Raw genomic sequence first — 122,212 nt, 5'->3', positions numbered from 1 at the left:
AAACTGAGTCACCTAAATAAAATAGAATAAAATTAATTTCCATAGAGACTAAAGGAGTAATATGTACCAGATCCATGTGATTTGTAGTGATCCTTAATGAAAAGGGTTGTTTTGGGGACTTAATGTAGACTTAGAGAAATCTCTCCTAAAGCAGTTAAACTGTAAGCCAGTGCTCTTGCAGAACAGGTTCTCAGTGTTTCTCATGTGTGTTTTCCATGAACATAGGCATGCATTTCAGGCTCATGATCCAGAATTTGGAATCCCTTTCAGAAGAGCTGGGTTATTTAACCTCTACTTGCAGAAAACTTTCATTGGTGGTAGTAAGTGGATAGCATGTGCCTGAACTAAAACTTTTTGGATCGAAAGAAGTACTCCAAATCTTCTTGATCTCAAGTGATGTTCTTTCAGTTACTTTCTGTAGATATTTGGATCCTTCTCCCATAAATAAGCGGTGATGTAGCCCAAAATAAAGGAAGGGGGGAGTGGATTCATTGTAAATGAACTTTCCCAGAGCGGATCTGATTATAAAGCTGTAAGAAATAGTTTGCTGTTAGCAATCATTCCAAGAGCTGGACAAAATAGTTTTCGTTACCTGAACTTCAGATTTACTGTTTGTCATGTCCCGCAGCACTGTGTTTGTCTGAAGAGATGCATCCACCAGCTTTTCTATTTTTGGAAATTTTAAGTGAAACATTTTATCTCCAAATGAAAATTAATTTAGTATTTCATTCCTACTGCACAGATTACAGGTGTAGGAGATGGAGAGAGCACAGTAGTATGAGGAAACTTTAGGAGCATCTTGATCAGTGTTAATTTATTCCTTAGAGCACATTTCCTGGCAGGTGGTCATGCTGCTGCTCCCCCAATACACATCAGGTCTCTCTTGCAGATATTTAATCCTTTGCTGCTCATCAGGGGAAAAATTGTCATTTTCCAACCTGCCATCACCCCTGTCCTTCATCAAGTGCTTCCTGTCTTTCCAGTTCCTGACCCCAAGCAGCCATGCAGGGACAACCTCCCAGCCTCAACCTTGAAAACAAGGTTCCTCTACCACTGCTTGTTGTTAAGTGCAGAGGCTCTTTCTCACATTTAGAAACACTTAATTGCCGTAGTAGGTTATTTCTGGACAGGAAAATTCTAAATGTGGTTCAAAAGGATGAAATTCAGTATTTGCTTACATTTAGGTAGCATTTGCCAGTAGCGTGTCAAAGCCTATCTCTGGAGTTACAATAAAAATCCAGTGGATCCACTAAGGAAATGCTTTCTTTGGTGAGACACCCCATGCTTGAGCTATTCAGCTGTGCAGGTTTCTCAGAGGGACATCTAACAGGGAATTTGAGGTCCCCTTCTGCCAGGCAGACTTACAGGGCCATCAGGTTGGCAGCCCCTTGGGTACTTTGCAGCCAGGCAGACTGCATCCAGCCTCTGGAATAAGTGGATGTGGGTTTTTCATTTATCTACGGGAAAAAATCCAAATGCACGTTGTGGAGTGGCTGCTGGAGACAGAGTTGGATGTTCCTGTGGGTACTGAGTATCATCAGGGCTTGTGGAAAATAGAAACCTTGTTCCCGACAGTAGTTAGAGGTACTGGAGATGCCAATTGTTACAGTAATTGTGGGGAGCAAGTCATGCTGTCAGCATCAGGAGGGACAGACCACAGGCGTTCCCAGGGGGCCAGAGCAGGAGGAGTTGAGGTGTTGGTCAGTTGAAGAAACTTCCCTGATGTGTCTGAGAGGTTCTTTTGTATGCCTGTGCATAGGGGAGGTGGTGGAGGATGCCTCCTTCCAAGGTATCCAGAGGGTTTCTTTGGGAAAAGAGCTGGGACCCTTTCCTTACTCCAGAGATGGAGCAGGGGAAGGGAACTGCTCTGCCCAAGAAAAACTTGCTGCTATTGAATTGCTTTTTCCCATCCCCATCAGCCGTTTGAAGGGAGTTTTGAGGCAAAATGGGTCAATCACTAAGCATTGTGTCTCCGGCTGAGGAGTCTGGGGGCAGCAACAGCAGCAGGTCCAAACACCAACAGTCCAAAACTGTGTCTCATTCCTCACTTCATGCTCATGTCGTGCCACCAGACCCAAACCTCTTCCCTCCACCCCAGCTGCCACATGCCCAGGTGGCTGCCGGAGCAGCCCGCTCATGGTGGTGGGTGATGTGGCCATTTTTAGGGGGGAAATAATAATATTTAGGCTACAGCCCTTGGACTCTGCAAGGCAACGCAGTCAGAGGTCTTTTCACGACTGTGACCAGAACTGGATATGAATTGTAGCTTAAAAAAATAGGAATTTGGTAAACTTGAAATCTCTCGGTTTTACCCTGTTCTCCTTTTGCTGGAAAGCCACACGATGAATGTATATGCTTTATCTTTCTATCCAACATAACTGAAAATCAGACTGCCAACTCCTTGTTTTGTATTAGCCTTTTTTTTTCTTTAAAAAAAAAAAGTTTGTGAGCAATATATGTAGCATGCTGTGAACGTCTGTTTTGATCTTTATAGTTACTCTTTAATCCATCAGTATTAACACCAGTTCTTTTTTGTGTTCCCCTTGGTACTTTGTATGCAGTGTAAGCAGAAGCTGTGATCGGCTTTGCAGTCCTGTGCCATGTTACTGTAACTCCTTGATTTTTTAGGAAGCACCTGACTGTGGGCCACCCTGGGGCAGGTAGCGTGCTCGTACACGACTGCCACTTTTCGGTCTCTTGTACTATGTATAGTTCTAAGTAGAATAAGCTTTTTAACAGAATATTGATGCAGTTTATGAGTCACACAGGCTGCAAGTGTCTGGTGTGTGAGAGTCTTTGTATTTATAGTTGTTGGGGTTTGGTTTTTTGTTTTGTTGTTTTGTTTTGTTTTTTTAATTCATAAAGTAGCAAACTTGATAAACATAGCCACTTTAAACTGCTCTTGCTAAACAGACCCTGCTGTAGATAAAATACCACTGTAGATACAGGGAGAAGCACCAGCTGACCTCTCTCGACTGTGGGTGAGCTGAGCCCCTCTCTGCAAAAGGCACGGCCCGAGCCACACGGCCACCCTGCGTTTGACCACACATGGACCCAAATGTGGCAAAGGCTGGGGCCTGGCATCTATTTCAGCCCCCTGTGCCCGTAAGCCTGCCACTGGCTGCCTCCCACACTCTGCTCACCAATGCACGGGGCAGGCGTGAGCCTTGCTGGCATGAGAGGGATGGACAGACCAGCTGCTGGACCACAAACATGGTCACGGCACTTCTGCAGCCAAAAAGCTTCCAAGCCTCTCTCAAGTGCAAAAGTTAGCCCTTGATTTGCTGACTGGAGAGCCTGGCACACTGGGGTAAGAAGCAGCATTGGCTCCCCGTTGGCAGCCATGGGGCTGAGCCCCCTTGGCTGGGGCAGCGCTGTGCCCAGGGAGGGGCATTTCATTGCATCTCCCACCTCTGACCCTCTGGACAGGGGGTGAGTTGTACCCAGCCCAGCCCAGCAGCTGTCAGCTTCTTGCCTCCTGCCACGGCCATGCAGGTGTTTTGGGATGGAGGGTTAAGGACAAAGCTCTGATCCTGCAGCTCCCTCCCACCACCAGGAAGTGGGGAAGTGTGGTAGCTCTATGGGTCCCACAGTCCCTACAGCATCCTGTGGGCAGGTGCCCATCTCCTGTCCTGCCTCCCAGGTCACCACCTGCCCTGAGCTCAGGAGATAGGCCATGGGCTCCATGCTTTCACTGGAGGTTTGCCTGCAAGGTGAGGCAGCTGCTAGGAGCTCACTGTGGGTTCCCACAGCAGCTTTTATAATTTCTTTCTTATTGTTGCTGGTTGGGTTTGTTGTTTTGTTGTTTTGTTGGTTTTTTTTTTTTTTGCAAAGGACAGACTGACCTAGTGGGATGGATTTTTTTGTGTGTGACTTCTGTTAGTTTTTAAGTTACCCGACTTGAATTTATCTGAACAGATGCAGAAGGAACTTTCTTTTTTTGTGAGTTAAGAGACAAAAACGCATTTTTAAACAAAGGAATCATGTATTAACATTTTAACAGCAATTCATAAATCTGCACTTTTTATGAGGTTTTGAAAAATCTATTTATAGGTACGGAACAATGGGGTTTGTTTAAAACTGTATCGCATTTATACTTGCTGAAATTACTTTCATTGTTATCAGTAGGAATTTCATTGGTTAAATAAAATGCATAAAACCTGCCTCCTGTTTGAGTCATCATTTGCCCCATGCTGGGGAACACATCTCTGGAGCAGAACATCCTGTGTTTTGGGACAAAATCCAGTCCTCAAAGTGTCTTTCCTCTCCGTGCCTTTGTAGTGGGTTTTACGCTATGTATTATTTAACACAGAGATTATTTAATCCCTCTTCCAGGGAGACCTGGGCAAACCCCAGAGCAGAAGCTGGTGAGAGCCATAAAAACAGGAAGGGCCTGTGAAGCAGTGAGAGGAAATGTGTGCTGAGGGTGCTCAGGGCAGTGCCAAGCTTATCTAGCAGTCAAATTGCCCCCCAAGTCCCCCAGTCCTGTGCTCTGCCCCATCCAGCCCCAGAGAAGGGTGACTTAGTGCTGAGGGATCACCAGGGAAGTTTGTCCTGGGTAAGATGATCATTTCCCCTCAGAAAGATAAAACTAGTTAACACAAGCTGCAGACCTTTCAGGTGTAACTTTACCTCCAGCTGCAGGATGCAGTGATCACAATAAAATAAATACATGTACATATATAAATATCTGTACATATATAAAGTGCTTCTTTATTTGCTTTCAGTGGGAGTTCCAAAACACTGAAAGTATTTGTCATCTTAGGTCCAGGCAGAACTTCCTGCCGCCTCACCAGTCGTGTGGGTGTCACCCCCAGGTGCCAGAGCAACTCAGGACTGGGAGGGTGACCATGTCTCCAGCAACATCATGAAAAAGAAAAAAATCTTGCACTGTTCCTCAAAGCCAAGGGCTGCTGTGGAATTCCTGATTTAGTTCCTAGAAGTCCCAGAGCATGGGTGAGCAGCAGGGCAGGACAGTGCCCTCAAGTGAGCCCTGCCCTGATCTTGGTCCCTGCTCCTTCACCCAGCATGTGGTGTGAGTGCTCAGATGGGGGTACCCAGCACAGGCAGAGAACAGCCCTGCTCCCCCACACCGCATCCTCACCTCTCCAGCTGGTTTCCCCCAGGAAACCCAAAGCCAAAAACATCTGTGTGTTGGTGATTCCCCAAGACATTTTTGACCATCCTCCTGGGCCACCACTCTGCTGCCATCTACCTCCTGCCTCCTGCTCTCACACCAGAGACCAAAGGGCGGGGGCAGACCAGGGACCATGTCACAGGGATGCTCATTTGCCCACACCAAGTGCCTGCGGGACAAACTTCCCTGCAGCCCATAGGTGACCACTGTGAGATGCCCCTGGGACCTGGGAAAGGGCCATGGCTGGGATAAGGGTAGGCAGCCCTGCATGGGCAGCACATCCGTGGAGAGATACCTGGATGGGCTAAGCCCAAGCCTCCCCAGGTTCCTCCCCTCCTCATGGAGCACAGGGAGACACCCTGGTGTGCCCCATGACCATCAGCTGGGAGCGTGGGCACTCCCAGCCTCCTGGTTGGAGCCAAGAAGCCATGAGCAGGGCAGGGTGGCCAGCAGAGTGGTGTGCCACTGCCAGCAGAGACTGGCTGCCCACTCATGGCCCGAGCAAGCCCACAGCTGTAGGGTTGGATTTCCGCTTGTGCTGGGGTCTCCTTTGCTTCTTCCCAGCATCACCTCAGGCTCCTCGTGCCATAGCATGGGAAGAAATGGTGACCAGCCCTGGACCCCTGTGCAGAGCCATCAGTGGATCCACTCTACCAAGTGTACATTAACTGAAGTGCACCCACCTGCACGACTTCATTTCAGCACTATGCACTAGATTAGACCAAATTATAGGCAATGTGGGAGCATGGAAACTCCCCAAAAAACTTTTAATTGGATCATGATTGGAGTTATCTGGCAAGGCACCTGGGAAGAGGAGCAGAGGCTCTGCAAGCCCAGGCTAGAATTACGTAAGTTTTAAATAACACCATTCATAATGCTACTGAGCTCGTGTAAATATCATTGATTTTTTGTTAGCTTTTCAATATATACAGGAAGATGATCACTGCATTTGTATTTCCTGCTAAATTAAAACCCTCCACATCTTCCATATGTGTTTTTTTTCCCCAGGCTTTTTTCAGGCCCTTGCAGAAAAACTGGAAGGTTTCTGACCTGCAGGAAAGTGCCATCTTTCTCCTCCTTCTCCTCCTGCCTGGGGCTGGTCTTCAGAGTATCAGTATATCCAGGCAATAAAACGTTGCCAAAAACTAGATATAACAAATGCAACAAAACGTGATTTCAGTCAAAATGGAAGTGTCTTAGGAGCGATGACCTCCAACATTCAGCGTTGACTTGCCCAGGAAGGAGATTCCCAGCAGTTTGCTGCCACAGTGTGCCGACCCATGGAGGAGGGCTTAGCTTCAGCCCAGACCTCCTCTCCCATGCCGATATGTCCCAGCATCTCTGAAAGCACCAGAAGGGCTGGGCTGGGGAGATGATGCTGCCTGAATACAGGCATTAAATTTGCCTTGCAAAATGACCTAGCTAATCTCTCCTGGCTTCCTCTGCAACCCGTGGAGAGAGGCAGAGACTCCACCAGAGGGTGACATCTGCCCTGAATCATCTCCTGAGGGACTCAGATCCGCCTCCATCCTCCACATCAGGGGAATCACAGTTGGGATGCAGCGTTTAGCTCGCAGAAGATGAAACTGCCCTCACATCTGCAATACAGCACAGTGATGCTGAAAAGATTGGCTGAAAACACGGTATTAGATTTAAGTTAACCCCTAGGCATTTTTTTCTTTTTTTTTTCCTGATGAAAAAACAAAACAACAAAAATACATTTTTTGTGAAAAACAGGAACAGGAGCAGTTCAGTTGGAAGCATCATTACCAGCTCTGGTTAGTAGACCTGAGTGCAAATCCCCACAGCCACAGAGGTCCAAAGCCCCCGGTGCTGTGTGCACAGGAGTCACAGCAGTGCCAGCAGAATGTGTTGAGGGAATGTGCTCAGTGTTGAACAGCTGCATCTGTTCACAGCTGGAAATGGGGTCTGGGGGAAGAGTGAGATTTTGAATAAGCTCCTGAGAGAAATAAAGAACAGGTACCAGGTTCCCAGATAGATCCTACACCACCAAACCTCCGTTGGACTGGGAATGGGGGCATGATCTGAAGCATTACAGGATCTGGGGATGGACAAAATTACCTTTCATCACTGGAGTCTGAGAGCCTGTTTGTGGATACAAAAATGCTGCTAGCAAGGATTTTCTTGCTATTTTCTAAGTCTGTGGAGACTTTTCTCTCTCACAGAAGAGGCAGCAGAGTTCTGTAAACAATGAAACACCTGCAACCTTGAAAAGTATTGTTTATAGTACAGTAGAAAAATATTTTGACAATGGATGTTTTAGGATTTTAGCCAATCACCCCCAAGGGGTGCTGATCCTTTGTCCAATTAAACTATGAAGAAAAAAGTCTATAAAAGAGTTTGTAAAGTAATTAAATAAATCAATCTTGCTGCACAATTCCTGCCTGCTGGATCTTCTCTCCTCCTCCCTACGGCTGCAGGACACAGTGATATACCCTAGGGCATTTTTTTAATACCTGTTCACTTGTCCTTGATCCCATATGAAAGCTGATTGCAGCCAGGTGCGGTTCAGTCTCTTCTCCCAGGCAGCAAGTGACAGGACAAGAGGAAATGGCCCCAAATTGCACCAGGGGAGGTTTACACTTGAGATTAAGAAAAATTCGTTTACTGAAAGGATGGTCAGGCATTGGAGCAGACTGCTCAGGATCACCATCCTTGGAAGAGTTCAAGGAACATACGGATGTGGCACTTGGGGACATGGTTCAGTGGTGCATTTGATAGTGCTGTGTCAATGGTTGGACTCAATGATCTTAGAGGTCTCTTCCAACTCAGATTCTATCTGAGTAGTCATCCTCAACTGCTGTGATGATGAGCCTCAGATTTGCCCCCCTCTAACACCAGGACAGCCACTTTTACCATTCAAGCCTCTTCTGCAGCCACGGGTTCTGTGCCCTCACAGATCCTTGAGAAGGCAGCCCCTTGCCCCACATCAGACACTCACCTCATTTTTGCAGAATGCAGTGGTGTTTTCAAGTGCAGGCTGTCATCTCCAGAGCAAAGGTGTACAGTTAACTCCTCCAGGTGCCTGAGGGTGAGGAGAGAACTCATCCACCCCACAAATACGCATGTTTTCCGTGAACTCAAAAAACTGTGGGCGAAGTTCTTTGGGGGCTGGATTCATTCCACACAGGTCAGGCCAAGCCATGTGGCTGAGGTGCACAAAGTGGTTAATCCCTTCTTTTTCAGTACGGCCACACACAACCCCCACCACCACCCAAATGTGGCTGTGTGCACTGTGGGTCATTTCCAGCGGCACTCAGGAGGCATCAGACCCTGATATTAGTCCTACCTGCATAGAAGGATTTAGTGACCCAAGGGCCTTCCAAGGGGCTGTGGGAAAGAGCATCCCACCTGTACCATCATCTGGGTGAACCATGTCAGTGGACCCCTCAAGGGTCTTCAAGGGTGGGACAAGCCCCATCAGCCACCAACCCGAGCTAAGCTTTATTGGTCCCAGCTTTAGGCACCCAGCTGAGGTGCCCAGCTGAAAGCCAGGTGAGGCATTTGTACTGAACAAAGGGACTCCTGTGCCTGCAGAGAAGAAATTTTAAATGCCTACATTTAGATAGCATAAATCCAGAAAGTGATGTCTCCATGAGTCTATTGTATCATCCCTCTGGAGCTGCTTCAGGCATCTCAGCAGATGGTTGGTGTCAGAATCAAGCAGAGACCATTTCTCAGCCCTTACTGTCCACTGTTTAGCTGGTGGTCACTTGGTTTCACAGAATTGTAGAATGTTTGGGTTGCAAGGGACCTTTAAAGGCTACATAGTTCAACCTGGGACGTCTTCAACCAGATCAGGTCACTCAGAGTCCCATCCAGCCTAACCTTGAATGTTTCCAGGGCTGGAACACCTACTACCTCTCTAGACAACCTGTACCAGGGTTTTACTCGTTGTGATTTACCCTCATTTTAAAAGAAATTTCTTCCTTTTATCTGGTCTGATGTTCTTCTTCCACATTTCCTCCCCTGCCCAACAGCACAGTCCTGCCCACCTGCTGCAGCTCCTGGCATTGGTCCATAACCACCTTTTACCAGCAGGTACTGGGGATTTGGAAAAGTCACACAATGCCATCTGCTGCAGAAGTCCATTCTTCACCATGTTAAATTAGCTTAAAACATCAACTTATTCATAAAGGTGATACTGCAGAAGAACTTGATGCCTCTGCTTCAGTTTTGCATGCAACTGTGCTGCTGGCTCAGTAGAAAATGGCTTCTACCTCTCAGGAATATTGTCACAATTTCAGCATTTTTGGAAAGGAGACAGGGTTTTTTTACCCTGGAAGAAAATGACACATATGCTAAGACGGGCCATGGCTGAAGGATATGCTTCTGAAATGGAGAGAGCCACATTCACATGCCAAACCTGCTGTAAGGCAGGAGTGGGTGCTGAATGTCCACATCCAAACCACTAATCCAGATCCTGGGCTGCTCTTGGATGTGTCCTGTCCTTGTTCCAACCTGGACCTGAGAAACATTTTCCACTGAAAATGGTAAATTGCTGTGAAAAGAGCCCTGTATGATAAATCACCCTGTTCTGACAGAATATAATTCCTTGGAGATTTTCCAACCAGCTGTAGCACTAACACCACTGGAAAGTCTTTAGGCGTTTCTGCTTGGCTGGAAACACCAGTTCTGTGGAAATCAATAGCAGATGTTACCCAGTGTGAGATCCACCAAAGTCCAACAGCCCAGAAGTCTGTGCAGCAGAGAGAAGTCATCCCATGCCAAACCCACAGTATTGCAACCTCACTAATACACACACACCCCAGACACACCTCACACTCCTTGCTCCCAGACAATCCCTCCTGGCCAAACGAGTTGCACTGGTATTTATTTTCCAGTACCTTTTCCATTTTCTGGCACTGACTATGCTGGAGAGATAACCTTTGAGCAAGTACAGCTCGATTCCCTGCTGAGCAGGAGCAGCTCCCTGACAAGAGGGAGGGACAGAGCTGCTGATGGAGTTCCACACAAGGTAAGTAGCTCCAAAACGTGCAATGGCAGCAGAGGTGTGACCCAGAGGGCCTGAGACTGAGGGGCTGTCCTGCCAGGGTTACTGAGTTCCTCTGCCATTATGGATGCCCAGCCCCAGGGTGGATGGAGCAGAGACAAGGGTCACCTCGAGCTGCAGATACCCCTCTGTCAAACCTCTGGGTGATCTGGTTAAGGCGGGGACATCTTCCACTAGACCACGTTGATCAAAGCCCCAGCCAACCTGCCAACTTGACCTTGACCATTTCCAGTGATGGGGCATCCACAGCTTCTCCAGGCAACACATACCAGTGCCTCACCAGCTCCTGCAGACTTGAGACAGATGCAGATTCAGCTGCAGGGATTCATCTGCCCAAAGAGAGGTACCTGCAAAACATAGGTACCTGCAAAACCAACATCTGGTTTACTCATCACAGGATCTCTATACTTTCAGTGGAGTATAATTAGCCCTTTCAGGAAAGGTAAGGAAGTTGTGATGAAGCCAGGCCAGGGACTGGCCCTGCACAAGAGGGAGTTTCTCCCTGTGAGCTGTGAAGAACTGTGCTGCTGCACTGTGATTTCTGTATAAAAACTGGCTATCATGCTGCACTCCCATGCATCTCACTGGAATAAAACAATCCCCTCTCCTGGCACACACAGTCATATTCACTGCCTGCCACATCTCAGCTTTTACCTACTTATTCTGCAGCTTAATTAATTGAGTCTTACAGTGCTTTGAGAGAGGAAAGGTGTATAAAAAGCACAAAAGAGCCATTAATATCAGATGTCAAGCTGTTACAAGGAACAACTGTGCTGCTGGTGTTTTCTTGATTAGTCAGGGCACCCTAGGTTGTATTATCTCATTTGCAACTGTGACAGAAAGTGGTACCAGCCTCTCTTTGGAAAAGTAATTTTATTTTGTTGAAGCCATATGTTTCCAAGGATAGAGTAAAGCTCAGGAGCCATAAATCATGCCTAGATAAGAAGAATCTTAAACAGTGGTTTTTTGCAGGATGTTGCTTGTTCTGTGATAATTGCTCAATATTCAAGGCAGATTTCCCTCTGCCTACTCAGACACGCAGCACAGAAGAGAAATGCCCCATGTCAGTTACTGTACTTAGCATTTGACATCTGAGCATGTTAAGACAATTTTAATAATACTGTTGCACATCTGCCCAAATCCAATAGAGCTGCAGTGCCTTAAATTTCAAGGACTGTCCCCTTGCTGTCAGAAGTCATGGCTGCAGCAGAGACGTGCTGGCCTGAGCCAGGTGGGGTAGTGACAGTGGTAGCAATTTGACAATGCAGACCTCGTGAGGTGCCTCAGCTTTGCTGCTTATCAGCACATGAGCTCCCATGTCACTGCGACTGCAGAGCTGCACTGGAGATCCTGGTGGACCTGGGATGCAGGGGCTGCTGGGTTCAGGTGTAGGGAAGCTGCTCTGGATACAGAGACCCCAGGAAGGGCATGGCTGGCTGCTGTGCAGTGCCACACAGCTGAGATGGGTCAGACATAAGGCCACACACAAGGTGCAAGACAGCTGTGGGGGGCAGCTACCCCTTCTCCCCAGTGGTTGGGCTGCACTTGAGAGCTGCTGCTGCCACACATGCCTTCAGAGGCTGCTGGGAATCCTGGGGACCCCGGGCTGGGGCCCCTGTCACCCCATCCTGGCATCCCCTGGGACTTGAGCTGGCTGCTTTCCTGCCTTGAGAGCTGCCATGTAGCCCTAGAGGAGTACCGGGATTGAGACAGGGTCTCATGAAGGAGTGGGAAATCAGCTCCACATCTGTCTTGATAGCAGACCAGGCGTGTTTGAGTGGGCAGAAATGCAAAGTTCATTTTGGAGAGCATCCGCTGGCTGCTCTCTGCCTGTTAGGAGCAGTGACCTTGCCCCTTGCACCCAACATTCCTATAGTAGAACACCACTGACTTTACCCAGCTATACCTCTACTGGCACACAAAAGCTGCCTTTCCTTTTGAAAAAAGCCAGTGCTGCTTGCAGTCAGCCTCTCTTCCTCCATAAACCAGCTGTGCCCATGAAGGGAGAGACAAAGAGTCATCCTCTCTTCCCACTCATGCCACTGCTTCCCCACTTCACCATTGTTGGCATCCCCAACTTTGCCATTTGCATCACTGCTGAACAAGGTGCCACCTGGCCAGGGTGTGCTGGTCTGGGATGTGCACACACACATTTGGTTGCGTTGAGCACAGCCCCTGAGCTGAAGAAACTACTCTGTCCCATCATGAACCAGCCATATCTCCTTTTCCCTCTGAATCCATCCACGCCAGCTCAGCCTTGCTGCAAGCTACATGCAGAGAGGCAAAGCTGCCATGTTAGTAACTGAGTTTTCTTCAGCCCAGGACAGGCCACCACCAACACAGCACCACTGAGATGGCAGCACCATCACTCCTGGGACTCATCATGGGATGCCATGGCAGATCAGGGGTCCACACCAAGCTGGTGCTGGAGGGAGAGACACAGATGGGTGTGAAAGGAAGGAACCATGTAGGTAGGACTCCCAAATGCCTCTTGGAGTCCAGTCAAAGTAAATGCTGCTGAGACAAGAAGCCTCCCTCCTGTAGGCAACTGCACCAAGAGATCCAAAGCCCCTTGCTGAGCAAAGCCCCAGGGAAGGGCAGCACTCCTGTGCCTTTCTCCAGCAGCCGCAGGTGTCTCTGTGCCCCTCATCTGGCTACTAACACTTGATGGTCCCCTGCAAAGCCTGATGTGTGCCCCAGCTCCAGTGGTGCTGATGCTGGGGGACATGGCTCATGCTGGCAGAGGGAAGATGGTGTGAAGAGTGAGCAGAGAGGATGAGCAGTGCAGAAGAGGGGTTGGTTTCACCTCTGGCATTAAAGTGAGTGTTTGTGCATGGGTTCACCAGGTGGGTTTTCACAAAGCAAAACAAGAGCTGCAGCCAGGGATCCCTCCTGCCTCTCCTCCCCCTTGACAGTCCACAGTCCCCTGAGTGCTTCAGGAGCAGTCAGCTCTCAAGGGAGGCAAGGCAGGTGGCAACAGAAGCCAAAAGTATGACTCGCAGATCTGCTGGGCTTTGGAGCAGACACGAGGGCTTCAGAGCTAACACATTCATGGGCTTAGACCTTCAGAGAACACCACATCTTGAATTTTCAGGGCTTAGACCTTCAGTGGTCACCAGACAGCAAGGAAGGGTTGGGGGAAGATGACCTTGATATGGCTAAGGAAAAATGCTTTCCCATCATGCAAAAAAAATGGGCATTGGGTCTTTCCTGCTGCATGCAGTTTCAGACGTCTGGAAAGGCCTGAGGACTATGAGATATACCCAGTTGCAACCCCTCTACCAGTGGGACACCAGAAAAACGAGCAATGCAGCCAACAGCAGGACCTTGCCCCCATTCCACCCCGCTCCCTGCTGTTTCCCAGCCCCAAGGCATTGCCTCCTTCTCCATTCATCAAGTCCCAGTAACCCTCTGTAACCAAAGTCCTCCCCTGACCACCACCACCTGCTCCTTGGAAGGGATGGGCTTCTGCAGAGCTCACTGACACTTCATAAGTCTCAGTGTCACCACAGCCAAAAAGAAATTACCTCGTACCACATTTAGTGTGCATTTCCCAGAGGAAGCATCTTGACACCTGCAAATCACAGAAACTTTGTGGCCCGCACCGATAAAACCCGAACATTTTACAACAGACAGAACTTGAGTTACAGTGGTGGCGGCCCCAAGCAACATTGCCTTGGCCCTCCTTGTTATTCCCCAGTCAGTTCATTATTATTAATGTCACTACAATAAATACCAGAATGAAATTGACAGCATTTGGCCACGTATCTTAAAGCATTGCCCCACTCCTCCTTCATTCCATGTATTTGCAGCCTTGGTTTCCGTCCCTATCAGTCATCAGAGGAGCCTTTAGGGACAAACCGTTTGACGATGTGACCAGCTAGGTAATAAAAACCATGCAGAACTGCAGCTGTGGCATCGATGACCAGCGAAAAGGTGCCCCCGATCCCAGTGGCCATGTCTTTAAGGACAGAGGGAATGGCACAGATGGAGTGGTAAGGAAAAGCAGCAAGGTGAAGGACGAACCCCACGGGGATGCTCAGGATCCTGTAGGTGAGGGACATCACATCTTGAACAATTTGCAGGAAGCCCAGGAAGATATTGATGATGACCCTCCCAGCATCATAGGGGATGCTGATGAGCACCATGCTGACAGCTTTAAGGTAGGACACCATCCCATTCCACAGGCTGTACACTCCATCCAGAACTGTACCAACAACTCGCTTTACAACAAGCCACAGAAAATAAAACACAAATTTCACCAGCTCCACAAAGATGTAGATGAGGAGTTCCAGGAGTTTGATGAAAGGGGTAGCAATGATGCCAGCCACTCTTCTCACCCAGCCGCTGTCCTTGGTCTCCTGGTTGTCACTTGTTTCTACTTGCTCTCCAGAGCGGATCTGACTGACAGCTTGCAATACCAGTTCTCTTTTCTCCTGGCTTTGTTTGTCCTCCCCACAGTTGCCCTTGAACAAGTGAACTCCTGGTAGAAGCTGCTTCTCCAGCTCTCTTACAGTGAGGTCTGCCAAGCTGTTTTCATCATTGATTTTTTTCACTAGTCCCAGGGACCATCCCTCTGGAGCATCACAGCAGGCTGCCAGCCAGAGGCTCTCTGGCACTGACACCTTGCCTTTAACTCGGACACTGGAAGGAATTGCACCTGCAAGGAGATATAGATGATCCATCTTGGAGCAGTGAGGGATCAGAGCTTGTTCCACTACCTTCCCAATGTCTCTGTGCCAGCTTTTGCTCAGAGCTGGGCTCAGAGGGACAGCGTTCGTGAGTGTGTAAGTGGCCACCTGGAAATCCTCCTCATTAAGCACACTGGGATTGAGAAGGCCTCTCTCATAGCCAGAGCCCACGTAGTCTGAGGTCAGGGCTTGATTTGCACCAAGGTTGGCCACAGTGCCACCAATATTGGCTTCATGCACCATTTCGTGCAAGTCATTTTCTGGATCATCTATCTGAAAGAGTAGAGAGAAGCGTTACTGCATGCAATTCACCTTCCTAGAAAGCAATGTGTAAAATGGGCCTCGACATTTACTCTTCGTTAGCACTACTAGTAGATGCCATGCCTTGGATTATATCCTGCACCCTCTCCTTACTTTCCTTGAAGTGCTTCAGAGGAGTGTATTCTCTACTTAGCTGCTCTGCCAAACACATTGGTTTAGGCTCCAAAGGATATTCGCAGCTCTCGAGTCTCGTACACCGCACAGCACATCCTTCAAAATCTCACCAGGCACCCTATACGAAGCCTCTAACTTGTGCTTTGTCCTAGAAGAGGTTTTTGAGACCAATAGATGGCTTGATTTAGGGTCATGTTTTCACTTCCTACTGTGGTGGTACCTGCAGTTCATTTAAGAACTTAACCATGGCAGCTTAAGTCCCTCTGAACTATAAAATCCAAGCCAAGGGGAAAGAAAAAACCAAACAAGCCATGGTGTATAAGGTGTCTAGAGAAGGCATTTACCACTTATTGTGTAAGAAGCAAGCATGAAGCCATACATCATGTCAGGTCACCTGAACTTCCCTGCCTTGAACAGGAGACACAGCAGTGAGCTCCTAGGGCTGTTGCAGGGCTGGTCATCAGTAGTCTAATCCTCACGTCATTAATAGTCTGAACCTCACCCTTAATGACCACACAGCCATCACCAAAGGTCCTCGATGGAATCTGTGCTACTTGCTTGTCTTTGGTTCCCATGCTGTAGAGCCAGAGGTAGCAATTACTGCAGCAAAATTTGTCCTGGAGCCATGCACGGGGCGGGGGAAGGGGGCAGGTGGAGGCGGTAAAGAGCAGTGGGAGGAGAAGCACTAAATGTCAGGGTGTGTTCAGGTCTTTCTCAGGCGGCCACAGCTCTGTCTAATCCATAGTCATTCCTATTGACACTGCCTGCAGCCGCTCCAGAGGGCTGCACCAAATTGTCATTTTGTTCCTCAGATTAGAGGGTGAACATGTTGGTAGAAGCTCGGGGGTGGCAGACAATCTCTGGTAGTCACTGCCTTCTGTATTCTCTGTTTCAGAGGCTGTGGCCCTCAGGTCCCAGCACTGTGCTGGCCCAATTAAACCTTCTGCCTTTGCCCCGGCCTATAAATTGTTTACTGCACTGTCTAATATGCACTTTGGAGACATCTATAGCAGACAGTTCATAGACTACCTTGAATCACTGCCATCATCAAGGTCATCCATCCTTGTCTCTTGACCACCCTGCAGTGCACATGGACAGACACACAACTATGTCCTTGCAATCTTACACAGAGTTTGCATCCTCTTAGTGCCACATCACCTCCTCACAGTTCTGCACCAGCCTGTGCTGAGAATCAGGATGAAAAGGCCAGTGCTGGCCAGTGCCAGCAACTGTCCATTGCCTTCAGCCGGGAGCTGAGCTCTGGCTGGCATCCTGCATCAGCCAACCCCCAGCAGTCAAGGCGCAGGGCTCCCTCTGCACCAAGCTTGGTCACAGTGCCAAGCTCGGCCATTGCAGAGGGCTGCATTACCCCACCTCCTGCTAAGGAGGTTTCTTGCTCTTTTTTTGAAGCATCTAATGCTTATTGCTTCAGGACTGGGAGGACCATTGTGAGTCCCATGTGCTGATGCCCAAATCACAGCTTTTTCCAAATGCACTGTTTAAAAAAGAGCTAATTGTGCACTTTTACTGCCTTATTCTGCCCCTCTTGCTTAGTCACCCCAAACAACAGGCTGCACCTGGCTGATGAGGCCAGACATTCTGCATTCTACAAAATCACTGTCTCTTCCTGGCCCCGCTCCCCTTGCCATTCTCCCCTTCTGATGAGATGATGGTGTGCCATGGGACAAGGGATGCACCCAGTGTGTTTAATCGCACAGAAGAGGTGAGGGGGATTGGGCACAGATGTGAGGCTGTGCCCAGGAACTCTCCTCAGTGCTATGACCCTTTGGAGTTTTAAACCCTCCCAGAGATACTCATCCCATCTCACTCCCATAGTGAGCGCTGCCATGCTACAAGGACACATAGACCTAAGATGGATCAGCTCTGCCTCCTGGCAGATATCCCCAACCTACATGAAGAAGAATAATTTTAATTTCTCTCTCCTTATGAGCTGCTGCATGCAAACCTTGAGGAGCCTATCAAGAAAATATGTCCCTGGTTACCTGTCCAGTTGCAGGCCTTTGCACATACCATCGGGATTGTTTGGCTGCAGTTAAAGAAGAGTATGATAAAAATGCAGCTGTGTGCTGTTCATGTGTCAGGCTCTGACATCACCTAATTATGATTATAATAACTCCTATTATGGTTTGTAATAACTAATGCATACTTGAGGTTTTCATGCCTTCTCCAGCTCAGTCCCAAAGGCAGGCTGTCTCAGCACTGCATCTAATCTGCATTGCAAGATACATTTCTTCCCTGCTTCAAAAAGCTTCTGGCTTGTGTCACCCCAAAGCATATCGGCATTCATGGAGTCAGCCATGAAGCCACCTGTCCAAACAACCTGGAACTGCTCAGGGTAAAATGCAAGACAGGTAAACTCCTTATCATAAGATAGAGATTTAAAAATAACTTATGTGCCTGAAGCCTGTGTGGATGTTAGCACATAACAACATTGATGTGTGTCATTAAGTGGAGGGTGCAGTTTCACAGATGGGACAGAGGCAGAGGGGATTAAAAGCATGGCAACACACAGTTATTAGGGCAGGCAGCTTCCTTTGAGTTTGGTCATTTAATAAGGCAGGACCTCCCACCTTGCCCACCCTGGTATTCAGGATCCCTGGTGAAGTTCAGCACCCCTCTCCCACCACTGCTTCCTCAGGCACCCTTACACCTTTGATTGAAGTGGAAATGTTTGATCCAACCTTAGTGTGGGACTCATATGTCAGGGAAGAGGCACACTGCAGCCTACACTGAGGTTTCTGTAGTAGGACGTTCACATGAGTGGCTCTAGAAGTGCCTGTTTCTTGACTCTCTGCCAAGAGAGATTGCAAGAGCAGCTCAGAGGTAGCTGCACTGTAGCTGGGTAAGAATCCCAGCTTGGTCATCTGCCTGGTGGTAGCCATCAACCAAATGAAAACACGAGGCAATTCATCCAGCCCCTCATACATTAGGATGGAAAAAGCAACTCCAGAGTTTTCCATCTCTGTCTAAGCTACAGAAAGAATCAAACACAGAGATTTTCAGACAACCAAAATGAACGAGGTGAAAGACACCTAAGTGACTTGCTCTCAGCCCCTAGGAAATCTGTGGCAGAGCAGGTTTTCAGACCTGCGCCTGGGGGAGTCCGATCAGTACCCTGCTCATCAGCCTACCCTTCCTGCTCCCTACTTTTTCACTAATTGCCAAATTAATTCATTGTTTCCAGCTGCCAATCCGCAGTGGGTGGCACTGACATACCTCACACTTGTCACCCAATTACTGCTGCTGTGCTACATTTGGCATTTCTCAGGCAGACATTCCTGAGGAGGGAGTGAGACGGTGCCCTCACCACTTACATCATAATCCCCCCAAAAAGCATATGACAAACTTGAGGCCCTCACTGGAGTGCTGAGAATGTTTTTACAGTGATTTCTTTCCATTTGCTGTGTGTCTGCATCTCCATGTGCATGCCCATGCCACTGTGCAGCTCAGCCAGCTCGTACCCAGCTACCCCTGTCTCAGCAAGGAAATTACCCAGAAAATTGGTGATATGAGCTCCCTGGGCTATGCTATAGAGCACGTGTAGCTAAGAGTTCCCTTCAGCAGCCATCTGACCTAGCCTTGATAGAACATACATGATGGGTGTGAAAGCTCTTCCTCACTCTCTCTCCTCCAAGTGGCAGTGTCTGAGAGGGCTGTATGTACTTATTTCTTGAGTTACAGGAATTTTTCATATTCTTGATTTCTTCCCCTTATATATCCTTCTGCAGATTTTTTTTTTTTTTTGTCTTAGTACTTTTCTAAGTCAGAGGTTCCTCCAGGGAACTGCAGAGTTGCTACCTCCTGCCTCTGAGACATGTGCATTTCAGCAATGGATGAAGGGGACCCATTAGTGAGTCTAAGAACTACTGTCAACCTGTGAGGCTGCTCTGAAGAAGCTAGAGCAACTAAAGTTAGCACCTGCCCTATTATTTCTGAGGCTGCAGAAGGTTTTGGTGGCAGGACACACAAGATTTGGGACTCTGGAGTGCTGGCAAGAACAAAGACAAGATGAGGGGTGAAAAGGAATGGAGCAGGAAGGGCAGAGAAGCCAGCTAAAGGGAGGTTCAGGAAAACCGAAGTTACTGGTGGGGGGCTGCCCACTGCTCCATGGCAGGAACAGCTTCTGAGCCTACCAAGGTAGGTTGGGAGAGTTGGACCACAAGAAGCAGGAGGAGATATGGGGGCTAGAGGTGATGAAGCGTGTCACTGGCCAAGGCAAATGGGAAAGGACCTCATCTCTGCTGCTTTACCTTGCTGCCTCCATGGCACTGACCAAAGATTCTTGCCAGCCTAGGTTCCTTTACACTTTAAAAACTTACCACCCTTCCACAACTCGGTAATGACAGTCTGCAAAAAGCGTCCTCTGTTTTGAAAGGGCAAGCTCCCACAGCTTGCCTGTGAAGTGGAAGGAACTCAGATCAAAAGGCCCTTAGAAGAACTCCTACAACTCAAAACCCAGCCCAGAGAGCCAGGAGATAGTCCAGGGTGATAAGCACTTAGGATCTTCTCTCTTCACTGCCTGTGGCCTTGTGGCCTTAGTATCTCATCACCGCACATGAGAAAAATAAGCACAGCATTCTCCTGGCAGAGGGGTGAATTTGATTGTGGCAACATCCAGTAGCTGAGGGCCACACTCCCAACACACTGCTCTGACACTTCAGCCATTTCTGCCCTAACAAAGCACCCTTGCACACTGGCGATCTTTCCTGAGCTCAACAGATGGGGTAGCTTGATGTTGCTACAAAATTCCTCATTATCACTGCTGAAAAATCTAAAATTTGGGGGGGGGGGAGGGGGGAAGAAGAGCTAATGTTGTCTTAGGGCACCACCAATTTTTAAAGGATTTCCTTTAAATTGAACAGCCTGAAGGCCTTGCTTAAACATGCCAAGCGTCAGGGGAGACAAAAATTACTGAGGCTCTGGCAAAATTCATTTTATACTGCATACTTCTGACTTGACTGAAGCCTGCACGCCCCAGAACACAGCAACTCATTTCCCTACCTCAGTCTGTAACAGTGGGACACACTGAAAAGCTGCAGCATCAACTTGGTGAACCACAAATGGATGTTTTATCTCTGCTTAGTGAAGCTGAAGAACTCCTATCAACACTGTGATCACACTGGCAACAGAACAAACTTTGAACTTGACACTGCGATGTTTAACCCACCAGCAGCGCTCCCTGCCCACAAGAGCTGGCTGGGCAGGACAGACACATCACTGGTGTGGTCAGAGAGAGCTTTCCTCTCCCCTGGGACTGCACATTCATGCAACAGCCTCCCAGTTTTCATTATAAGCTCCCTGGGATAAGAAACTATTTGTTTGCTCAGTTCCAAGCACAAAAATAAGTTCTGCTCATGCTAAATTCATACCAACAGAAGTTCAACAAGCAGAGTTCCTGCCTCCTTTGCAAAATTCTAGCCCCAGCTTCACCCCAGAGGAAATGTTCTCCAGGAACAGTTGCTTTACAGCGAAAGAAAAGCTGCCTTACCTGTGGTTCAACCAGCCAGTTCTCCTCCTCACTTTGAGCTGGCTTTGTAAACTTAAAAGCTGAATAAAGAGGGATTTTGTCCTTAGTACTGTAGAGGGTTGCAAAGCGTGGCTCTTTGTTGTACTGCTGACAGATTTTCACATGGAACGGCTCCGTAAATCCTTCGGGGGGGACTTGTCCAGGGAAGAACACGTTACACTCGGCAAAACCAGTTTCATCCTCTCTAACAACTCTGCCCTGGGAAAAGCCTGGGAAAACTGAGATGCAAAGCAAGAATACAATTGACGTCTTCATGGTCCACTCCCTGGAGCTGAGGGAAGCCCGGTCTGCCTCCTCTGGGTACGGCAAAGGATCTACGGTCAGAGTCCATGCAGCAGCGAAGCCAGAAAGGGTCTGGAATTCGGGTGTAGCGTGCAAGGGAAATGAAATACGAAACCACAGCCGATCCCTTCGGGAAGCCAGCGCGTTCTGCAGGCAGCACCTTGTGAAACAGAACGTGTGCCAGGCTGCTCTGACACACGCTGCGGAAGCAACTGCCCTCAGGAGATGGTGCCAAGCAACCTGAAATCATCAGGGCTCGGTGGGAAGAGGAGGAGGGACGCCTATGGCAGCGGCAGGGCTGGAGCTGAGCAGCGCTGGCTGTCCAGGCTGGGGCTCAGCGCCGGCGGGGGTGTGGTGTGCTGCATTGCAGCAGTCCCCGGCAGGAATTTTGGCTGACACAGCCAGAAATGTTCCTGAGGCTGTCGGAGGGGATGCTGCAAAGTCAGACTCACCACCCCAAAGAAGGTATTAGCTGTCCTTTCCAGCTGTGAGCCTGGCCAAAGGAGAGGGAGAGGAAGAAGAGAGGTGGCAACACTGGAGATGCTGGGAGCCCCCTTTGTCCCTTTTTGGGGTGTCTGTCACCACTATTGCCAGCCACAAGCTGCTTAGATGCTTGGGAAAGGCATTCACCTCCTATCTCTCCTGATGCTGTATGGGGCATTCAAAACCCTTCAGTATCACCTCACCTTTGGAGACCCTCCCTCAGAAGATACTAACAACAGGGAGAAGGATGAAGACCCTCAGATCACATACCTCTAATCAGCATCCACCTCAGAACGTTTTGGCCAAACCTACTGAACTGGCAGAAAAAGGGAATGAAGCTGCTCCTCTATGTTCAGCAGAGTAACCATCCGCCCGATGAACAGCTTCCTGTGATAGCTTGGCGACTGCTGGGTAAAAGCAGTATTCCTTCAGTGACTGTTTTCAAAATAGTGGAGACGGAAAGGAGATTACAGAGCAGTACCTCGGAGTCAAGAAAAGGTAGCATTTTCCCACCCAAGAAGTGAGATGTGATCCTCTGTCCTGCCAACAACTTAAAAAATCCTGGATGCCAATAAGGCACAAGTCCCTTTTATAATACAATTTCCAAGCAAAAAAACCTCCCAAGTGCTACCATCCCACAAGTACTTTGCAGACAAGGTAGGATTAGTCCATACTGAAAATTATGAAGTGGTACAATGAGTGATTAAAGTGCCTGCCCAAGGTCAGAGAAGGAGTCTCTAAAAGGCTAAAAATAGACTGTACTGTATGGCTATCATTCCTCTACTCAGGGATGACTTCTGGAAGTATCAAGACAAGGAAATACGTCAACAGCTCTTGGTGTGGTGATATCAGCCAGGGGAGACAGAAGCAGGCTGGACAGGCTGGGGAACAACAGGAAATGTAGTAAGTGGGTTTGGGTTTAGTCCAGGCAGATGACTGGTCACCCAGCCCTAAAAGAAAGAGTTAGTCATGTTCAGGAAAGGTGATGGAAAGGAAAGCACAGACATAAAATTTCATTTTCCTGGATGTAAAAAGGCTCCTGGAAAATCAAGAACTGAAGCTGAACCTTAGCTGTTAGGTGCTTTTCTGATCTCAGACTTGCAATTACCTGGGCAGCAGAAGAAAATATTTTCACAAGCATGGTAAGCCCTGCTACTCAGGCAAACCTAGGCCAGACAATGACTTTAAACACCCCACTCCAAGGCTGACATGCATTACGCCAGTATGGGCATGGTCCCAGTCCAACAAAAAGGCAGCATGAGGTGTCTCTAGATGTGCATGACAGCGGCCACCAGCACGCTGAACAGATCAATGATTTCCACCTGGAAACATCCTGCCTCTGTCCTGGACCTGCAAATCAACCTCTTACCTCAAAGTGGCACCTCTGTCTCATCAGGTGTATAGCCCCAAGTTTTCTTCTGAGTCTCAAAGGCTTTTTATGGGCTTTTGGGAAACTCTGAGGAGTTCTTTCCTTTCAGGTGTGAGGCTGGGGTCTGTCTGCCAATTTAGCTCTGCATTTACCAGCAAACAGATAAACCTGACTCATCCTGAAGAGCAGGAGCTTCAGGTTGTCGCTTCCCATGAGGAACATCTGTTGAAAGCCAGCATGGAGTTCCACTCCTCTGCTCCCAGTTCTATTTTCTGTCCAAGCGAGGTGCCTTTCCCGTTTCTATCTAATTTAAGATAGCTGTTGTGACCCTTGAACACAGAGCTGCATATTTTTTTCTCTTGCTAACATCACTATTTCTAAAGAGACTAGTGCCATCATCATGCTGTGGCACTCACCATGCTGAAAAGATAAAGACAAAAGGACTGCTCTGCCCTGGGAAGATTACATTCCCAGCCAAGGCAGCAAGAAAGAGGACTCAAACACAGTGAGATGGAGTTGGCCAGGGGTTTTGATGACTCGGTGCTGCAGTAGCTTATCTGCTATTGTAGGCATCACAGGGAGTGATGCCTATAGGGACTGATGTCAAAAGGAGTATTAAGATCAGATCCCAAACAGCCCTAAGGTCATTGATGTGAGCAGAAGGGCTCTGGCAAAATACACGTTGAGTTGGCAATGGGCAGCATGAGCTGGTGGTGTCAGCATGAACTGTGGCAGCAGTGTGGCCTCGTGGGAGCTGGGGCTGCCTTTTCCAAACCCGTCAAGAGTGACAGTGCAATAAGCTGAGCAGCCCCAACAGTGCAGACAAGAACCTGATGTTTCATGTGATGGAGCAGAGGGAGCCCAGGGAGGATGCAGAGTGATGTGGCTAAAGGGACACATGAAAAAAGTGATCATAGAATCACCAAGTTAGAAGTGACACACAAGGATCATCAAGTCCAACTCCTGGGCCTGCAAAGGATGCTCCAAGAGTCACACCATGTGCCTGAGAGCATTTTCCAAACACTTCTTGAACTCTGTCAGGCTGGTGCTGTGACCACTTCCCTGGGGAGCCTGTTCCAGTGCCCAGCCACCCTCTGGATGAAGAGCCTTTTCCTGATATCCAACCTAAACCTCCCCTGACACAACTTTAGGCCATTCCCTTGGGTTCTGTCACTGGTCACCAGAGAAGAAATCAGTGGCTGCCTCTCCACTTCCCCTCATGAGGAAGCGGATCACTCAGTGGCAGGCAGAGGTGTGTGGGAGACAAGAAAGGCTGTAGACAACAAACTGTATAGACACAGGGTTTGCAAGGCATGACAGAGGTAAAGTGTGTTGGAGAAAATCAAGAGAGGTTGGAGACAAGGAAGGGCAAGAAAGGAGGTAAGGATCCAGAAAATAGTATTGACCAGAAGGAAAAGGAAGATACTGCACAAAAACTAGAGCGGAGAAGGATCTGCATTCTTGAAAATCTGGGGTGCTAAGGAAAGGTTAAGAAGGAAAACAAATGGAAATAGGTGAGAGGAAACCCAGGAGGCAGGTTGTGACAGGTCAAGTGAGAAGATGAGAGAAATCTAAGGAAGGTCTCTTGTGATAAGAAAATGAGGAGAAAATATTAGGAGGAAGAGGGGGAAAGGAGAATGAAACGTTTACGTCCATCTTCATTGACCTGACATAGATGAGCAGTCTTCCTGTTCTCCAAGGGTCTCAAGCACCAACAACCTCTCAAAAGGAAGGATACCTCCCTGCAAAATGAACCTGAAAAGCATGCAGCATCCAAACTCTGTAGACATTAAGAAGCTGCCAGGCTTGTCTGTCTGCTTTCCCATACTGTTTCTCCAGCCCTGTCTCTGTTCACATGGCTGACACTGGATTTGCTACAAATAGAAAATCTATCTCCTCACATGCTTGACCCCTCTACTCTAGTCTTTCAAAACATTCTTGACTCCAAATATTTTTCTAGGCTGGATCTCCAGTCTCCTATCATGGCCTCTGTGAGACTCTAATGTTGTATGTGACCATTTCTTCTGAGAAGAAAAGGAAGAAGAGAGTGTCTCCAAGGGCAAGCAGTCTCATGAGAGAGACACCATTTGTTTCAGTAGACATACCAAGCTTGGATTGGGAGCACGACAGTGCCAGCCAACATGCCATGGCATGTCAGAGAGCACATCTGCCTCCTCACTGCCCCATGGGGAAACAGTCTCTTTATAAAATTAGCTTAAAAACTTGCTCTGGGAAGGGAGCCCAGTGCTGAGCAACAGAGAAAAGCAAGAGTGAAACAATCTTCCTATTATAACTAAGAGATTCAAGGGCTAGGGGAGGGGGTGGGCAGAAGGACAACAAACTCCTCAGGGAAGAGCTTAAAAACACATTTTTGGGATTTTGATTCCCACCTAAAACAAGGTTTTGATGCCAATCTCTGCTGCCTTTTGTCCTCACACTTTCCCCACGGTGTCCCTGGTGCTGGTGAGGGATGGCCCTCCACTGGTAGTGCTGCTTTGTTGCTCACCTCTGTCATGATGCTCACAAGCAAGGGTGGACTAGTGAGAGGCCACGAACTGCCTCAGACTGCCAGGGATGCTGATCTGACTGCTCTGCTTCTTTACTTGCATTTTCTCCTATCCAGGCTCACAGTGTCCACCCACAGCAGACAGTGGTGGCACAGCTGAAATCAGAAGAGAAAAAGACCATGAAGTTTTAAACAAAAAACTGCAGAGGAGGTTGTCCACGGTGCACAATCAGAGGAAAAGGGTGACAACTGGGAACAGTAAAGCACCCAAACTGCTCTGTGGATGGTAACACCATTAGGACAGAGACATACTCTCATTTTGTACAAAAGCTTGCACAGTGGGAGTCTGACAGACACCTTGTAAACCATGAAGTATAAATACATTGCATAAATAATGAATAAAATTAATAAAATCCAAAGACTGCTTCCTTTGGCACTTTATCACAGTCTTCATACCCAAGAGATCTCTGTTAATCTTCAGACTGTTCAAAGCACAATGACAATTCCATGCTAGACAGCAAAAGTAGGATAGCTTTAGATTAGCAGTATAAGGCAATATTTTTAATAGTGCAAATGATTCTCTGTCAAAATGAGCTATTTAGAGATGTGCTGAAAGCTCCAGTATTTCCGTTCTTTAAATTAGGAGGTGCTTCTTAATCTTACAACAACTACAAAAAAAGAGTTCATGTTTCAACTGTAATGGTCTTTGTTTTACGGATTGTCAATTAGTCAGAGCCACAACAGTTCTTACCCACCTTAAGTCTGTTTTGGACAGGGAAGTTATCCACTTACATGCTCTTCTTCTAGGTATTAATATTGATTTTTTTACTATTTGTTTTGTTTTATATTTTCAAAAGTGCAGTGTGATTCAGTCAATGCTGAGAGCTTGCCGTGCTACATGCTGCCCAAAACAAGGCGTGAGACAGCTCCTGACAGTCTGCATTGACAAAAGACTGGTGAGTGGGAACAAAATTAGAGGTACAGGCTTGTTAGGCTTGCATCATCTCAGAAGAGGGAAGGAGAAAGCCATAACCCTTGAGAAAGCTAAACCTGCTGGCAGGATCCAGAAGCTCTAATCAAGTGGCAAAATAGCAGCCACACCCAGGACTGCCTGTCTCCAGAATCACCACTGTGTTTTGGAACCAACAAGAAGTAGGAGGAGTGAGATGTTCTGCATTAAAGGTTTGGCCAGACCTGATAGATGGATATGAGGCTCCAGCTGCTCCCTAGCTCCAGCACCCTCTGTGCCGCTCGGATCAGCGGTGGAGATGCCCCTATGGAGCCCAGTCATCCCAACAGCCATAGCAGAGAGGCAGGCACCACAAGGCTGTGACTTGCACCACACTACACAGCAAGGTGAGGATGAGATGACATCCTCCAGATGTGCCTCTGTTTCTGCACCCGCTTTAAAATGAACCCAGGATGTCCATAGCTGGTCAGACAAACCTCAGGCAGGATCTAATGTACTCCTGCCCCCACAGACACTTAGCCCATGAAAAATAAATTACGTTGGCTGTGTGAGAGAGTAGTGAGCAGCTCTTTCTCCATTCTCATTTCAGGCCTTGACTTGCTACGGAAATACATATTGCAGCTGCTGCTAGGCGTAAACGTAATATCATATTTTCCACATATGTTCTTCTTGGCCAGTACTGCCTGGGGAAAAATTCAGATGTGAAAAACATGATCACCAGTCTCAGGATCCTGTCACTACCATGAGTATAGGGCTCTGATTCTGCCCTTTGAGTTCACAGAATAGCACTGGTGCATGACAACCAGGACAAGGTATTTCCTCTAAAATAAAAAAAGCAGCAGTGCCTTTAGTCACATCAACAGCAGGGTGGAAGGAAGTACTGGCCTCAAATTAGACCTCTAAACAAACAGGTGGCTGTTGGGATTCCAGGTTAAATTACAAGTGCAAAACCCCTGAGGAAAGGTAATTTTGTCTCTCTCTCTTAAGCTCAGTTCAGCACCTAGAAGATTGAGGTTTAGATCTTATCTCCATCAGGAGGCAGAAGAGGTTTGACCTCACACCTGTAAGAGCCAGAGACAGGAGTCACTGTCCTCCTGCCCTGGGCTGCTTGCCATTGAATTTTGCACAAATAGCCAGAAAGAGAATCACCTTCTGCCCTTTAGTTCTGTAGTGAAAGCACAAGAGGAAGAGTCTCACAGTCCAGCCTGGACCACTCTGCTTACAGTCCCTCTGAGCAGCAGCCCCTGTGCCTGTGCCATGACATGGTGCTCTCAATCTCCTCTGCACAGCAGCCAAAGGAACCAGAACTCTCTTGAGTGCACCCCCGCCTTCCAACCTCCCTCCAGCACTAGGCCTGCATAACCACTCCCGTGTTCCTAACTGATCATCCTTACACCTGATGGGAGGTGCTTTGAAGTCTAACAAGCACGGACTACAGAGCTCATAGCTGGTAAAGACTGCAGGAGCTGGAGTTGCTGGAGTAGCTGGAGTAGGCAGGCTCCAGCACAAAGAAAGCTTGAAGGGGGGGAGAGATGTAAATAGTGCAGCACATTCATCACACGCCAAACATTCCTATGCAAGCCCTACCCCCACAGGCACCAGCTCTGTCTTCCCTCCACAGCTGTTCATGAACTGCTGTGCTCTAGTGGCTGGGACTCCCCAGCAGTGGGGTGCAGGATCTTGCACAGGACCAGGAATCCTTCCTCTACTCCTGCTTAATTTTTTACCTCCAAGGATAGCAAAGCCAAGTTATTAGGGGCACAGTTAGATAGTATTGGATAGGAGCAATGAGGTCAAGCTGCTCAATGTGCATGTTTTTGCAGGGACAGACATGAGATGTGGCTGCTTTCACCATGCTCATGGCAGGCAACTGGACAAGGAGAACAGGAAAAGGGAGGGAAATGCAATTACTAATCCTCAATAGCAATGATACAGAAACAGGCAAGGTCTTGCTAACATGAGGCACGTCTGCAGAGGCATTTGCAGCACACACACCTTGGTGTGCCCCAAGTCTTCAGGGGAGCATGCACTGCCCTGTTCAAAAGGCCTCCTGCTTACACCCACAGTGGAGCTCCATGTTCAGCTGAAGGAACTGGGCACCAGAAATCCTGAACCAACCAATTCTGCTAATTGGGTTTTGATACTCCTAACCAGCACTGACCACTTAAACTTCAACTGAACCCCTCCTTTCTTCCTGCACAAATCACAAAACAGAGATCAAAACCCAAGAAGGGAACAAATTTTGCCAGGCCAGTGTCATCCATAAGTGGCTTCAGCCAAGGTTACTGATCTCGTAGGAGAAGCCTCGTTAGTCTGGGTCCCACAACAGGACCCATTTTACAAGTCTTGCTCAAATAGAGGTGACAGTTCTCATGCGAAAATTAAATGTCAAAGCCCTGTGGGCTTTGTAATATAGGAAATCAAATCTCAGAGCCTGCATTTAAATGGGACATTACATCTACAAGTTGCAGAGGAAAAGCCTTTGGTCCATTATTTGTAGTTTTATAAAAAGGGAAATGCATAAGACTTGGGGAGAGGGGGTGACTTTGTCAAGATCCCCTGGCTAGTGGCAGTGCTAGGAAGAAAATACCTGTTTTCTGAGTGCCAGCCCTCTGCACTGAGAGTTTGAAAGAGCCTCCCTTGAGAACTCAGCAGCTAAAATACTGTGAATTTTCAATCAAGAACTGAAACGAAAACAACCTGGTTGAGCCCACTTACGGGGATTTCATTGCTTTTCAAGCTCTTGTTCTTTGTTTCCATCTGAATCAGGATAAACTGACTTCTGCCCACATCTGAAAGACACAATGCAGCTGGTTAAAACTATTCCAAAGCCAGAGTGGCCTCATTACTGGGCAAAGCCTTTGCACAGTGTGCTAGTTCAGTAAATAAAGGATAACTAAGGATAACTAAAGGTTATCGCAGTGGTTAAGAGAATTCACTGCAGGCTGATACCAGCTTAGGTAGGAATATGTTACATTCATGTGGCATCTTTGGAGGCAGTGGAAATTGATCCTATGGCTGACCTTCTTTTCAATTGTTTTGAGGACTGCACTACTGAGATGTTGCTGGAAAGAAACCTGAATTATGTTTTAAATTGTTCAGGATGACATATAGCTGTTCCACTTTTCTTATAAACTCTTCCTTGCGTTCCTGGTTTGGAGACTGGAGATAAATAAGGAGATTGTGTGCTTCCACACTGGCTTCTCTATACCTTAGAGCCCTGTTTACAAAAAGTACTCATCTGCATCTTGAAGCTTCCAGTAATTGAAATTTTAAATCCAGAAGGACCTCATCTAACTTAACCTCATCTTTGGAACATAACTACTTACGTAGTTTTATGTTGTAAACTCCACATCTTCTGCTTGTCTTTGTAAATTACTAATGAAATATAGAGCAGGATTTTCTGGGATTGCCCAAGCAAGGGAGTGAATCATCTCCCAGAGGAACCTGTCACTGCCCACCGAACAGAAAAAGGGCCCTAGAGATTTCCCTAGACTAGATACCTCGCTTACCTGGAGCCGTGTGAGAGTAATCCTAAAGTTAAGGGAGAGATGCACATAAACTGAGGACTGATTCAGACAGAAAACATTGATAAAGCATTAAAACATTAAAAAACTTACAGAGAAATATGTGTACCTGCTCCTGATGCTATTGCTAAAAGTTATATCTCTTACAGAGACAAGGTCATCTCCACTCCACCCTGCCTAACAAACTCACTTGTGGAATACTTCACTGGTTTCTTTATTCCACATCTACACAAAGAGGGAGGTAAAGTGAGCAGATCAAAAGCCAGAGTCCCTGTGGTACATGGACAGCCAGCCCTTCCTTCCGTATAACACTGGTTTTTAAAATCTGGGCACTGTACTACTGAGACTCCTCCCAGCCAGACTGAGTCATTGTCAGCCAGCATTAAGGAAAAGATAAAATTAGCTTAGCTATTAGAAATGTTTGGTTAATAAATAAAACAGTAGGACAGTTTTGCTTAACAGTGGATGCAACCATAGACAGAGGTATGTCATGGCTGCTTGCCTGGATGTAAATAGTGCATGGCTAAAATTATTTGCTTTGTCCAAGCTCAAAAAAATCTCTTCAGTAGAAACAAGAGAGCTTCCATGTAGCTGAGTATGCATCCAAGACTGTGAGTCCAGAGAGCATTAGTTGTGTGTGTCTTGGGGCGCCACTCCTTCCTGCAGCACCCTCCCTTCCCCAAGTCCCTGAGTGCCTTTTGGCTGACATCACATCTCACGTTGGAAAAGCACTGGGATCTCAGCAGAGAGCTGCGTGTGTGGGGAAGCAGACAGAGGAAGACACAATAAACAGAAGATGTATTCAAAACCAGTATGTTGGACCTGCAGCACTGGTCTGGCTCGTTTAATGGCTGGCTGAGAGGCCACAGTCTGCGGTGTCTGATGAAGGTCACCATTGCCTCGGGGAGGATCCAGATCAGGTCCTCATCCTGTGTCTTTTCTTCCAGGGAATTCCTTCTCATTCCTGGGATTTTCCCTCTGTGGTGAATAGGTCACAATGTGTCTCTGTTGCCACAAAGCAGGAGTTTGCAGCTGCTAAATACACCCTGGACTGGAGTACTGAAGGCACAAAAATCCCAGCAGCCCAGGGAATGGAAGCGAACGGAGCACAGAAGCAGAAAGCTGGAGAGACGGTGCAGTGGGAGGCGTCAGGGCAGAGGTTACAGGCTGGAATGACTTTGTGAGCAAAGAGAAGCAGCAGTAAATGGTATTTACTGTCCCACGGCAGGCAGCAGGGAAGGTGTGACAGAGAGCAAAGAAAACAAGATGGCCTCATCGGAAAGCAGCCCCTGCTGACTCACCGACTGAGTCACAGCCTAGCCCAGCTTCTACTCTTTTTCCAATCAAGGAAACAGCAACTTCCCACAAACTTATTTTAGGGCTGGTTCGGATGCTGAGCATTCCTGCACCAAGTTTCTAGTCTTGACAATCCCCTGTGCCCTTCCATATCTGTTTCCCAGCAGGAGGCACAATCCTTCAAAGCACACAGTGTCCTGAGGTAGGAAATGGTGCTGTGGTGCTGTGGCCTCTCCAAAGCAGAAACAGGATTTTCAATTTACTGCTGATCAGCCATGCAAGCTGTGCCTCAGATGGCCAAAGACAGGCTCTCACGAGAATGGAGAGACAAGGGGAAGATTCAAGCTGGGAGGTTTCCATTCTGGCACTGAACCTCTGCCCTGCTGGGGAAAATGCTCACCTTCAGAGCACTGCTTTGAAAGAGAAGATTGCTCATCCTCCTACTGTACTTTAAGGGTGGGAAGAAGACAGCCTACAGTGGGAGACACAAAAACTCAGGAATTACAACTTCTTCAACTAAATTCCTTTCTGGATTCAGAAAAAGTCAGTGAAAATCAACAGGTAAGAGTAATGCTATAGATGGAAGAAAGGGAAACCAAAAGCCAAAGAATACACATCAGAAGATGTCAAGAACAGAAAAATTACACAGGAAACAGGAAAAATCCCTACACTGGCAAGGCTAAAAGGGAGTTTTTAAAGTCCATTAGGAACATAAGCAATCTTCATAACACTACAGGCCAAGAAGTAGATGAGAAAAACATTAACAAGGCTCCAAACAGGCATAATATTTTTATAAATGTTTTTGTTCTCTTTCAGGACATGATATCTTTTGCAGTCTTGCCATGATCTCAGAGAAGGACCAGCACTTTGGTGAGACCTACATCCTAAAGCACTGGGATAACCAAAGAATCGCCCCAAACTGGGCCAAGAGACACTTCAGAGGCAGAGTCAGAGAAGTGGGTATTTGCTTTATTCGGCACCAGGTGCGTGGGGGTTCGCTCCTCCAAACACACACTCACGGCACAGTATTATGGGTAAAATTCATGAATAGTCATCACATTCCTTGGGATAGGAGTGGTTATACAAATTAGTTCTTGGAAGTCATTAGTATCATTAGCATATGTCTCACACATGCATGATGTATCCCGGTGTGACCGGTGAGGAAGGCTCAGCGGTTTCTGTGTTGTTTTCAAGTAAATTCTTGTTCCTCTTATCTTGACAAGATTAAGATGAATCCTGCTTCTTAGGTTTTGTGATGAACATTTGCTGTCTCTTAATAGTTAACTGTGCTTATGTGAGTTAAGTATCGATCAGCCTTATCAATCTCCTGGTGTGATCAACAAGCAGCTACAAAATTGCACTGAGAATGTCTACAGGTACCAGAAACACTAGCTAAGAGGCTCTGCTAGTGACACCAGCAAAGGATTTATTTTTAAGACCGATGTCTCTAACACAACCAAGTATGTTTATGTGTTGCAGCTCAGAGACTACATGACATTTTCTAATCCAGAAAATGATAACCTTGAGAAGGATTCAAGAGTCACCACGGACATGTACCTGGATTCAAGCCCCCAGTGCTGTGGTGTGGGTAAAAAGGCCGGTGTGATCCTCAGATAAGCAATCACATAGAAAGCTGTGGGAGGGAAGCGGCTGTATCTCCCTAGTTTGCATTGATGGAGCTGATGCTGAAACAATTCTTATATTTTTGTTGTTGATAAATTGGATAGAGTGCAAGAAAAAGTCCTCAAATAACTGATGTGAGGAAGAAAGCAATCCTAAGGTTAGAAGAGCCCAGGCTGCTTACTTTATTCAAAGGCAGCAGCAAAACTAGATTACAAAGTATAAATACCTAGTGAGAACACAGGCTTTTAAAATTACCACAGAAAGGCACAAAAGGCACCCGTGGTTGGAAACAAAGACAACTGATATTAAAAATAAGGTGCAGTTTTATACTGTGAGTATAACTAATCACTGGAGGAAATGAACAAGGGAAGTGGTGACTTCTTCTGTTTCTCATGTTTTCCATGCAGTACACAGTACCTTTCTAAGAGTTGCCACAGCCAAATTGCTCAGCAAAGATTGGAGCAGCCATGGGAAGGGGGAAGATCTGGGGTTTTGTTATTGCCTGCTTGTTTACACTATCTGATGGCATTTTAATGCATAATCCAGGAACACAGGAATTCACACCTTTACCACTGAACTTGACTGGTGTCTCCTTCTACATCCCTGCTCTTTGGCGGAAGTTTAATCCCTCCCCTTATACTTGCCTAGTCAAAAACACAGGGAGAATGTCCCTAAATGTCAAAGCCTGCCTGGTGGGGCAATAATTCTCCATATGCAGGGTGAGCCCTGCATGGGAAAGAGCTCTGTGATGTGACCCAGAGGGACTGAGAAGTTGATGGTGATATTGATGAGAGCGGACATGCTCTGAGAATAATTACTGAACGAAGGCTCTCTGAGCACTTGAGCTGGGGAATAGACCAGCTATTTTTGTTAGGGCCTGGAGACAATATGGTGCTAAACTTCTTACTCCTAAACTAAATCCAAACAAGTTTAAGATTGGGAAAACCTCTTATCTTAATGTTTAGAAATCTTTAAACCCAAAAGTTGTGGACCTGTGAAGGTTAAGTGCCTCTGCAACAAAACTGAGTAGGTATTTTTAGGAATCATGACTCAGGCACCTCCACTTCACCAATATCCTTCTTTAGTGCTCAAATCTTCTAAGGAAATCAAGCCCTTGACCATAAAACACATCTTCACAATGATGCACACAATCTGGGGGAAGGGAAGTTCCCCGGGGAACAATTTTGGCCAAAGACACAAAGCCATTCCTTTACTATTTGAAGATTCTTCTAATCTGTTTAGAGCAGGGATTGTGCTAGTTTTTAACACACAGTGGAATGCTTGCCTTTTCCTCTAGCCCAAGAGCAGGAGAGGTCCCTTCATTTATTGAGGTCTTTAATCAAGGCTTGATACCTTCTGCCAGATGGATATTAAAACTGAACATTAGGCACTGCCTTCAGGACATGTTACTGAGCAAAACATAACATTCTGCTCCACCACAACAGCCAAATTATCATAATCAGCTAATTATAATCATAATCATAATTAGCATAGTCAGTGCCTCTTGATTTAAAGTCCACAGATTTATAATCTAGGAATAACACCCACCATCACAGAATGATGCATTCAGTTCGGGCTGTTGTGATGTGTAGCCCAACAACACCAAATTCCTTAAGCCAGATTTCTCTGCAAGGTTTGATCTTGAGTTTAAAGTGCCTGTAGTGGAAGAAATCGTAAACCCATTTTCACAGGGTGCCAATAGAGGCTTGAAGATGAGAAAACACACTGCTGGATACGTGGTTACTGACAGGTAACTTGGGATATGACACAGTAATTAGTGCTACTATTTACCCAACTTCAGAGTGAAGCTTAAGTTGCTTAAAATAATTGGTTTCTTTCTATACTAAAGGCCACTTCTTCCAAGTGCTTTCTCTGATGGCTCGTTGACGCAAAGGGTGCAATTTCCATCGTTGCTGTAGCTGCCTGGATAGCAATATCTGTGGGACCTCTTGTGGGCTCTCTTCTAAACTGCGTGTTGGGTGTCGAGTTCTCAGGAAAATGTTTCCGTGTTAATTTGTAGCTATATCAGAGACCCTTTAGTTTCACATGCCTTGGTGTGGATTCGCAGAACCTTGATAATAAAGTGCACCTAAAAGGAACGATAAGCACAGGAAGGAGCTGCAGTTTAAGAGGGGGAATTTAATTCCTTAGTGATGGTCGTTCGTGCTTTGGCTTCTTTACACAGACAGCAGTGACTATAGAATCATAGAACAGTTTGGGACGGAAGGGACCTTAAACATAATCCTGTCATGAGCAGGGACACCTTCCACTAGATCAAGTTGCTCAAAGCCCCGTCCAGCCTGGCTTTGGACACTCCAGGGATGGGGCATCCTCAGTTTCCCTGTGCAACCTGTTCCAGCGCCTCAACACCGCCACAGTAAAAAATGTCTTCCTTCTGTCCAGTCTAAATCTATTGTATAAACACCTACACCATGTAAAGCAGTTCTTTGCAAGGAGGGCAGGGACAAGTCAAACATCGCTACCTTACAGTCAGACTTAGGCTGATGTTCCTAATACACACGCCCGAATAAAGAGAATACCTTAGGTACTCCCTTTTCCTCCGTCTGCCACTGTTTCTATCCTCCCCTATTATCTCCACAAGGCTCCCTGCCCCCCCTGCCTAACCCCGTCCCTCCTTGCCCTGACACCCGCACCGGGGGCGCCATCGCTACCGAGCGCGCTTCCGCCCCGGCACCGTCATGGCGGCCGCTCTCGATGGTCAGAGCTCCCGTCTCTATGGCCCGCCGCGGTGCATTGTGGGTGCCCGGCGGAGCTATGGTGGTGCTCTAGGGCCCGGCTGCGCAGGGCAGAGGAGGCCGCGGTGTGAGTGCTCGGGAGTGCGGCAGGGAGGCTGCGGGAGGGTCCTGAAGAAGGAGAGGCGGCTCTGGAGCAGGGGGTGTTGGGGGGGATGCGGGCCCAGCGAGAGGACGGGCTGCGGCCGGGCCCCGTGCTGCGATTCGGGCCCTCCCGGCAGGGCGCACCCCGGCAAGGCCAAGGCAATTCAGCTCCAGGCCGAGCTCGGTCACTCCCTCCTGGCCGATAACTCCTGGTAGCGCTAAAGAGGCTTCTTCGGGTATTTCTGAAACCTGAGAGGTTTCAGGTTGAGTCTGGGTCCTTTAGAGCCGAATACAGACTGATTTAGTCCTGTGAGGAACGGCTGAGGCAGCTGGGGTTGTTTAGCCTGGAGAAGAGGAGGCTCAGGGGGACCTTATCGCTTTCTACAACTGCCTGAAAGAAGGTTGGAGCCACGTGGGAACTGGCCTTTTCTCCCAGGACAAGAGGAAGTAACCTGCAGTTGTGCCAGTGGGGGTTTAGGTTGGACATGAAGAAGAATTTCTTCACCAAAAGGGTGATTAGACATTGGAATGAGCTGCCCGAGGAGATAGAGGAGTCACTGTCCCTGGAGGTGTTTTAAGGAAAGACTGGATTTTGGCACTTAGTGTCCTGGTTTTTTTCAGGAGGGGAAGGAGTTTAGTTACAAGACTGTATTGCTGGCTTTAAGGATGCGAGATCAGTCCCTGACTGGTGTTATTTACTTCACAAATGTAGCTTCGTATTTAAATTATAGTCCATGTATTGTCTTTCAAGCATATTGGAAAAGACATTATTTTGAAACCTGGATAGATTCTGTCAATAAAAAGCTACTTAAATTTTGGGCTCATGAGCTGAGTGACAGCTGATACACTGTAGTGGGACTTGTCACTGCTTTGACAGGTCCAGGAGCAATGTAGCTCCTAATGAGTGTCTTTCACTGTAAATTTTAGTAACAACTTGTTTTATCCCTTGATCCTGTAGGAGTGAAGATGACGACAGCAGCAAGGCCAACGTTTGAACCTGCAAGAGGAGGAAGAGGAAAAGGTGAAGGAGACTTAAGCCAGCTATCCAAACAGTATTCCAGCAGAGATCTTCCTTCTCATACTAAAATCAAATACAGGTTAGTATCATTTTTTGGGTGTCAGGGCAAAACAGGCTGGGAATGACTGTTTTGTTATGAGTACTACTCTTAAAATTTTCTCAGTATATGTTGATGTGTTTGACACTGAGCAAGGTCCAGAGATTGTGCAGCAGTGCTGAACAGGTGGGCCGAAAGTGATAGTCTCAAAAGCAGAACTAGGAGCTCAAACGCATTGCAGGTGACTTGGGGAGGTTTAATTTTAGTGATAATTTGTTGCTGCTTATGCACATGAATTATCAGGAGAAGATAAGCATTGGAGACTGAACATTTTGGGCAGTGAAGTGGAAAGTGAGTTGGCATTGGGACTGAGCCACAGGGAGTACTGTCACTTGCAGAGCAAGATGGGATGAGAGAAGTGAAGTTGAGCACATCTTAAAGGCAGGAAAACCACATCATGTATTTGGCAAAGGACTCTGTGGTGAGGGCATTAAGAGCAGGCAGGGGAGCCATGGACTAGCACTGGGGTAGTGGAGTGTGTTGGAAGAGCTGATGTTAAGCTGCAGGTGGTTTACGCAGGTCCTGGGAGAAGTTTCTTTAACCAGTGAGGAAGATAATGTGATCTTACTAATGTTTTCCTATGTCTGAAATGCATAATAAATCTTTATCTTTTTGAAAAAGTAAATAAAATCTGGAGTCAGTGTGATTGACACATTTAATTTTAATTCTTTCTAAAAATGCTCATTTTATCTAACTGATGTTACTCTTGTCAGTGAAATTACTGTTAAGGTTTTACTGTTGCACTTTTTTGTGTAGATGTGTGACTTGTCACCTCTTCCCTCTTGCCCTTTGGTTTTTAAGAGTATGTATTCATAAGGGAGTTGAGTGTTTTGAAGAATACCAAATAAAAAACACAAAAAGTGTTGTCAAATGCATTTTGCTGGGAAAATTGCTGGTGGTTTGTTTTCTAAACAAAAGTGGGGTTTGGAACACCAGTCTGTTGCTTTGGAAGAAGTCTGTGGAGACAGGTATGTATGGGAATATATCATATATGTTTTAACAAATCCCTCCTTTCGTGGGAGAGGGAGAGATGGATGGAGCATCAAGTGTCTTCTGGTCTTTCTCTCAAGTACCTAAAACAAAGTTGTCTTTGTTAAATTGCCAGGACTACATCACTGCAGGAAAAGTCCAGTGTTTCAATCCCATTCATGTTTGTTTGCATGGCACAGGGTTTGGGAAAATTTTGCAACTCTAACAGGGATTCCAAATTCAGGTTTTTAATTACAAAAGCAAATTAAGTACTTCATCATAAAGACAGGCTGTGCACACAATGTGTTTATAATGGCTCAAGTCTGGGTTTCTTCCAGGCACTCTTAACTTCCAGCACTGGGTTCACAGAGAGGTGAAAGAAATTGCTGCTTGTTTTTATTCACTAGTGCTTTTCAAGATATCCACAAAAACGTCAGCAGTCTCTAAGTGGAACTTAATGTGACTCAGATAAATGTAGTTCATTGCTTTTGCTGGTATGTTGTTATATAAAAGAGGGATGACCATGTATTTACAAGGTGTTTTCACTAAAGCTAGTGTTTTGTCTGTTCTCCCAACTTTTTTATTATTGGTCGTGGTCTGGTCTCATGGAGAAGAAAAGGTTTGTGAAAAAGGTGTTCTAGTCTTGGTCTTATCTGTAAGCCTTAAGGGACTGGGTTTGCAGCAGCAACTTTGGGTAGTACAACAATGAAGAAAGGTGACCATAATGTGTGTGGATGTCTACGGGGACACTGGGATTGGACTGCTGGAGAACAGAGTATTTCAACATAGTGACTACAGGCAGGTGTAGTCACCCTGTTTTGTAGGAATTTAAGTGGGGTCTTTTCATTCATTCAAGAGCCACCAGAAGGAGCACAAGCGTGTGGCGTGGCCGGTCTGTGTGTGCAATGCGTACGTACACAGGAGGGCTCTGCTGAAGAGAGAATAAACATACGTTTACATGGAACCCAGTTCTTGCTCCCTGTGCACCCCAGGATTTACTGGCCTCCCTGAAAAAATTGCTCCCAGCTGTAGACTGTCAAACTTCAGGCTTTCTCCCCTTTTGTTGTTTTAGACAGACCACTCAGGATGCTCCTGAAGAGGTGCGTAACCGCGATTTCAGAAGGGAGCTGGAGGAGAGAGAACGAGTTGCTGCAAGAGAAAAGAATAGAGACAGACCAACCAGAGGTAAAAACCAAGAAACAAAAATCTTAATGCCTTTGTGAAACACTGCTCTTGCGTGAAATTTGGTGCTGTAAGAAGTTTGCAGTTGCAGACAGCATGTCATGAGAGTAGAATTTAGGGTATTGGTCTGATAGTTCAGAACTGTTGACCTGCAAGGGAATGTCCACTGGCTTTCATGCTGGCTTCATGCTAGCAGAAATCTAGGCCAGCTGGTAGAAAAGCATGCCCAGCCAATACAGTATAATTGTAATGAATTGGCAACAAGTGTGTACAGCTACTAAAGGGCTTTTTTTTGTACTTGGACGAGCAAGACAGGAAGAAGGGGTAATGAGTCATCTTCTATTGCTACAGCACCAGTGTAACAATAAAATCTGTTTGAAAGTATGCGATTCTGTTCAGATATGGTGAAGTAGTAACACAATCAAAGATCTTTTTGAGAAATACTCGTTTTTAGTATTAAACTACAACCTATTGTACTTCAGGTTTAGGTGTGAAGCTATTGCATGGCTCTCAAATTCACAGAAGTAAGTAGATGTGGTTTGGACCAAACTAGCCAACAGTAATGCTTTGGGATCATCCTAAATGGGAACCTTCCAGTTGGATATATATGATAAGAACAGCTGTTTCTCCACAGCTGTTTTTTCTGCTATTTTTCGGCTTGAAATAATAATGATTTCAAAAAACTTCTGGAGGCCGAATTGTAAGTTTGGGCTGTTATTGCTGCTCTTGAGGCTACCTAGGGGGAGGAATTAACATGGGCATTAAGATTGAGAAGTGAGGGAAAGGTAAGCTTAACCTTGTTTCTCTTAGCCTGATTCAAGACAAATTGTGAAGATTTTTGCTTTCTGACATTAGATGCTGTTAAATGAAGTGACTTAGTCACTTTCTCTTTTAACTCTTACACCACAGAACATACAACATCATCATCTGTGTCTAAGAAGCCTCGGCTAGACCAGATTCCTGCAGCAAATCTTGATGCAGATGATCCTCTTACAGATGTATGTATCTTCTTTTCTGTCTTCTTTCCTTTCAGAACCCTGCCTTAAGGATTTGCTGTTCATGCAATATGTACTTTTAGGTCACCTAAAGATTTCAGACAGGTTCCAACTTATTTTCCTTCTACAGCTTCTGTACTGTGGTGAAAGTCCAGAGTGGTTCAGAGGATTCTGGTCCATGCTGTAATGGTATTCTTGGAAAGCACAAAAAAAATGTAGGAAACTGAAAATACCGCTTAGAGTATGGGGAATTACCACTGGGTTAGTAAGAGTTCCCCAGAGGTAGAACTGTTGAGATACCTGCAAATGACTGTCTGCATGAGCAAAAAAATGCTTGCCCTTGACTCTACTTCTTATGCTGACCTCTAGGAGTTAAGTCAAAGGCTTGACAGTAAGCTCAGGGGTTTTTAATCCTGTGGTATTTGGTCCCAGCAGTATTGGACAGAGTAATCAGGCACACAGAATGACTTGTATCACAGTGATTAGCGACTGGGGACAGCCATTCTCTAGAGTCTGTCAGTTACATAGCATTTTTAATTGCAGTCATCCCAAAAGCACAAACCTATTTTTCTCTCAACGTTACTGTAGAAGAGTAAAAACCTCATTTGTATTGTATTTGCTGCTACCCAAGTATTTCAGAAATCAGCCAGCAGCAAATTGTAGCCTTAGCTGGGCAGCCCATGGCCATTTTTATTACATTAAATGACCAAGCTGATTCTTGCCTTCCATTTGTTACTGTTAGGAAGATGATGAAGATGAGGACTTGGAAGACAGTGATGATGATGACACTGCAGCTCTTCTGGCTGAGCTGGAAAAAATCAAGAAAGAACGAGCTGAAGAACAGGCTCGAAAGGTAAAATCTCACACATTAAAAGCACCTGGTTTTGTGTACTGGTGTCTATTAACACTGGTGTGCCTTAAGTACTTGGGATGAGTGAGAACTGGTGAACAAAGTGCTGTTCAAACCTCCTCTCAGGTATGATGCATTTGTTCTTCTATCTAATAATTATTAAGACTTTTTTTCTTTATAAGGCATACTGAATGCTTTACTCAGTGAAACATTTTATTCACTTTTCCTATGCTTTGTAGGGGCAATGAGTCAAGATAATCTTGATTTCATGTGCAAGTCCTCTGAACTCAGCTATCATACCAAAGTATGTAGTGGCATTAGTGAGCTGCATGCAATCCAGTGTAATTTAGTTTGTTAACTAGCTTTTATGAAACAAGAAATATTAATTGTATTTATGAAAGAAAGATGTGTGATTTTTGATGCTGTTTCTTGTGGCTGCAGGTTTTATACAGTAGTTGTCCTTTCACAGCTTTGGTGCTGTGTTGCAAGGAGCACCAGTTTGAACTGTAAGACCAGAACTATTTCCATGTGATTATACACAGGCAAATTCATTTGATAAATGTCTCTGCAAAACCAGATAATAATACAGCAGTCTTTTCAGAAATGGGAAACTTAATTCACGGGTAGCTTTCATACCTCTCTATAATCTCTCTCTCTACAGACAGAAACACTGTGTTCTGCCCTTGAAAGGGGAAGGAAGTCCCTGTAGTTACAGATGTTTTCCTGTGAGTGGGATTAAATCCTATGCTGTTGATACTATTACCTCCTTGGTGTGAGAGAAATTGCTGGGATGGAGTGCATTAGCAAAATCCCTAACTATTGATTGGACTTCAGGGACTGTTTCTGGGAGTAGTCTGTGTTGTCAAACTTACCAGGTTTTAGGATTGTATTGGGTACTGGTTCTAATAATGTACTGCAACAGAATTTAGAGTCCAGGTATTTCATCTTCACTGCTGAAACACTCTGCTCTGATGGTGCAACAGAAGTAGTGGATATGTGCAGAGTTCCCTCATCTGCTTTTACGAAGTGCTTTCTTTTTTTGAGTAGGGCTTAAATGTTTTAGTGCTTTTGTAAAACATTGGTTCCTTCATCTGGAGTAGTTTTGTATGTTTTTGTAAGTATATTCTCCATTCCTGTAAAACAAAACAAAAATCCCTAAACAAACAAACAAAATACCCAAGCCACCTGTCACCTTTGTATAAACTAATCTGAGGTGGTTTTTTAGAACATGTTAAATAAACACGAGATGCTGATCAGGAGGCTAATCAAAGGCAGCTCTAACAATGTAATGCTTTAGTGCCTCTGAACTACTTGTAACCTTTCCTGTAGCTTAACATACACATTCATAGTTTAATGTCTTTCATGAGTGCTTAGCTGGCAGTGAACAGGGCAGAGCTTCCAGCAGACACTAGGAACAGCAAGGAGATGATTATGTTTTAACTGCTGTTGGCAGCGTTGTAGTTGCGAGCCTGTTCTTGCCTAACAATATAAAAATTTACCTTTAGACTCAACAAGGCCTGTAGCACCAGTGAGCTCTGCAGTTCTGCACTTAAGTACTATGGAAGGCTAAAAGCTGTACCATGCTGCTTCAGTGCAGAAATTGTGCTGTAGAAGACTGTTGCTACTTGACTGCCCATCTGGCCTGTGAGAGGTCTTCTACATTAAAGTGTGTCTGAAAGCATCTCTTGTCTCTTTGTCGAGGCGTTTGAGGCACATCATTTGAAGCAATGAAATTGTCTTTTGCAGTAACAACATGGTGAAAATTACTTAAAAAACACTGTCAAAAATTCGACCTCATATATTCCTATGTGAAATGTACTAAGATACAAATTAAGTGTAGCCATGTGTAGGAAAGATTTTGATCTCAGCTGTCCTTGCACAGTGCTTAAAATGAAAGCTTAGGTCTGTGTGGATTTTTCACTTTGCTTGATAGTTGAAATTATGCATCAAGATTAAACAGCGTAAATTGTCACATTTCAGTGTAGAAAACTTGCATTAGGAAAATAATTGTAAGTAAATTGTTAGTAAATAGCTCAGATAACCAAGTGCCTGCTTCTTTTATCATGTGTGGGAAGTAGGAACGTTATAATCTCTGTGAAATTCTAATTTTGTCACTAGAGGGTGCTGAAAGCCATGAAGTATTTGGGATAGCACTTGTTTTACTTTGCTGTCTCTTAACAGCAAATGTAATGTGTTACCTTCATGGATGTTCTCTTCACTCCAGCAGCAGGTTTTTAATGTCAAATGCTGTATGTATACTGAACAAAATTGTGTTATTCATTTGAAGTAGTGCCCACTATTGCACACTCAGAATCTAGACCTACAGTGTTCATCCTTTCACCGGTTGGTGTCAGGTAGGCTCTCTTTAAAATTGGCATCTTCAGTAAATAGAGGGTGCTCTACAGGTACTTGGAATTTTATTTTCTTGTGGTTTTTTGGGGAATAGGAAACTAAGATTATTTTGATGGAAAAAGTAAAAGCCAGAGTGGGGCACAGCCTTGGAAAGAGTCTTTAGGAGTAAGGGTCATCTTTGGAAAGACGTCTTATGTACGTTGGCTTTAGTGGTGCAATCTGTTTAGATTATGCCTTGTTTTCCATGTCTCTGACATAAGGTGTTAACTGGCAAAGCATTTTGGAGTTATTTTATATGAATTCATTTTCCCTTCAGATACCTGGAGTTTCATGTCACTATGTACTGCAAGCCATTTGACCTTGTATTAATCATTCAGGTGACTTCAGGAGAGCATCGCATGTAAAGTTTTACCCGTGTAGTTGCTGTTAATCCTAATCCATGTACAGGAATGCTTTACCTGCTGAAATGCTGCTGTCCACAGTAGAGAGCATGTGGAAGCCAGTGGCCAGGCAAGGGGAAACTGTGGAGTGAATACCTGTTCTCTCTTCACTCTGGTCATCATTCTCAAACCCCTTTGTTATGCAGGCAGATTAATGTGAACATCCCAGGGCCTTAACAAGATTAAGAGGGTAAACAACTGTAATGTATCCCAAACCTGTGCCGTATGTAAATTTTTCCCTGATACTGAAATTATTTTGATTTATTAAAATGCTAGTCCAGTTATTTCTGAGAGTTCATTTAGAGTAAACTGTATTTTTGTTAACAGTCTTCACTCATCACTTTTGTGTTCATTATTTAAATTGCCATGAAAGGAGAACGGCTCCTTTCCAAATGGTGGTGAAACAGCAGTTAAAAACAAAATATGAGAATCTGCTTTTTTACAGGACATCCTGTTCTCTGTTAACTTCCCTTATGGGTAACACCAATTTCCATAGAAGTCCTCTAAATCTAATTTTGACAATATTAATATTAAGAGGTTCTAATAGTTCGTCAGCCAAATAAGCAATTCCTCTCAAAGCTTGTTAACTTCTCAGAATGTTTAAGTTACCTGAAATTATGTAGAATCATTAAATAAATGCTATGAATGTTTTTTTAAAATCATTTGAGTGTGGGAGTCCTGCTGACTTTCTGTCTACATTTGTAATCTCAGATTGTATCTAGCAGACACTAAGATGACCAGGAAATTGTAGTTTTGAAAGCCATTTCTGTGGAATAATTCTAGGTCTGTATAAAACTGTGCAAACACAAGGTCGGTGTCTGTGTTAACCATCCATGGATAGGTTTCAGGAAACATTTCAATATTCTAAGTTAAGCTTTACAATGCTCTTGTTCTTCAGTTTGCCAGTGCTTCCTTAGAAAGTAAATTGAAATAATTAAAAAGAAACTTCAAACCATTGAGCAGCTGAATGTATGTGTGCAGTTCTAGCAAACCTGTTTTAATATTCATTAATTTTTTGCTTAGCTGAGAGCAGACTTAAAGTTTGTTTCCTTAACAGTTTTATTTCACCAAGCGTTTCTCTATAACTGCATGTATTACTTTACCAGTAGTCAGAGTAAATCTTAGCTCTGCCCCCTGTTTTAGCCGTGTCACAGGCCTTCAGATAAAAGATCAGAAAATGAGTCTTGATAGATACTAACCTTTTCAGTTAAATCTTAAGGGTCTGACTAAAACTAGAAGATCAAATCAGTGTTTAAGAAAGAATTTTAGTAAAGAGGCAAAAGCAGATGGCAGAGTATGTTTCTTCATACAGTGTTTGAGACATGCCAGGAACACTTAACCCTTGCCAGGAACTAATGATAACATCCCTTTCCTTGTGGATAAAATGACAACAAAGCTGCATGTGGATGCTGCTGTTGTGATTACTCAGTGCTCTTTGTTTTTGAAGTCTCAATGAATTATTTGAATCTCTGTGTTGCACAGAGTTAGTAACTTGCACAGGATCAGATAACTGAGGTGGATCTGTGCATTCTTGAATTTCATTCCCTGCTGCTAAAGGCAGTGCTATCATAGTTTGTCATTCAAAAATTCGTGTTTAAATCAGGTTATGCTTTTTTTAAAAACTTTTTTTCAACCTTCGATGAAATGTGGGTATTTCAGGTTTTCTTTCAGTTGCTCAACATCTATAAAAACTGTAGGATAACTGGCTTTAATACAATGGAGTCATATGGGGAATTTCAGCACTTTCTGTAAAAGTAATCTTGCTCTGTGCTAAGGGTAGGAACTATGCTAAAAATAAACATGGTGACAATGTTTTTCTTTCCTTTGCAGTCAGAAACAGATATGCCAAGGAAAGAAATTCCCAAGATTGCCTCGACCATTTAGTTTATCTGCCACTTTTCCAGTCCTCTGCAACTGTAGTTGACTTAAGTCAATGCAATTTTTTTGCTAGCAATAATCAGCTGTAGACAGAATTCAGTTGAGCCTGAAATGCCAAGTTGTTGGGGCCAGTGTACGAATTGTGTATCCCAGCATGATGGTGCAGTGGAGATGCAGTCAGTAGAGCCTGGAGTGTGGCTGGTCTCCTGTGTCATAATTTAGGGTGAGCACAAGAGCTGTCTTGGCTCCCTGTTGTATCCTCTAGGTCTCTGCCAGGATGTGAGCTCAGGTGCCTATGGGCCCATGTCTATCTGTAGGTGTCTTAACACAGAGATAAATCCCTCTTTTAGTCTTAAACTAGTTCTTGTAGTGTAACACTTCTTAGAAGTGTTATTTTGGCTTTGATTTTTTTTTCTATCGCCACATTTTATCACTTAATGCTTTTCTTTTTATCAGAAATCAAACTATGTCAGGCTGATTGAGGCTGAAGGATATATATGGGTTGTGTCAAAGCAGATAAAATTTAGGATGATGTGTAACATGCCTTTTAAAAATCTTAGTATAGAAAATTTGAATGTGCATCTGTGTGTAGGAAGTACATTGGAGTACAGTATGCATATTTTTTGTGATTCTTAATATTGACTTTATCTTTCTCTAGTGATTCTGAATATTTGCCATTCAAATGACGGAAGCTTTTGGCTTCTCTTTGTGCATGGTAAAGAGTGCTGGAATCATCAGCTTTGTAGGAACTGTTGAAATCAAATCTGAAATGGAGAAAGGGAGGGAAGAAGAATTGTAATTCCTCCTCAGAAGATGCTGGCTGACTCCAGTCAATTTTTGACCACTAAAAAACATCAAATGTGAAGTGCATACTTGTAGTTCTGTATATGTCAATGGTGTGTGGATGCATTTTCATACATCGTGAAAACCCAAACTAAAATAGTAATGTCTGCCCCAGATAGCATAATGCGTGATGCACAGGTTCAGAAACTTTGGACCATGTCTTAGAAGTTTGAGGGTGAGACTGTGCCATGCTCTGCCTGCCACCTTCAGAAGAGTTCACCTGGAGTCCAGCTCTAAAATGAGGAACTGCTGCATCTGTATAAACTTGGAAGAAGTTCTCTTCACAGAACTGTTTTTCAGCAGAGGACTATTAATTTCTTGCAATGATCTTAGTAGTGCTACCTTCTCTTGAATAGGAATTTTAGGTTTGTAGCCTTCTCATTTGCTCTCAATGTTTTTCCCAGGCCTGTTGTGTTTTCAAAGCCTCACTTTTAATGGAGCACTGCAGATTAAAGTTAATGGTGCAGAGCCCACCTCATTTTGGACAACACAGAGAACAGTTCACATGCTTGCATCCAGCTGTAAATTTGCTCATGGTCGTAAACAGTATCTGATCACCTCCTGGGAGGTACCTGAAGATCAGTACTGGGTTTCTGCTTGTTCCAGTAGCCAAGGTTTTGCTTGGTTTCAAGGCAGTGCTTTGCATGCATGTGCTGTATGATAATCAGAGGGCTGCTGGACTTCTGGTGAGAACACATGGCAACAGACTGCAGTGATTTGGATTTCATGGCTGTTGGCTACTCCATGTTATGGGGAAGGAAGATGGTAAATCAAAGGTTGGCATTCTGTGCAGAAGCAGCTGCATACATTTCTTGTCTCTGATCCACAGAGAAAAGTATCATTTGAGTTTATATTTCTAATATGGGAGGAAATTGCTGTTCCATATCAAATATTTTTGTTCTCCATGTGCCCATACTGACTGGGGTGATAATAACTGAAGTTGAACTGCAAATGTTGGATTTAGAGCTATTTGAAAGCTCAAAACCTTAGTTGATTTGTGTTAATAACTTCTAACTGCTGTGGTTTGTGTTACAGCTCCATGGATACAGTAGCAAGAAAGAGCAAGTTTTGCCGAGGCATATGTTTTAGTAAGGGCAGCTGTACTTTGTTTTTGAGCAATATGCCCTTTTGGGGAACTCTTTCCATCCCACTGGCAATTAATTGCAGCTGGTTCTACATTTTATTTGTGAGAAGCAGTGTAATGGTGTTTTTTCATAACTAAAATGTGGGTAGATTTTGAAAGGTAAAATCTTTACCAGTGATCCTGCATCATCTGGTATTCGTGTGTACATTAAATCAATGTTCTTAAGAAAGCTGAGGTATTTAAACAGAAAGTTTCATAGAATCACAGAATGGTTTGGGTTGGAAGGGACCTTAAAGGTCATCTAGTTCCAGCCTCCTTGCTGTGGGCATGGACACCTTCCACTAGACCAGGTTGCTCAGAGCTCCATCCAGCCTGGCCCTAAACACTTCCAGGCTTAGGGTGCCCGTCCAGAATTTCACATACCTGATCAATTTAATGGAAAAACATTGTAAATTGTAGGTAATAATAAATAACTTAGTATTGGTTAAATGCTTGAAGCTAGAGAACTCTGGCTAGCATCAGCATCAAGTTTAGCATTTAAACCTTGTAAACTCCAGCAGCAAGGACACTGCTTCTTTTGGGATCCTGTAGAAGTCCTCAGCAATTCATTTTCTGCAGGTTTTTTTTTCCCAGCTCGTGGAAAAGCCCCAACCTTGTGATCTCTTTGGTTTTAGTTTATATAATTTTTAAAAGCCATGGTTTGGTTCTCCTGCAGTGCTAATGAGGCTTCAGTTAATTTTTTAACCAGTGTCTTCAGACCATACTTCAGAGTAGGAAACCTACTTAGTCATCCAAATTTAAAGAATTACTTTTTTTTCCTACTGGTTCTTTCATCAAAGAACACTCCCTGCAATATTTGTGAAAGCTTGTGGAAAAATACAGTGATGTAAAATGAATATTAAACATTAATTTTGAAGTCTGTAAACACTTAAGTCACTAGATGTGCTAATAGAGCTTGGAAGCGTGGGCAGTGAAATTACTTTGTGTTGCTTGTAGTGCATTGCTTCACTTGGGCTTGAGTTACATGCATTTGACAGTACAAGGACAAGAAAATTCGTCTGCTTCTTAATATTGAAACTCTTAAATAGTCTTATGACAGCCTCAGTTCATTTCACTGTGGGGTTCTCAGTATTCTTTTTAATTTGTCCCTAGGGAAGTTGTAGTTGTAAAATCCAAACAGCTGCTGAAAATAGAGAAGTTTCAACATGCTGTATGGTTTCTTCTGTCTAGTGAATATTGTATGATGTACTCGCTTTTCTCATGAGGATAAAGAAAATCTTTTAATCTGTATACAGTTTTTAATGTAATACATATGTATATGGTAGAGCTAGAATTTAACTGAGTATTTGATGTCACATCAGAGCTAAATAGAGCAGATATGAGTGTTGCTAGTTTGACAGTTTATTAGCAAAGTTAAGCTCTTTAGTGTATCTCTGCTTCTATCCTTATTCTCCTCATATGCAAGTGCCAAACACTCTGAAAAGTCTGAGCTAAGAATTAAAGCTCCATCTGTGTGAGTGTTCAAAGCTAAATAATGTGTATCTCTACCAATCAGAGGAGAAAAGTGGCCTAGAAAAATAATACATCCATTTCTGGTTCTCAGGAACAAGAGCAAAAGGCCGAAGAAGAAAGAATTCGCATGGAGAACATCCTGAGTGGTAACCCACTGCTGAACCTTACTGGGCCAGCACAGCCTCAGGCAAACTTCAAAGTGAAGAGGAGGTACCGTGCAGTCTGTTCAGTGACACCCATCCCCTTGCTGACTCTCACTGTTCAGAGTCAGAAAATGTTATCACTGTAGCTGGTTTCTATTTCCTTCCTCAGATCTTGTCACAAGTGTGTAGGAGACAGGTTGGGATAGAAAAATAGTTCATCTTTGTGAAAGACTAAAATCTAATCCTAATGACTAGGTGTTCTGTAGGAGGGTCAAACTCTGTATATATGTTTTTGTATATTGCATCTAATTTTCATACAAGCTTACTGAAATTAAAAACTTTTGTTTTCAGGTGGGATGATGATGTTGTCTTCAAGAACTGTGCCAAGGGGATAGACGAAACAAAAAAGGACAAAAGATTTGTCAATGACACTCTGCGATCAGAATTTCACAAAAAGTTCATGGAAAAATATATCAAGTAGTACAGTTTTATGTGCGGTAGCGTGCAAGGACTTGGTAGGTCATGGTCATTCCCTCCCATTCCCTCAGAATTTAAGGCTGAATGTTTGGTCATGGATTCCCAAATGCTTTTCCAAGATCAGCAACAGCTTCATAATTAATAAGTGCTATGTGTCTGGAGGTTTTATTCCTGCATATTCTTTTCCTTTACAGTTTTAATTAAACCAGTTTGTGTCTCATGAATGTTTTTCTTTCTTCATGTGTGTTTACTTTTACTGTCCACCTTGTAAGTGGTAGAAGAGAGAACCTGATTTGCAATAAATACTGCTGATTGTTTAAATTGCTTTCCAAAATGCCCTGTGTTTGTAGTGATGGTGGTTTGTAACTCATGCAACTTTGATAAATCTCAGTATTAATCAGAGGTGAGGAAGAACTGAGTATGGTAAGCAGTGTGAACTGAAAAGAGCTATACTTTCTGTAGCAAACTGGACTTCCTCTTAAAAGCAAGTTAGTAACTTAGCTAATCTTCATTTTTAGTTTCTTTCTACTGTCAGCAAAGATACGGTTTTGGGGTGGGTCCAAGTTCTAAGCAGCTTTCCTACTTTCTGGGCTCTCTTGGCTCAGCACAGCTGGAACAATGCCATGTAATGCCTGGGGGAGCCTTGAGTGGGAAATGCTCCATGGAACTGTGGGGTTTTTTTCCCTCCTTAATAAACCACTGCAGTTCTTGATCCCTCAGCCACAACCCAGTGGCCACAAGGTTCAGTCTCTGTGTGTGTCCTTTAGTGGTAATAATAGCATTGTCAGAAACTTGCAAGTGTTTTTAATCAAACAAGTGATACCAAGGTACAACAGTCCACTTCATTTACTCCTCTAATGTCAACACTTAGGACAGTATAAAATATGAATGACTGCAAAAAAATCTAAAATGTGAAGGGTTTATTTTCTTCTATTCTACTCTCATCTCAGTTGCATTTGAAATCTTGGCCAAGCAATGCGCTCGATTGGAACGTAACAGTTTCAAAATGGAGTAGTTACCTCCCTGCCTGGGAGGTGACAGTAGCAGAACTCAGATGTGTTTATGTAAAATTCTTGCCCTTCTCTTTGCCTATGTTATGCTCAGTTGAGTTTGTTCTCACAGATGCTGTTTCTTAGTCTTATTTTCAAGTTCTTAATTTGAAAACTTACCTGATTTTCTTTTTAAGAGAGTAAATGTAGAGCACAATATTTCAGATTTTTGTTGGGCATGACTGGTATCCTGTAAAAGCTTTCCTTGGCTTTAGCTGTATTTGCCATCCTTTCACTAAGTTATGCATAGCATGCTAATGCCAGGAGTTCATACCCACATTTACTTGGAAACAAGATTTTCAGCATGCTTAGGGTCATGTGAGCTACTGGAGGAATACATGTTTGTGTTATTTCTGCTGCCTGCCTTAGATAGAAATGATTCTTGGGAAGCAGAAAAATAGGTGTAGTTTGTAATTCTCTTAAAATAAAGCTACTAAAATCTTAGTATATAGGCAACATGTTTAGAAAGTGGGGAAAAAAGAAGTCAAGGGCTGTACTTGTCAGGGCCTGGCAGTGGAGAAGCCAGCTGCTGCTTCAGGTCCAACCTAGCAGCATAGTTGTCATGGCAACAACAACAGCAAAAAAAATTACATTGATCTTGCAGTATTCTGAGATCTAATTGCTGTGGCACAGGGTTTTATTGGATGAGGGAGACGTAGTTGGAAGGCCAGTTCAATGCCCTCATGGAAAATCACAAGTGCAGAGTGGCCATCATTTGTGTTCCCAAAGTAAGGGAACTTTTCTTGGAAAAAATAACACTTTCCAGAAGTCAGATGGCTGTGGTTGAATGAGGTCTTCCACAGGCACACAGGCAGCTGTTCTGCACGCCTGCAGGAGCTTCCCTTTCTTAAATTTAGGCATAATGCATAGCTGTGCTGGGTCGTTTTTCCCAGCAGCTCCCTCCCTCACAGGTTCTGTGGAAAGAGCTGTAGGGACTGTATAGCTCCAGGCTGCAGCTTCATTCGACATTCTTTGTTGGCATTGTTCTTCAGCTCCACCACAGAATTTGCAGATCCTCTCTCTGATGTCCCCCCTCAAAGCTTTTGTATTTTAGCCTCCTGGATTGTAAGCTGACCCAAGATCTGAGGACTCAGCAATACACTAACACAATATGATAATTAAGGAATCTCAAGTCTTACCTTTTGATGGGTTTTGTATCATTAATTACTGAATTTTCTTTACTAGTACTGGAAACTCTGAAGTGCTCTGTGATTTTTTTGTCAGGGAAGTGCTTTCAGTGTTGATGCTGTATTGATGTTTAATTTTCTGCTGTGCTTCTCGCATGCATCTAGAAAAAATAAGTTGACCATTTGTTTTTGTAAAACTGCAGTATGACTATGAGTTCTTAAAAAAAAAATCAGATTGACATGCTACACCTCTGCTCTCAGCAAAGATTTTTTTTCCAGGATCCCCTGTTCAGTATGACAAATAGCTTTCAGCAAGGACAGTGGACCTGGCAAAGGCAACTTGTTCCAGGAGGTGAAGTAGAAGAAAGGTAATGTTCAGGATTTCAAGGAAGGCATTATTTTGCAGTTGCTAGCATTCAGAATTGTTTAATTCTGTGGTTTTGTAAGCAACACTTGAACTTACTGTGACTGGTGGGTATAGACAAAGCCTATCTGCTTTTTAAACAGTTTCCTATTGTTTATGGCTACCTTTGGAGTAGCATTACAACTGAACACTAGGATCTGTTTTCCATAACGGCTAAGTGAAACTTGCGAGGTTTTTTTGCAAAGCCTCGTCTTTCAAAATTTTTCTTGGAGTATGTTTTATAATTCTGAAGGGATTAATAGTATGAGGAATAAAGCCTAATGATAGTCCTCCAACTGGAAATAATTGTGCTGTGTGTATACAGGGTTCTAAAATGTTTAGCATCTATTTGTCTTCCTCAAGTAGATGGCTGAATATTACAGGCTTCCTATTGCAACCAGCAATATTGCCATCTGCATTTTTCAGGATTTCATCCTATGAATGCCTGGAAAGAGTTCTTTTCTAAAAAAAACCCAACCAAGCAAACCTTTTTGGTGAGTTACAGTTTCTCTGTTCACTTGTATTTTGTTTGAAGTAAAATCCTGGGGCAGGGGTGGTCTGGTACTTGCTCTGTTTCCCTTGGAGTGTCTCATGGGCAGCCCAGCTCATGCTTGCTGTAGTGACAGCCTGGTGTCTCCTTTCAGCCAGGCAGGAATCAATTCCCACTGAGGTGCTGAAATTTCGCTCTACAGCTACAAATACCCAAAAGTCTTTCATGCTGGAGGAGAGATCTGAACACAAGGTCAAACCATTAAATGCATGGGGGATGTTGCCCTCAAGTGCTTTGCTTCAAAGAAATCTAGGATTCAAGCTTTGAAGGGATGTACTGATGCTCAGAAAGTGCTTCAGACTCAAGTGTTTATTCATATTTGCAGCCAGGGCCAGTTGGGGTCTGAAGCCTTTTTTTTTTTTTTTTAAGGAAAGTCAGAATCACATGTAGGTGCTTCTCTATTTTCTTTCTCATGGCATAGTGCTCTGCAATACAGATTCAGGAGGAGGGAAAGGAAATACCCACAGAAATGTTTCCATCCACGGAAGTCCTCATTCCATCTCCTGTCAGCTACTAGAAGGAAGTTTAATTAGTTGTTACTCAGAAACAAAACTTCCTGTCTCATTTTGTCATGCCTGTTTGGGAGAAAAATTTTGGGAAGCTTTTTCCAAGGAAACAAAGTCTTCTTGTAAGTTTTGTTTTGAGTTCATCTCTATCTTCTCTATCTTCCCTACCAAGGCAGACTGACACATCGTATCTAGTGCTAGAGGCAAGTACAGCCTCGCTACCACACTTTATGTCCCCCAAGATACAGTGCAAGCAGAGCATAAATGGGCACATTTGGAAAGTTTATGTTTCCTAAGAAAGGCTTCTCCGAGCTCTCTTTTTGAATTGTGGATAAAGGAGAAAGAAGAATAATGTTCCTGTACATGCCCCAGCCACTCATTTGAGGTAAGTTAAAAAAAAAAAAAAACAACAACCAAAACCACATTGAATTCTTACGTTGTTCAACCACAGATAGATTTTACCATTGTGCTGCTTTCCTCCCTGGACTGAGGTCAGACAGGTTGGCTTTTCTGTATTTCAGACTTGACTTTGTTTTCTTGGCATAGGTGGGTGTATCATGGGATGTAACTCAAGAATGACCATGGTATTGTGCCTGGTGGGGAAGTAAGATTGAAAATTAAATAGTGACTATGTCTAGTTTTTAAATTGCATTAGTTCAGGGAGTTGGAATATACCAAAGGCTTGTGTAATATGTTTTTCTTTCCGCTTTGTAGCATCTGACCAGTAGTTCAGGACCAGAACCTTAATGTCACTGATTTTACCAAAACTTGTCATTTCAAGTGGGAAACTTTCATTAAAAAACAGAACCAGACAAAGAAAAAGCCAAGCACAAAATTGCTTGGAATTCTAGTGTGCTTAGTGCACCTCTAATGAGAAGAAGGGATCATGTAGATCTAAACAAATTGTCTCCTAATCCAAATCCCAGTTTGCCACCAAGCCTAAGAAATACATTCTGAAGTAGAGGGAAGAAGCACTGTACAGGAGGTGGAAGAATGGAACAGAGAAATCTGCTTGTTCTGTGTTGAAATCAGTATCATCTGCATAGGAAAAGATTACTTCTAAATTGTATACTAGAATATCATTTTAAAGACCACAGTGGGCATCTATTACGATAAGTTTTATGGAAACAGAGGCTGTAAAGCAGGCTGTAGTCTGAAGAGCTTAGATGCTCAGAAGTCAGGGTGAAGGGCAGAATGAAAACAGGGTGTTCAGTCCCCCAAAAAGTTGTGTTTGGTTGCTGAGTATTGAGCTCCTCTCCCCTTGGCATCAGCGTTATTTACAAATCTGCCACTCCAACCAGCTCTTGTCTCAGAAATACTCCTGTTAAGAAATTGGGCTATTTCTGTTTCTTTTGAGTTGTTTCTAGTGGATGGGATTTCAAGCAGTTAGGCTTCCTCCAGTGAAAAATGGTTATTTTTCCTGTACTGGGAGAACAAGCTGTGAATTTGAGTTGGATGAGGGTGAAGGATACATCTACCAGTTAGCCTGCCTGCTTTCAGATGGGGTCCCTTGTGGTTGGTCTCTTTCTTTTGGAGCTGCCCAGTTGAAGTTGGTGGCACATGGGTGGTTGGGATTGGTGGTGAAACCAGGCAGCAATGGAGGTTGTCAACACCAAACACAGAGTGGAAGAAGTTGGGGTCCTGTTGGGTTTGTTTCTTCTGGTGATGAGAACTGCCACTTGCACCTCTGAAATGAGTGCATTAAACCAACTTCCCCAATTACTCCTCCTAGCAATAGATGGATTCATCACATTTCTCACTGCAAGATTTGTTTTGGGTAGTGCAGCATTATGATTTATTTTAGAAGATAAGACTTCATTGGAACTTCTTTGTGGCTCAAAACTTTGAGGGCTGAATTCATTTCACTTGGAGCACAGATAAACTGATGGTAACAACAATGAATCATGTTTTCTCAGAGCTATAGAAATTATTCATAGATGTTGAAATCTCTAGCTGTTTTACACCACCTCATCTTTTAATTTATGCTTGCTTTTCAAACACCAGCTTTTAAAAATGTATATTCTCTCTTTCAATGCATCCTCTTTTCAAGTGAGAGAAGGAATAATTTTAGAAAATTCTGGAGCCAAATAATTTTTTAAAAATTAAAAGGCAAATAAAAGTCCTTCTTTATAAAAGATCCCTTTCTACCATTTGTTCCAATAAAGAATAAAAGCCAGATGGTGGGCGTTAGAGCAGGGGATTGTAATCAGGCCTCTGGAGTCTATTTGCAGCCAAGATGGTGGCCTGGATTTTATTCCTCTTGATGGACTTGTATTGCAAAACTTGTTATATTCATGGAGTCGGGCATGAAGCAAAGGGATGAAGCAATGATTTTAGCCCTGCTCTGAGATGAGAGGGAAGCAGGGTTCAGGTTTTGGCTCTGCTTCAGTTTGTGTGAATTTACAGGCGTGGCTCAGGCATGTAAACTCTTCAGTCCCAACACTGGATCTGAGGAGAGAACAGGGTGCTGGTATCCCAGCTCTAGCCAGCTCTGTTCGTGATGAAAGTGGGTGTACCTTTACCCTTGCAGTGCTGAACCACCTTAGAGCATAAGGTGGTCACAAGAGAGATGCAGAAGATCTGAGTTAATGTTGCTCAAGGCAGGGGACAGAGAGAGCAGTGCTCAGCGTTGGTCCCTTGGGTAAGTTCACACTTTGCAGGTGAGACTCCTGCAGGAGGATGGGGCCTGGGACATGCCTTTGGCTGCTGAGATGCCTCTTAGCTCAGCTGTAGCTGCAGAGCATGAGAGCATTTCTGGATCTAGAGTGAGAATGCCTTTGGCATGAAGTTTTTATTAAAATTCCACATTTTCAAAGTAAGTATTTTTTGTCAATTAGCAGTGATATGTATGAGAAACATTTTTCATTTTACTCTTGCCTATAGAGTAAAATAGAAAGCTGCTAGCAATTGCTGATTGCAAATGGGAGCATTTATGGATAAAGCTTTTGCTTTCCTTAACTGCTGTAGCCTTGCTGGCTCCTCTTCAGCATTTGTTGGTTTGGAGTGGGTTTGTTATTTAATTTCATCCTTTCCCCCTCCCCCCCCCAATAATTACTCCTTGCCAAGAGTATCAAATCTGAGAACTGGAGTGAGTGTGTTGCAAGAAAAAGCAGAGATACCACAAAGTGCCTTGGTACAAGGGAATGTGAGGAGGGATTTCACAGAAGACCTGGAGGGTGTTTGGACCACACTCAACTGGAACGAAACACAGTGCAGAACTAGCAGATGCAGAAAGAAAAAATATAATAAAATGGTGAAATTAAGTAAAGGGAATAGATCTTGAGATCTATAGGGAATAGATCGGAAGGAGTGTGATGGATAAACAGGAAAGATGAGCAGAGTAACATGGACAGAAAAGAGCTCTTCCCACTCCTGCAAAGAGGTGATAACTCACTAAGTGGGACCAGATGGACTCATTTGTCTGCTCTCCACAGCTCAAGCAGCAGTTGTTTCAGCTGCCCCAAAAAATGAGTTTCAGCACAGATAGTTGCTCTTCTGACAGCCAGTTCAGGGGCCTGTCAACAGGTTCTCCAAAGCACTCGGTGTCTGCGGGAAAATGCTGAGCAACATCTGAGATTGTGGTCAGTTAAGAGGCATCTGAAAGGGAGCTGGATGATTTTAAAGCTCTAATTTCTGTCCTAGAATGCTCAAAAAACAGTGCTCTGAGATGTTAATCCTGTGACTGGCATGGCTCTGGTTTTATCCCAGTGTTATACGGCTGGCTGCAGTGGAGTTAGTCTTGATCCTTGCTGTTGTAAATGGGAGAACAAGACCAAGATGTTTCTAAATACTTGGAATTCTTTTTTATAGTGAAATATGATTTCTAGAGTGAAAATAACAATAAACCAAAGAGGTTTTTTTAATATCCTGGACATCCTAAGAGTCAGCTATGTATTTTCCTGCCAAGTGCAGGGAGTCTGCACTTGGCAGGAAAATGGTGAGCAGCCCCTGCCAGCTGCAGGGACAGCAAGTAACTGTGTGTCTGAGAATACCAGCTCCAAATCTGAGGTGGCAAGCTGGGCATAGGAGGGGTGGTTTGATGCCGAATGGCGTCATTATGGACTAACCCAGCAGCTGCTCTTCCTAAGAGTTGTCAGGAATTGAAAACTCCCCACAAGTTTTCTTCACCGATGCAGCAGAAACAGAGGAAGTACGGGGACAGTGGAGTGGGAGCATGAAGGATGTAGTGGGACAAACAAAGTGGGTCTTCAGCAAAACCAACTTTTGGAAGTGGGGGAGTGAGTCCAGGGCTTGGTCCTTTTGGGGTTTTTTTCATCCAGCATTCAGTAGGTCAGAATATATTTTTTCAATTTAATTTTGTGGCATTTTATTTCCTTTGCTATCTTTTCATTTCACTTTATTTCTTGATTCCTCATTTCATTTATTTAATGAAATGAAATATTGAGATTTCAATTAAATCATTTCATGAAATGAAGAATTTTCATGAAGGACTATAGTGAAAAAAATGAAATGGAATTGAAAGAAAGGAAGTGCATCAGAATGAAGCAAAAATCATGAAATAATTTTTGTTTCATTGAAATCTCGAGATTTCATTTACTTTCATGAAATGAAGGATTTTCATCACGGCAGGGTACCCAGATTGCTCACTCTACCCTTTTCTCATCTAGCCATGGTGATGTGGATCTCAGCAGCAGCAATAAGCTACCATTAGAGTTTGGGTTAAGGTTCAGATTGCTGCAGAGCCTACAGCTCCAGGGATGCTGGCACTCAAAAAGGCAGTGCAAGGGTGCTACACTGCCAGCCCAACACTTTTTAATCTGTACACCTGTGGCAATGAGGACCTCTGCCACAGTGCCAAGCTGCCATTAGGTTTAGGCTTAGGTTTAGGCTTAAGCCTAGGTTTAGGTTTGGCTTAGGGTCAGGGTTGAGAGAATAAAAGATCCTACAGGTCCAGGAAAACTGAGGCTGGAAAAGTCTTGCTTAGCATAGATAAGTTTAAGCCTTATAAGGGGATATTGTGTATTGTTATGTCACGGCATAACAATATATTTAACAGTTGTACGTGCGCTATTATGAATTGGTTAAGACAGCTGTTTAGCATCCACAGAGAATTCAAAATTTTTTTACCTATCTGGAAGGGCTAGGGCTGGACCCTCAGTCTGTTTTTTAACACTTAAAAACTCTGCTTTCCTTCTGGTGTCCATATCACAACACTGGGGCTGTCGTGCATTTAAAGGTCGTCCAGGGATCTGGCTAAAATAGAAAAATCCTCAATCCAGGTCCTGAAATATCCTATTAGTCCTAAAAATTGTCGCAGCTCCTTTTTAGTCCTGTTTAATGGTACTTCTAAAATTCCCTGCATCCTCTCTTGATCAATACACTGCAATCCCAAATATTTAACCTTTTTTTCCACCATTTGTGCTTTCTTTTCATAACTCTCAAGTCCCTTTTAAGCTAGAAAATTAAGCAATTTCCCATTTGCTTCTTCTACCACTTTCACTTGTTTTCCTGATAGGAGCAAGTCATTCACATACTGCAATAACTTAATCCCTTGGCATGGAGTAAATTCTTTCAATATTTTTTTAAGGCTTTCCTGAATAAGACTGGTACCTCTGTGTATCCCTGCAGAAGGACCATCAATGTCAATTGTTGCTTTACCATTTTCCCTTCTTCCTCCTGTTCCCACTCAAAGGCAAAATACTCTTTATTATCCTTTTTAAGTGGGCATCTGCAGAAAGCATAATTTACATCAAGTGCTGAATGGCAGTGATGTGAAGAGGGAACCTGGTTCAAGGTATAAGGATCTGGGACCGTGGGACGCCTTGGTTTAAAAATCTCATTTATTATTCTTAGGTCCTGTACCATTGTACAGGTTTCATCTGGTTTCTTACCTGGCAGTGCTCACCTTGGGAATGTCCTACACTGCCCAACAAACAATGCACAGTGATGCGTGTTCCTGCCAATTCTCCCTCTTGCTATGGTGCTCTGCTAAGGGAAGACTTTGATGCATCCAGCATCCAGCAAAATAGTCCATGTAAGTTACTTCAGGGATGGGTGCAGACTCCACGGTACTTTCTTGATGGTCCCCCACAAGGGACACATGGAGCTGGTGGGGTGAGGAGGACATTGCCAAAGGGATTCCCAGCTGCTGGCCAGTGCCCAAGCAGTCCTGGGGCTGCAGCACCCTTCCATGCCAGCTCTGCTGGGATCAGGAGGGACTAGCCATGGGTCATGATTTTTGCATACAATGATAACAAAGGACTACCGGGACCTCTGGGACCCCAGGGCATGTCCCACCAACAAATGCCTAGCACAGTGCAACTCTGGAGCTGGTCCTGAAGGGGGCCTCGAAATGGCGTTCCTCTCTCCAGTGAGCTGAGGGACAGTTCCTGTGTTCAGAAAAGCCTCTTCTACTTAAAACTTCAAGCACATTTTTCAAAAGAGAAAAATCTTGCCTCTGGTGAAAGATCCAAGGAGAAAGCTGACATGTGTGGGGTGAGGACTGTGGAGTGCTGGGAAATATTTGCTCTAACGGGGTGTATGAAATTCCTCTCTAAAACTGAAATGAACCTGGTCTGTGGTAGCTGTTTTGGGTTTGAACAGTTCAACTGGATGATGATGCAAAGAGAACTTTCGCGCCCAGGGGCTATGTAATAAACTAGTTTTCAAATGCAAACCCAGTTCCCATGAGCACACAATCCCGTTTTCTCACTGCAAGCTCAAAGCCCTGTGCTTAGATCGAGCTTTTTACCTGGAAAGGCCTACATTTGAACAGGCCTGGCCACAGCCAGGGGTCACTGGGGGATAACAGAAAATTTTCCCTTCTAGAGTGTAGCTCACTCTAGAATCAAATTCTTCATACTCAAACTTTCTTCTGCTACTAGAGGCAACCAGATTTCTTGTTCTCCTTCTTCTTCTCTTAATTTTCTTGTTCCCTGTAATGAACCAATTTTTTATTATGCTTATTCCTATTCCTGTGTTTCTTATTTTCTTGTTCTGATTCCTATTCTTATTTTTTATTTATATCCTTATCATAGAATCATAGGATGGTTTGGATTGCAATGGACTTTTGAAGGCCACCTAGTCCAACCCCCACGCAATGACAGGGGACATCTTCAACTAGATCAGGTTCCTCCTAGTCTGTCTTAATCTTTTTCTCTTGCTCTCTCTCTGCATCTACTACCACTTGTTACTATAATACTACTGGTATTAGCATCAGCATTACATGCTGGACTCACCCTTCAGACCAAAACCCCCACCCAGAGCCTTCCCAGTTTAAGCAGCAGGGAAGAGCAGGCAGGATGAGCCAGCAGAGGGAGTGGCTCCCACACAATTTCGGTACGGGGGCAGACACTTTGCTGCCAGCTGGCTTTGCCCAGGAGTTGGCAGATGGCTGCTGGAGAATGGCGCAGGGGACCTGTTAGTGCTGGATGGGGACAGGGATGATGTAGGCTGGTGCTGCAGTCTTATTCGGGGTCGGGTGAGGCTTCAGAGCCCTGCAGGCAGAAGAGCCAGCACACACAGCCATCTGGGTAACATGATAAGGCACTCATGGCATCTGAAAAGAAAGGCTCACCCATCTAAAAAAAGTCCTGTGGTGAGGATAAGGCATTATTTAAGACCTTAAGTGAAAGGGCTCTGACTTGTGCACCAGATTTAGGCTTGGGAAATGTGTACAATGATTTCATTTTAAAAGCAGAGGTGCACAGAGCTGGCACGCAGATAATCATCATCATCAACAAATACCCTTATTTACAGATAGAGAGTATGATTTGGAGCTACCACACATGGCCCCACAGTGCAAGGAACTGTACAAGCATCTAGATGAGGGCAGCCCCTTCCTCTCAAGCTGTTCAGTCTTAAAACTGAACAATAAAATTGGTGGCACATGAGAACCTGATCGCCTGGGCTTTCCCTGCCTGTGTCTGGCAGGGTTGAGCTGCAAAAAAATGTTGGAGGCCTCAGGGTGAGAGGGTGCAGCAGAGAAGCAGGGTAGGATGTGCACTGAGAGGATGAAAGCCAGAGCTACGAGAGGGTTGCTACAAGAAAGCCAGAGAGGGAGTTTACAATGGCATGTAGTGATGGGACAAGGGGCAAGGGCTTTAAAGAGGAAAAGTTTAGATTGGACATAAGGAAGAAATTCTGTACTGTGAGGGTGGTGAGGCACTGGCACTGGCTGCCCAGAGAAGTTGTGGATGCCCCATTCCTGGAAATCTTCAAGGCCAGGTTGGATGGGGCTTTGAGCAACTGGGTTTCACAGAAAGTGTCACTACCCAGGGCAGGGGTGTTGGAACTATATGTGGTCTTTAAGGTCCCTTCCATGAATTCAGATGGAATTTACACCAAGCAGCTCTTTTTTTGCACACCAAATTGTGTTGCAGTTTTAATAGCAAGCCTACCAAAAAGGGTCATCTTAAATATGCTGCAAGTAACTGGCCAAGCAAGAAGACCTCCATCTCCTCATACTTTACACCTTTCTCCCTCCTAGAGCTTCCTTCCTTCCTTCCTTCCTTCCTTTCCTGAGCTGATCAAGTCCCAAACCAGGGACTGGCGGAGGGATGTCAGCTGCCGCCACGGTCCCCTGTTCTCATTCTGAGTCCAGCTGTCCTGTAGGAAGCTTCACATGCCTGGAGGGTCACTGGCTGTCCACCCTGCTGCTGCAGGGGACTGAGGGTGTTCCCAGGGCACACAGGCACCAGGGGAGCCATGAAGAAGGAGTTAATGAGCCCACCAAGCAGCTGGAGAAGCCACCACAATGGTCAGGTGTGGGTATGACCTCCCAAGAGGTGGTGGCACTGCCATCTTCCAACTTTAACTTGCCGAAAGTTCCATCACTGCCTCATCGCGTGGTACCTGGGGAAAAAAGTTCCCTTTCAGCACTAAACCTTGCTGCAGGTTCTCAGCCTCTAACAGGATGGGAGGCCAACACGGACCTGGGTCTCATCTCTTAACTGCTGCCCTGCTTTGTGTCAAACTGGAGGGTACTGGCACATGACTGAGTTCTGGACTGCAGCAGGGGCATGCAGGGTTACTCTGGAAAATATGCACACTGATACTTTGTTCATCTAAAGCTGAAGTGGTTGGTATGAAAGAAAATAGCTTGTGGTCTTCATACCTCGAGTCAATGAATTCCTGGGCCTTTTATAGCTCAGGAATGCTGGGCACTTGCGTTTGGTTTTACAAGGCTTCGAAGCCGCAGCTTAAAGTCTGGATGAACATTAATCACAGTGGCACGATGACAGCTGCTCGTGTTTTACCCTTCTCTCAGGTGGGACTGCACTGTGGATGTTGTGCCCTGTTTTCCCCACTTGCTTTGGTTTGCAGAGAGGGGAGTTACCACCTTCAGGCTGACTTACCTGACTCACAGTGGTCAAGGAACGCAGCGGGGTGCTCAGACCAGCCCAGTTTGTTGGGCTGCATCCAGACTCCAGACTGGGGATTCTGATGACAAGCAGACACCTGGCAGCAGCATCCTTCCCTCCAGGGAGTGAGATCTGAACTTTTCACATGTTTCACTGCAGTGTACCTTAAGTCCAGACCCAGAACGTATTTGAAGATGTTGGAAATCACAGCTTTTCCCCAAGAATGCACCTCACTGCTGTTTGTACATTTGCCCCTCTCAAACTTTGGGAGGAGAAAGCCCTGAACACGGTAACCAGCACAGAACAGATGTCACAGCTGCACAGTGCACTGAATCCAAGTGAAGCCTGAAAAGGTCTGGTCATTTTGGGTGGGACTAGACTTTTGAATACTTCTAAATGGCAATCTTGCTAATATTTTTAGTTCTTCTGAGCTCTTTCCTTACATGTTGAAAGTCCATTACTTACTTTTGGAATCATGGATTTTAATGTTTAAAAAAACTGACTCCCGAAGTTGGCTTCTTTGCATGTTTATTCCTGACGTTAATATGCAAAATGTATTTAACCTGCAGAGTGTTACAGTGACATTCTTTTTTTTTAGCCAGAGCATTTGGGTTGGGTGAAGACACAACCCAAAAATGGAATAAGCCCCCTCCCTGTTATACCTGAACACAGCTGGCCATGAGGCTTTTCCCATCCTAATACTGGTTTGGCCTCTGTTAGTTTCTTTTCTTCCATGACCTTGAAAAACAAGATATGTGCCAAATTTTACTGTCAAATCTTGACATGAAGGAAGCTGAAAAGCCACAAGCTCAACAGTCACCAAACTTTCATTCTTGGCCCAAGAAATACTTCCAGCTGCCATGTCTTGAAGATGCAGTGACCAGATGGGTCAGACTGACCTGCATTTGCACAGGGAACACGTGGTGCCAGGGTCTGGGTGAAGCAAACTGCTCCTCTAACTTCTGCAACCCCCCTGAATCTTTGCTGACACACTCCTGCTCAGGACAGGCTGGTCTTTTCAACATGTGCAAGGATCTGGGGAGAGAAGGTTGGGACAGGCAGAGAAAAACTCAAAGGAGAGAGAGGCCCTTAGTGGCATTCATGCCTTTCATGCCTGTAGCTCCCTGGGACCTGATTCAGGAATTTTTTAACAGACACTTTCAAGAGCATGTGAGAGCCTGCTGAGCAAACCTCCCTTACTCAAAGCCAGATACTCAGCTAACTTTTGCTCCCTTCCCCCCATTTATTTCAGTTCCATAAACAAACACAGGAACAGTATTTCCAACAGGCTGGAGCATTCCCCTTGCCTGCACTACAGCATGAAATGGGATCTGATCATTATTCCTTGCTGAGCACAGTATATCATTCAAGAACATCTAGATAAAAAAGGTATTTAGGTACCTCACTCACACTGATCCAACCCCTGCCAGATAAAGAAGCCCCAGACCCTCAAGAATAAAGTACAAAAAAATCAGTGGGAGTTCTGTGCTTAGCAGGAACATAGGGCTAAAAAATATTCAGATCTTCACCAAAGTATCTCATTAACTTTCCACTCTCCTTTCCTTCCCGTAAAGATGATCTCACTAAAATCATGCTCTTGTTTGGGCAAGCTCTCAGATTGATCCTCTGCCTTGGAGACCCACTGATTTCATGCCCACATACACCTACTGGTGTCACCTGCTGTGGGGCCTTTCATTAAAAACTGCCAAAAATGGAGAAGATGCAACCTTAAAAGTCCCTGAGGTATCCCATCTTAGTCTTAGCGCACTGTTTGCAAAGCTTAAAGAATTTTTTTAAAGTCCTTTCTTCCAGAGGACTGAATGTATTCACACTGGAAAAGTGAGAAAATAAACATGTTTATACATTTATTATATACAATAGTAAGGCACAAATTTAAACAGCAAAGAATAAGAAATCTTTGGCTGACCAACAGTATCAACATTTACTGGGGGTGACACATAACGTTCTTTGTTTTCCCCCCTATGTACAAATAACCCTCCAGCTGTACAACACTGTACACAAACTTCTCTATACAACCAACAACAATAAAAAATGACAGTATTTTACAACTAGTTACCACCAACGTCACCTGGAATGGCTACAGCACAGTTTCCCAAAAACACAAAACAGTTCCAAGAACTGGGAAAGCCAGCACAAAGGGAGCTGCGCCGCTCTGCTGAGCGGGACTGACATATGGCAGTAGTATTCCATGCAAGTCCTGCCAGCACTTGGGCTGCAGGGAGACACACTGGTCCTCCAGACCTTCCCTCCAGGAAAACTAACATCTTTTGAGTTCAACACCATTGGAGAGAATGAACCTTCTGGTTTATTTGAGCTGTTGCCTACAACAAGAGTTGCCTACACACTGTCTCTAACAGTTTCCTATATGTGACCATGAATCTGGGGCAGCATAAAGTGTAAAGCCAGCTTTGGAAAGCAGAAACTGGAGAGACTGTGGTCTCCACAAGGAGGAGTGCTGTACTCTAGCTGACTTGGAGAAATCCAGCTGAACCACTACCAAACATAACTGAGAGCTGATCCATGCTGATCCAGCACTGTTTCTCCTGGATGCCTCACTGTCTGCCTGCACACAACTTACTAAAGAGTTTCAGCAAAAAAAATATTACAGCTGGTAATAAAACGCTTAGGGATATCCAAGCACCGGGGTATCCTTATTTCTTGGATAAAAAGTAATGCAATTAAATAGTAACCAATATTTTACTTGTATTCCCTTGATTTGTCTTTCTCCTGCCCCATTCTTCCCACAGACACTTGAGGAAGGGCCATGGAGGTGGGTCAGTGGTGATGTCACGCACGGTCCTGGCTTTTATGCAAACAATTACAATGTTTAAATTAACTCTAGAGAAAAAAATAAAATTATCTTACAAGGCATATATTAAGCTGCATAATATCTTCCAAGGGTTTTATACCTTTGGTTTCACAATGCAAAGCTGCTAATACTTGAAACACACAGTTTGCTTCCTGCACAACTGACCTACCACTATGTTTAACAAGTGCAAAACTCAGAAAGAGGGTGACAACAACATACGTCTAATTCTAGGTACACGTAAAAATAAGTGCATAGCTTTAACATAGCAATTTTGTTCTTTTTCATAAAAAAGTTATCAGCCAGGCAGTATTGAGCACAAGGCTCTGGCCTGTGAAGGCTTTGAGTTCACAAGGACTTCAGTTTTTGGTGAAAGCAGAGTTTAAAATGCCTGGTGTTCTCAATAGACAAGGGCTCTGATTTGTTACCTACGGGAAGAAGTGACTTTGAGCCAGCCCTGAGTGCATGATTACTTCTAGCAACCATCACTTTTCCACTCTAGGCAGCTTCACATTAGATCCCATCACTCTTTTTCCCACAGCCAAGCTCTCCTTAAAGTCATTGTGGTGCACCACAAGGCTCAGGAATCACAAAGCCAATACAGAAATGCCTCACATAGGAAAATTTCCCTATCGGCATGTGCAGTGCACAAAGCCACAAGTAACACAGCGGGTGAGTTGGCTGCCTCTTACTGAATTCAGGGACAAAGCTGAAAATGAGAAATGTTCCACCCTGGGTAAAATAAGGTGAAAAAAACGTGCAGCTCAGCACAGAAAACACATGATGCTCACGTACTGCTTTGCAGTTAAACCCTTCCCAGCCTGCTCCTACACTCTTTAATGTCCAGTCCCACATCAGCTTGAACAGCAGGTTTGTATGCTCAAGGAAGGTAGGATTTGGCTATAAGAATTGAAAGTAAGGAAAAATCTTGTTTTTACCACAAACACACTCATCCTTCCAGTACTATGAACCAGTGCCCAGAAAGAGGTATCTTCTGATCTCACATGCAAACCCAGCTTAACTCCTCTAAAAACACACCCATGCAGCTCCCCTCTGAAGGAACTCTATAGTGCACAGCCCCTTAGGGAGCTGCTGGGATACTCCCCCAACTTTCCCTCCTGAAACCTTCCTATGGTTACAACAGGGTTCGCTTCAGAAGGGTCCCTCCCCCCTCTTCTACATTCATCCACCAGGAGAATTCCAGCCAACAACTGCTCCTACCAAAAAAAGAAGTCTCAGCAAGCTCTGAGGTTGCGAGACATGAATATTTGTACTGTAAATTTGGCTCCAAGAGAAACACTTGTCCAGCCAGGAAAGAGGCACCTGACCTGCCTGCCCAGGAAAACCACACCAATGCCACTCAAACAAATACTTATAAGAACCTGCCGTTTACACCTACAGACCAATTATTCACAAAAATTAAGAAGTGAAAGTTTTGAGATTGAAACTTTTGAGAAATGCATTGATACTGAGGAAGATGCAAGTTTTTCCTGGATTACTCAGAAACTCACTCTGGCCTCCAAAGAGATGGGATTTCGCTTCCTGTCCTGGTTGCAGAGGCAGGAAAACAGAACGGCAGCATGCAACCAGTCTGTAACTTCAGTACTTTCTCTTTATGCCAGAAAACACAGTTTCCTTTTTCCTCAACGATCCCCTTCTCACACCACTCTCCATTTTCAACGACCCCTTCTGTTCAGAAAATCCCAGACGTTCATTTCATTGCTCCTCTTCAGTGCTCTTGACTTCTCGCCCGGTCAAAAGTCTCAACATATCAGACTCTAGCTTCAATTTGGGCATAAACGCCATCTTTTTCACACTCTCAGGGTTAGTTTTTAAGGTTGGCACACCAAGGACCATCTTGGGCCTAGCTGTACACACACAAAACCCCAGAGATGCTGTCCTCTGCTCAGATGAGGACTTCCATCATGTCTGTATCTGGAAACTCAGGCTTGTGGAGCAGGCTGCTCACTCTGCCTTTGCTGTCAGGCAGCTTCCCGTGGCTGGAGTTCTCTGTAATGGAAAGAAGGGAAAGTTAGTCTTCATCCCAAATGCAACAGCAAATTGTTCAAAGCAAATATCAACCCATTCCTGGAAGGCAGGGCATGTATTACCTGTACATCCTACATACTGAAAACCAAATTTGTTCAGGACACTAGGAACTTGTGATGCTGAATTCCCTGCACAATGACATTAGGTGTCAGTGTGCACAGACCCCAAAGACAGGCACAAAGATGGTATTTAGGAGATATAGACCAAAGAACCTCATTAGCTAAAATCATAGAATGGTCTGGGTTGGAAGGGATGCTAAAGACCATCTAGTTCTGTGATAGTCAGCCCTTTTAATGATACATAGCATGTTTTTAGAGGGAAAGCTTGCTTTTGAGAGGAGATGAATGTGTAAGAAACAGGCTTTTTCAAAATAATGTCCATAAAATAAATGTCTCCTTTGCTAGGCTGCAAACCAGCAGTTTCCACCTTTCAAAAATAATTAAAATTCTACTTCTCCATTCCCCATAAAAAAAAGATCTCCACTTTCTCCTTAATATTTCCCTCAGCTTTCCTTTAAAAATTAGGGAGAAAATTGTGCTTTAACTAACCATGGTTTCAGTTGAAAAAAAAGAGAAGAGTCTGAGTATGTGAGCAGGTGTGGAGTGTTTTCATGGTGTGAAACTCTACAGTTTTATATCTGGCAGCACGAGTAATTGCAAACTCTGCCTGCCACAGGTGAACGAAGCCCTACAGAAGCTGCCAAGCACAAAGCTCTGCAAAGCCACTCTGGGCGGCCTTAGAAAGTTCTCTCTCAACAATTTTAGTTTCCTTGAAGAAACCTCCACTGCACCTTACAAACTGTGGCAGCATCACATACACACACCTTGCCCCCATTAATACTGATGTGTCTCTGGGGGTTGCTGATAGCCCTGGGGGTGCTGACATTTTGCACTGACACAGGGATCTGGCAGAGCTCACCCAGTTTCTCACTGGCCACTCGTGTCCCCAGGGGCCGTGGGGCTGGGCTGTGTGATGGGGTGGTACCCAGGCGTCCCCGGCCAGGGAAGGAGGCGGTGGCAGGCCAGAAGAGCTCAGCAGTTTTGTCCGTCTGGGTGCTGCTGTCTTTGCTGCCCGTCTTCGCGTGGGAGGCTGCCGGCACTGGGACGGGCATGCAAGACAAGGAGGGCAGAGGAGGAGGCTGTGAAGAGCCTGATGGGTGGTCATGGTGCTCCTTTCCCAAGAGCAGCCCTGAAAACACATAGAGGTCAGTCATATCCTGGCTCAAACGCATGTGCTGTCCCCCATCCCACCCTGGAGCTACAAGACACTGGGTATGTCTCAACTCATTTAGTTTGGCTTAGCTTTTTCCCTTGATGCTGCTTCTTCTGGCATCCATATGTACTTTCCTACAAAACAGCTTTTTGAAAGCAGCTTCCCCTCCCTGCCTCCCCTTGTGCACACCCATCCTAGTAGCACTTACTCCTGACACAGCCTCGCATACCTCCACACCCCCATCCTATGTGGCCCCAAACAACAGGCAGTCCTACACTGATTTTCACATCTAATCTGCCACATCACATCATGCTGTCCCATCCAAAGGGATGCTCACCCACTTGATTAACTTTATTCAGGCTTTATTTCTAGCCCAAAATTGTTATTTACTCCCATGAAGTTGCAAACATTGTGTGCTTGTATCTGGGAAGACTTCCCTCAACTGTGGCTTTCTATAATCAGTGCAGAATGATTTAGTATGAATAAAAATGTAATTAAGATACCATGCAAGGTTAAAGAATGACTGATTTTTGACTTAAGCACAAGGACGCACATTCTGCCCATGGAAAGTGCTCTGGAAACGAGCTGTCAGGGTAATGTGTGCCAAGGCACTTTTGCTAAGCTCAAGCAGAAGGATTATGACAGAGTAATGGATGAGCCAAAGCTTAAACTGAACTCACCTATGCTTCCCTTCCAGAGCTTTTCTTCCTTCCTCTCCTCAGCTATCTGGTTGCTGGTGAGCGAGGTCTGGCGCGAATGCACACCTGTAGCAGCGGCGATGGAGGGCACGGACCGAGCCGGCCGCAGGCTGGCACTGTCAGCTTTCCCAGGGTCCTTTCGTGACCGCTGCTGAAGGACCTTGATCATGGCATCCTTCTCAATTATTTTGGCATGGAGATTCTTTATTCTGCCAAAATATGAATGCTCTGCTTACAGGAATGGAAAAAACATTCATATGGGCAGGTCTCCACACCCAGGGGCAGCAGGGAGGCCTCCAGGGCAGATGCCCTGCTGTTCTGTTCTCTCTGGTTTTGAGATACTTGGACAAGGCAGCTCCTAGCAGTTCCTCCAAGGATAACCATGCACTTCAAAACAGACAGCATTTCTAGCTATTAAGCCAAAACTTTTCTGCAAGGTTAACTGAACCCATCTATGCTATGGTTTTACTAACCCAGCAGGAGCAGTGGGCAGTGTCTTAAGCACATTGTTATGTTCACAATACAAACACACAGGCAATTTTCACCCCTGTAATACATCAGGGCCAAATCTGGAAAGTATGCTTTGGCAGACTGAGTTAACCCCAGGATTCAGGTCCGTTGTCAGCTGGAGTGAAGAACCTGCTGAAGTGAGTGGAAAGGTTCCTTTTGGTTTCTGTAAGAGATGGTCTGAGCTCTTCCTTCTCCCTCACTGCTGCAGAAATGATCAGCACATGGTGTTCAGAGCTGAGCAAAGATCGCTACTTCTCTCATACAGACCCTGAAGACTCTCAAATCACTAAAAAAATGGGATTATCTGAACTCTTCTCCAGGAATGTTTAACACCAAATCATACTGAACAACTACCAAACTGTATTTTTCAAAAATGTGTACACTGTGACAGTCAAATGGCTAGCCTGACTGTGCTGCACAATATATAATACAATGCAGGTGCATTTTGTGAAGCAGTGAAAGCATTAGTTTTCATCATCACATGTTTAATTAGCAATGTAAATACAAGATGCTAATCTATATTTATGAAGCCAGTGGCAAAACTCCACTACTTCCCTGGAAGTAGGAGTAACTTGCATCTGTGAGTGAAAAACAAAACCCAAACCCAGTAAAAACAATCACTGGTGTTTTCCAAAAGCAACAAACACATCTTTATAAAAGTGTCTGCACATTTGTGTCCTTGCATGACAGACTACTTTTAATAGTGGAACAGCCTCTGTTTTGTAAAAATGTTGGGTTTGCCACTGAAGGCTTAACAAGAAGATAGGGAGGAAGTTATCTAATGACAACAACTCTTTAATCCCTGTTTGAATGCTGAAGAGCAAAACTAAGTCAAAGTGAAGCCAAGCCCATTCTTTCTGGACATGTAGGAAGGAACAGAAGGGCATCCTGGTTTATCTGAACCCAGCCCTACCACCACAGCAAGCAGGAATGGCACAGCATCCCTTACGTGTACTCCATGTCCTGGCAACGGCGGTTGGCTTGCACAATCTCCTCCTCCTCCTGCCAGCCCCTCACCTCCAGTGCTGTCTCACCGTAGCTGCCATTGCGTGAGTGGCTCGGGGCCGAGGCATCCCTGGAAAAGAGGGTCACCACAGTGAGTCAGGCTCCTGAGACTGTGAGGGTGGCTTCTGCAAGTGAGATTGAAACTTGCAAAGAAAACCCTAAAGCCACGTTCAAAGAGCAAGCTAGCGACGGTTGCCTGTCAAGCGGGTGGCTACCTGGCATCGGGGCATCCTGTTGCAGGCTACTCTTGGCTTGGGCTGGGTCATTAATGCCATTAATTTAACTGGGTTAAAGGAACAGAGAGCATGCTGGAGTCATGGGTGACCCATACAGGGCTAACAGCCATCCAGAAGGATAGAGTCAGGCATCAGAGGGACTCACTTGCCAGATCCCAAGTCAACAAGACTACATCATGAACCAGTAACAAAGCTCTACACTTTGGACATTGAAAAACAGCATAGGAATTGCTGCCTAGACTGGAGTGCAAAAGAAAATTCCATCCTGAGTCATGCACCTAAACACATTTCAAAGGGAAAACTCATTTTAGGATGTTTTCGGGGGATTTGGTTCCTAGGAAACTGATGTGTGAAGTTAATTATCCCGTCCTCCTGATCACTGGGAAGTCTCACTGCCTCTTGTGCTTTTGGCCACCACGCTCTGACACAGACAAACTGGAGAGAGATAGTCCAGACATATGCAATGTGAATGGGAAAGGGTTTACACTAGGACATGTGAGGAACGGCTGAAGGGAGGAAGTTAGTTCAGACCAGGGAAGATACAACAGGGGCTATCTGTCTTCCAATATATACAAGGCTGTTTGAACATCAACAGTGTTCTGTTGCTCATCCTGTATGCCTGGGAAGGACAAGAATCAGTGGAGGTAATTTGCAGTAAAGAAGTTTAGCTTAGCTATCAGGAAAAACATTTTAGTTTGAAGATCAATGAAGTAGTGAAAAAGGAGATTTAGGCAACAAAATTTCCCTTATTACAGGTTTTTAAAACTAGGCTAAACGACCTTGTTGCAGGCCATGGGATGGGTGCAGCCATATACAATGTCCCTGCTCACTCCACCGGTGTGCTGGGAGGAGCTGCCTTACCTGTGCTGTGTAATTTGGCACCTTCAGACTGCCAGAGGCCATTGCTTGAGTCTGGTGCCTAGATCTGAAAAACTTTTGGACCTGGTCAGAAGGATAAATCCTGTCTTAACCAACTATTGTATTTCACTGGCATCACACCTTGGACAAGTGCATTAACCCTGGCAGTGCGACTCAGCAGGGAAAGACAAGAAACATACAGCCTTAAGAAAACACCCATTTTGTGTTATTTCCCCATGCTTTCCATGGTGAACAGAGCTGCCTGCTTGCAGTCAGGTCATCTTACCTCTCCGTTGCTGCTGTGGCTGCAGCATTCATGGCAAAGTGCCGGATCGTACTCTCCTCCAGATATTTCTGCTCCCACTTGGTCATGTCAGCTTCCAAGGCCAGGATCCTCTCCTCCTTCTCCCGCACCAGCTCCATGAGGGCTGGGGCATTATGCTCCGGAAGGCTGCTTGCCTGGTAGCTGCCCTGCCTCTGCCAGTGGAAACAGTGACAGATATTCATGCCCTGCCAAGCATGGGAGATGCTGACCCTTTTTTCCTCAATTTTCTGGCACATACAAAGACATCACCATGTCTTTTGACAGGGGCAGGTGAAAACCCCAGGCTAAACCCTTTAGCTTGCAGGAGAACAAGCAAGTTGACCATATGTGCTTCCCCAGACCATGCTGACAGAAGGAGGGATTTGGCTACTACCCTGAATATGCAGAGATTTCCTGGGACACCCCAAGCCAAGGGGGAAAAAAGTTGGTAGAAAAAGAAGCAATGAAGCTTTAAAAGATATATTCTTCTTGCTAGGACTTCATGCCCATGGCTGGGCAGTGCTTAGTATGGACAGGCAGTTATTTGCAGAGGGTTTATATATTGAAGCTGAAAAAAAAGCACCTTGTGACCTAGTTACATGGCACCCGGTTTAAAGCAGCAGCTGGGAGAATACCCCACACATGTACTTAAGCTTGTCCCTTCTGGCACATTAGTTCTCTTGTGCCCTCAGGGGATGCTTTCTGTGGTGTAACAGCTAACTTTCTAACTAGAGGGGCAGAAGATCCCCAGGCACTGTGGAGTGGCTCCCATTGGATGCTGACAAGCAGCAATGGGTGCGTAACTCTTTCCATCTATTCTGCAAGGAAAGTGCTTGTCCAGGCAGGATTTATTCCACCCAGTTACAACACTTAATTAAGTCACCTAAGCAGCATGGGTAGCTACCCTGAGCTTCTCTCACTGCTGATAGAGAGCAGAGACAGATGGAGATCCACTCCTTGGCTCAGAAGAGGGATGAGTGCACACTGAGGGGAGAGGCATGAACCTCTGGGAGAACTCAGTAGAAACAAATTCATTTTTAAATAAAAAATGCAAGAGATTTGTTATACTCCATGGTGAACAGTATTGTGCTAAAGAGGAAACCATGTCTCAGGAGCACTGGCTTCTCATTCATGCTGCACCTTGAAGTTCCACTGGCAAAGCTGTACCACCGAAACTAGAGATACCAGGGAAGGGCTGCAGCCTTTGCCTCTGGTGCAGTAATAACGTGTTTGGAAGATGCTTTCTGGAAATGCAATATGAATCAGCCCTTGGAAACAACGGCTGCGACTCTGCTCCTGCAAAAATACAGTCAAATCTCTGGCAGGAAGGTACTATTTTGGAAGTGTGGCCCTGATGGTATCTTGGGACATCACAGGTGCTTATCATCTTCTGAGTCAAAAACATCTGCCAGCCCTGAACACTGAGCCTGCAACGCTGACTGAAAGAGTTTGTTTATTGGTCCCAATTTGTGTGTCAGTGGTATCAGTGATAAGGAAGATTTGCCATTTGGACTCAGCTACCAGCAAGCCAGGGACAGAACAGATTCTGGCTCATCGTCTCCTTGTGTGCTGGGTTTCTTCTGCTGACTCTGGTAAAAATGAGAAAATAAAATCTCCTTTTTCTCTCTGCAATGAGAAAATATTTCAGTAGCTGTAACTTTGATAACTCAAAGAAGACAGCTCTGAAGCAAGAAGCTGGGGTATTTTGATGCCACATGATTCTCTGCAGTGCTGTGGCTCATAAACAAACAGTATGGATAACAGTAGTAAAAACACCCCGAAGTTTTCTCTCAAAGCTGATAGATGAGACAAGAAGTTAAGAGTATCTTTCCTCTTAAAACTTACTAGATGGAATGGGTGCTGGCATTTGAAAACTATGTCAACTTAAAGGCCAATTCCTAATTACACTGCCAAAAAAATTTTAAAATTAAAGAATCTGTAAGTTACAGAGGAATTTTCTGCCAAAGTGAACAGACATAGCCTGAACTCCCAAGACAAGGACTTGAGCGACAGTGTATCTCTGTTACTTAATATATCAATTTGTCTCTGTATCCCAGCCTTTCTTAGTTCTAGTTTTATCTTCACTTGAATTTTAATTGTATTTTTCTCAGATGTCCTTTTCTCAAATGGCATTAGCATGTCATACCCCATGTAATTCCTTTGTTAAACAGGAAGAGAGTTGGCTAAGGGGGAACTGAGAAGACTTGAACACCAAGCCCAGGGTGGACTGGGCAAGAAAGACTTAACACACTTCTATGGCAGCAAGAAAGAGCCAAGATGAATGAGAAGGGCCTGCAGGGAGAAACAGCAGAGTGATACCTTGGGAAAGCTGCTGGGGGGCTTGCCCTGCCCTGGGGCTGCTGGAAGGAAGGGGATGCTCTCAGGTCTGGCCACCTCATGACTCTGCAAACCACTGACACTGACCCTGACTGTAGAGCCATTTGCCAATGGCATACTGCCAGCAGGATCAGCCCCTCTGCTTTCTGGCAGCACAAGCTCTGTGTAACAGCTGCTTTGGTGTCCACTAATGGCTTATAAATAAGGAAAGGTTATAGTAGCAGATGCGTGTGATGACAGATACGAATGAGCCCTTCAGGAGTTCCAGGAGCATCATGCTTTGCTTATGTTGCTGGTTTTTCCCCAAGCTGTAGTTTGATACATTTAGCGTATCTGCTCACTCTCCTCCAGAGCCAAAGCCCACCTATTTGGCACTTGGTACAGGCTGCAGCCTGGAAATTCTCCCTGCAACCTCCTCATGCTTTATCTTTTTCCCTTTCAGAGACGACTGGACTTGGGACTTAGGGATGAAGGTGTTATAACAAAGGAATAACTGTGCATAAAATATAAGCATAACAATACCCCTCTAAGGACACAGGGCTGCCAAAAAACAAGGGGACACACAGAAATGCCAGTCTATACTCCTAGCCCATTCTGGACTGGATTGATACATAAATAATTTATTGTCTGAAGATGCCATCACTTGGCTCCAGATCTGTCATGGGTTGAGGTTTTTGTGAACCACATACATCAAGCTTTGCACAGAAAAAATAAGGGCCTAGGTCTTGCCCCTACCAGCTTCCACATCATCCCACTTGGCTTTTTCAATGAAACATCAGCTAAAATTTTTGGGATAAATCTCACATGTACCGCACCTTTCCTCTCCTCCTTCTCTGTGGAGCTGAGTTTTGCACAATCTGTCATTGCTAGAGAGACAAACCTGGAAGGACATTTTCCCCTGCCTGCCCTTGGGCAGGGGAGCCAGGACATCCCAGCCCAGCAGCAGGCAGGGCTCAACTGTGTCCAGAATCCCACAGCAGAAGGGCCGCATGCTCTGCTGAAGATCAGGAGTAAGAATCATAGAGTGGATTGGGTTGGAAAGGACCTTCAAAGATCATCTAAATCCAGCCCTCCTGTCAAGGGCAGGGAAAACTTCACAAGCTCAAAGCCCCATCCAACATGACCTTGAACACTTCCAATGATCCAGGACCCTATCCAAATGAATGGTTTGGAGGAAAGCCCAACAACCTGAATCCAAAAGCAAGGTGGCACCTGGCAGGGATGCAAGTGACCATCTCTGTTAAAATCAACACCAAAGGCCCCATGCTGGGGTCCTGCCCATATCACCCTGTCCTTACCTGCTGCATCCTCAGCGAGTCCAGCTCTCGCTCCAGGCGTGTGCGCAGCCGCCGCTCCATCTGCTCCCTCTTCTCGCAGGCCGCCTGCAGCTGTGTGAGCGCCTGCTGCAGCTTTTCCACCTTCTCCACATAGGCCTGCTTCCTGCGCAGCTGTGGGGTACAGGGGGTCAGCAGTCTGGAGGGCACTGTACCCCACCCTCGGCCACTGGGACCCCTGTGCACTGGCAGGCATGCACTGAGCTCAAGCATGGCTTTGGTCATTTGCTTCCAAGAGTTTTCCTAGGGAAAGGATAGTGCCTCTTTGATGGGCAGGGAATGTGCACAGCAAGCATTGCTGGGGCAGATTACCCTTTTCGGAAGGAATGCTGCCCAGATCTTCCACTCACTGGGAATCTGCTAAACATGAACCCCCCTGGCCATTTCTAAGCAAGAGCTGTCATCTTGGTGGATACTATTTGGGCAAACGCACAGGCTGGACCCAGTTAAGAGGAATCCCCGTGGGTTTTATTGACTGGTGACACTTGGCACACTGCCTGCACCCAGAGGGGCTCTTTTTTCACTCTTGCATAGTTGCTCAACACAGGTGGAACAAGTGGAGTGCCAGCAGCCAGAAGCTCTCCACCTACTTTATCCTGCTCACAGGCTTGTCCATGCTGATCTGGAGATGGTATGTCCAGGCAGCTAAAGCCAGGCCCTCTTTACCTCTATAACGCAATTACTGAAGGGCTAAACATGACACAAGGATTGTGCAATTCAGGGTTTTACAACCAGAGATTGCTCAAGCAGCATACCCCAAAAGGGGTATGAATTCCTCTTCTGTCACCCTAAATCCATCCATGTCACAGGTGAAGTGAAACAGATTTGCTCACAGCAAAAGCACAGCTTGGTCTAAACAAACCTCCCTAACAAGAGGCACCAACAACTGGCAGAGCGACCTCCTTATCCTTGCTGCAATCTAGGCTAATGCTTACAGCTCCCTGGGCTTTCCATGAAAATTAATGAGATTATAATCCCCACTAGTCTCTGGCAGCAGCATGAAGACTGCATTCCTCAGGAGCTCACCACTTGGCAAGACCCACAGAGCAGAGGCTTCTTGCAGAATGTGCTATTTTGGCAGTAGGAAGGTGTTTGTGTCACCTCCAGCCACACCAGCATGCATCAGAGAGGGCTGGGGAGCTCCCCCAGGGTCTCTCTTTGGCAGCAGACCTCATCTGCTCTCCCATGTCCTGCCAAATGCTGCAGGGTCCATCTGTATCACAGCAGCCACAACTTGGCTTTGGAGCAGTCCCCTAAGCCCCAGGGTTCACACACTCACACACCTCTGCCCTTGTGGGTGAGGCGATGCTCACGTGTCCACTGCCTTCGAAAACAATTCTGCAGGAGATGTGCAACAAGACAGTTCTCACATTCATAAATTTATAGGGAGGTTCTCGAGCCAATTCTGACTTTTCTATTCTGCATGTAGATTCATAAGCAAAAAAAAAAAAAAAAAAATCACACATGCATTTAAAACACAAAATAGAAAATTTTGTAATTCAAATTAATTTGGGTTGCATGGAAGCATGGATCCATAAGGGAGGGCCGACTACAATCAGAGACATGTGACATTCAGCTCCAACACCTCACAGACACACAGACTCCAAAAAAACTCAAAACTGGATGGCACCTGGAGAGGTACTAATCTATCCTCCCACTGCATGGTAGGATCAACTGTACATAAAACCTGGCACATATCTGTATAAGCTGTTTACAAAATCATCCAGCGGTAGGAACTACACAACCTATCCCTGTAAACTACTTCACAGCTTATTTTCCTTTACTGCCAGAAAACTTTTACCTTAATGCCTAATCTAGCTTTCTCTTATGCAATTTAAGCAAATTACTTCTTGTTCTATTTCCAAACTGTGATCTATTAGAGCAAGAAGCATTTAATTAAACAATTCACTTCTTCACTACATCAGCAAACTTGCCTGAACACTGCCCTTGTCCTAGGGATTAGAAAAATAAAGATAAAGAAGAGCTAAGGCTAAAAGGGGATGATCCAAGCAAATAAATTTGAGTAAAGGTGAGTGAGTCTTGGAAAAATATCTGTGCTAGAAACATAACTCCAGTTTGAACAATCAAATTCTATAGATAAGAGATTTGAATGAATTTGAATTATGAGACTGTAAGAGATGGAGAATCCACTATCACTCTAAGTAGATTGTTTCAGTGTTAATTACTCTTAACTCTTTATTTCCAGCCGGACTTGCTCAGCTTCAGCCTCCAAACACTGCATCTCATTATTTCCTCTTATATTAAATAGCAGTATTTATCTCTCTGACAACAATCCCTTCTTCATCCATGGATGGATGAAGGGAGAGCAGTGGATATTGTCTACTGTGGTGGCTGGTGTGGGGTCTGTAGCTCAGACCCAGGAAACCATAACCGGTTCGGAGAGATGGTCCCGGGAGGAACCATCTTCCCGGGGCCCGTGTAGTTTTCCCTCAGCCACAGGAGTGCCTTTGCAGAGAGGCTGTCAGCCCTTTAGTGATTCAGCAAGAGTGATTTCAGCTCTTGTTCTGTGAGGCAAACCCCAGGCCAGACCAGGAGGAGAGAGACGAGAGGCTCGTATAGCAATTCCACATGAGGCAGCTTTATTAGCCTGCACCCCGCGAAGGGGAGGCCAGGGACGAGCTCTCCAGTGTCACAAAGGCAGAGGGCTAGATCTTTTAGGGGTACAGGGGTGGGTGTGAGAGGGTAAAAGCCAGTGGGTTACAAAGGATCTGCATAGGATCTCCAAGAGGATCATGGGTCTGTGTCCTCTCTCACTGTAACTGAAAGGTGGCTCCCTTTTCCAGGGGGATTCTGCTGGGAGGTTACGCAATCTCCCTATCTCAGCAGGCCTCCCTCCAGGGCAGAGGCTGGGCATACCCCACAGTCTACCTCGACTTCAGCAAAGCTTTTGATACGGTCTCTCACAACATCCTCATAGGTAAACTCAGGAACCGTGGATGAGTGGACAGTGAGGAGGATTGAGAATTGGCTGAAGAGCAGATCCCAGAGGGTGGCACAGGGTCTGGTTGGAGGCTAGTCACTAGTTGTGTCACCCAAGGTTCAGTATTGGGCCCAGCATTGTTTAACCTATTAATCAATGACTTGGGTGAAAGGGTAGATGCCTCCTCAGCAAGTTCCCTGCAGATATAAAGCTGGGAGGAGTTGCCGATACTCCAGAGGGCTGTGCAGCCCTTCAGAAGGACTTCGACAGGTTGGAGAGATGGGCAGAGAGGAACCATCTGAAATTCAACAGGGGCAAATGCAGAGCACTGCACTTGGGGAGGAATAGCCCCATAGTCTAGTACAGGGTGGGGGCTGACCTGCTGGAAAGCAGCTCTGCAGAGAAGGACCTGGGGGTTCTTTACTATGTGGGTGACGAAGCACTGCAACAGATTGACCAGAGAGGTTGTGGCGTTTCCCTCACTGTAGAAAATCAAGAACCATATGGACAGAATCCTGTGCCATGTGCTCTAGGATGACCCTGCTTAAGCAGGGAGGCTGGACCAGACAACCCACTGTGGTCCCTTCTAATCTTACCCATTCAGTGATTCACATTCATGTGCATGGACCAAAGCTCAGCCAACTTTTCCCTTTAATTCCTCCCAGCAAAGAACAGCTTCTGGACCCCAAATAAATTGTACAGCTGCTTTCTGAGTCCTCTCCAATTATTCAGTTTTCTATTCAAAGCATGGAACAGATACTGATTCCAGCAGCAGTCTGCTAAATGACATGTGGTGATAATACCACCTACACATGTTGAATTAAATCCTTCTACTAGCAGGCACTCAGGATAATGCAGATTTACATAGCAGACTATCTTATGTTAATTCAACTTAGTAGCTATTGCTTATTTCTCAGGGCTTGATTTAAAACGCTGTTAATTACATGCTGGTGGTGGAAGAAATCTGGATGGATTTACAAAGCAGTGCATGAGCTAGAGCTCAGTTAACAATAATAACAGTCATTTTGATTTGACTGAATTTGCGTTTTCTTCAATATATTCCCAACTATAGTAAAAATCCCTGCTTTAAAATGAAGGTTTAACACTGCAGCTTATCTTCTGCATGTGTCTAATTAAGATCCAGAAACACTGGAGACTGTTGAAAAGGTGCTCTGATTCAGCCATGAAACAAGACAAAAGGGAAAGTGAGTGATGGAACTTGGGCACATGCTGGCAGTCTCAGATTAACTGCACTTCACCCAAGCTGCCTGACACTGCCTTGAACAATTAAAACACAGCAGCTGGGCTAAAATTCATTTGAACTGCCCGTAGAATGAAAAAAGAAGTTAAAAGGTACCAGATCAACATGGGTTAGTCAGGCTGAGGACTCTGATATACTCTGACAAATACCACTGCATCACTTTCATATATGTCACCTCTGAGATCTACCATGCCCTAGGCAGGAGATTACCACCTCTGTAACACCTACAGTGCCCCAGGCAGGAAGTTACCACCTCCATAACACCTGCCATACCCTGGGCAGGGAGCTCCCTAGAGGGGAGCATCTAACCTATCCTCAGCTCTACCAGTCCACAATCCAGGATCCAGCAGAGGCACATTTCTGTTGGATGACTAGAGTAAAACCTGACTGCTGCCAAGCTCTTAGAGCCCTAAGGCTGCAAACATATTTACTACAACACAACAGGCATAAGGTAGGTTCTTGAACCACCTGCCTGGAAATCACTGTATATGCTTCTGCCTTCACTAGTCTCTACTCAGCAAGTCAATGTTACCTGCCCATACCACACTGGCAGTCTGTGGACTAGACATGAGCTAAACACGATTTCTTCCCATCCCCTGCATGATGCCACGAGTGTAGAAGCAGATGTTGCCACCTAAAACATTCCTTTATTCAGCCCTTTGTAATGAAATGCAAATAGAAAACCTCAGGTAGCCTTTAAGCCAAACACTATCAAGTGAATTATGTACAGATTAAAGATACGCTGGCTCCTGCAGCTACCCTAAAGGGACTACCCCAAATACACCAGGATGGTGAGCAGGCTTTAGGCTAACTAACAAGGGAGCAGTTAAACTTAATGTGATCCTCTTCTTGCTGCCGAGTGCATCCATCCAAGGAAATGGAGTTTTCAAAATGTTTCTAAACAGGGAGTGGGAATGGGCCAATGGTCAGGTACAAAGCAGCAATGCCATCAGCTCTTACATACAGTACCTTAAATCTTCCAGACTCTTAAGTAAGCATTGGTTAGCCTAACAGGGGGTCTGTCACTGCAGTATCATTAGATACCCCAACAAAAATCATTCAAAACTCACTGAGCTCAATTGTCCCTTCATCTTTCCAAGACAATGAATTTAACTGCAGGTATTTGGGAAAGGCTTTCTCTGCTCCTCACAAGACCCTTTGCATCTGTGCACCCAGCAGACTCCTGTGGATTCTCCCCTGCCCTGTGCCAGCTCTGGGGAGGGTGCAGGTGGAAAATGGGGCTCTGAAGGGGAACAGAGCTGCCCAAAATCATGCCAACACTGTGCCAGAGCCTGAACCGCTACCAAATCTGCTAGGGTAATGGTTCACCAATGGCCTTCCCCTCACCAATGACCTGCTCACTCAGGTAGTAAAGATTATGTTTCTTTTACTTCCCATAAAACACTCTCCCTCTGTTGGTCCCATCGACAGAGATTTTAGGGGTCTAAAAGGTCAAAAAGGCCTGTTTTGACAGTCTTGACCGATCTGCAAGAATGCACAGACTTTTAAACAGTTACTAGAGCCACACCTCCTGATTTGAAGATCTTTAAGGAATACAATAAATTGAGACTTTCTGCACCAGTAATAGAGAACTGATAATGTCACTCTTAGTTATAATTAAAACTGAGCATTATTTCCACTTTGAATTCACCTGGTTTCAGCTTCCACCTACTAGGTATTGTTCTGTCCGTCAGTTTAAAGAGCCCCCTGTGCCTGGGATTTCTCTTCCTATCTGAATACCTATTTTCATTATCAGGCTTATATGATTATTGCTTAAAGACCTCTTGGAGTTTTGGACTTCAGTATGACAGGTTCTCTTCAGCTCTCAAATAAAACCTGTAGCTCTAAATCCTGGTCAGTCTGCTTCCAGCCAGATCAGCAAGACTTTTTAAGATGCGAAGTCACCAAACCCTGCACTACCGTGTTGCTGTGCGTATCTCAAAAGCTTCCTGGTATTATTTGGCAAGGAATGGGATGCAGTAACACCACATGTCTGCATCACAGTCCAGGCCAGTGAGTAGTCAGTTTTTAATTCAATTTTTCTGTTAAATCCTACCATTGCCTCAGCCACCAGCTAGTTAAATTTGATCTTGCTCCTGATCACACACTGAAGGATTTGCTCTACACACATCTATGGTCTCCTCTGCTTGCTTGTTTGGCTCAGTACTGTATAACTACACATGCTCTCTATAAAAGGACCAGTGCAAACGAAACAGGAAGACCCAGCACCCTGTCGGTAGAAGAGAACCAGGACTTGGATGGAGAAAGGCCTAACCATGAGCCATGTCTATCCCCAGAGCACAGAAATATTGTCCATGCCTCACCTCCTCTTCCAGCTTGATAACCTTGGCTTGTGCATTGTTTAGGGCCTGGTCGAGGATTTCGATGTGCCTCCGCTGGTCCTCATTGGCAGAACGCACAGCTGCCAGCTCCATCTCCAACTTCTCCTTCTCCTTCAAGTGCTCTTTATCTGAAAGAAAGACAAGAACAAGAGCCACTCCATGAGCACAGCTCACCAGGCCACACACCAGAGGTAAGCTGCCACCTCCCTAGGAAAGCAAAAATTATGTGAAGCAGCAGCGAGTAGGGCCTTTACAACACAGTGCTGAGACACAGTGGGCAAGAAGCTTCTACTGCCAGGGCTCAGCCCCTCAGTGCCCAGCCTTACACCAGCAGCAGAAACAAGTGGCAGCTTGGACTGCATCTGCACTAACAGAGCTTGTGGACCCCAGCACTGCCTCACAGCTCTCCATTCTGCTGAACTGCTAGCACATCCCACAGTAAAATTTTGGCTTGCACCAACTACCCCTTTTTTAAACAACACCCTACATCAAGGGCTGCTTATAACTGCCAGCTTCAATGCTGCTGCCCTTCTGTGACGGGCAGGAAACCTCAGCCCCATGGATGTAGACTGTGCTGTGCCTTGTGCTTTTTATTTGCAAGGATGGAGATCGTGACATACAGAAAATTTGCAGGAGCTGAATAATAAACACAAATCTGTGCTGGAGAGCCTGAAAATGGAAAGAGGGGAAAGCAGTAATGAAGAATATGATAGGAGGCCTCTGCACAGGCTTTCTCTGACCATGCAGAGAAAAGGGAGGCGTCATGGGAGCCATTTCAGCCCTATGGAGATCCTGGGTGACCTTCCAGACCTGCAGGACTTAAAGATCCAATGATCAGTGCTCCCTCCTGTTATGCATCACAAGCGATTCTAAAGCATGTAGATAATCTCTGTGCTGAAAAATCATCCTTTTTTGGGGTAAGATTTAAAACAACATTAAAAAAGCAAACAACTGGCTAAATTCAGTCAGCTCTGCTCAGATCTTTGTCTTCAGCAACAAACTGCAGGCCCACCATTGACTTTGCTGGCAAGCTGCCTGGGGAAATGATTGGCTCCATCTGCTTCTGCCCTGACAGTGCTGAGAAGCCATTTCTGGGAACATGAGTGTCACAGGCCAATCACTGCATCCCTTATGTCAGAACACAAAGTTAAAGACTGGAGTGAGCAAGGGATCAAGGTTTCATTCAGTGACATCTGAGATTTCAAAATCTGGCCTTTGTTCTGAATGACAACAAAAATAGAGTTGCCTCCAGGAAGGAAATTTCCTCCAAAAATTTACTTGGCATCAATTAATCTTTGTTTTGATTTTTGATTTTTAAAACATAGCATTACATAATCTATTATTTTTTAACTGAAATGAAAAGTTGCTTCAAAAACACTGAAACATGGGAAATCTGCCTGTGAGGAGCCAATTCAGTTTTGTTATGCCTCAACAATGGTTGTCAGAGGCATGTGGCGGGAGGGAGTGTACAGGTGCCACTTGCAGGAGACAACCAGGGGTAGAGGAAAGCCTCCTCTCCGGGAGACTTCACCTGGCACCACCTCCAATGAGGCAGGCAGTAGGAGACACTGTGGAGGGGCTTCTCCGATCAGGTCGCGAAAAGGTGTCCACCAATGGATGGCACAGGTTGGACTGGACCAATGGTCCCCTGCCAGCAGCCGGACTTTGGGAGGGGCCAGGGGGTATAAAAGCTGCGTCAGGGCTCCCCGCTGCTTGCTACTGTTCGCTGCTGCCGCTCGCTCCCTCCTTTGCCCTGGCCCCAGCCTGCCTTCTGGCTCTCGTGCCCTCGCTGGCTTGCCTTCGCACCTGCCCTGCCTCCCTGTGCCCCTGACCGTTCGTTACAGTGGGGATTCTGTAACACGATGTATCAAACAAGGAGGCCCGTGGGAAAGAAATATCTATGGACCGATTCTTGATAGCTGTTTCAGAGATGTTTATTTCTCCAGCCGCATGGCCGGGGCTCTGCCCAGGAACTGCTCAATCACGGGACCCGAGGGTCCTTCTGCCCGTGCAGGGAACACAAACCAACCCATGGGAACGGGGCTGAGCAGGGGCAGGGAAACCCCGTGTCTGTGCCCTCAGGGCCCCTCTGCCAGGGCTACATGGCAGGGGAAGGACCCGACACCTGACTGCCGCCTTGACACTTCGCCCTGCGTCCCTGCCTGGGCTGCCTGCTTCCAACCTTGCCACCCCGATCCAGCCAGTCGCCGTGACCCTGCCCAGGGTCCTGGTCCTCCCGTCCGACCGCCCACTCACCGCGTGTCCAGGGCCATCGCCACAAGAGCCGCACCTGTGGAGCCGCACCTTTCCGGGAGCCGCGCAGGCTCGGTCAGACGCAGTCCATCCACAGGCAGGCAGTGTGCACGCCCCCCGTCACCTGGATGCTGACTGTACTTCCCTGAGTCACTGGTGGTAATGCCCTCTTTTTCTCTCTGTCCCCATTCCGTTCCTATTTTCCTTAGTCTTGCTTTGTCTTTTCTAGCCCTCTTTCATAATGCAACTCCTTTTTATTTTGTTTTTCGTTACCAATAAACGGTTCTCACATACAACATTTGCCTCATTTGGCTTAATTTCATTCCTGACCATCCATTTTTAAAAGAATTCCTCACACTTCCCCACAGTGGAATGCAACACTGCCCCAAACATATAGCCCATGCCACCCAAATGTGACCACTCAAGTTGGAAGCCCAACCATCTGCCTTTCCCCAAGCAGGGTCAGAAAACTTATGGCCAAAGCCATGCCATTTCAGACCTGAACTACCCCCAGCAGGGCCACATTCTTCCTTAATGTCAGGTGGGATGAGAACAGGTTTAATTCACACACCATCAGCAGGTGCCAGCAGCCAGGTGAGATGTACACAAGCTGAGTCATATGGAACAAGGCGAAAGTGGATGAGATGAGCCCAAGCCCACCCAGCTGTCTTCCCACTTATCCTAAAAGGAGGAACTCATCACCTCATAACAAAAATCCTGGCAGCAACACCATAATGGTGGTCACTGCAAAGCCCACAAGCAAAGCCCAGTGAGTGCTGCGGACAACACACCACTGCCACCATGAGCCATCTTAGTGTGATGGTGGCCTTCTTCCCTTGTTGGCACGGGATTTTATATTAGACATGCAGACCTCTTCCTTCAATGCAAAAATATTTACTTCAATCAGATTAGCCAGAAGGAACATTAGTATCTATTGTGGAGAACTGTAAATCTGAGCAAATTATCAGGGAGCTCCAGTCATTAGAGGGTGAGGAAGCTGGAAGACAAATACTAATTCAGCCCTGCACTCTACCACCTCATGCTGGGACCACATGTGCTCTGCTCTGGATTTGAAACCCATGTTTTGCAGTACACATGGGGACAACACATAGTAAAACAGGACTTGGGATCTTCATTTTCAGCTTCTATATTGGGAACTTGAAGCCCTCACCCTACACTTTCTATCCCACCAAAAGAGGACAAATTTTAACAAATACACAAAATAATCACCACTAGAAAGCTGGCAAGAAAAATTTCCTTAACAGTTCTCAACACTTCTCCACATCAGCTTCATCCTGTAAAATCCTGGAGGTACATTTTATAAGTACTTTACTTGCATTAATTTTTATTGAAGAAGGACTTAATCAAACATACCTTAAATTCTCTTCAAGTGCAAACAAGGTATCCTTAAAGTCTAGAAATACTGTTTTACTACACTACCCTTGCATACACCTTTTTAACTAAAGGACTCCAATTAATAACTATTTCTATGTTCTGGTGGGTAACTGTCACACCCCATTACAGAGCAGTTCCCAAAAGGCTTCACTATTGCAGCTCACAGTTGTCATCTCACAGCTTTCTACACACTGCCTCTGACTGTTGTACCTCCACACACTGTGGATGCGACACCTGTACTCTGGCTGGGTAGAAAAAAGGGGAAAAAGCAAAGGGGCTGTGGGAGAGGAGCAGAAAAGCACCCTGCTTGCCTGTTCAGCCAGTTTTCGGTTTTCTTTTTCTCTGGAGAGAGACAGAGACTTGAACTTATGCTTTCCTGGGACTTCATTTTTTTTCCTTTTTCTCTGCTGGACTGTTTTAACATCAGAATACATCGGGAGGACTTTCCACGGAGGCCTTGGCCCTGGAGGTGGGCCCACCACCCCGTCCCAGCTCCAAGGAGGGGGAGAGAGAGAGAGAGACTACAGAAGAACTCTGAAATTTTCTCAGGTTTTCTCTCTACAGCGAGAGGTTTCATTATTTCGCATTAGTATCTTTTTTTCCCCTGTGTATTTGTTAAATAAATAGTTTTTATCTCTTTCACTTTCCTTCAAGGAAAACATTTTTTTCCCAAACCTGATGGGGGAGGAGTGGTTTGTAACCTGCCTTCTCTCAGAGGATATATTTCTAAAGTTGGCCAAACCGGCATAAATTTAGTGGCTTTCAAACCGGCTTTCGGAGTTGTCAGGATGGGCAAGTACACCAAAAGTAGCCAAGTCTTGAATCTGCTTTGAAATGGAAACTTGAGACAAAAAGACACACTACATCTATGTCATCTCATGCCTGTAACTCAGATGTGACTCCCACTTCAGCGCACATTACATCCAAGTATCAACTTATTTGACCAATTTAATGACCATCTCAATACATCCCAAGCTGATTTTTGCCTTGCTCTGATGTTGCAGAGTGGCAACATAGACATATTTAAAAGACAGTCCTTGCTACTACAAAATGACCACTGCTGGCAGAAGAAAATATATCAAATTACAGCAGCTGGAGACTTACTTGGCTGCAGGAGATTTGCTGCAAACAAGAGTGGCTCCCATACCACATCCCTTGCGGTACTTCCAACAATTTCTCTTAGCAGGTTTTCATTTCCCAGTGGCACTTCACTCACAGCTGTTAATTCCACAGATGCTTTCCAGTGACCATGCCTTTCCTCAGTGAAAACTGAAGGACTTTAGTCTCTCGTCAGTCTTGCAGCTCGTGACATGGCAAGTGTGTGGAGGAGCTCTGCCATCTGCCATCCCTGGTCACAGGTGCGCATCATGGCAGCCGCTGCCAGTCACCTTGGACCAGCTGATGTACCAGGATGGGGCACAAGAGTCACCTCTTGTGCTCACCTAGATCAAGTTGTGTCCCAGCCAACTCCAGTGGCCCAACCTTCCTGAACAGCTAAGTACCATGGCTGTGAGGCAGGGGATCAAGAGCAGGATGGGCCCTCATGCTCTGACAGTCTCGCCAGACTGACTGTCAGAAGGAATCTGAAATGAGGACAGGACCTTGTTGCCTGCTGGTATCCACTCCATAATAATATGCAAAATAAATGAATCAGTATTTACTCCAAGCAGCCAAACAGGAGAAGGTTTTACACAGCTTTACTAAATTCTCTGCACATTAAATAGGGCCAGGTTGCCAGGCCCAGACATTGAGGTGTTTCCCCCCAGAAGAGCAGCAGAGATACTGTCCATCTGCCCAAGCCTCAGTCAGTCCCCTACAGCTGTGGTTTGATGCTGACAAAGCTGGGCCAAGGGAGGCCTGGAGCAGCAATGCAGATTATTTCCTGATTATTTCCTGTCTGGAAATGGGAATATTTATTTGCCTGGGATATTTGGGACAGAGATATATGCACAAGTTCGTGGCACATGAACTGAACACTTCCACAAAGTGTTCTCTCATAAGGCTCTATCAACACACTGCTAGAACTGTCCATGCATCCCCACTAACAGAGCCATATGGATGGGCACAGACCTCAATCTGTCTCAGACACCTGAAAAAACAGTGCTCCCACAGTTCAGAAATCCCCCCCAAAAAATACACAAAATTCTCACACTCCACCAAAACATATTTTTCCCAAGATATGACACTGATGCCCTTGAAACCATCCTCAATGTTCCTGCCTCTCCCTTTCCACAGCATCTCTCAGCCTCCTCCTAAGTATCTCTTCTCTTGCCTGTATGGGTCCATATGCCTTCATCAGTTGCTACTTCATGGCTTTCCTTAAAATAACCCTTTTCCCTGACAAAACATCACATAATTATCTTGAAACTAATCTGGTGTGAGTAATTTCCAGCCCCTGATAGAACAGTAACATTTCCCTTAGGCACAAATGCCTAGCACTCAATACTTTGAGGCATGTGGCCTGGCTTTGTCTATTATTAGTGCAAAGAATAAGATTTTTTTGTCACCTCTGGTCTCCATCTCAGAGCATATGATTGCTCTGCACTGTTGCACTGCTAATGGAGACCTCTGTGAGGAACTGAGAAATGATCCTTGAACATCCTGCCTTGCCATTTTTCTTTTTCAGGGAATTTTTCCTATTATTGGAGTTTTACCATAGAAAAATTGGTGTGCAGTATTACCAACTTCAAGAATCTTATCTTTCTTTCTTCAGCTCATCACCAGAGTGGCTTAAAAATGACAACTTTTAGGAAACTGCTGATGTTGGAGTCTTCTTATATAACTTGTTTATAATGTTTCCAGGCTGTCTTCCACAAACATAGGGACTAGAAATTTGCTTTTGCTTTCCTAATGAAAATTAAGATTTGCATTTACTAATCTGCACTTACTTAATAACCTGCTACTCTTAGGAAAAAACCAAAACATCAGTCTCACAAAAAACTTTTTTCTCTTCTTCTAAAAATGACTATTTCAATCTCAGTGTATATAAGGCAGCTAAAACTCAGTTTCCTTCTTCTCAGTTTTCTGCCTGTGCATCCCATTAAAAGGCACAAGGAAGATACAAACTGTGCTTGCAAAAACCCCCAAGTCAGCAGTGAGATGCAACCGAACCCCAGTCACAGTCTGCCCCTGTGGAAGACTCCCAAACACCCAAACATCAGTGTATAAACGCAGTCAGCAACAGAGGATTTCCAAGCAGAACCTTTTATGGACTCTGAGAGGGGTGTTTTAGGCAGACACCCTGATACTGAGGTCAGTACTGTGCATGTCCCAGCAGCCCAAAGAACACGACTGAAGAGGACCTGCTTTACATGTGCCCATTTTTCTATTCTTGGAAGCACTCTGCATTGCATTAGGAACATTTAGCTCTCTGGCCTAGCCAGGAGACACTCCAAGCATCCAGACCTTCTTACGTGACAGGATCCAAAAAGCTATATTTGTTTGTAAGCTGTGAATTGATTGCAGCAGTACGCTGAGTGCACAGTGCAAAGTTTCACTGCTAGATATTTATCAGTAGAAGCACAGAGCATGTTTATTTTCCAAGAACTGGAAAATAACTCAAATTGATTCCATCCTGGGGATTTAACTCCTCCTTGTAGCTAATAGCATACAGGAACACTGCCAGGCTGTCTCTATATGAAGAGAGCAGATCCCAGTCTCCAGTTTCCACTGAGCAGCTTATCCCATTTGAACTCTTCCCAAGGATGACAAGATTTATACAGCAATGCTATTTCCTTAACAGATCATCCGGCTGGATTCACAGCAGTATCTACACCCCTTTATGCCGTTTGCTAATATGGCAAAGCTAACATGTCGTGAAAAGATCACTGGATTCTTTTCTGGTTTGTGCACATATGTACTAAATGATCAGCCCTGCTGGGCTCCTCGCTGCTGGTGGGAGCCAGGAGAAGGCTCTCCAGCATTTGGAGCAGCTGGTGGACATTACAGGGCTGGTGGTAGGGCGTGTTGAGTAGTACCAAACTCTGCAATGCTAACGGAGGTGAATAATTCTCCACTGCAGTTGCAACTCATCTTCCAAGGAAGTTCTTGGTGTGATAAAACAGAAGGATTAGCTGTACACAGCACTGAGCGTCAATGGGATTTAAGTTCACAAGATACTGCACAGCTTCCAGGTGGCCAAGCCCTTCTGGAAGCATGCTGAAGATGCTTAGGATACAAAAGAAGCCACACATTGCCACACAGCATCCAGATGTTCACATCAGATGGTCACACATACATCAGTGCATGGCAAGGAAATCAGCAGCACTATGGCCAGTCATTATGGGAGCCTACTATGTATTAGGAATGGATGCTTTCATAGCAATAGAAGTCATAAAATCTTTGTCCCTTCTGTCCTTTGAAAAAAGTGTGGTCCAGTTCTGCTCTTTCTGCAGTTAGTCAAACCATGGCACTGACAACTAGTCAGCAGAGCTTGCTCTGGGCTTTTCCCAGCCAGGGGAAGAATCTGGCTTCTCTAAAAAGCATTCATCCCTAGAGATTATCTCTGCAAGCAACACTTCACAATTTAAGATAAATATTTATCAAAAATAAGCTAAGTTGTGTTACCATTAACTCCCACTGCTTGGTTCTGGTGCTCAGAGAGAAAAAACCCTAAACAATCCAGTCTGCAGCTTAAACAAGAGTATGTGATGAATTAGCTGAGTAAAACCAAGCTACAAGCATGATAACAGTTAAGAGCAAAGTATTCACCTCCACTCCACCATGTAGATATGTGTCTATGTATGTATGCATATATATATCTCTCTATCTGCATCTTCCAAACAGATAAGCACAGTACTCACTCTGAGTGGCATAAAGGCCCTCTGTTGCCTTATCCTCGTGCCCATCGAAGTCTCTGCTGGCCAGCTGCCTATTGGCTGTCTCCAGTCGTTCTGCAAAAAACAGGAAATACTTCAAGTATAAATATATGTATATAAAATTGTAGGCCAACCAAGAAAATAAGATGCATGCCAGCAGAGCAGTATAAATAGACTCTCTGAAGGAGGACATTAAAATGGAGGCTGACACATACATAAAAGATGAGGCCTTTGACCTCTTCCATGAAGCCGTGTTATTTAGATTCACAGAAACTGGGGGGAAAGCCTCTGCCATTCACAGCTGACATGCCCAGGCAGTCATCTCTCACACTATTCAAAATGCACAAGGCATCTGTAATCTGAATTACCCAGCTTTGTGAGGGGATGGCTGCTTTCCTGCAGTGAAGAGCTGCCCCTGGTGCAGCAAGACGTCCTGGGCAAAGGCAGCCCCCAGCCCAGTGACACCACTCCTTGGGGATGCCCTGGGAAAGAAGGCATTTTCTGCAGCCAAGGACAGCTTTCCCTGGGAAGGTCCTGCCTTCAGAAACTCCCCCGCTTCAAAAAGACCATGTGACCCACCTTGCACCACTGCAAAACACGTGAGTCAGAAGGCACCTCACTGCATGAGCAGTGAGTACCAAAGTACCCCCCATCAGGAACCCGGATGGGCAATAGTGACCCAACATATCCTCCATTTCCTGTCTTAAAAGGATACACCCTCAATTTTAAGCGTTTTAAAAAAGAGATACCCTTTGATACTTGCTACTGATCTGTGATGCCACTGACCTTGGAGATTTATGGGTAACACAGCATTGTTCTACATTACAATTTGCCCTTCAGCTCATTACGAATGGACAGGACACTGTGACTGGTGGCCTTGCTGTCATATCAACATTTTCAAGTGCTGAACACAAAGGCACCATCTGGAGCTGATTCTTATACTTTGCCAGAAGGGTTTTTTTGCCACCAGGGGGGTGACAGCAGTTTTGTCTTATGCCAATGACCAGGGTCTTACTTCTCATGAACATGTATCTCAATATTGTGTGAAGCCACTCCTCTAAAGCCTGCTGCTCTGGAGCTTGTAAGTGAAACACCATGTCAACCAGAGGGGAAAAAAAACCACAAGCGACTGTAATGTACCACGGAGATCCCTGTTGAAGTCATGAAGCCTCCTGATTTCTCCTTCGAGTTTGTTTCTCATCGCTTTGTCCAGAGACTCCCTCTTAGTGGTGGTCTTGACCAAACCTTCGTAAGCTTCTGAAATCCTCTGAATCTCTATTTCAAACTGAAAGGAGAGAAAGCTCTTGTAAAAGCCCTGCAGGAATGTGTCCCATCCCAGTGTTTGCCCAGCACATTCCAATAAGACACAAGGGGTCACGGCAATGCTCATGTCCAGTGTCATGCCAGCGACCAATTCTGCAATGACCAATCTCCCTGGCAGAGGATGGCATGAAGCCCCAGCAATGCTGGTGGCTCCTGCAGTGGGAACACCTGTAAACACCCTGTGGGGCAGCTTACCATGTTACAACACCCCATGACACCCCACTGGCAGCTCCCAAAAAAGCTTGTGGTGGGCTAGACTTGATGGAACTGCTTGGTTGCCTTTGGTCTATGACCATGGTGACTGCTTTAATGCCATCCAAGAGGAGAAAAAACAGGAAATGGTGTACTTGTGTGGGCTGTATTCTCTCCTAGAAAGGGTGTAGGAGGCAACATTTATTATTCAACAAGTCCTTGATCCAAAACTTATCTCTGAGCTCTGAATACCACCAGAAGTATTTTAGGCTCAGCTCTGGCCTCATGTTGCTTTTAAACTACTGTGATCCACTCCTTTCCATCCTTGACTGAAGACTGCTTTATACAAGAAAAACTCTCCACAACAGACAGAATCAATTGTTTTGGGTTTTCAGTCTTCTTAACTTCATCTCCTTGAAATCTGACAAATTGCAGGCAGGGTATGCAGAGGAATCCCTTAGTGGTGAACCTGCATCTTAAGACCTGAGCCCTAAAGACTGACACAAGAGTAGTCCTGGGTAGAGTTTTGCTCAATCCAATCCAACTCTTTTAATTAGAAAACGTCATGTTAAGTAAAATCATTGCTGCAGAGATGATCAACACTGACATGGGAATCTGTTCCTGCATGCCTGGCCCTTGTGTGTGGAGAAAGGCTTGATAATGCGCACAAGCTGGAATACCAAAAGACATACTTATATAGCCTCCCACATACCTTTACCTAGCACTTTTTTGGCCTCTTGAGTCATGGGTGGGACAGATTCATGATTTTTAAAGCCAGGGTGCGAACTCACCTCCACCTGCTGTAGAGTTAGGTCCCTCTCAGTAAGCTTCAGGTGTGATTTTCCAGCTGCAGCACTTGCAGAATGAAAGCTCCAGGGACGCTGGAGCTGTCACCCCACTGTCTGTGTAGGAACCTGCAGCCAGGCTCCAGCAGCCTGGACTTGCACTTCCCATGATGCTGGAGCCACTCTGTCAAGATACAGCCCATGGGCAGGCAGCACCTCCAAACCATGCACCAAGGAAAGCCTGGCAGAGCCATGATGGGGAAACCTGATTACCTTCCCCAATTTCTGCTTCCAGCTTGTTCACAAATACAAAAGCTGAAACAAATGGGGAAGTTCAGACTAGACATGACAAAGCGCTTCTTTACTGAGTGGGTGGTCAAACCCTGAAACAGGTTTCCTAGAGAGGTGGTTGATACCCCAAGCCTGTGAGTGCTTTAGAGGCATTTGAACAATGCCCTTAGCAAGATGCTTTAATTTGGTTCACTCTGAATTGTTCAGGGAGCTGGTAAGCCAGTATCTGCAGGAGAAAATGCCTTCTCCAGAGAGCTCCTACCACAGCAAAGCAGATTTGCCAGCACAGAAGTGGGTTTCCACAGCCTGGCCCAATGCTGCTGGTTACCACAAGGGCTCTGCCTGGCCCTCTGTATGCCGGTATTTCCCAAATCACATCACCACACAGACTGCAGCCCTGGAGGCAAAAACTTCCTGTAGCAAGTGCTCCATCAGCACTGAACAAAATTAAAGGAGAGCAGAAGAACAGCCACAAATTGTGTTGGCGTTTCTCAACAGCTCTGGGATTTCCTTCTCCTTCTTCCATGGAGGACAAAAAAACAATTCAGCCTTTTCTCTGCCTGGTAGCTCCTGGAGCCAGCCCACTCCAACAACCCACACATGTGGCATGGGGAAGAGCCAGCCCAGCCTGGCAATTAAACTTCAGCAAGGTAATGCCACACAGAAAAGGGAAAATCATGCAAAAAGCTCAAAATTAAATGCACACAATTCCTCTTCCAACTCTTTTTAGGTAAGAAAACAAGGCAACTCATCAAACAGCACAGGGATTCATCACTACCTTATACCTCTCTACAGAAAAGTCTGTTCACACACAACTGAGAATATGACAACCTTCAGAGCTGTGATCTCTTTGAACAAATGCCCAGAGAGTCCTGCTAGTCAGGCTGATTTTCTCTAACTTCTTCTCCTATACTGTAATGAATAAAAGTGATGGGAAGGTGGTGCTACCTAGAATAAAACTGTTACCCACAAACAAGAAGTACTCCTTCCTAACCTTTCCACTTGAAATAAGAGGGAAGAGTTTTCACATCTAAAGTATGTAATTTAACTGAATCACATTTTCAGCGGTGATGTTCAGCTGAAACTGTGGGAACAGAGGAAGACCTGCCCTGACCTTGTGTTCAAACACAGCAAAAGCAGCGTGGGAGGGATACCATGTGTTAGAAATTTGGTTTCCTGAAGAAAGAATGCACTTGAGTACGTGTTTCACTGTAATACTCCGCTTACATTCCCCCAAAGTCAATGGGACTCAAGTCCACACTTTATTGACTGAAGTGAGACTTCAGCCCATGCTTGAATACCTTTCTGTTGGTGTCTGATGCAATCGACTTGCAGGGCATCCAAGATAAAGAGAGAGCCATTTCCAAGAGTGAAAGAAAACTGGAATATTTATAGGGCATTACACCTAAATACCTTTTACTGAACAATGAAGCTTTTGTAAAATTAATAGCTGGAATATTTCTTTTTGCCCACAAAGGCCACAGGGAAGTTAACATTAAAGTTTTTGCAGACTTCTTCAGGAACAGTTGATGTTGCTGCGAAGATTTTTTAACTAAGTTTAGGAAACGGTGTGAATAAACTCAACTCATCTTGTTGCAGAGAAGGAGGCAGAAAAGACAGCAGCTACAAAACACCTGGTCTTTTTTCCTCATCTGTTTGAACAGATTGTCACAATTTTTTCCCAAAGCTGAGGCTGGGACATGGTCTTTCAGATCTGTTTCTTCTCATGTGAAGGGTGTCTCCAAGAACACCCTGATCTGCACAGCACAGAAAAAAATTGAACTCCTAAATAGACTCCTAAATTCAGAAAGAAAAGACCTGCAGTCTAAGCTCATTTGTGTATAAGTGGTAGGGAGACATCAATGAAACAGTAGTGCAAGGTCCTAAATCAGTTATTTGATCCGAGCCCTTGGACCCAAAGCCAGCAGATCTGGGGAGCATCTCTGCTTTGCCTTCAGTGAGCCTCAGTTTTAAGCAATTTCTACTTCATTTGATATGACCCTTCATCTTCTCACCCCAGGCAGTGTGCAAGACATCACCCTTCTCCACTGAAAAAACTTGCATGCTTACAAAAAAGAGGATGCAGGATCACTTATAAAAATGGGTTTTGAGCAAAATCTTTACCAAATGGTTCTTTCAGATAAGGGGACAGTGCTTTTAGAACCAACATGTTCAATGGATGTCTAACATCAGTTCTTAGAAACTCAAAGAGCAGTCACTGAAAGCCTGCCTCTAAGACAACCCAGTTAATCCATTTCCAAACAATGGACAACCCCACTGGTGGCTGTTACACTTCCAAAGAGTGTGGAGCACCCCACGAGCTTATTGTGGCGGACAAGATGTGCTTGGGACAGATGTGGATGTGCTCTTCATATGGTTTTCACCTGCATCTCTAACCCCTGTGCACATGCTGCAGGATCCAGCTGCACCAGGAACATACTGCCCGTGGGACACTTCCAGGGAAAGCTCCAGTGAGGCCAACACAGAAGGACGGAAGGGGAAAATATCCAGTTGAGACTTTTCTGATGGGCTGCCCTGTTTTGCAGGAGCCCACAAGGCACAGGATTATCCTTCTGTGAGACCACCATGGAGAGGCATTGGTTAGAGATGGCCACTGGTGCGTCCCCATTGCACACACTGACACAGCTATGAAGACAGCTGCCCAAAGGCACAAGCACCAAGATGGTTACCCTGGCCAGGACCCATCCCAGACTCTACACCTACCTTCTGCAGCTTGTCTGCCTTCTCATAGTAGCCCTCCAGCTCCTGCCGCAGCACATGGTTCTCCTCGGAGAGCATCTCTACCATCTGCTGCGCCCTCTCCACGATGGCAAAGGCGTCGGGTGTCAGCTGCTGGCCTGGCAGCGTTGGGGTCTGGGCAGCCGCAGGGGCCGGCAGCGGGGGCAAGGAGCCTGGGAGCAGAGGGCCAGCGGTGGCCTGCGAGGACATGGGGCTGTGCTGCTGGGCCGGCGGCGGCGCGAAGGGCGGCTGGCATTGTCGGCTGTGGGAAAGCACACATGGGGGAAGTGTTAGAGCCACACACCCTTGAAATGCTCACGGGAGCTTTCACCTAATGACTGCATGGTTTATTAATAGTGCTATAACTGGACAGTCACGACTCCTAAATACCAACAATCACAGCAGAGACTGGGTAAATTGTCTCCTTGCCTGCCCTTGACAGTGACGTACACATCTGGCATGAACGGATAAAGGAAGCACTGACTCAAAACCAGCATTTTTGTCTAGGTGTGCAGCTAATACTTCAGCAGCAGCCAGCCTCTCCCTGCCTCCCCTTCCCACAAACGCCACAACTGAGAAGCATAAGCTGTCAGGCTTGAAGAAAACACAAGGGATGCATTACTCACCCTTCAAACACCGCTCCCTGCCCAGAGCAAGACCAGAGGATCAGCCGAGCTGGGAGGCGAGAGGAAGTGATGTGAGCAAAGCAGCATCCCTGAGTGGCTTTAGCAAGTGGAAGAGGGAAGGGCTGCTGCGGAACTGCTGGAGGCACAGCTCTGTTCAATCACGGTGAGCCATGAAAGCCATCTTCCAGTGGGAGACCTCATTGTGTCACTCCCCGATTAAGGGCATCCATCACCCACCAGACTCATATCAGGGAAGAATAAAAAGTGAGCTCGTGAGCTAGACTTGCTGTCAGCAGGCAGTTCTTTAATACACCTGAATCATAATTTGCAATGGCTGGAAGATAATCCAGGGGGATGCCTCAGTAGTGAGGGTAACCCGGCAGCTGGCAGCCAGGTGGGATCAGAGTCCCTCGCTCGACCCATCTCCATCCCTCCATCCACTGCACAGGCAGCCTCGAAGCCTCAGCCAGGGGAAGCAGCCCCATGCAAAATCTCACTGTACACAGGCTGAGCCACTCCTCAGCCCTGATGCCAAAGCTCTGGAATTTCTACACTGATCTTGTTTAAGAGACTCAACCCAGACCATGTGGTACCACAGTGTCAGGGCCCAGTTTGGCTGGAAAATAAGCTGGCTGCCGGACTCCACCTGAAGTCTGCAATCAAGCACCTTCTGGAATTTGTATTTTAACTTAACCACAAGCTATTAGGCTTGCTGTTGATATCATTACCTTTATTTCTATACCCTACACAAGGCACAAGACATAATGAACAGACCTATTTAATCCACTGGGCCTCAAAGATCCATGAATGCTATTTCTTAGACAGACAATTTTGTGCTATATAAAGGCACAGTAATTGTGGTTATTGTTGTCTTCAGCACCTACACAGCTTCTCAAAACAGGGTTTTCAAAAGCCCTGAGTATTGGCCTAATTCTACTGACAATAACCCACCACTTCTTTCAACTGCTGCAGAACAAAGCTCAAAAGTCAAGGCAATTTTAAAATCCTGCCCTAGAAAATGAACAGCACTGCTCTAACAAACTTGTCTCCGCCAAGCCACACGACAGCAAAGCAAGCCAGCAGTTCAGCCTTAATCTTCTGTTCAAACTAGAGTGAAAGCAAATAGGGCTCTGCAGGCCCCTAGACACAGCAAACACACAGTCCCACACTCCCATCCCAGCTTTGCCCAGTGCATCCACTCTGGCACAGAAAGGTACTGAAATGGAGGAAACACCAAACACAAGCACATTGCTAACCTGGCCAGAAGTACAGAGCAGTGCCCCTGGGAAGAAGATCCCAGCAGAGCTTCATGCAGCCAGCACTGAGGAAAGCTGCGCTGAGCTCAGTCTGGTCTTGAGATGGCTTTTACCTGTCTAGCATAGACATGCTCTAAGGCTGCGTCTCTCCTGTAAATTAAACATCCATGGAGGCAGCTCAGGAGCACAGGAGAGGGGTCATTCCCCCTGGGCAGCTCCCAGGGCCAGAAGGGTTTGCCCTCAGTCCCAGGCATGTTAGTTCTCTGGCAGAGGCGCAGGCTAATAACTAAGGTGCTAAATGTCAACTAAAAGAGGATAAAACTTTCCAAAGGACAAGAAGTCATGGAGGTGCTGTATGACACTTCACAACAAAACACACAGGAATTCACAGAATCACAGAATGGCTTGGGCTGGAAGTGATCTTCAAAAACCATCTAGTCCAGCCACCCTGCCACAGGTTTGAACACTTTCCACTAGATGAACACTGTCCACAACCTGGCCTTGAACTTCCCACGATGGAGCATCCAGAACTTCTCTGGGCAACCTGTTCCAGTGCCTCACCACCCTCAGCATAAAAAATTCCTTCCTTCCCCCTTTCCTTCTGGTGCTCCAGTGTGCAAACCTGGCAGGGGACCTGATCCCCATTGTGGGACTTGAATATTCTTTTGCTCAAAAATCTGAACAGTAAGTAATATCATGAGTGAGGGATGTCACTCACAGCAAAAGATGCTGCACAAGTGAACACGAACTCAGACAACTCAGACCTCAACGCTGCTGACAGCCAGTCTGTGCTCACATGTTTTACCTCAGCAATGAATTCAGCAAAGTGTGAGCTTGTTTGTCTTTACCGAAAGAAAAGGCACGGGTGGTTTTATGCAAGTAAAAGCCCAGCTGTCTGGATACAGTTACACCCCTACAAAGACACTCAGTAGAAAGTAGAAGACTTGGAAGATTTGATGCAGGTACAGATTTTTTCACTTCTTTAAGGGAATAGCATAGAGCAATAGAATTAAATTGATCTCTGAATCTAAACCAGTGGAGATACAGCAATCTTTCTTTTTCATTATGAAGCACAGCAATCTTTGTCCATAGATTCACCCTTTAGGCCCTCGCATGAACTTTTGACACTGTACTTCTGGAAAATCTTACCCTTTCATCAAACCTTTCTTGTCACTTTAGTCTGTCTATCTTTACATACAGAGGAAGGAAAGACCACAGAAATCTCTATTTTATGGAACTGCAAATGACTTCTTGAGCTCCTGAAGATTTACACCCTATAGCAGCAGCCAGCCACCAGAGTCTCAGTAGCCATGGCTACAGGAGAGATTCTCCAGTTTTTTTCCAGCTTGGAAACTGAACAGGTACAATTGACTTTATACTTCTGGATACACAGCTGTTCAACCAAATTAACGTTTCTGACTTGCTTTTTACTTGTTTAATCTGTCCCAATTTAGTTCTGACTTAGCCAACTGCAAAATCTCTGAGTATATATTGAATAAAATAAACACAGCAATTCATATTAACAAATCAACATTTGCAAAAATAGGAATATTATAACATCAGCTTAGTTCCTATGCAAATTCTCATATAAAGCTCCAAAGAAATGCAGCAACTGGGATTATCCTGAGATCCTTTGGGCTTAGTAAAGAATGACATTCTCACAATGCTTCTACTGTATTTTAAATGTTGATCTTACTCTGCATTAGAGCAGGTTAAAATCTTTCAGCCAAACACATTCTCGTTGAAAAGCATCCTTCTTAAAAGCATGCGACTGTAGAACATTATGAGTTTTGGCTGTCTCTGCAACATTTCAGCTGCATTTCTATTAAAAGCATATTTTTTGTTAACATTATTGTAGAAGTAGTGCCCCCATAAGCTTCTGCAATGTATTCTAAAGAAGAAAAAAAAGAAAAAAAATTAAGGAGCACCAGCAGGCAGTAAGGCATTCAAGGGCTACTGTGTTGGGGTCACCAAGCACTCTCTTTCTTTTCACAAATTTATAGCTTGTAATACATATATAATAGCTTACTACCTATAGCTTGTAATACAGTGTCTTCAGCAAAATACTTGACCACAGACCTCACTTTCATAGAAAGTCCCTCAAGATTTTGGGGCTGCCCAAGCCCCCAAATTTAGGCATGGTCTTAATACTCCTCTTCTACTGGCCCACCTGGGAGCAAGAATTACCAAGACAGAGGAATTTGGGGACAATCTGTAGCTTTATGTAGGAATAAGAAACCTGGAAAGGAAAATTAATTATAAAGTCCACTTGCTGTTGATGACCAGGAAATCATAAATACAGAAGAGCTGTTGTTGGATAAAGCAGCGCAGCATTAGTAATAAAATGAAAATGCCTGTAAATGTTCAGGAAAGGAAATTCCACCTCTGCCTTGCTACAGGTACAGTGAAGCTCTCCTCTGTCTAGAGATGGAAAGGGGCCGGTGGAGCAAGGACTTTGTTTCCAACACACTATGGCATTTACATTCATAATTAAAATGCCCTCCTCTAACCTATTTAGCTCATCTTTCTCTGAATGCTTTGCCTTCCTTTGCCTCTAGGGCAGACTGGCCTATTTCATCTTTCAAAGACTCTCCCAAGGAACTTTATCTCACAACTTCATGCATCTACTGTGGATGCTCTGGCTGAGTCAGCGATGAGAATAAGGCATTTCTGGGGTGCAGTTCTTTGAAGTTGCCTTAGGCTTTTACCTTACAATGAGAGTAAAAAAGTGTGTGAAATGCGCTTATTCCTGCCCATTTACTGGGTGCCTTCAGTCTGGCTACTAACCTCAGACCCAGGTGTCTACCTGATCTCATTATGATTTCTGCAGTCACGAAGCAGACTTCAAACACTTCTGTCTCATTGTGAATAACATGGAGGAAACAGTATTATAACCACGCAGGAAAAAAAACAGGATCCTGGCAAAGTCAGCAAGCCCAGCCTGATGGTCGTGGTTCAAGGAAACACAACTATAGATCCACCACTAAATGGTGCTACAGAAAGAAATGGGAGAACACTTGCCATAGCCCAGACAGGGCCCTCATGGTATTCTCTGTCTTATGGAATCAGCAATAGCAGCAGCACCTTGTAAACACAAGTATTTGTTTCAAAAAGCATTTTGCAGACTTGGACTCACATCTCTTGAATTCACTGGTTTGTTGGTGACATTTGTTAGCTCTGGAAAGACTTGGCCCAGCTTCTTTGGCACAATTACATAAAGATTTTGCAGGTCAAAAATATGACCTGAAAAGATATATACTGTATCAAATTTATCCTCGGTAGTTAAGAGAGAGACAGGATATTGTATTTCCTCTCAGAGATCCACACTCAGAACAGGCTCTCAGCATAAGGAAAAGGTGCCTTCCTCAACCTCTGCACTTCTAGAAGAACCAGCTGGGATAGTAACAGAGAAGGGTAAGGAGAAATGACATGAGCATCACCCAAGCCGTGGAAACAGCTTCATTTCCCTTTCATTTATTTTAATGTAAGGCATATTAGACCAGAAGGAAAAGGATACAGAGCAAAGCTCCTCTGCAGGGCTGCCAGCATCCACGTAAGATGGAAGTGCAGCCTCCAACCCACGCTCATGTTTGGGCTATCCTTGCCGAGAAATGCCAGGACAAGTCAGTTTGGGTGTAACATCCTTCAGCTCATCCACAGTGCCAGCAAACCTGCCTGCCTGGGCTGTCTCAGAAAACAAGCTCCTTGTGTCCTGTCAGCAGCCACAGACGTGGTCGAATCAGTAAATACCAACAGGTTGTCTGAAAACAGCAGTAATATGTGTGGGGGGAATAAATACACAAATAACTGGAGAAGCAGCAGACTATTCCAGCAGTTAATTACAGACTTCTACATCCTGGCAGGGTGGAATTTTATGAGGCACATAAAAAATGGGATGTATTTAAAAACAGCCCAGATTTATTCTTTTCATTGATTCTGCATGCTGTCTTTCAAAATGCATGGATTAAATCAGAATGAAAAGGTGCCTGCATGATTGTCTTATGCATGTACCACAAATTAATTCCCCTCAGTAAGCAGCCGAGTTTCCAGTTCAAGGCTTCATTTGCATTATACACGCTTTTTATTAATAGTGAAGAGAAAGAAATCATTCTGAATAAAAGACACCAGGATCTGACAAGGGCCACTGGGATCAATGAAGAGGATTCATTGCACCGAGTGATCTGGATCACTGCTTAAGCAGGACATGGAGAAACAATACAGACTTGAGCTGGTCCAAGTTCATCCATCCAGGAATAAATACAGCAAGCTAGAGTAAAAGGGTGGAAAATACTATCCTGGGCTGTGACAACCCTCACATGCCTGACCGGGTAACAAGCTGTATGGGGAGATCCCAGGGTGCCAACTGCAAGTGTTAATGAGCTATGTAAACAAGGAACACTGAGTCAAATCAGAGGTGTTACTACACCTGATAAGCCTCTGGTCCAGCTGGTACTGAAGCAGTGTTCAGGTTAGCTTTCCACAGTGAGAAAAACGGATTTTGACAACAGTGAAATAAGTACAGGGCTCCGGGCTCCATCTGTTAAACATATTAAAGGACTGATAGCACAGGGCTCCTCACTGTATCTGACAAAGACTTTGCAAAATCCCTGGTAACTAGAAAGTACAGCCTGAAACTAAGATGGAGATCTATGCCAGAGATGGCAATTAGCTAGTGGAACAAGGCTGTAAAGGCAGTGATGGATTCTCCAGATGGAGACTGTTATAATCTCCAGGACTGAATGTTTCACAAACTGGAATTAATTCATGGCATTGTGCAAAAAAGTAAATTAGATTAGTTCCAAGCCCTTTTGCCTAACAAGCTGTGACTTTCTGAACCTGCACCTAAGGAAAGTTAGCAAAGACACCATTCAGGAATAGCTGCACATCTAGGAAAGGAAACGTTTTCTAAAGATTATTATACTTGGCCAACTTAAAGCATTCAGAAGTCATCAGTCAGGGCCCCAAGCATCAAGCAACTGGCTTAAAAATACTGATATTTTAAAAGGAAAAAATACTGGTTCATTTTTATTTGCCTTCTGGTTGTTTTGTCCTTTAAGCTTCAAGGTTCAAGCTCTGCTCTGCAGTTGTGATGTCCATAAAACAGAAGTCACTAAGTCTAATTTGTAAAAATACTGAGAGTACCACAACATCATATGACTCCAGGAGTTCTTCAGTACAACACCGATTATCTTGAAATTTACAATAAATTTCAATATTTCACCCTGATGATTATAAAGGCAATGCTTCCTTTAAAACCAGTCATGTGCAAAAGAAAAAGTTAAACCAAAAAAGGAAGTTAAGCAGCAGCTACAGTTATTCCATTATCCTTCAACAGCTCCCTGCCAGCACTGGTCCATTTCCAGCCACATCTCCCTTGTCAAAGGACGGGGGGGAAGTGGGGGATCAATGACCCTAGAGGTCTTTTCCATTCCTTGTATCTGTTAGTGCTTTTCCTGTATTGATGCACTCTGTGTTTCTCCTCTTTTCTGGAACATGGAAGCCTTTTGCGTGGTCCCTATCTAGAGGATGCCAGGATGGATGGGCTGGGGAACTCATATGACCAAGACAGAGGGAAGGAGATCTGACTATAAGCAAAGTTCTGTTTCCATCAGCTTCTTTCCCAGACCCTCCTGATGAGATGAAAGCTGAAATTCCTCACCTTGCTTGCTCCTCTAACAGGAAAAACCAGCCTCTCCAAACCCTACCCCTACTGTTAACCTTATGAAACCAGGTAGTCCCTTATCTCAACCTCTTCTATCAAGGTCCTCCATCCCAGACAGATGTCTGGCAGTGAGCCTCCCCAGAGCCCAGGTAAGGAGAGAAGCATTGATCAAGTGCAGAGCCACAGGAAGGTTTGTGTTTGGGAGCACCCCAGGAGTGTAACACAGCCCCCGCCGCCTCCTCCAGCAGTGCTTCGGGACTGCTGCCCAGACAAATCCTCTAGTAAAGACAGGGCTGATATCCCTGAGCAGGTAAACTGCCTTTATCCTCTCCAAAGACAGGAATATTTGGTGCAGAGACTACTTTCTGAAATTGCATTTTAACCATCCCAGATGTGGGCAAGCCCATCCTGTCATGCAGCCCAAGACGCATGCAAGGATGCACTGGAGCACAGCTGCTGCAGATAGAGAAATGACAAGTGATGAATAAACACACAGGGACTACAGTCACCTCCTAAATGCTTTTGTCAACCAAATCTCCCTGGGTGACAGGGCCATACAGGGATCCTATAGACCATGGGACCAGTTATAAACTGGGATAAGCACAGGAGAATAAACTAAGTGAGTTTATTTCCTGGTTTTTAGTGACACCAGTTCATAATAATTGAGAACAAGCCCAGGTAATGCCAGCAATGAATATTTCAGTGCACCCAAGGGAAGTGAAAGGTTGACATTCCTGTGTTAAAAAATATAGAGAAGCCTGAGATGAGGATGAAGACTATGCTTTGCTGAGACCCAGAGGCTCACTCTCTGACATCTGAGCACAGCCAAAAGTTCCCTCATTCACTGAAAGGAAACCTCCCCAAAATCCAGGCACCATGTAAAGGGAGCCAAGAAGGACCCGAAAATAACCATCTGCACATCAGGACCCAGAACTGCCTTAAATAAAGCACAAGAGACACCATACACCTTAGAGCAAACTTAGCTTTGGTGAAACAACCCCTGGCCATGCCAACCTCCTAACCTACATCTCTACAAGCTTCCTGGCATAGCCAGCAGGGATATATGCAGACTGAGAAGTATTAAGGCCCTTGATGAGTTGCAAGAAAGATACCACTGAAGATTTTTTTAGTGAGTGTGCAAACCATAGCAGCTCTGCTCTGTCACGCTGCCAGTCCTCTGCTGCAGCACATATCCCTCCCCTTGGTGACCCCATACCTGACAGGAGGGAGACTGCTCCAGCACCATGCAAAGAAAACAGCACACATCCCCCCTGCAGCATGATTTGGGAGTAAACTATGCTGCCTTGCCAGGAATGAGCAGTGACCACCATCACGAGGCAGTGGATTTCTCCCCACAGCTGCTGGGGTGATGCAGCCTTTGCTGAGGACTGGCATGGAAATCTGCACTGAATCAAAGGGTTTCTCAGCATTAACCTTGCTGATCAGGCAACTACGAAAAGCTCTGGAAGTGGTCCCAAAGGGTTTCCCAGTTCCCCGTTAGCTGAAGCAGTGAATGCAGCACCCAGCTCCACTCACTTGCACAGACCCAGAACACTCTGTGGCTATTAAACCAGCATTTTCCAAGAGTGATAAAAATACCCAAACCAGCTCCTTTTCTGTGGGGATGATTCTGCTTGGTGCTGGAGATGTTTGTTAGCACAATAAACAACTGTAGGAAAGCATGGCCCCAGGTGCCCTCACATTCATATAGGTCTTTCTTTGCATAAACAGGCATTTTTGCTGAGGTCTTAAAAATACCATCTTGCTCTGAAAAAATTGCATAAACTCCACACAGTGGCCATACATGTAGCTGGAGAAAGACTCAGCACAGGCCCACCACTTGTCACAGTCACCTTGCCACTGTCACTGAAGCTATACTCTGAGTTTCTACTTGTCTTGACACAAAACCCATCCTTTCTGCAAACATGGAAAAGCAGAGCATTCCCTCCTGCATTTCATGCCTTACACGTTTTGGACAGAAAGAGCCAGGTCAGTTGTATCACCTTTTCTTTGTGCCTGTGCTGTGGTAAAATAACTGCGTGCAACTTAAGGTGATGCCAACAAAACCTTTGGGGATTCTGGGATCAGTAAAGACCCAATGAGGCAGCTTGCAACACAGAAACCGCTCACATTCACACCAAACAACTTAAGACTTCCAAACCCAGCAAAATAACTGTCTGAGAGGTCAAAGAGACAGGGATGAGACAGAGAAACACTTGCATTCAGGTACAGCAAGGAAAAGGAGCCCTTAACACACCACCTCACCACTGAAGGCAGGACCTGCACTGCTCGTAGGGATCAGCACACAGCCAGCAAACACGGGATTGTTTTTAATGCGCTTGGAATAAACCTGTGCTCACGGGGAGGCCTGGCACGAGGGGCCCTGTACCGTGAAAGCCCCATGTGAGCTCTGTGGGAAGGTTTAAGTAGCACATAAGGGGCATACGAGCTCTATAGAGTGCTCGGGGAGATGCAGGTGCCTCCACCAGCCAGGCCTGCCATCCCAGCCACAGGATGTTATGTCCCCACTGCAGGGTGTGATGTCCCCCCCCATGCCTGGAGCTACAGCTCACTGTGGCCATGTCTACACAAGGCCCAAGCCCCACAGACACCGGCTCCTCCAACAAGGGCAGGACCAGGTGGCCCCGCAGACCCACCCCCAATGGCCATTACCTGCTGACCCCATATTCTGGGGGTGGCTGGTAGCGGACGAGGGCCAGCTCTGCCCGGGCGGGCTGGGGGGTGGCATAGGCAGCCTTGAGGACATCCTGTGCCGGCTGCTCGCCATAGAAGAGCCCGTGCTCCTGTGCCTTGCTGCCTGGGGCTGCTGCCTTGCCTTTGTAGGGGTACTCAGGCGGTGGGCCCCGCGGGTCTGTGGCCTTGCCAGGTTGTGGGGCTGCCTTGAAACCCTTCCCACCTCCTGGGGCTGGGGGGTGCTGCTTGGCCCCGTTCCTCTCCAGCGAGAGCTGCATGATCCTCTCGCTCAGCGAGCGGACGTGGCCCTGCTTCAGCTCCTTCAGCGCCTCATCCTTATGCGCCTGCCCGCTGTTGGCCCGGTTCACTGTCGGCCTCCCCTCCGTCCTGGACTTCTGGCTGGAGGAGCCATAAAAACCCGGTGTGGCAGCGGTGGCTGGTGGTGCGGGCTGGCCACGGAAAAACTGAGACTGGGCCTTGGCCTCCTCATACGTGGGGAGCTCCTCGGTGCTGTGCGGGGGCTGCGGGGCCCGGGGCTGCTTCTCCATGGCAGCACCGTCCCCCTGGTGCTCCTGCCCCTGTGGTTCCTGCCGCCCTGACGGCTGGACCATTGGCAGGTCTTCGGGAGCAAGGTTTTCTGCGGAAGAGAGAGTGCTGGCAGTGCTGTTGGAGGGGCCGGCGCTGCCCGTCGCCTGGTGCTGTATGGCCAGCAGGTTCATGTTCTCGCTGGGGTTGCCATACCTCAGCCGCTCCTGGATCAGGCGCTGCAGGACGGTGCCGGCTGCCACCTCCTCTGCCCCTCGCATCTCCGCCTCTGGCACACGGCGGAAGCTGGGTGGGCGCAGGGTGCAGAGGGTGTCCTCGGCTGGGCAGGGAGAGAGAGGTGGCCATTAGCTCTGCTGTCCAGGAGGTCTAATTCCCCCTGCTCTTTTTTCCCCTCCTACGTCCCACAACAGTGACCGTGTGCCCAGGATGCACCTCATGGGCAGTGCCCTGCCAGGATTCCCCTGGCAGCACAGGTGACACGGCTGGAAGCCAACGAAGGAGGCGGAGCACTGCTCCCTCTTTGTCCCCCACCCCTAATTCTGTTTGCAGTGACCCCTAGGAACACATTCCAGTCCCCTCCCTGGCCTTCCCCTCCACAATATTCCATGCATCCCATACCCACAGCTCTGAACCCCCCCTCCAAGTCAACAAGGGACATTCCATATCACAGGGAAATTTGGTATTTTCTGAAATGGATAGGATAGGATGGGATGGGATGGGATAGAGACCTACAATGATTATCTCCTCCCACTGCCTGACCAATCCAAGGCTCAGCAAAAGTTAAAGTATTTTATTAAGGGCATTGTCCAAATGCCTCTTTAAACACTGACAAGCTTGGGGCATTGACCACCTCTCTTGGAAGCCTGTTCCAGTGTTTGACCTCTCCCTGGAGATGGCTTGCACAACTTACAGAGGCAGCCTGCATGGCAATACCAGCTACTGTATTTTTGATGGACGAAGTCATAAGTGTACTGTGTGCCATGACAAAATAAAATGTAAAATGTGTCACAGGAAAACTGTGAAATGGAACTGAAAATAAAGTGACCCTAAAGGTCTGAGAATAATCTGTGCTCCAGCATGTTCCTCTAAAAACTGCAATTTCCCTTCTGGCTGATAACGCTGTTTCTAAGGGAGTCAATACTAACTGTTGTAATTTTGCTGGGTCAACACAAGGAAGGCATTATGGTCATAGATGTAATGCCAGCATTTAAAAAAAAAAAACACAGACAGATTAGCTACACAACCCTAACACAGGCTACTGAAGTCATTCAGAGCCAATGGCACCATCTTTGCACTGCATATGGAATGGAGCTTGCCTGGAGCTAAGCACCTAGAAGCATCTGGACAATGCTCTCAGGCAGATGGTGTGATTCTTGGGGTGTCCTGCATAGGGCCAGGAGCCGGACTTGATGATCCCAATGAGTCCCTTTCAACTCAGCATATTGTGTTATAGCCATGGCTGAGAGGTTTGGAATCCCTCCCTCCTGCAGCCCTTCTTCCACACCCATCCCAAAAGTGCTGTAAGCTGTCTATCTGAACACCGTCTGAACTCAGAGGAATGTTCCTGAAAGATTCCAGTGCAGACAAAAGTGAGAAGAGTCTTCCAATGTCCCTAGGTAAGAAGGAGGTGATGTCTGCAGTTTGGTTTTTTGAGGTTGTTCTTGGCAACTTTCTTTCTCCTGCTGTTTCCAATTCTCAGAGGAGTTTGTCAGGAATTACATTTGTTTTTTGGCATTTAAAAGCAGTTTAAAAACAAACTTTCTCTTGAGGTCTGGTCATTTCCCGGAGGTTTCACCAGTTACTGCACATGCTGTGGGATAACTTATATACAACCCAGATGCAAGAGGGAAAGAAAAGCCTTTAACAATGAGGTCATTTCCACTAACATTTCTGTGGCAAAACCTTAAAGATGATTGTGGGGCTCAAGAGGGAGAGAAGATTCCCAGGCTGTTTCACTCCACACCTGCCCTAGGAGATACACCTCTCCTGCTTTCGCTGAAACCATGTTATCTGCCTGCCAGCCTCACTCGCTGGGGTTGCAGCCTGGCCACCACCTCTCAGAGGGGCTATCAGCTCCTCGGGATGGTGTCTAAGCCAGGAAGATGCACAGACACACACATCTCCATCTACCTGTCTGCTCAACGGCCAAGTATCCATCTGCCTTACATGTTCCTGCAGTTACAGCAAACTCTTGCTGCTTTATCCATGTTATCACAGCACACAGAAGCCTCACCACAATGGACATTTTTGCAGACAAGGAGTAACATCTCCCTAACACACCAGAAAGCTTCCAGTCTAGGTTGTAAGACAACGCCTGAGAAAAGCCTGAGGAAAGGGGACAAAGCCAACATCACACAGTCAAGGCAGTTCTTTATAACACATCAGGATTTCCACTTCTGTACTAGTCATGTTATCATCCTTGTATCTGGGAGATGTACTTTAAATTGCCTATTACTGAAGTCCAGAAGGATTGACCACAGTGAGCCTTCCACAGTGCCTGTGGTCTTGCTCCATCAGCAAAACAGCTGTGGAAATTGGTCCGGCTGTGCAGTGAAAAGCAACCATGTCCTGAAGGACGAGTGGAAATGGTGCATCCTCCACAAGTAGAGGTAACAAGCAATGGTGGGCCACAATACACAAGCCAAAGGTAACTTTGACTCTAGCAAGAATGAGAAGCTGGCCTTCAACTCTGTAAACACTATTTGTAAATGGTTTAAACTGCTCGATTTATGCTTTGGGGAAAACTTGGAAGTAAGTGCAGTGGGTTCATACGGAAGTGTGGCCATGCGCTTACCAGCTTTTTCTTTGGCACTGATCACTTCAGCCGCTAGTGGAGACACTTCATGCCTGCCAGCAAATAACTGGTGATCCTGGTAAAGAAAGCCAGTGTCTTCCAGTACCTGGACTGGGCTGGTAGGCTTGTAACAAACAGATGTGGAGCCTGGAAGAAAGACGAACGGAATGTCAGTAAAGAAACCGCATGAATGACAAAATATGAAGCCATGACTTACAATAGTAGTCAAAAAAAATTTTCTTGAGCCTGGCTGGGTGCCAAGGAGCCCTTCTGAGGCCAGTGAGCAAACCACCTCTTCAGTCCGCACCTCCCAAATAACACAGTAGCTCTGAGGAAGGAGAGGCAAAACACCAAGTCACCAATGCTGTTTCATGCATTGGCCCACCCTGGGCTACAAGGTCCTCAGTCCAGGTACAAAGAAAGGTTTGTAAGAGCCAGCAGTGACAAGTCACAAGCTCACGAATCAGGGCATAGCCCCAGGACATGAAACCAACAGAGCCAGCATAAAACTGAACAAGGGAATAGGTAAAAAGAAGGAAAGCTGAGGACACAGCTGCACATTAAATAGGGCTATAGTCTGGGAAAGGCCTTACCACAAAATCTGCCCATGAGTAATAGTTTAGCAATACAGAAAATTGCTGAGACATAAAATACAACCAGTGCTATCAAGGGAGAGAGTTTATAAATCACTTTGTCCAGATGTTCTTAATATGGTAAGGAGTGGATGTAGCTGGAGGGCCATGGGAATTCGTCTGGCAGATCAACTGCACAGGAGCTGCATGCCCCAGCCCCAGCATGCTACAGACACTGATGGCTGGACTGAGCTGGTTTTGGCTAGGGTAGAGTTAATTTTCTTCTCAGTAGCTGGTGTGGGGCCGTGTTTTGGATTTGCACTGGAAACACTGTTGATAACGCAGGGATGTTTTAGTCTCTGCTGAGCAGCACTTACACAGCACTCAGGCCTTTTCTGCTTGCAACTTGGCAAACAACAGGGCCCATCCTAAATCTGTTCTCAGGGGTGCTTGTTTTAAGAAGCTGATACAAAATGCATCATAGCAGCGTTAAGCCAGCAATGACATTGGATTGTCCCTATATCTCAGGTCACAAATTACATTGGCATAACCCTACAATTCAAGAAAGATACAGACTGTACAGGGTCCAAAGGAGGGCCGCAAAGATCATCAGTGGGCTGTAGAGCCTGTTCTGTGAGGAAAGGCTGAAGAAGTTAGGTCCTTTCTCCCTGGCTGTGAGGGAGCTCTCATTACAGTCTTGCAGGATTTAAAAGGAGGCTACTGAGAGGAAAGAGGCCCTCTCCTCACAAGGAGCTACCGTGAGAAAGGGCAACAAGCATGAGTTGCACTAAGAGATGTTTTATCTCGACATCAGGATGAAACTTTTTACAGTGAAAACAATCACTCACTGAACAACCTGCCCAGGGATGTGGCGGACTCCCCATCACTGGAGGTTTTCAGGATGCGATTAGACACTGTCCTAGATAATCTCATCTAAATTGTCTCCTTCCCTCAAAAGGTTAGACCAGGTGATCTGCTGAGATCCCTTCCCACCTGGTCTGTTCTATGATTTTGTTATTTTTCACTTTCTCATTTTTCTGAGAACTTACTCATTTTTGTAAAGAGAGGCTCTTCAAGGTTCAAACCTTGGAAATGAGCACCTCCTGGCTGCAAGTACCCTGGCACACAGCAGGGACACAGAAGACTCACTCTCAACTCACCCCACTGGTTGTCACAGGTTTTAGGCTAAAGGAATGGTCATCAACCTCTAGCACCAGCCACTGCCAAGGACTTGCTTGAGCAGGAGGTGGAATGCTCAAAGTGGCACCAGTGCTGCATCCACTGACCCCTGTGGGTCAGGAAGCCCACAAACACAGAGATCTGCAGCACCCCGCTCTGCAGGAAAGAAAGAGTCATGCACAAATGACCTGGATTTATAAATCCTAACTGCTTGGTTTGTGCTCAGTTAACTGCATCTCTCTGCATATATTACACAGGTCATCGCTAACCCCATGCAACTGCATGGAGCAAGGCAGCAGAGGGATAACAAGGGGGTAGGATCCAGGCTATCTTTTCTACAGGCATGAAGATACTATTTTCTTCTGTGCCAAGAGGAAAAGAAATAGACATTTCTGCAAAATGTTAATGAATTCATCACTTTACCATTCATATTATGCATGAATGTGTATGGCAGTTATCTATATTTAGAGAGCAAGAGGGAAAGATTGCTTGCTTGAGTAGATCTAAACCATATATGTCTGTGAAAAGAAGCATAGGAGACTGGTCTGTAAATTGTGCTGATGCCAACACAGACCCAAAAAAAATCTCAAGTAAACTAATTTCAAAAATTATTGGCCTATTCTGGTAGAGAATAGGATTAAAGACACCCTTAATTGCTCCTCCACACCCACAGTTCTGCCTTGGAATTTGGAATCCTGTATGAAACCAGTGCATTTCAACCCCAAGCTTGTTTTATGAATAAAAGGTAGACTGGGGTGAAGCAAAGAAAACCTGCACACCGAAGGAAGAAGACAAGCAGCTTCAAGCAGATACTGGCTTGGACTCATCACTAACCAAAGAGAATTCAAAAGAAATAAACTGTTAGTAAAACTGTACCCTCGCCTTCTGCATTTCGAGTCTGTAGGCACCCTTGGGTCATGGTTTCAAATTTTACAAGATCGAGAACAAAGACATGCTTTTTCTTTAACAGGATCAGAAATTCTCACCTAACCCCTTGTCCTTGGTAGTCGTGGCAGAGCAATATTCTACTAAAATCAGGATTAGTAAATACCAGCATCTGCCAAACTGCTCAGTTTCTGATCTCTGTTATATCAGAGTCAAAATCAAGTAGCCCAAATCCAGGCAGAAACTACTGGACTGTGATGCACCCACGTTGATGTTTTATCATTATAAAATGATGTCATGATGTCTTATGCCATTAAAAATGATGTAACAATATTTTATGCTCATTCAAAGTAGGTTTTAATAAAATGTCAGCTGTAACTGACACAGAAAACCAGTTTTTGTGTAACACAGAAAACAGTTGCCAAAAGATCAGTGTTTGGCGCATAACCAAAATCCAGATTATGGGCAGTAAGGCACCACTTGAAAGCTTAGGGGAACCTCCCAAGCCATTTGGAGCAAAGCACAAGCCTTTTTTCTTTCCCTCCTTGCTGTCACTGGAGCCTTCCAAATCCCAGCTCCACTCTCTGAAGGGAAAGGCTTTATTACACCCAGCTCTGACATGGTGCAAGGCACCCATCCAATGCTCAGGCATTTGTTCCTTTCCCAGACCTCCGCATTCCTCTACAGTGCTCACCAAAAGAGCAATTTTCATCCCTATAACTGATTCCTGGTGCCAGAGCAGTGGTGCCCAGCAGCCATGAGTAAGAAGCCAGTTGAGCGCAACCTAGGATGAAGATTATCACCCCTTCAGGGACGTGTCCCTGGGGAATGGCTTTTTACCCACATCTAGCCCAAACAAACCATAAACCACAGCTGCTGCAGCTGCTGCCCCATGTTTTGTGACAGCCACTGCCAAGAAGAACCAACCTCATCATGTCTGTAGGTGCCTGCAGGCAGCTGCCAGCTGTGCTGTGCCCTCTCCTCTCCCGCTCCCAAAGGCAGCCCAGCCCCCTCAGCCCCAGAATGCCAGGATGCAGCCCAGTCCATAGACATCACGCCTTCAATTGCCATACGTCTAGTGCCTCTTATAGCCAGCTCTGTAAGACATGACCACATTTCTGGCCCAGTTCAGTCCTTGCTAAATTGGGCAGCTGCTCCAGGCCTTCATTTCTGCATCTCTACTGACCCTCCTACACTAAGTGACTGTCTGACACCAATTCACTTGTTTTCCTTTTCTTTTAGATAAGCATACATTCCATTGTACAGAAGCAGACATATTATCCTGGAGGTTACTGCACAGCAGTGCAATTCATTTGAAGATTCAGAACTACTTAAATGAATCAGTTGCTAAGATTAACACCAGACAGTCAGCCAGGACCCAGAGACAGTGGAGCAACACTTAAATATTTCCTGTTTCTGATGTGGTTTCAGTCTGGTTTTGAAAAGGATCTAAAGCAAACCACATAGGAAGCTCATTGCTGTGACATGAGAGGAAAGCCATGCTTTTAGAGCAATAACAGCATCCCCAAGAAACAAATTTACGAAAACAGTCAGAGAAGATGGTTTGCTTACAGCCAAACTGTACTAGGACTCTCATCTTCAGCAAAACACCAAATTATGCCAGTTGTGAAAACACAGCTTGGTGCTATTTAGAGGCAACACCTCACGGCAGAGTCCAGCTAATGAGTTTCTGCATCACACCCCACTGCCCACCCAGGTAACATAATGTGGCTGCCCACAGCACAGCCCATGCTGCTGGCATGTGTAACTCCTCTTCTACCACTCAAAATCCACCCAGCCAAACAAAACCATAGAGTTGACCTCCAAAAAATCCTTTTAATCTGTACCCTACTGACCGAGTAGTTCAACAGAAACTGAGGTGTTTCAAATATCATCCAAAGCAATCATCTAAAATTAAAAAGTAAGTAAGGCAGCTTTACACTTTCCTTTAAATCCTGCCACAGTATGTAAGGGAAGTCCAAAAAAGACAGAGCAAAAACTACATCATTTCCAAGCCCACATCTGTCCTTCTGTATCATACCTGTGCCAAAAAGGAGTATAAATACCTTATTCCACATTTAAAATATTTTCTCTGCCCTGTTGCTGCATAAAAATCTCAGGTCAAAAAAGGAAGAGAATTGTTTAAGGAAAATAAAAGGACAGTAAAGCACTCCAACATTCCAGGGGCTGCACGAAGGCTGTACCATGAATTGCCCAGGGTGGACCAATCAGTCCCTGCAGAGGGTCACAGGGACCCTCTGTTGAGGCTGGACACCCCTCCATGTGCATCCTGGCCCATGAACCCTACTTCCCCTCCTAAGCATTAGCACAGTTGTGAGAGCAGGGATTGCCATACCCCAGCCCCATAGCCATGCCACTCTCCCAAAGCTGGGAAGAAAAAAATAACTCATGTGTCTCGCTTCTTGGTTTAGGTATAAAAATTGGACTCCTAACAATGTCACAAGGCATGTTTTTGGTACCTCCAGCAGCTCTCCTTCAGCAGCGTTGGGATTCTTTTGCAGCCACAGCTCCAATGAAGTGCAGGGGCTCAGGCAGCCACTGGTGATCATTTTCCATCAACAGCTCCCCAGTCAATGCACAAGTTTTCCAGGTCACTTCTGGGGTGGCTGACTCATCCTCACACCCCATAATTCTGCTTGTGAACCTCGCATCCACTGCCAGGGCTCCCGAGCCCTGCGAGGACTGAACAAGCATCACTAGTATTATTTTCACAGGAGCAGAGCAATATCTTGCAGGACTAAAATCCAACACACATAATGCACACCAGATGTGAGCAAGCAGCACCTCTCATTTTCCACATGAAAGCCAGGAGAAGCTGCACCCCTGTGCCTGGCAGGATTATCAGACCGAGCTACGCCTCCGCAACTCACCACTCTGGGGAAAGAAATCCTCATCCCAATATCAGCTCCAGGATCCACGTTGTGCTATTCCCTTGCTCAAGAAGAGTTCCTGGAGTCACCCATCCTTGGTACTGTCATGCCAGTCTCCAGAAAGTGCATTGTCCAAGAAAACACGAGCAAGACTAATGTGAATAGGCAATGGAGGCAGCCAAACTCCGTCTCTCCCAAGGAATCGTGCTAACACGTCCAAATTTAACTGCTGACAAGGATGAGCATTCTCCACAAAACTTCAGCCTCACGTGCTTATTTTCATATATGCTTCCCCTCAGCAAAAAGCAAAGCAAGGGAGAAAAAAACCTATGAGAGAAGCAAAGCAAATGTGCTTTGAAAGCAGCTCCTGAAGCTGGCATGAGATCACATGGATAGAGTGGAGCCAAGCCTGCCTACCCGGGAGATCCCCTCGGATGCCCACACTTCTCCGCCTTCCCCATGGAAATCAGGTGTGCTGGCATGTAGGGGCAAACAGTGCCCATCACCACTCTTTCATCTCAGATGGTAACAGGTTTTATAATGCTAGAAAAACATGCTGGTTTTTCCCCCCGTCCCAGGCTCACCCCAGAGGAGAGGCAGGATACAGGCAGAGCATTCTCATCACACCTCCAGGTGCCAAACAGATACCTGGGCATTAACCCCACGGAGGAAAAGATGCATATTGCTTAGGCAGCTGCACTAGGCTTTGCACAAATACGTGCATTTTTAAGGTCTCTCTATATTATAAGCTACACATTTGCCTTTGCAGCTATAACACTGAGTCTACAATACACAGCCAGCCCAAATTTATTCAAAGAATTGAATCAATAATTGAAAATCCTGCTTTGATCAAAGTGCCAGTGGCACAATGATGACTCATGTCAGCCTTGCTGCTCTGAGATGAAAGGATAAGTATTATTCAGAGCTGAAAGTAGGGAAAGAAACTCCTGGTAAAAGAGTGAAATACGAAGGCTGACATGGAGCTTGCGAGTGAGACAACACTTCTGCTACAGCCACACTGCTTATCAGCACAGCAGCTGTCTGCAGACAATTTCACTACACTATAAATTCTGATTTCCAAGCAATAAAAAACCTCCAAGATAAAAATTCATCACATAAATTCTTAGGGAAGGAAATTTTCTTCTACTGGGGGAAAAAAGAAAAATCATCAATCAGCTACAGCTTACAGACAAGACACTTGTAGAGCAGGAGTTTAAGCCATGATAAATTTTGCTGTACTTACTGCCTTTAAAAATGATCATGTTACAGAAAAGCACTGGCACGATCCGTGTCACTCGGATATTTAAGCCCTTCCATTAATTAACCAGAAGTGAAATAGGACCTAGGTCTGTGGATCATTCAGTCTTAGCTCCTTGTTACTTCAAGCAAGTATATTTTAAAATTCCCTTCTTGAACTGAATAAACAGCATCTTGAAGAAGAGGATTTTTTTTCCCATTTGGAGGAGGTTTTGGGATCTCTCTTCCTCAGACACACACAAATATTCTCCTTGGTTCCCACTCACAGTCACGGACATTGCTCTTTATCCATCTCTTTTTTTTTTTTGCCAGTGGTGTCCTTTAGGTTAAATAGCTTTCTCCCTGAGTCATTCCCACAAACTTGCAGCGTACAAAGGAGCCTGGGATAAGGACAGAACAAAAATAGTACAAAGGCTGTACAGTGCTCTCTAACTGAAAAGGCAGGCATTGAACTCTATCGTATGGATTTCTAGAGTTTTTCCTTTTCTTTTAATGCAAGCAACAAACCATCCTAAGGATCCACAGCTCTTCACGTGATCTGTGTAAAGAACTGCTTGTGATAACCCTACTCTAAGCAGAGCCTTTACACAATTAAGTGTCATAACTTAAAGCAAAAAGAAATTAAACCTTCTTCCCACCAGAATATATATTACAACTATGATCCTTCCATTATTAAATCATTACAAGCAATTTATATTCGGCCACTTTTAAAATGCAGAAATTTAATAAAGGTGTTATACGTAGAAGTGCTAACAAGATAATTGCCTGTAGTTCTTGCTCCCAGATGGCTCTGCTCAGATTTAAAACAGGGAAAATCACAGCAACAGCCACTGGTGTGGAGCCATCCTATCAAAAAACAGCCCCAAAAATGGTGCTGGTCACAAGCAGAGGGACACACCCCAGGGGACAGGATATGTCACTGGCAGGGACCCTCTGTCCATGGCAGGTAGCCATCATAGGGAAGAATTTCACTAAAAGCATTTTAATTCCTTAAATCGTTCATTAAGTTAACAATGTCATTATTTTCCAGCCTGAGACTTGATCACTGGAGTTACTGTTGTCTAAAGCACATTAATATTTGTGTTAGCCAACATGGTCAGAGCAGATAATCCCAAGTGCTGCTCAATTATTTAACCCCATGCTGTGTTTTCTTGAGATGTGGCATCCCCCTGTAGATCACCCTGCTCCTCGGCTGGTGCTGCCTTGACAGGTGCTGGCTGTCATGGCTTGGTTTGCACAAAAATGACACCTTCAAGATGTGGGACAGACACGCATCAGGAAAACCACAACCACACACCGTGGTGGGACATCTGAGCTGGACAAAGCCACTGAAAGCCAGCAAATGCTGCAGGACTGCCTGCCACTAATGGGATACACCTTACTGTGTGGCCAAACTCTGCTCTCACATGCACCAATCCAAACCTGGAGCAATTTCACCAGCTTCTACAGGTTTACTTCAGATTTACACCCACAGCAGTATCTCACCTACTCAAAAAGTCACTAAAAGGACCAAAAATTGACATACACATTTCCTAAATGCAACATCTGAAAAGCTGCCCTAAGAAATTTTTTTTTTCTAGAGGTGATGTTTTTCTTGTTACTATTATTTTCTACTTCCATCTATTTCTACTTGTGCCCTGAGTGGAAGGCAGGCCGTTCCATTTAAATATTCAGGACACAAATGGGAACCAGATTACATCTACCCCAAAGCTGCCAAAAAGCAATTGCTGTATGAAACCAAAAATCCTCCTGGGATTTTTCTCAAATCCACAAAATATTCCCGAGCACTAAACTTTCCACTGGGACTATTACATTAGCAGATAGTCTGTGTGTGAAAATCCAAGTATGCAGCCGTCCTCCTAATGGTTTCCAGGACAAGGAAGCTACACAGGGCACACACTCCTGCCTTAGCACCAAATAACATTTATACCAGATCTGGCCTTTAAAGTGAGTTACATGCCTATCAGTGAGAAAAAAAGAAAGCTGCAATGGTCAGCAGTAACATCTCCACATAATCCTGACACACCCTTGTACAAAGTTTGGTTGTGCCTGACCCTCCCCGGGCTACAGCTGGGATCCCTTCCAACCCCCTTAGGTGTCTCTTTGCCTTTGGCTTTGTGCTGGCGTTTCCTCACAGAAAAGCTCTTGCAAGGAGCACCAGAGCTCTATCCGTGCACCCATCCCTCCATCCAGGGACTAATGCGCAGAGGCTTTGGTCCAGATCGCTGTGGGAGGCCAAGACTTGGAAACTGCCCTCAGGCCTGTCACCAATCCTGCAGATACTTGGATTTAGGAGAGGCGACACGTGCCCCTGTAGATTGAAGCTGAGTGCTTTCCAAAAGAAGAGGGAAAGCAAAGTTCCCCCTGTGAAATGCTGATAGAAAAGGGGAGCAATGGACATCAGGACAGAGGAGAATGGACACGCAGGTGATTGGGGGATCCCACTGGCCCCAAACAGCCTGGGGAAACTGGGAAGCCCAGCCCCAGAAACACTGTGGGGCACACACCTCCCCTGTTTAACAACCTAAAACCAGCCTCCCCGAATTCATCCCCTCATACCACTGCTCCAGTCACGGCTGAGGATGAGGAGGGCTGGGCAGGACTCGGACTCTCCATGCAGTGCCATAGCATGCACCCAGCACAGCCCCAGAGAGGATTTTATTATGGGCTCCTGCCCACCCAATATTCCCTGCCCTCATCACTCAGACATTTCTTGATAAGGTATTTATAGAACTCTTGGAAAAGCTTTTCTGGCCATTAGAAATGACTACATGTATATGCAAAAATCTATTATATACACATATATATGTATAAAAATAAATATATACACATGGTCTCTATTTTATTTATATATCATATATGCAGCCATATATCTCTCTCTATATATATGTAAATACAGAAAAATACACAAACATTTATCTACATATATTTTTAATGTATGTATTTAATATCTATATATAACTATATACATGCACACCTGTTAGCAGGAATGGCGCTGCCAGCTAGCTGTGCTCAGGAAAATTCATGGGACTCATGTTCACTGCCACCCTTCTCTCAGGAAGCTTTTAGGCTTCTTTTTATATATAAAAAGGCAGAACCTGTACTCAGGGGATGCACGATAAGGGCCTTGCAGACTCTCATTCACGAGCTCCTGGTCTCTGGCAGCAGCTGCCCACAGCTCCCGGGATGCTCACACAGCACCAGGAAAGAGAAAAAAAAACCTCTTTCCATCGAAAGAGGAAAAAGCCCAAGCAGCGACCTTCCTGTACTTAAAGCTATGAATCACAAAACCTGGCAGAAGGATTCGGGTTAAATTCACGTCGCGGCTTTTTTTTTTTTTTTTTTTTTTTTTTTTCCAATGCTGCCTTTTTTTGTTTTGTTTTGTTTAACCGGAGTTTTATCTTTGTTTCCTGAACGGGTAGGAAGGTTAAATATCAAAAAGTTCCCTCTCACCATCCCCCTACAACAACAACATGAGAAAGCGCTCCCCCGGCGTGGGAGGCCCCTCCTGCGTGTCCCCTGCGGCCGGCGCTGCCGCCCCACGCACCCGCGGGACGGGACGGGACGGGGCCGGTGTCCCCGGAGGGTGCTCCGGGGCCGCTCCGAGTGACAGCCCGGCGCTGGGGACCCGCGGGGACGCTGCGATCGCTGCTGCGGAAACGGCAGCGGCCGCTCCGAGCGCCGCTGGAAACACTGCCCGCGCTCCCAGCCGGCGCTTCGCTCTTCCCTGGAGCGCCGGGGCGGCGGACCCTCGGCACGTTCCTCCTTCAGAATATACTGCGGACACCGCGCTCTGACCGGGGCTGTTTCGGGGCTCGCCCCGCGCTGCTCTGCCTTCCGGGAGCGGGGAAGATTCGGGAGCACCCGGGGAGGACTCCGCGAGCGAAGGAGCGGGAGCAGCGGCGGCGGCCGGGCTGGCGGCTCGGCTCTAGCGGAGCGGCGGGCCGGGTTAGCGCCGACTCGGCCCCGCTCCCGCACAGCGTGCGGGCTCCACGCAGCCCGGGGGAGCAGCGGGGTGCGCTGGCTCCGGGAGCCGGAGAAGGCTGCCCAGGCCTTCCCGCATCCTCCCGGGAGGGTGGCGGGTCACGACAGCACTCACGGGCGGGCATGAGGAGAGACATCCCGCAGCGGCACCCCCGCACACCCCGGCGCGCTCCCCGGCACACACGTGGACACGGGCACCCGCATCCCCCCACGCACAGACACACGTGTGCGCAAACATGTACGCACGGACAGGCACCCCTGCGGGGACACACGGACACCGTTTCCCTTCCACGCACTCACCTCCGGCTCCGCGCCCCGCCGCCCCCGGCAGCACCGCTTCCATCCGCGCCGCTCCCCGCCGCCGCCGGGCGCGCTCCGCCGGCCGCCACGGGCCGGGCCGGGGCGGGGACAGCCGGGGGCGGGGGCAGCCGACGGGGCGGGTCCGGGGGCGGTCCGGGCACCTCCCGGCGCGGGGCGGCCGCTGCCCGCCCCTCGCCCCTCCGGTCGGATATGTGAGGGCAGCACGCTGTGGGGACAGGCTGCAGGCTCGCAGCCCCACTCGGAACCACTTAAAGACAGCTGGCTACGCCTGGGGTGAACCTGTGTGGCAGCACGGCTGCCCCGCCTCATGTCTGGGGATGCTCGGGATCTAAATCCCGACCTAGGTACCGGCACAGGCTCCCTGGTCTCTTGGGGGACAGTTGGTGGGGATTACCCCGAGTCCCAATCCCGTGAATTAACCCTGGGCATCCTCCTCATCTCCCAGAGCTCTAGCTGCTCCCTGTGCATGGAGGAGCCGATGGCTGTTTGGGGATTGACTGGGCCATATATCATTCCGTTCCTAAACTCAGCTCCCCGTTCCTAAACTCAGCGCCCCATTCCTGAACGTAGCCCCTTGCCCTGCTGCCCACCTGCTCCATCACACATATTCACATGAGTGGTGGGTGCACATATCCCTTTATGTCAAGGGATTTACAGCTGATGCTGAGTGCAAGCGCTGCGGTAATGGGAAGACAGGACATTTGCCAGCTCAGGTGTCTTTGTGGTTTGGCACACCTGCTCCACGGGTGTGTTCATTAGGGCTGGAGTGAGCCGCTACTCCATCTCCACCGACCACCCCAGCCGTTCTGCCAAGGGTCTGACAGAGGGGACATGGCAGGACAGCTCCTCTGGTGTTGCACAGCACTTCATTCCCATCCCTGCAGACATATGGGCACAGACTGGGTTGGGCAGTCCCAACACACGCTATTCCCAGCACTGGCCCACAGGGTGGGCATCTTTTGGGATGAGAGGCACTGGCAGGACACTGCTTGGGTTTCCCCATCTCAGTGCTTCAACCTCCTTCAGTCCAGCAAGCTGCCCACTGATGCCAGGATTGTCCATTGTATTTGTACTTTCTCCCAGGAACTGATGGTGGCTTCTCCTTCCTCAACACTGTGCCAAATGGATAAAGGCAGGTAGGAAGGAATGCAGCAACAGGCTGAAGAAGAACCCACTCACTGCCACCACAGCCCCATAAAGGGGCACAGCAAGACAGGAGCTGCCCCAGTGCCATTGTCACAGGACTGTATGGATGCAGAGAGGACTCCTGGTACCTCCAGGCACTGTGAGGGTGCTGTG

General features: G+C 45.7%; 3 protein-coding genes across 3 annotated transcripts; 1 reads left to right on the top strand and 2 right to left on the bottom strand.

Annotated features, from left to right (window-relative positions):
* Positions 1–14,002: 14,002 nt before the first annotated feature.
* Positions 14,003–21,141, bottom strand: ENDOD1 (endonuclease domain containing 1; the record flags this gene model as incomplete). The annotated part of the gene is made up of 2 exons (XM_082279166.1): positions 20,808–21,141; positions 14,003–15,136 (listed from the first exon to the last, which is right to left on the bottom strand). The coding sequence occupies exons 1-2, from the start codon at positions 21,099–21,101 to the stop codon at positions 14,003–14,005; spliced, it is 1,428 nt and encodes a 475-aa protein (XP_082135292.1). The 5' UTR covers positions 21,102–21,141.
* Positions 21,142–35,657: 14,516 nt separating this feature from the next.
* CWC15 (CWC15 spliceosome associated protein homolog) lies at positions 35,658–49,803 on the top strand. The gene is made up of 7 exons (XM_082277744.1): positions 35,658–35,725; positions 36,698–36,836; positions 38,896–39,008; positions 39,915–40,003; positions 40,743–40,853; positions 49,051–49,169; positions 49,454–49,803. The coding sequence occupies exons 2-7, from the start codon at positions 36,706–36,708 to the stop codon at positions 49,581–49,583; spliced, it is 693 nt and encodes a 230-aa protein (XP_082133870.1). The 5' UTR covers positions 35,658–35,725; positions 36,698–36,705; the 3' UTR covers positions 49,584–49,803.
* Positions 49,804–63,453: 13,650 nt separating this feature from the next.
* Positions 63,454–120,986, bottom strand: AMOTL1 (angiomotin like 1). Its single transcript, XM_082278715.1, has 13 exons — positions 120,893–120,986; positions 109,825–109,971; positions 106,464–107,349; positions 96,232–96,508; positions 92,057–92,201; positions 90,902–90,991; positions 82,434–82,579; positions 75,872–76,021; positions 72,219–72,409; positions 70,783–70,908; positions 69,306–69,532; positions 68,332–68,601; positions 63,454–67,374 (listed from the first exon to the last, which is right to left on the bottom strand). The coding sequence occupies exons 1-13, from the start codon at positions 120,933–120,935 to the stop codon at positions 67,271–67,273; spliced, it is 2,802 nt and encodes a 933-aa protein (XP_082134841.1). The 5' UTR covers positions 120,936–120,986; the 3' UTR covers positions 63,454–67,270.
* Positions 120,987–122,212: the final 1,226 nt, after the last annotated feature.

The sequence above is a fragment of the Coloeus monedula genome (genome assembly GCF_965178545.1).
Source record: "Coloeus monedula genome assembly, chromosome: 3".
Classification (NCBI taxonomy): Eukaryota; Metazoa; Chordata; class Aves; order Passeriformes; family Corvidae; genus Coloeus; species Coloeus monedula.
This window is presented reverse-complemented; position numbering and strand designations above follow the sequence as displayed.

Coding starts and splice junctions, on each gene's coding strand:
- AMOTL1 (XM_082278715.1), bottom strand. CDS start 120,935: ATGGAAGCGGTGCTGCCGGGGGCGGCGGGGCGCGGAGCCGGAG. Junction 90,992..92,056: donor CTTCAACAGGGATCTCCGTG/GTACATTACAGT, acceptor TGTTTTTTGCAG/AACGACTGGAGACAGCCAAT. Junction 68,602..69,305: donor GCTCTGGAAGGGAAGCATAG/GTGAGTTCAGTT, acceptor ATGTGTTTTCAG/GGCTGCTCTTGGGAAAGGAG.
- CWC15 (XM_082277744.1), top strand. CDS start 36,706: ATGACGACAGCAGCAAGGCCAACGTTTGAACCTGCAAGAGGAGGAAGA. Junction 40,004..40,742: donor CAGATGATCCTCTTACAGAT/GTATGTATCTTC, acceptor TGTTACTGTTAG/GAAGATGATGAAGATGAGGA. Junction 40,854..49,050: donor CTGAAGAACAGGCTCGAAAG/GTAAAATCTCAC, acceptor TCTGGTTCTCAG/GAACAAGAGCAAAAGGCCGA.